This window comes from Rattus norvegicus, chromosome 2 (genome assembly GCF_021556685.1).
Source record: "Rattus norvegicus strain SHRSP/BbbUtx chromosome 2, alternate assembly SHRSP_T2T, whole genome shotgun sequence".
In the NCBI taxonomy this organism is placed as follows: Eukaryota; Metazoa; Chordata; class Mammalia; order Rodentia; family Muridae; genus Rattus; species Rattus norvegicus.
In genome coordinates this window covers 17,897,926-18,042,104 of record NC_141535.1, presented here as the reverse complement: position 1 = coordinate 18,042,104, position 144,179 = coordinate 17,897,926, and the positions used below count along the sequence as shown (strand labels likewise).

Here is a 144,179-nt window from a genome sequence, read left to right as displayed (position 1 = left end):
AGCATCACTAGAGCCCAGTTATCCTACTACAGCAAGCCCTGGGTACTCCAAGCTGAAGCACAAGAACATGATCTTAAAACCAATCTTATGAAGACGATTGAGGTCTTTAAATAAGAAATAAATAAACAAACCCCTTAAAGAAGTCCAAAAACACAAACAGATGAAAAATATGAATGAACCTGTTCAAGACATGAAAATTGAAATAGAAGCAAGAAACGAAACACAAATTGGGGGAATCCTAAAGACAGAAATCTAAGTAAGTGAACAGGTATCACCAACAGAATACGAGAGGTGATACTATAAAACGAAGTAATATAGTGGTAAAAAATGTTGAATCTAAAGATCTCCTGAATGACCAAAAACATCCAGGAAGATCTGGAACACTATCAAACCTAAAAGTAATAGGAATAGAAGAAGGAGAAGCCCAAAAGCCAAAATGTATTTTCAATAAAATCATAGAAGAGACTGTTCTTATCCTAAAGAAGATGCTAATAAATGTACAAGATGCTTAGAGAACACCAAATAGATTGGACCAGAAAGGAATGTCTCTCAAGTGCATAATAATCAAAACACTAAACATACAGAAGAAAGAGAGAATATTAAAAGCTATAGGTAGGTAGGTAGGTAGGTAGGTAGGTAGGTAGGTAGGTAGGTAGGTAGGTAGATAGGTAGATAGATAGATAGATAGATAGATAGATAGATAGATAGATAGATAGATAGATAGATAGATCAGGTTAGGGGAAGATGGAAGGAATGAGTACTTGGAGAGACAACTGGAACTGCAGTGGTGTGGGGCAACTTACAGACAAACTAGAAACCCAGAATAAAGGAAACTCCCAGGAATCTACAAGCGTAACATTAGCTAAGACTCATAGCAAAGGGGGAGGTGGAGGCTGAACTGTATATCTCCTGTAATATTACACAGACACAGACATTTTGGGAGTGGCGAAACACAGCAGATTCAGATTGAGACCCATACCATGAGTGTGTAAACATGTAAATATTAGTGTCTTCTGATTTGTCCATAAAAATGCTAGTCATTTCTGACTGATGTTAATGCTAGTCTCCTCTGCTTGGTGCATGTAAATACTAGTTTCTTCTGGTTGGTTACACTGGGAGGAAGGTTATTCCTGGAAGGATGTTTCAAAGCCAGGTAGGTGCCATGCTCGTAGTGTGGTCACAAAAGCCCTTCATTAGTAAGAACAATAGAAAGAAATATGGACAGCTACCACAAGGCTGGTAACTATTGTTAAAAGCAGCCTCCCTCATTCAGCTTTGAATGGTTGTCAAAATTTGCACATTCTATTTGAAACCAAAGACTTTTTTCTAAGCTTTCCTTTTTTAAAAAAAAAATTACCTTAGTATCTCTCTATTGGCAAAATTTACTAATCAAAGTACTAAAAACTGTAAGTCATAAATCACTCTGCAGCTTAAGTGAGTTCATTGATAAGAATGACAGCACAGTACTGAGAAGGGAAAGTTTATAACTGTGGGAGAAAAATCTTATATCAAAGAAGATAGCCCCACAGTAATAATACACAGACAAGAAAAGTGTTCATGACCACTTATTAATCTATATAATTAGTAATAAACTCATACCTCTATGTACCAGAATCTAAACTAAAAGCTGATAATCAAGATATGGAAAAGATAGTATCCTGTTTCTCATTGACTATCTGGACTTCATCAGAGAAATTGAGTTGTTTGTGAGGTATGAAGATCAGATGACCCAAGAAGCTAATTCTAAGCTTCTTTGGAAAGAAGTAAGAGTATTGAGCCCAGTTAAGATAGTACAACTCTTCAAATCCAAACAGAAAATAATTAGAGAAACCTAGGACAAAACATGATTAACTCACAAAAACTTCATTGTTCCAGATTGGTAGAGATTATGGTATAACGGTGTGGGACAAGTTTACTGTCAGTTTGATACAATATGTGACACAAACTATTTAAAGTGAGAACAGATCCTGATGTGGTGGCACATGCTTTTGACTCCAGCCCTCAGAAAACAGAAGCAGGTGGATCTTCTGACTAAGGCCAGTCTGGCCTACATACTGAGTTCCAGGACAGTCAAGGCCATGTAGTGAAACTCTGTATCAAAATAATAGTAATAATAATAATAATAATAATAATAATAATAATAGTAGTAGTAGTAGTAGTAGTAGTAGTAGTAATAATAATAATAGAGAAAATACTTGTTTTGGTTAATAGTCTCTGAGGTCAGTCCACAGTACTTTCTGAGCACCTACAGTGAGGTATGACATGACAAAAGCGTGTATCATCGGAAAGTTGTTTATCTACAACTGAGCTGAAGAGAAATTAAAAGACCAGGGGCAAGATACACCCACAAAAGGGTCACCACTACTGGCCCATTTCCTGTAGCCATGCCCTACTTCTCAGTTTCTACTGCCTCTCAATATTCTATTTGGTGGTTAAATCATTAGACTGATGGGTCAATTAAACCAGCACCCTCATATTCAAAATTACTTCTTAATGAATATTAGGGGAAGATTTCACATGTAAATCTTAACAAATGTTTGAGAAATTATACCAAAAAATCTAGAGGATCAAGATTATCTACTAAAGAACTCATAAATTTATTTTGAGAATAGCAGAGAGCTAGTGAAGAATTTAGCACTGGAGCACACAATCATTTGATATTTTATAAGCTTAGAACTACAACTGTATTTTAAACAGGATCAAAGAAAATGTTTGACATCGTTTTAAATAAAATAATAAAATGAAATCATGTGTAATATAAGTTGTAAATGTTTTAATATTGTAAAAAGTAAATACCAAAATACAGTATATTATACAGAAGAGAAATATACCACTATATCAGTGAAGACTGACTTGGGAGTCCAGAATGATTATGGAGCTAATCAATTAAATACATACTGTACATACAGAAATTTAATTTATAAAAAATTTAAATCTTCATTGCTCCCTGTGTGAAGAACAAATAGTTAGTTTGTCACTTCTACTTTATTGTCAATATGTGCAAAAATGCAATGTTGCTGTTCTTGATGTGCCTTTAAATGCTTTTGATTCACTGCACAGTGAATGTGCCTTTAAATGCTTTTGATTCACTGCACAGTGTTGCATTTGAAGCTACGATTCTTCCTGCCAGTGCTGCTTTACTTCAAATGATGTAGGAAGTAAGCAGTCATGACAAGGTCTGGAGAGAGGCAGCATACTCTGTAGAACTTAAGATGTATTTTAGCTAACATAGGCATCTTCACAGATGTTTGTTCTCTGACAAATTGCTTAATACTCCCGGAAAAATGGTCAGCGCGATGACCCCCAGCTGTGCGGAGGCTGTTGTGGGTGGGTGCAGTATGGGCAAATGCTGGCCGACTTAGCGGTAATTAATTACAGGCAGTCTGCCCACATATTTAGAAGTGGTTGGAAACAGGCAATCCTCGCTCTTACATAACGGGTAGAATTTTCTCCTTAGGTTTGGCATCCTTTAATTGGAGTTTAGGTTATTTTCCCTGAACAATGTTTCTAAGCCATCAGTGGTGATTTCATTATCCTTCCATTGCTTTGTCTGGAACTTGGTGACTCATCTGAAAGTTTACAAATGTGACTCCAGAAATTATTTATGGATGCAAGAAAACTCGATGTCCCCAGGCCTGTTCTCAACGGCACAACTCATGCCCTTTTTGCACATGGCTCCAACATTGGAACAGACCTTGTTCAACTGACAGAGTACCAGCAACTCTGCTGTTCAGATCTCACACATGAATCAAAACAAAGGTTTTCACCTCCCTCTGGATAATTCCAACTTACCAACTCTGTCTCACTCACTCAAGGACTGTAAAAGCACACATATCTGAGAGACAATATTCAGCTTGAGCCTCCACCAGATCACCAATGTCGGGGTTTTACTGCCCACAACACAGCCCACACACTGACTTGTGCTTATCAAGGCTCTTTTCTTATCACTTCCGCTTTCTGCACCATACATCTTATTTAAGCTCTGGCTGTGCATCTCCCAAGCAGCTCCTCCCCTGCTTGACTATGGAAAACACTAACTGGCCTTACCTTAATTTCCCGCTCCCAGTGCCCATTTCCTCCTGGGTTATTTTGTTATGGGACTTACAATTTCTTTTTATTAATTATTTTATTTATAAAATAATGGTACTTAAATTTCAAATGCTGTTTCCCTTCCTGGTCTCCCCTCCACAAACCCCACATCCTTCCCCCCCCCCGCCCTTTGCCTCTAAGAGGGTGATCCCTCACCCATTCCTGCCTCACCCCTCTAGCTTCCCCCTTCACTGGGGCAACAATCCTCCACAGGACCAAGTGCCTCCCCTCCCACTGATGCCAGATAAGACAGTCCTCTACTACATATGTAGCTAGATCCATGGACCCACCCGTACATACTCCTTGGTTAGTGGTTTAGTCCCTTGGAGCTCTGAGGGGCCCAGGTAATTGATACTGTTGTTCTTCCTGTGGTGTTGCAATTCCATTCAGCTCCTTCAGTCCTTACCCCAGCTCTTCCATTGGGGTCCTCTGGCTTAGTCCAGTGGTGACAGGAAAGCACAAGAACAAAAAAAGCAAGAGAAACCAATGCCACTTGGCACCATCAGACCCCAGTTCTCCCACCACAGCAGACCCTGGATACCCTAACACACCTGAAAAGTAAGATTCTGACCTAAGATCCCATCTCATGAAGATAATAGAGGACCTTAAGGAGGACATCAGTAACTTCCTTAAAGAAATACAGATAAACGGGCAGAAGTCCTTCAAAAAGAAACACATAAATCCCTTAAACAAATACAGGAAAACACAATCAAGCAGGGGAAGAAATTGAACTTATAATTTCTAATGTATTACATGTTTATTTTCTGCTTTTTTTATAAACTGAGTACAAATTTCACCAGAGTCTGGATCGGTGCAGGTTTTTCCACTGCTACATTTCTAGCATTTAAAATTATGTCATCACATAGTATATATTAAAAAATATTCATGGAAAAGTATACTGGTTAAAATTCAAGAACATATTATAAAGAAAATTGTTCATTAAAACAAAGTAACTTAGAATTAGCTGAAAAGTCAGTATTAGATCTACAAATAGCAGAATCTATATTTAATATTAAGAGTAAATAGGCCACTTCTCTGAGCTAATGAGAGTGACTCATAAGAAAGAAGTAAGAAATATGTTGTCAGAGACCAATAGAAAACTTTTCAGATATCATCCTGAGTGAGCTAACCCACTCACAGAAAGACATACATGGTATGCACTCATTGATAAGTGGCTATTAGCCCAAATGCTTGAATTACCCTAATCCCTAGAACAAAGGAAACTCAAGACCGATGATCAAAATGTGAATGCTTCACTCCTTCTTTAAATGAGGAAAAAGAATACCCTTGGCAGGGAAGGGAGAGGCAAAGATTAAAACAGAGACTGAAGGAACACCCATTCAGAGCCTGCCCCACAGGTGGCCCATACATATACAGCCACCCAATTAGACAAGATGGATGAAGCAAAGAAGTGCAGACCGACAGGAGCCGGATGTAGATCGCTCCTGAGAGACACAGCCAGAATACAGCAAATACAGAGGCGAATGCCAGCAGCAAACCACTGAACTGAGAATAGGTCCCCCGTTGAAGGAATCAGAGAAAGAACTGGAAGAGCTTGAAGGTGCTCGAGACCCCAAAAGTACAACAATGTCAAGCAACCAGAGCTTCCAGGGACTAAGCCACTACCTAAAGACTATACATGGACTGACCCTGGACTCTGTCCCCATAGGTAGCAATGAATATCCTAGTAAGAGCACCAGTGGAAGGGGAAGCCCTGGGTCCTGCTAAGACTGAACCCCCAGTGAACTAGACTATGCGGGGAGGGTGGCAATGGGGGGAGGTTTGGGAGGGGAACACCCACAAGGAAGGGGAGGGGGGAGGGTGATGTCTGTCCGGAAACCGGGAAAGGGAATAACACTTGAAATGTATATAAGAAATACTCAAGATAATAAAAAAATAAATAAATAAAATAAAAAAAAGAATCAAAAAAAAAAAAAAAGAAAACTTTTCAGAGGGGCAAAGTTAGCACCGGATTAAACGTGGGTCAGCAAATGGATTTGTCAGAAAAGACTGATTTGAGGATTTCACCATTTAAGAGAATAGAGCAGGTGGCATTTCGCCTTCCAATTATAGGTCTATGGGCCTGTGCCCAGAATGCCACTCTTCTGATACAAGTTTGAGACAAATGAACATAAATAGAGTTTGACTAAGCCTATTTAAAGCCTTCAGTGAATCTAGGCGAAGCAAACTAAGAAAGAGAAAGAAGCTAGGGACTAATGGTACTTAAAACTAAAAACCTCTAGCCCTGCTTAACACTTAGGGTAGACAGCAGCCATTAGAGACTCAGCAAAGCTTAGGGTGTTTGTCATTTCCAAGGATAATATCCAGAGCTCCTAGGATAGGAAAGAGCCCTTCTTGCCAGGACCATGAGGATAGGCATTGATTATATCAAGAAGCCATCCTTGGTGATGTGCAAGCTAAGCTTATCAGGTTCCAACAAGTATGGTGACAACAGATGAAAGAAGAATTTCTAGAGAGAAGTATCTTTTTCTTCCATATGAGCAAATGACTTTTGGTCAACTAAGGCATCCTCTTGTCTATTCTAAAGGGTAGTGGAGAATAGGCATGATAAGGTCCGATTTTAAAAGAAGCATAATCATTTTGATTGGTCAATTTTGGGAAATGTTTTATAAAGCTCCTGAAAATAAAATACACCTTTTGTACTTGAGTCAAATATTTTGTACATGTCTACTAGTTCTATATGATTTTTAATGTTATTTAACTCTGGCATTTCTGTTTTGTTTTTTTTGTTTGTTTGTTTATTTGTTTTGTTTCCTGGGTGACCTGTCTATTGGTGAGTATGTGGTATTGAAGTCACCAACTATTACTATGTGAGAGTCTATATATGATTTTAGCTGGAGTAGTATTTCTTTTATGAATTTGAGTGCCCCTGTTCTGGTGTATATATATATATATGTTTAGAACTGCAATATTCATTCAGTTTTGCCTATAAGGTATGTGCTGTGTCTATCCCTTTATCTTCTGATTGGTTTCTTTTGAAGTCTGTGATGTCAGATATTAAAATGGTAGCTGCAGCTGCTTACTGTGCGGTGAAAGCTGCCCTCCACATACCCCTTGATTTAGTGTTTTGGATTTCTAGTATACAGTTAATCTCCTCAGACAAAGTTTTTCTTCTAGTACCTTTTGTAGAGAGCTGACTTAAGAGATAGATACTGCTTATTTTGGTTCTATTTTGGAACAGTTTTCTTTCTCAGTCCATTGTAATTGATAGTTTTGCTAAGTAATGTGGACTGGTATCTGTGGCCTCTCTGAGTTTATAGAACATCTATCCAGAGCCTTCTGTCTTTTAGAGTCTCCACCAGGAAGTCAGGTGCTATTATAATAGTTCTGCTTTCATATGTGAATCTGTCCTTTTTCCTTTGATGTTTTTAATAACCTTTCTTTGTTCTGTACCTTTACTGTTGTGATTATTATGTGTTGCAGTGGTTTCTTGTCTGGTCCTGTCTATTTGGGTTTTCCGTGCCTCTTCTATCTGGATAGACATTTCCTTCTTTAGATTGGGAAAGTTTTCTTCTGTGATTTTTTAAAAATACATTCTGTCTTTGACCTGAGTTTCTTGTTCTTCCTCTATCACTGTTATTTATGATTTGTCTTTTCATGGTGTCTCAGATTTCCTGAATGTTTTGGGCCTGACTTTATCTTAGATTTACCGCTTTCCTTGACTGAGCTATCTATTTCTTCCACCTTGTCTTCGGGACTTGAAATTCTCTCTTCTATGTCTCTCATTTTGTTGATAAGGCTCATCTCTGAGGTTTTTATTTGACACCCTAAGTTTTCAATTTCAATTTCTATTTGGTATATTTCTACATCTATATCTTTCATTTTTCAAATTTCACTCAACTACTTTTGATCTATATTCAGGCATTTACTCATAACATTTTTAATTTAAGGTCTTTTGCATATATTTATAATTGCTATCTTGAAGTCTTTGTCTTCTTCAGCTAAATTGCTTTTCTTGGGATCTGTTGTAATTGAGTTGCAGGTTTCTGAAAGATACATATTGTTTTGAGTGTCACTGTTGTGTGTTCTCATTGGGACTGTGGCATCTGGAGTTAGAATGCCTTATGCACTTCTTGGTGAAATGTCTGGTTTTGTGTTTGTTGGTGGATGTTGCATTCTTTATTTGTTACTCTCTATGCTAGATCCTGTAGTTTCTGGCTATTATGAATAAATAGAAAAGGAACACAGCTCACAGCAAGTGTCCTTATGGTAATAAGGAGCATCATTTATGTACATGCCCAAGAGTGATAATAGATGAGTCTCGAGGTAGATTGAATCCCAACTTTTTGATTTCCACTGGGTCTAAATTTGCAATCCCACCAGCAATGGAGGTATGTTCCCCTTACTTCACATCCTTCACATCCTCAACACCATGAGCTCACTTGTTTTATTGATCTTAGCCATTCTGACAAGTATAAGATAGAATCTCAGAGTAGTTTTGATTTGCATTTCCCTGATGGCTAAGGATGCTGAACATGTCTTTTAGTGTTTCTCAGCCACGTAAGATTCTTCTATTGAGAGTCACCTGTTTAGATATCTACCCCATTTTTAATTGGATTATTTGTTTTTGCTCTCTTATTTCTTGAACTATTTTATATTTTGCTCCTCTATTGTATGTGGAGTTGGTAAAAAAATCTTTTCCCATTTTGTAGGCTGCCTTTTTGTCCAGTTGATGGCATCCTTTCCCTTACAGAAATGCTTCAGTTTCATGAAATCCTGATTATTAATTCTGGATCTTACTGCCTGGACTATTTGGTGTTCTATTCAGGAAGTTGTTTCCTCTACCAGTACATTCAAGGTTATGCACCATTTTCTCTTCTACTAGGTTCAGTGTGTCTGGTTTTATGTTAAGGTCTTTGACCCAGTTGGATTCAAGGTTTTGGTTGGATGATAAATATGGATCTATTTTATTCTTGAAAATATCATAAAGACATCACGATTGACCCACACCATTGATTGAAGATGCTGCTGTTTTTTCCGGAGTATTTTCTGGATTCTTTATCAAAAATCAGTTGTCCACAGATTCTGGTATGGCCACCACATCAAAATCTGTTCTCATTTTAAATGGTTTGCTTCACACATTTTATCAAAGTGACAGGAAATTTGTCTAACACAATAAATACCATAACCTCTATCAGTCTGGAGTAATGTGGTTTTGTGAGTCAATAACACTTTGTCCTATATTTTTCTAATTATTTTCTGTTTGGATTTGAACGGTGGTACTATCACTGAGTTCAAAAACTCTTGTTTCTAAAGAAGCTTAGAGTTAACTTTTGGGGGCCATCTGATCTTGACATACCTCACTACAAGCCTGTCAGCTATTGATTTATTTTCCCATTTGAGTCTCAGAAAATGCTTCAGCCATTAAAGAAACTACTCAATTTCTGTGATGTCATCCAGGTAGTCTACAAGGACCAAAATTCTATCCTTTTCAAATCCTTATTATCACACTTTAGCTTAGAGGCTAGTACGTAGAGGTATGAATTTATTACTCATTGAATAGACTAATAAGTGGCCATTATCACTTCTGTCTGTCTGTTATTACTGAGGGTCTATCTTCCTTTATACAAGCTATAACTCCAACATTTAAACTTTCCCTTCTCAGTACCATGCTGCTTTTTAATAATGGACTCAATTGAGTGGCAAAGAGATTTAAGACTTACGAATTTTAGTACATTGGCTGTGTAAATTTTGCCCATTAAATGGAAGAGCAACATCATTAAGGTAATTAAAAAAAAACATAAAGCTTAGGAAGAGGTCTTTGTTTTCAAATTAGAATGTGCAAATTCTGAAAACCATTGAAAGATGAATAAAGGAGGCTACTTCAAACATCAGTTACAAACCTTGTAGTAGCTGTCCAAGTTCCTTTTTATGGTTGTTATTGTTGTTGTTGTTGTTGTTGTTGTTGTTGTTGTTGTTGTTACTAATGGAGGGTTCTTGTGATCACACTAAAAACATGGCACCTACCATGCTTTGAAACATCCTTCCAATAATAACCTTCATCCCAGTGTAATCAGTCAGAAGAGTCTAATATTTACATTGTCCAAGCAGAAGAAACCAGCATTTACATGGACAAATCAGAAGAGCCTAATGATTACATGTGCAAAAATCGGAAGAGACTGATGATTCCAGGCATGAATCAGAAGAGACCAGTATTCTTAATATTTTTATTGTGGATACCTGCCCATATATTTTAATCAGTGGGGTTGTATTGATTACTTTGGGATTTCCTCACTTTACTTACTATGAACTCATCCTTGAAATATTATTATAAATGGTATTAATATTACATTGATTAACATAAGGCAAAGCATCCATTTCTATAAATTAAAATATTTACATTGTTTCAAGTCTTAAGTTATTGTAAGTAATGCACTCATCCTTTTACATATGTGGGAGATTTGGTATACTTAATGATGATAACAATGATTTAAGGTTATTTTTATTATATACTTTGATTTTAATTATGGAAGTAATGGACAAAACATGTTTGGCTGTATACTAAGGGGAAAGGATGTACCTAAGAAGTAAGGGCTAGAAAGCTTGCATGGCCTCATGCATTGCTCCTAAGTTTTAACAGAGGCAGAAAGGACAGGAAAGATATGGAGAAGGAATCACAGACTTATGTATGTTCTTAATTTTTTTAATTGGTTTTAGATATTGAAATTGATAAAGTTTTAACATGAGAAATCATATTTTAAAAATTAATAATCTTGGAGGTTTTATCCAAAGTGACACAAAAATCTGACTCTGCCCACATTTGAAAATAATGAAATATTTATTTACATACAGGGAACATGAGTGGTACTGAATCTTAGAATGGGTTAAGATAAAAATGATGTAAAAATAACCATGACATTAAGTAAATGACACAGATAAATTCTTTTTCTATTTCCATCTATTTGCTTGCATACTTCATGACGTCATTTTTTAACAGATGAACAATACTCCTTGTTTAAATTTACCACATTTTTTATCTATTCTTCAGTTGGGCGGTATCTAAGTTATTTCCAGTTCCTAGCTACTACAAATAAAACTGCTATGAATATAATTGAGCAAGTACCCTTGTGGTATAATGGAGTATCCTTTGAGTATATGTCCAGGAGTGGTGTAGTTGGATCTTGAGGTAGATCAATTCACAATTTTCTAAGAAACTTCGCTATTGATTTCCAAAGGAGCTGTATAAGTTTGTACTCCCACCAGCAATAAAGGACTCTGCCCTTGCTTTATATCCTAGCAAGCATGAGTCATTTGTGTTTTTTAACACTGCCATTCTAACAGGTGTAAGCTTATATTTCAAGAGTTGTTTTTATTTGCATTTCCCCATGGCTAAGAATATTGAACATTTCTTTAAGTACTTCTTGGCCATTTGAGATCCCTTTATTGAGAATTCTCTGCTTGGATCTGTAACCCATTTTGTAAATTTGATTATTTGGTATGTTGGTGTCTCGTTTCTATGGTTCTTTATATATTTTGGATATTTTCTCTCTGTCAGATGTAGGATTGTTGAAGAACTTTTCCTACTTTGCAGGCTGCCATTTTGCCCCATTGATGGTATTCTTTATTTACAGAAACTTTTCAGTTTTGTATGTAGAGAGAACCTCTTGTTTACTAAATGAATATATCACTGTCAATAAAAATCCTATGGCATATAGGAAGGGTATAATAGAAAATGGGACATCTGGTAGGCAGAAAGAAATCAGGGATAGAACCAAGCACAAAAAAATTCACCCAAGGGACATGAAAACTGAGGAGAAGTAACCAGCTAAGTGGCAGAACTTAGATTAGAATAAATGGGGTATTATGTTATAAGCTAGTCGGAAAAGGAGCCAAAGCTATGGCCAAGGTGTTTGTAAATATAATAAAGGCTCAGAGTCATTATTTCTGGGAATAAGGGCACAGCTTACAGTGAAAACCTCACAACAGATGTAGTCCACCATTGGACAAGTCATCCAAGATTTGGACACTAGATTCAGAGAGTATCCCAAAGTCTGCAACATAAAGACTGTAGAAGAAAAAGCAGAGCTCGCTGATGAAGTGGTGGCCACATCCACATAAATGTTGGGGGCCATGCAGCCAGGGAGGCAATTTCCACTTAAAGACCAAATTGAAGACTGCCCAAGAGTCTAAAGATTGGTGACATAGACAGTGACAGTCAATCAGAAACTACCACTAGGAAAATGTACTTGCTTGGAACCAATGGGATATGGGTGGAGAATATAAAGGGTGTTTCCCCTGAGAACTAATAAAAAAAGATTGCAGCAGCATACTCACCTGCTCCTGGAGTCTGAGTCACTAATTCAACACCACCTCATCACCAACCCACAAGGATAAATATGGTTGGGCAGGCTGTTCAGGACAGAAAGCAACATCTGGCCTCCAATATGGTCTATGAACTACTTCCTTATCCTTGTTTTTTGACTGCTTGTAAACTTCCTTTGGGGGGGTATTTTTGCCTGCTGCCACAAGGACTGTGTCCATAGTTTGGCCTGAACACCTCTTCTCCTTGAGGCACTGCTGTTGTGCCCCCTTTGATTGCTTGTTCAATGAGTTTGCCCTTTAGTGTTTTATTGCCCATTTTCCCCAAGCAACTAACAGACTTCACTTTCAGTTTAGGGTCCAGTATGAGCATGGTTCTCCTCTATGTCTTCTCTGTCTTTGTCCTCTAATCTGGTCTCTCAGATAGCAGTACTGGGATATCTCCTGATGACCTTTCTTTCCCTCAGACTACAAACAGGTGAACAGCCTCAGAGTGACCTGAGAGAGGCACCTGCTTAGTACAGATTTTTTGACCTCTTCAGTCATATCTGTTTGTTTGTCTTGTTTCATTTGCCCTTGTTATTATGGACTTCCTCCCTCCCCATAATCAAGGAACCCCAGATTAGGGAACAGAAAACCAGTCTTTGACACTCAGTCTCAATGTTAAAACCCATGACTTAGACCAATTTGGAAAAAAAGGCATCATTTTGTCCCCCTAGATATCTCCAGGGAACATGTGGGACCCTGACCTCTGGAAGGATGTTCTCTTCCTTGACTGCAAGCATAAAGTACAGTCTGGGATTACCCCTTCCTTTTTTGTTGTCCCTATCTTCCTTACAGTCATCCTAACTCTTAAGAATTCTTCACAAGGAGGTACAAGGTCTGAAAATACCTTTCGGTAAGTCAGCGTGTATGAGTGTTTCTGAGTGGTATGTTCTGAATGACTCTTCAGGGGGCTGTGAGGGGAGCTCAGACAAGATCAGAACTCCAGACAGGTATAAAAGATGCTACTCTTAAGAAGCTTACTGGGAAGACATGCCTGGGAAGCCAGAGGAGACTACTGTCTGCCCACATTTCTGACTCTAGAGGAAAATGCCTAGCTCCATCTGGGCCCCCTGTGCACAGGGACACAAGAAAAGGCCCTTCTGGTTGCTGCCCTCACAGAGAGCTGAAACTCACGCCCAAGGAGCGACTTCAGGCCTGAGACCAGAGGTAAGACCAACTTTACTGCTCCAAGTGACAGGCCTGTAGGACTCAGGACACACAAAGGCAAAATTTCTCTGAGACCGTATACTTCCAGTTTCTAGCTGGAGACCAAACCATGCTGATCCTGGCCCACAGCTCCCTGCTCCCAAAACCCGTGGAAGAGAGAGATCATCGCCCAGACAGGTGGGCACCCCTGAGACTATAGGGCAAGAGAGACCAATACTGGCCACCCTTGACCACATCCCTGGCCCAAGAGGAAACTGTATAGGGCCTCTGGGAACAGGAAGATAGGGACACTCAAGCTGCAGGTGCCCTACAGACCAGACTGTGCACGGATCTGAAGGGACCTGGTCAAACAGCTCCCTGCACCCAAATCCCATGGGAGGGAGAACTAGACCTTCAGAGGGGCAGACATGTCGGGGAAGCCAGAGGAGACAACTTTCTACCAACATTTCTGAATTTAGAGGAAAACGCCTAGTGACATCTGGGCCCCCTATGCACAGGAACCCAAGAGAAGGCGGGACAGGCCCTTATGGTTGCGGCCCTCACAGAGAGAGCTGAAACCCAGCACAAAGGAGCAACTTCAGGCCTGAGACCAGAGGTAAGACCAACTTTTCTGCTCCAAGTGACCTGCCTGGTGAACTCAGGACATACACCCACAGGAACAGCTGAAGACCAGTAGACAGGAACAACTACACGCCTGAAAGCCGAACACTCTGTTCCCATAACTGGCTGAAAGAGAACAGGAAAACAGGTCTACAGCACTCCTGACACACAGGCCTCCATGACAAGCTAGCCACTGTCAGAAATAGCAGAACAAGGTAACATGACAGACAACCTGATGTCAAGAGGCAAGCGAATGAACTCAAGAAACAGAAACCAAGACTACATGGCATCATCGGGAGCCCAATTCTCCCACCCAAGCAAACACTGAATATCCAAAAACACCAGAAAAGCAAGATCTAGATTTTAAATCACATTTGATCATGATGATAGAGGACTTCAAGAAAGACAAAAAGAACTTCCTTAGAGAAATGCAGGAAAACACAAACAAAAAAGAAGAAACCTATAGGAAGAAAGCAAAAAAATCCCTGAAAGAATTACAGGAAACGACATCAAACAGGTGAAGGAATTAAAAATGGAAATAGAAGCAATAGAGAAAGCACAAAGGGAGACAACCCTTGATATAGAAAGCCAAAAAAATACACAAGGTGCTGTAGATACAAGCATCACAAACAGAATACAAGAGATAGACGAGAGAATCTCAGGAGCAGAAGATTCCATAGAAATCATTGACACAACTGTCAAAGATAAAGTAAACTGGAAAAAGCTACTGGCCCAAAACATACAGGAAATCCAGGACACAATGAGAAGATCAAACTTAAGGATGATAGGTATAGAAGAGAGTGAAGACTCCCAAATCAAAGGACCAGTAAATATCTTCAACAAAATCATAGAAGAAAACTTACCTAACCTAAAGAAAGAGATGCCCACAAATATATTTAAAAATGTACAGACCTTCAAATAGATTGGACCACAAAAGAAACTCCTCCAGTCACATAATAGTCAAAACACCAAATGCACAAAACAAAGAAAAAATATTAAAAGCAGTAAGTGAAAAAGGTCAAGTAACATGTAAAGGCAGACCTATCAGAATTACACCAGATATCTCACAAGATATTATGAAAGCCAGACTATCCTGGACAGATATCATACACACCCTAAGAGAACACAAATGCCAACCCAGGTTACTGTACCCAGCAAAACTCTCAATTAACATAGATGGAGAAACCAAGATATTCCATGACAAAACTAAATTTACACAATATCATTCTACAAATCCAGCCCTACAAAGGATAAGAAATGGTAAAGCCAAACACAATGAGGCAAGCTACACTCTAGAAAAAACAGGAAACTAATCATTTTGCAAAATAAACAAAGAGAAGACAAACACACAAACATAATTTTACATGCAAATACAAAGATAACAGGAAGCAACAATCACTATTCCTTAATATCTCTCAACTCAATTCCCCCCAAAAAAGACACAGGTTAAAAAACTGGATATGCAATGAGGACCCAGCATTTTGCTGCTGACAGGAAACACACCTCAAAGACAAAGACAGACACTACCTCAGAGTGAAAGACTGGAAAACAAATTTTCAAGCAAATAATCTGAAGAAGCAAGCTGGAGTAGCCATTCTAAAACCTAATAAAATCGATTTTCAAATAAAGTCATCAAAAAAAAGATAAGGAAGGACACTTCATATTCATCAAAGGAAAAATCCAACAAGATGAACTCTCAATCCTAAATATCTATGCTCCAAATACAAGGGCACCTACATACATAAAAGAAACCTTACTAAAGCTCAAAGCACACATTGCAATTCACAGAATAATAGTAGGAGATTTCAAAACCCCACTCACATCAATGGACAGATCATGGAAACAGAAATTAAACAGAGACATAGACAGACTGAGAGAAGTCATGAACCAAATGGGCTTAACAGGTATTTATAGAACAATCTATCCTAAAACAAAAGGATATACTTTCTTCTCACCACTTCATTCTACTTTCTCCAAAATTGACCATGTCAATAAGGCACAAAACAGGCCTCAACAGATGCAGAAAGATAGAAATAATCCCATGTGTCCTATCAGGCCACCATGGGATAAAGCTGGTCTTAAATAACAATAAAGAAAAAACGCCCATATATACATGGAAGGTGAACAATGCTTTACTCAATGATAACCTCATCAAGGGAGAGATAAAGAAATTAAAGATTTCTTAGACTTTAATGAAAATGAAGGTACAACATACCCAAGCTTATGGGACACAATGGAAGCTGTGCTAAGAGGAAAACTCATAGCTCTGAGTGCCTGCAGAAAGAAACAGGAGAGAGCATATGTCAGCAGCTTGACAGCACACCTAAAAGCTCTAGAACAAAAAGAAGCAAAAACACCCAGGAGGAGTAGAAGGCAGGAAATAATTAAACTTAGAGCTGAAATCCACCAAGTAGAAACAAAAAGGACTATACAAATAAGCAACAGAACCAAAAGCTGGTTCTTTGAGAAAATCAACAAGATAGATAAACCCTTAGCCAGACTAACGAGAGGACACAGAGAGTGTGTCCAAATTAACAAAATCAGGAATGAAATGGGAGACATAACAACAGAGACAGAGGAAATTCAAAACATCATCAGATCCTACTACAAAATTCTATATTCAACAAAACTTGAAAATCTGAAGGAAAAGGAAAATTTCCTAGACAAATACCAGGTACTGAAGTTAAATCAGGAACAACTAAACCATTTAAGCAATCCCATAACTCCTAAAGAAATAGAAGCAGTCAGTCTCCCAACCAAAAAGAGACCAGGTCCAGATGGGTTCAATGCAAAATTCTATCAGACCTTCATAGAAAACCTCATACCAATACTATCCAAACTATTCCACAAAATTGAAACAGACTGAGCGCTACCAAATTCCTTCTATGAAGCCACAATTACTCTTATACCTAAACCACACAAAGACCCAACAAAGAGAACTTCAGACCAGTTTCCCTTATGAATATCGATGCAAAAATACTCAATAAAATTCTTGCAAACCGAATACAAGAGCACATCAAACAATCATCAGTCATGATCAAGTACGCTAATACCCAGGTATGCAAGGATGATATAATATAAGGAAAACCATCAGCTTAATCCACTATATAAACAAACTGAAAGATAAAACCACATGATCATTTCATTAGATGCTGAGAAATCATTTGACCAAAATTCAACACTCCTTCATGATAAAAGTTGTAGCTTCCGTCTCCGTCCTGCAGAATGGAGTGACACCACAATGTTCTTCTCAAAGCAGTTTATTCAGGAAACTTTCTTTCTTCATGCAAGCAGCAATCTCTCTTTTCTCCCCTTCCTCTCTTTTCTTCCTCCTCTGCCCCCGAGCACACTCCCTTATATCCTCTCTCAACTCTGGCTCCTCAGTCCAGACTTCATAATCTCAGTTCATAGGTACACGTCACATGGCCTGATCTTGCATCATGGTGCGCCTGAGAAGCTCTCACAATGGATGTGGCTAGTTTCAGATATGTGAGGAAGTCAGGTGCTAGTCATGAGACTTAGCTGCAGTCCAGGGCACCATCTTGGGACTGCGGCCACACCCGCTCCCCACAAAAAGTCCTGGAAAGAATAGGAATTCAAGGCCCATACCTAAATATATAGCAAACCAGTAGCTAACATTAAACTAAATGGAGAGAAACTTGAAGCAATCCCACTAAAATCATGGATTAGACGAGGCTGCCTACTCTCTCCCTACTTATTCAATATAGTTCTCAAAGTCCTAGCCAGGGCAATCAGACCACAAAAGGAGATCAAAGGGATAAAGGTTGGAAAGGAAGAAGTCAAAATATCACTATTTGCAGATGATATGATAGTATATTTAAGTAATCCCAAAAGTTCCACCAGAGAACTACTAAACCTGATAAACACCTTCAGCAAAATGGCTGGGTATAAAATTAACTCAAATAAATTAGTAGCCTTCCTCTACACAAAAGAGAAACAAGCCGAGAAAGAAATTAGGGAAATGACACCCTTCATAATAGTCCGAAATAACGTAAAGTACCTCGGTGTGACTTTAACGAAGCAAGCAAAAGATCTGTACAATAAGAACTTCAAGACTCTGAAGAAAGAAATTGAAGAAGACCTCAGAAGATGGAAAGATCTCCCATGCTCATGGATTGGCAGGATTAATATAGTAAAAATGGCCATTTTACCAAAAGCAATCTACAGATTCAATGCAATCCCCATCAAAATACCAATCCGATTCTTCAAAGAGTTAGACAGAACAATTTGCAAATTCATCTGGAATAACAAAAAACCCAGGATAGCTAAAACTATTCTCAACAATAAAAGGACTTCAGGGGGAATCACTATCCCTGAACTGAAGCACTATCACAGAGCAATCGTTATAAAAACTGCATGGTATTGGTACAGAGACAGGCAAATAGACAAGTGGAATAGAATTGAAGACCCAGAAATGAACCCACACACCTATGGTCACTTGATTTTGACAAAGGAGCCAAAACCATCCAATGGAAAAAAGATAGCATTTTCAGCAAATGGTGCTGGATCAACTGGCGGTCAGCATGTAGAAGAATGCAGATCGATCCATTCTTATCACCCTGTACAAAGCTTAAGTCCAAGTAGATCAAGAACCTCCACATCAAACCAGATACACTCAGACTAATAGAAGAAGTAGTAAGGAAGAATCTCAAATACATGGGAACTGGAGAAATTTTCCTGAACAAAACATCAATAGCTTAAGCTCTAAGATCAAGAATCGGCAAATGGGATCTCATAAAACTATAGAAATTCTGTAAGGCAAAGGACACTGTAGTTAGGACAAAACGGCAACCAACAGATTGGGAAAAGATCTTTACCAGTCTTACAACTGATAGAGGGCTTATATCAAATATATACAAAGAACTCAAAAAGTTAGACAGCAGAGAGTCAAATAACCCTATCAAAAATGGGGTTCAGACCTAAACAAAGAATTCACAGCTGAGGAATGCTGAATGGCTGAGAAACACCTAAAGAAATGTCCAACACCTTTAGTCATAAGGGAAATGCAAATCAAAACAACTCTGAGATTTCACCTCACACCAGTGAGAATGGCTAAGATCAAAAACTCAGGTAACAGCAGATGCTGGCGAGGATGTGGAGAAAGAGGAACATTCCTCCATTGTTGGTGGGATTGCAGACTGGTACAACCATTGTGGAAATCAGTCTGGAGGTTCCTCAGAAAATTGGACATTCCACTACCTGAGGACCCAGCTATACCTCTCTTGGGCATATACCCAAAACATGCTCCAACAAATAACAAAAACACATGTTCCACTATGTTCATAGCAGCCTTATTTATAATAGCCAGAAGCTCAAAAGAACCCAGATGCCTTTCAACAGAGGAATGGATACAGAAAATGTGGTACATCTACACAATGGAATATTACTCAGCTATCAAAAACAATGACTTTATGAAACTCATAGCCAAATGGATGGAACTGGAAAATATCATCCTGAGTGAGGTAACCCAATCACAGAAAAACACACATGGTATGCACTCATTGATAAGTGGATATTAGCCCAAGTGCTCAAATTACCCTAGATGCACAGAACACATGAAATTCAAGGATGAACAAAGTGCAGATGCTTCACTCCTTCTTTAAAATGGGAACAAGAATACCCTTGGGAGGGAATAGGGAGGCAAAGTTTAGAACAGAGGCTGAAGGAACACTCATTAAGAGCCTGCCCCACATGTGGCCCATACATATACAACCACCAAAGTAGATAAGATGGATGAACCAAAGAAGTGCAGGCCGACAGGAACCGGATGTAGATCTCTCCTGAGAGACACAGCCAGAATACGGCAAATACATAGGAGAATGCCAGCAGCAAATCCCTGAACTGAGAATGGGACCCCCGTTGAAGGAATCAGAGATAGGACTGAAAGAGCTTGAAGAGGCTTGAGAGTCCACATGAAAAACAATGCCAACCAACCAGAGCTTCCAGGGACTAATCCACTACCCAAAGACTATACATGGACTGACCCTGGGCTCCAACTGCATAAGTAGCAATGAATACCCTAGTAAGAGCACCAGTGGAAGGGGAAGCCCTTGGTCCTGCCAAGACTGAACCCCCAGTGAACATGATTGTTGGAGGGCAGGGTGGTAATGGTGAGAGGATGGAGAGGGGAACATCCATATAGAAGGGGAGGGGGAGGATCTGGGGGATGTTGGCTTGGAAACCAGGAAAGGGAATAAGAATCGAAATGTAAATAAGTAATACCCAAATTAATAAAGATGGAAAAAAGGGGGGGATGTATAGGGGGAATACCCGTATGGGGGAGGGGAAAGGGAGGAAATGGGGGCTTATGGACAGGAAGCCGGGAAGGGGAATAACGTTTGAAATGTAAGTAAAGGAATATATCTAGTAAAAAGATTTTTAAAGTGAAAAAAAGAAACAGAAGAACTTCAGCAAAGGTGCTGGCTACAAAATTAACTCAAAGAAATCAGTAGGCTTCTTTTATACAAATGATAATTTGATCAAGAAAGAAATTAGGGAAAAACCCTTTACAGTAACCATGAATAATATAAAATGTCTTGGTGTAACTCTAAGAAAGCAAGTAAAATATCTACATGACAAGAATCTGACATCAATGAAGAAAAAATTTTAGAAGATATAAGGAGATGGAAAGATCTCCCATACTCATGAACAGTTAGGATTTACATAGTGAAAATGGCCATCATACCAAAAGTAATCTACAGATTCAATGCAATCTCCAACAAAATTCGAACAAAATATTTTATAGACCTTAAAGAGCAATTCTCAACTTCATATTACCATTCTACAATTTATTTTTTTATAAAGCATACAATACAATCAACACCTGGTCCATCAATTTTGTCCATTAACTAAAGCACCTTGTCATCTATCCTAAAAGACTGTAATTCTATACCTGACTTATATCTTCATTTGAGATCATATGCCATCTGAAGAACTACCCTTTCAAATTTATTATCTTTCTCAATGCTGAATAGCTTGGTTTGTATGAGACTACCAGTCTTCAACCATGTCAGAAATCTGAGAATGACCAAGTATCTATACACATAGGAAGCCTAACAGACAAGTTTCCATGAGCACAGTCCTCTATTAGCAACATGTGAGTGCCAGACTTCAGCCTTCTGGACCAAAATCAACTGACAGACTCTTGAAATGCAGATTTTTGAAGGGCTGATCACCCTATCTTGGCAGAACTTATCAGTCAACCGTTCTGCATAATTTGTCCTTTTTTGAACAGTACTAGTCTGCAGATGAAACAGGCAGTTTTGTCCAGTGGCTGCCTAGCCACAAAGTATTGCCTCACCTGGAGATAGAGATGTTCAACTTCTTCATTAAATCTGCCAAAGGGGAACTGTTAGAAGCAGATATTTGGTAATCTCAACAAAAGATAAATAACTTTAAATCTCATATTTTGTGGATTTCTGACATTTTTGAAAACCATCTATCTATATAAGGCAATCTGGACTGTTGACCATTAACTATCTATTATCTTGAAAGTATTCTAACAAATGTGGAGCCATGAATTTGCTATTTGGCCCTTAACTCACATGTGTAATCAACTCAGAAGTTTGTAATGACATTGACAGAAGGACTGGCTCTAAACCTTGTACTTTTAAACTTTTTTGACAAATAAATTCTACACGAAACCAAAGATATGATCCCAACCTAGCTACCAAATGAGATTATGACCGTATAACTCATTCCACCCTGTTAAATTACAATCATTTCTAAATTTCTCATAAAAACAACTTTAGAATAACCACTTTCAGCCCCCAAAAGTCCAGGGAATTTGGGAAACATCTTCTTCGTAACTTCTTCAAGCTGTACATGGGCATTGAGATATCCTTAGGGGTAGCAGGTAGGAAGAATGAAGCAAATGTTGTAGCCAGATGTGTCATGACTGGACCCAGCTGAAAGTCCTTGAGACCAGGAATGCAAGTAGGCACTCTGCAAAAATACAACTCTCAAGACAAAAGTTTAGAATTGAGATATCTTTTTGTTTCATTCTCCCGAATCTAGTTTTTCAGGATGTCTACCTCTCTCAAATCTGATCAGTATGACTCTGTGAGGTTTCCAGAGCCTAATGACACTTTTTAAAAACAAAAAGACAAAATCTTTCTCCCAAAATATTATGTTCCTTAGTCTGTAACCAGAAAAGCTTGTATCTTGCACTCTCTCCCACAATAATAATATAACCATAAAACTCAAAGTCACACCCATTATGAAGATTAAATAATTCTTTAAAAAAGGATGTAAGCTAAACAATACTGTTAAATAATGAGCCTGATAGACTGTTGTACTCTGCACTATCAGGAAATTAACCCAAATTAAGCCCACATTAAGAGAATCTGGGCTTCCTGTTGCGGTAAATATCAAAAATAACCACTAACTCTTGATAGCTGGCATCAACGAGCCATATGGCCTTTAGGGGGGTAATTCATAAAACAAACTAAACACCTTCTAACAATTCTAATATGAATAAGCAACATATCAAACCAGGACTTTAGCTCAAAATATATCCATCTGTTAAGCTCTCCACCTGGAGCCACAGATTTTTATTTAACCTTAATAGCTTGTAAATATCACAATACTCTACTTGGAGTCAGTGACTAATTTTTCCCTATCTAAGTTCTGAACCATGGATGAAAATCCCCATATGATTCAGGTAATCTCTGTCCTGTCTTCTTTTTAAAAACAAACTTAATCACCTTCTAATAATACCTGTTATTAAGAAGTAGCTTGTCTAACTAGGATTTCAACCCAAAATTCCCGTGGAGTCCACATTAGAAGGAATATGAGTATCCTGAAAGACTTTCTTGAAAAAGCAGCTTTATCTCTGAGCTGTAACTACCTATCTCACAGCAGGGGACCTACAGCCTGCGTGCACAGTATGCTTCTGTGATTCTTTGTTTAAAGTTCCCGCACTTGAGACATCATGTGACTCAACATGGGGCGGGCCTCCTCTTACTTAGAAAGTAAAGCTTTCTCTCAACTCTTAGGATTTCTAGTGGATTTTTGCCCATTATGCTGGTTACCTATCTATTGCTGTAAATATATAAAAAATAAAACAGTCTTTTTACCTGTTCTAGGTCCGGCACAGGGTGCCCCAAGATATCTGATAGATATCTTAATCTCAGTCAGCAAAGTGTCTCACTTGCTCTTCTCCATCCCATATCATGCGGCCAAAGGCCTCTCTCTGAGCCTGGCACCAATCTCTCTACCCATCCAGTTCCCAAGGCAGGCTACCACCAGGGAAGAAATATATATTCTAATTCCAAGGCATCCAACACACTCTCCCAAATTTAATTCTTCACAAGAAAGAACACACAACCCAATAACATTTGATCCAATTGGTAAGATATAATTCCCCACTTAAACATACAATCCTTACACATCCTGTACACATCCAATCCTTAAGAACATTCATAACCTGTAAAGGTTCAGCGAGGAATCTTAACATCAGCTTCCACGTTGTCCCATGGCTACTCTCTCTGCGTCTCCTCCCTCTTTCATTCCCATCTCCTACTCTTCCTTCAAACTTTTCTCCAACCCATTCTTCCTTCTCATCCAGTGACAGGCCTCATTCTGTCCTGTACCAGCTCTCACCTGTATTTTACAAATTAAGTTGGGAGAAGGTTCTAATGAAGTCACCTGAGTCCTGAGTACATGACTAGGCAGCCATCCTTGGGGCAGCAGAATTACCATCAAAATACAGACAACTCCAGGGCAAACTCCAGGTGAGAGAGAGCTCAGTAGTGCTTGTTCAGCCATCACTTGCTTCCTTAAGTTCAGTTTACAGCACACATGATTGCTCCCTGTAGGATGAGGTCATCATGCAGGTAAAGGCAGGTACAAGATAGAACAAGGCCTGTCATTGGACAAGAAAGCAGGATTGGGCAGGAGAAAAGTTTTAGAGAAAGGAGGAGACTAGAGGAAGGAAGGGAAGCAGCGGGAGAACTTGAAGGCTGATATTAAGACTCCTCTCTGTACCTTTAAAGGTTGTTATGAATATTCTTAAGAGATGGATGTATACAGGGCTTTGTGTGTCTAGGTGGACAATTATATATTATCAATTAGTTGTAAGTTAATTGTGTAGATGTACTGTACATTGAGTATTAACACATAAATCTGGTTGTTGGGTTCCAGTTTGTTGAGTGATGATGATTTTACTGGTGTTGGGAGTATGAACAGGGTTTGTGACAGAAAGCAGTGTTATTCTATAGATTGCTTGGGGCTAGCATGGCCAGAGGAACACTATGTGAGTCTCGGGTGTGGAAACAATTGCCAAGGGGACTGTGTGTAAAAGCAGAAACAGAAACAGCTAGAGTGCACGGATCCTCGGGAGTGGGAACTAGTAGTAACCAGGACAAGGGTCGATTTTTAAAATTTTACAGCAACAATTCCCTTCACTTCTGTGCTGCTCAATGAGCAGAGTTCAGCAAAAAAATGCTTCCAAGTATGCCTAATTTGTTTTTCTTTCCAACAGAAACACCAGCTCTGTTATTTTCCTCTTTATCTGAGCATCTTTACATTTAATATATTCCCTTCTCTTTCCTTCTCTTCCTCCTCTACTTCATCTTCCTTCTCTAACATCTTCCTCCCCCTCTTCTAACATTTTGGTATATGTGCACATTTTTCCACATTCCAAACTAATATAAGCACTGTACCTAGAAAAATAAATTGCTAAAATATCTGATTCCTCTATACAGATTCAGATATAAGTATGCGTCCCATCTAAACCATTCTCAAATCATTTTCTTATTTTTTTACTTCAATGTGTCCATAAAGGCAGGTCTCTGATCATAATATACTCTTTTTACTTGAGCATCGAAAGTGTTGTAAAAAAATTTCGATTCAAAACTTACTAAAATTTTTGTTGTTGGTCATTAAATATGAAATAAAATCCAGATTCCTGGATTTTTCCAGGAGAATTGTTATTGTAATGCCACCTAGTGCTACAGTAAGATCTTATCTCAAAAGACAGGAAAGAGGAAAAAGATGATTCTTTTAAAAACTTGTAGCAATTCTATAGACTAGGCAAAAACAGGAATATTATGTTTTTAAAATACAACTTTGCAAGTTAATACATGCTCTCTGCCTAAATGGTTTAAAGACCAACAGGGCCAAAACTTTTGGGTGAGAGTATTTAGTACCTCTGCTTAACTGGAATTCATTCCATTGATCTTATATTGATGATAGATGGTCATGAACTTTAACAATTATTCACCCTAAATAACTATAGATGGTTCCAATGTGATGTCCAAATCCTCCAGGACTGGCTTTTCTTCACTAGTCTCAAAACTCCATGGCACAGTCCATCAAGTTAACTTTACTCTTCTACTCTGAAGCTGTACTTAGTTATTCTGAACATTTCATGAACTTCAAATTTTTTCTATAATAAGAACACAGAAAACTTTCTTGTATATTTGGCAAATAACCCCAAAAGCTAGCAAACACCTCACAAAGCAAGTAATCACACCTTAACAATTCATTTTTATCTGTTTTCACAAATAAACCAGGATTAAAAACAATAACAACAAAATAAAAATAATCCAATTCCTATTTCCATTAAGATCAATAAAGTTGACTGTAAAATGCTGAGAAAAGCCTCAAAGATTATCATGTCTAGATAAAAACAGTAAATCTCAAAGTGATTTCACCTTACTCATCAAACCTCAGAAGAGTCTGTATTAGAACTCACATTCCTGAGTGCAAAGTACTGCCCAACCCTGACACCTGCTATTCAGACCCAGGAACCCACCATGCTCTTTCTTGTTTAAGACTCTTGGAAAAATACGTTCATGCTTACTTATACACAAGCATCAAAGGTGAGATTTACTGACTTGGACACATTTTGTCAAGACCTCAAGCATTCCTCATGTTGGTTTATTAAAATGAAAAGAGCAATCTGCTCCCGAGTGGCTTATATAATTATTTTCTTTAGAGTGCCACAGTGGAGCAATAAAGGACGTTACCCTGTTGTTAACCTAGATAAAACTAATATAATATGGTAATGAGAGTTACCACAGAGCAGCAAAATCTATATTAGGGTTTTCCTTAACTGTGTTCATTCATTATGAAGCACATAGGATGGTTCTGGTGTTATTAAACTCTTTTAAGCAATATGACAGATAAAATTTTTCTCTGTAATTAATTAGGGTGTTTGATAAATATTATTCCATACACATTTCCAGCATTTTATCCTCTATGACAACATATCACACACAGTGAGTATACCTTTCTTTCTTATAGCAATACAACTATAGAGGCTGTAATATTATTTCTGTCTCTGTGATCTATAGCTTAGAATTTGTTTTCCTCTTTAAAATGTAGTGGCTTTCACTTTTGAGAACTCTAAACTACATTTTTTTTATTCATGATGCTTATGCCAACTCCCTCCACAAACCACATACACATAAACATTTCCTTTACATGGCTTAACAAACAGGAAGAAAGGATTCCACTTCTACCAGAGAATGAAAGAAAATTAAGTTTGAAATGTCACCAATTATTAACACTATATTATACAAGTGTTGTGTTAGTACTTTTCAAATACTCATCTGAAAAGACAAAGGTCTGATGCAATTTGATCGATCTAATTCTTAGATATTTTAAGAGATGCAATTGTAATTCTAACACCCCTTAGAAGACTCTTGTTATTGTTCTCTACATGCATGTCGTGGTCAAATCCAAAATCTCAGTTATCTTTAGAGACCTTGCTTGGTATGTCTTACAAAAACAAAACAAAACAAAAACTTGATCAACTTGAAACACACAATTGGAAGTATCTGTTTATGGACTTAATAAATTGTTTTATATCAAAGTCATTAAAACTATTTCTAACATGAACAATCCTAGTCTTTGAAACTTGAAAAACAATGTGTTTCTGAGCAGTCTTGGTTTTCACTCAAGTTATTAGAGGAAAGGGTTGCAGTTGAAAGTTCTTTTTCAAGTTACTAACAGCTTTCTTTTTTACAACATATGCAAAACAGGAGAAGAAACATTTCAATATTAGAGGCAATGACTGGACATAAGCCCTAGTAATAAAAAAAATAGAACAAAACTTTCATCCTGAGTTTAACCTTTGCAATACATGTGACATATCCCTAAGCCACTGATTTAGTCATAACACCCACTCTCTTTCAGTGTGTGTGTGTGTGTGTGTGTGTGTGTTTGTACAAATGCATCCTAGTTAGAGGGTGGGTATGTACATGTATGTGTGTGCATGTGATGGCTGGTGGACAGTCACACGTGTCATTCTTCAGGCACTGTCAACCTTGTTTTATGTGGCAGGGTCTTTGTGTGCCTAAGCCGGTTGGCCAACAAATCCCAGGGATGTGCCTGTCTTTATTTATCTAGTATTGGTATTACAAGCACACATCATTCCTGATGCTTGGTTTTGGCTTTGTTTTGTTATGTTAGTTATAAGTATTGAACTCAGGTCCCTGGGTTTGCATACGACTACTTTAATAGTTGAGCCTTCTCACTAACCCCTGTTCTTATAATTTTAGAAGTGATTATTGAGGACTTTATTAGTGAGTAATGTAGATAACCCTAAAACAGATCACCCAGTGTTTACAAATTATAATCCCTAAACTTTCTACTACCAAGACCACTATAGGCATATACAAATTCTGTCTTTAGAAGCCCAATCCAGCTGCCAGTCAAAAACAATAGACAATCAGGTTTTAATTCCAATGCTGATAAGGAGGAGACATCAGATACCGTAGATTTCCTTCCAGCCACCTTAGCTGAATCAAGGAGCTGCAGATTTAGAAAGAGATTCTGCTTAAAAATATGAGGATGGCAAAAAAGAAACTAGGTAACCTGACGCTGACCTAGTTAGGCCACCATACATCCTCTCATGCCCAGAACTCCTGCTTTACCATTTTTAATGCAGCAAACACCCCCAAACAAATCATATTTATATTCTCAAATTAAGAGTATAAAATTTATTCCCATCTGCTACAGGAGGAAGTTTATCTGATGATGTATAAAGCACTGATCTATGAATATTATATCCTATCATTAGGAGTCATTGATACTTTTTTTTAGACCAGTAGTATTTAATTTTATCTGGGATATCTACTCTTTGATTCTTGGCCAACCAAGCAGTGTCAAGAATGGGATCCTTCTCGTGGTGTGGTTGACTTTAAGTCAAATCAAATAATGGTTGACTACTCCCACAAGTTCTGTACCATCATTGTCCTAGCATATTTTGCAGACAGAACAGACTTTAGGTCAAAGATTTTATGACTCCTTCCAGTCTCCATCTGCACCCAGAGGCTGTCCCACAAGCTCCAGAACCAAAACCTGCCTGGAGAGAGTTGGCCTTCCAGCAGTGCTCTCACTCCTAAGCCCAGAGGTGAGACCACAATTTTCATTCCAATAACTGTCCAAAGCAGGACCCCCCAGGAGCATACAGGGAACAGAAACCATGGAGTAGCCTTAGACAGGATCCTTCAGTCTCCAAATGCACCCAGAGCTAAGGCTGTCCCACAGCTCTGCATATCCAAATCCTGCCCAGAGTAAGCTGGTCTCCCAGGAGTGTTCTCACTCCAAAAATCACAGGATCACAGGCCCACAGGAGGGACAAACTCCAGTCGGAGACAGCAAGACCGGTTAACACCAGAGATAATCAGATGGCAAAAGGCAAGTGCAAGAAACTAGGCAATGGAAACCAAGGCCACTTCTCCCACCACAGCAAGTCCTGGATAACCCAACACATGGGAAAGCAAGATTTGGATTTAAAATCACATCTCATGATGATGATAGAGGGCTTTAAGAAGGGCATGAATAACTCCCTTAAAGAAATACAGGAGAATACATGTAAACAAGTAGAAGTCCTTAAAGAGGAGAAACAAAAATCCCTTGAAGAATTACAAGAAAACACAATCAAACAGATGAAGGAATTGAACAAAACCATCCTTGATCTAAAAATGGGAATAGAAACAATAAAGAAATCACAAAGGAAGACAACCCTGGAAATAGAAAACCTAGGAAAGAGATCAGGGGTCATAGACATGAATCACCAACAAAATACAAGAAATTGAAGAGAGAATCTCAGAAGCAGAAGATACCATAGAAAATATTGACACAATATTTTGTCAAAGAAAATGCAAAAAGCAAAAACTCCTAACCCGAAACATCATGGAATCCAGGACACAATGAGAAGACCAAGCCTAAGGGTAATAGGTATAGAAGAGAACTAAGATTCCCAACTTAAAGGGCCAGGAGATACTATCAACAAAATTATAGAAGAAAGCTTCCTTAACCTAAAGAGAGAGATGCCCATGTAATACAAAAGCCTACAAAACTGCAAATAGATTGGACCTGAAAAGAAATTCCTCCTTTCATATGATACTCAAAGCACCAAATGCACAAAACAAAGAATGAATATTAACAGCAGTAAGGGGAAAAGGTCAAGTAACATATAAAGGCAGACATATCAGAATTACAAAAGACTTCTCAGCAAAGACTATGAAAGCTAGAAGATCCTGAGCAGATGTCATACAGACCCTAAGAGAACACAAATGCCAGTCCAAGCTACAATATCCAGCAAAACTCTCAATAGATGGAGAAGCCAATACATTCCATGACAAAACCAAATTTACACAATATCTTTCCACAAATCCAGCACTACAAAGGATTATAGATAGAAAACTCCAACAAAAGACAGGAAACTATGCCCCAGAAAAAGCAAAAAATCAGTTTTCTTTCAACAAACCCAAATGAAGATAGTCATACAAACATTGTTTTTAATAGCCGAGTAGTTCTCCATTGTATAAATGTACCACATTTTTTATCCATTCCTCTCTTGAGAGACATCTGGGTTCTTTCCAGCTCCTGGCTATTATAAATAAAGCTTCTATGATTATAGTGGAGCATATCTCCTTGTTATATGTTGGAGCATCTGAGAGGCTCTGCCAGAGACTTACTGATATAGATGAGGATACTTGCGGCTAACCATTGGACTGATCACTGGGACCCCAGTGGAGGAGACAGAGAAAGGATTGAAGGAACTGAAGGGGTCTGGAACCCTATAGGAAGAACAACAATATCAACCAACCAGATCCCCCAGAACTCCTAGGGACTAAACCACCAACCAAAGAGTACACATAGAGGGACCCATGGCTCCAGCTGCATGTGTAGCAGCACATGGCATTGTCTGGCATCAATAGGAGAAGAAGTCTTTGGTACTGCGAAGATTAATTTCCCCAGTGTAGGGGAATGCTAGGGTGTTGAGGTGGGAGTGGGTGGGTGGGAGTTGGAGCATCTTCATAGAAGCAGGGGAAGGGGGAGGGTGGACGGGAGAGGGAAGAAAGGGGATAACATTTGAAATGTAAATACATAAAATATCCAATAAAATTTTTTTAAATGTTTCATGGCTGTGTTGGTATCCATACTTCTCTTTCAGTAACCTGCAAAATACTTTTCTGTACTGAAGACATAAGTATGTAAGGGAGAAGACTCCATATGGGCACAAGATGAACATCTCCATGTTTAAACAGTAGTATGTGTGCTGTCCTTGGTAGCAGGTCCCACTGTCATTATTGCAAGAGCATCCCTTTGCCTTAGCATCACTCTTCATTGATTAGGGATTTCAATGGAACCCCTTGGCCTACAAATCAGTTTAATACAACCTAGTCCCATTACTGGAAGCCTTGTTAGATGACAAGAAATGGCCAACTGACACACCACATCCCTCACAATTTTGAGACCTCAGTAGGATCACCTTCATATATTTTAGAAAGTTTCCATTACACTAGATTTCCATATCATCTCATAAATGTCCCCTCAATTCCAGCCATCTCTCCCCTCATTTTGTCCTACAACCAAATCTCTCTTCTGTCTCCCCACCTGATCCTCCCATTCCTGTCCCCAGCTGCCCTCAATCCTCATGTAAAATCTATTTTGTTTTCCCCTCCCAGAGTGATCCACATGTCCCTCTCTTAACCCTTCCTCTATACCCAACCTCTTTAGATATACAAATTGAACTTTTTATTATTTATTTGACTAATATTTAGTTGGCGGATAGTCACTAACAAGTTAATACATATTTATCTTTCTGAGTCTGTGTTGCTTCAATTGTGAAGATTTATTCTAGTACCATCTATTTGCCTGTAAGTTTCATGATGCCATTCTTTTTAACAGCTGAGCAATACTCTATTTTGTAAATATATCACATTTTATTTATAAAATTTATTATAAAATGTATTACATTTTATTTCTAAATTCTTCTGTTTAGGGACATCTAGGTTTCTTCCTGTTCCTGGCTTTTATTAATAGTGCAGCAATAAACATGGTTTAAGCAAGGATGGAGCATCCTATGAATATATGCCCAAAAGTAGTGTAGCTGCACCTTGAGGTAGATGGACTTCCAAATTTCTTAGGAACTCTCACACTGATATCCATAGTAACTGTACAAGTTTGCATTCCTGTCAGCAATGGATGAGTATTCCCTTTTCTCCTCATACTGTAGCTAATCTGAGCCATTCTAACAGCAAATTGTCTTGGGTTGACTTTTGATAGTGTGGGGATTCAGTCAAGATCCTTTCCCTTTTAGTAAGTAACTATCTGTGTTAGCTGCCTGTCAAGTTAATAGAACCTAGACTAACCTGAGAAATGAGCTTTTGGGCTTTCAAAAACAATCTTGATTTACCCACTGTGGGTGGAATCATTCCCTGACTGGAATCCTGAGCGGCTTAATTCTTAAGCAGTGGGAGGAGGAAGGTATCTGGGCAACAGCAGTGTTCATCACTTTCTGCTTCCCCATTGCATGTGGATGATATAAGCAGCCACTTCAAGCCCCTGCTGCCTTGACCTCCCTGCTCTAATAGACTCCAGCAATTAACTGTAAGCCACAATAAACCTTTTCACATTTTGGGTGGTTTTTGTCACAGTGTTTTATCACAGCAACAGAAAATGAAACTAAGGCACTATGTAAAACAGGAAAAGATAAAATATTCCTGGCTGCACACAGCCAGGTGTTTCTCAGTGTTGCTGAGACATTAGCTGAACTGTGTCCTGCTTTTGCATTCTAAGGCTTTTGTACTTTATCCTACTTCAAAATAATAGCGTTACTTATATGTCATCTTATATTGGAAATTTGGTTTGCTATGCAGTTACAGTATTATTACATTTAAACAATGAATTATGTAGTAGATGTGACTATGTAGAATCTGTATGTGTATAATTATTTCACAAGGTTGCACAAGTTTTGATTCTTAATTATGTATCAATTTAATCTCATTTTCTATTTATTTTAATCTATAAGTAAGAATATATAATATATAAACATTGTTATAAGTATACAACTGCTTAATATTTAATTAAAATTGAGCATATTTACCAACTAAAACCTTTATCTTTTCTTTATGGCAAACATTTTCAAAACCCTTTGTCCTTCCTACTTTTTTTGTAATATACAGTACATTATTGCTACATACTTCTAGTAACTTTAATAAACTACCAAATCACATGACCTTAGTGTACTTAAATCAAAAGCATATAAGAAGACAGTAACTCCTACTTATAAGCAAATAATAAATGCAGTCCTAATGTTGAGGTCAACAATGGTATGCACTAACATAATGCTAATGTGTTTTACAAGATGACTTCTTGTCTGACTAGTTGATGAACATTCAGTGATTTGTCTCTTAGAACAAATCTAGCCATAACTCTGTCAAAGAGGTAACTAGCCACATAATTATGTGTGAAATCTCATTGGAATAGATTCATCTTGCAATAATTTTGGTATATTGTACCTTATTAATGATTTCATATTCTACTTAGTAGTATGTCAATTATAGTAATAAAATAAAATTCATTGAATACAAGTAAAAGACATCTACCCTGAAAGAGCACTCTTTAATTGGTTAGGAATTAGAAAATTCAATCAATTTTTTTTAGACAAGATCAGGCATGCTCCAAATGGTAAAGCCATAGACTGAATCAGTTCTTTAATAAATCTCCTTCTTAGGCAAAAGAAGGATAATCAAGTGAGTAGGACTATATTAACTTTCTGATTGCTTACAATCTTACATTTACTAGAAAATCAATTGCTCAATTTACTTTTTGGAGCTGAGCCAGTTTTAACATGCCATGTAATTTTTTTAAATTGCCATAAAAATATTACACAATTTATAGAACATAACATGATTATCCAATGCATGTATATATTGGGTAATGAAATCTAGGCAAACCCCTCAGTGAGACGTGGTATTAAATATCTGTATTCACAATACTTGGAAGACTGAGACAATAGAATTATAGATTTTTAATGAGTACTATGCTCTACTTAGTGTTATACCTAATATATACTTACTTTATCAAACAAGGAAATTGACAGTTCATTCTTAATTAGCATCATGCTCTACCTGGTGTTATATCTATTGTCTGCTTACTTTATGAAACATGAAAATTGACAGTTCATAGCCAACTTGAGCTACATAAAAAGACTCTGTCCCAAAAGAAACAAACAAAGGTAAATATATCATTGTCTATAATTTTTAAGGCAAATTAAGTCTGACGCAAGGTCTCTAGTAAACATTCTCAGAGAACTAAGTGCAAATGCTTTTTACAGATTTTACTTTGGAGCAACAGCTCTAAAGGGTGAGAGTAGTCAAGATATACTTCTTATACATTAGGTCTGAATCATTCTTTAAGAATGCCCTACAGAAAAGGTAGTACTTCAGAGATGCCTTAAATTAACAGATAGGCCTAAACTTACACACTGACTAGGAGTTAGACATGGAACAAGGACATGGAATGCTCTAGTAAGGTGTTCTAACCAAACCAAGGGAAGTTCCACTGGTTGAAGACAATTGCAAGGGACATTCATGTGTAAGCTTCCCAGAAAATATCATTCCCTTGGAAAAGCCCATTCCAGTAAATAGACCATGAGTTAGTAAACTGTAGTGCCCACTTGTCTCTTGTGCATCCACTTGTTTCATAGGTAAATTTACTCTAAGTGTAGCCCCTCCTGGATTTGATTTGTCTCATTATCTAAGAAAAATGATAGTGGAACAAACTTCAGTCCCTATAACTTCAGGTGCTTTCGGGTTGGTTAGGAATCACCACTTTCCTCCTGTACTACCCATTCCATGTGAACAGCAAGTACTTCTGCTGGCACAGATAGATCGTCTGGCAGAATGGACAAGACTCTTTATCCCCGAGATATCTAGATTCCTACAGATCACATTTTTAGGACATTATTTCTGATTGTGTGTACTTACTAATAATTCAAACATTTCGGCAAATCGGCTAGGTTCTAGTCATTTCTTCATTAACCATGAAGTGTAAAAAAGAGTTCTAACTCTTCCTGATTTTCAAGAGATTTTGGCACACCACTCTAAAAAAAAGGTATACTTAGCATGGTGGGGACGATGATAACAAATGTATAACACATGTGATCCCTGGCAAAGTAACCCCATTCAAAAACCAAAATCAATCATGCTGATACACACAACCCATGGACCACTGGCCTTATGTGGTCACAAGTGGCAGAATACACAAATTCATAAACTTAAAACCTTCCAAGATGTTTTGGGTGATTTCTTTTTGTAACATAATCGTGCGTATATTAAACATAAACTTTATGGAAGGAAATGTTATGTTACAATACAATAATATTGGATAATGCATACAAGAAACATGTCCTAAATAGTAGAGACAGAGGCAAATACTTCTTGACCTGATAGTAAAAATTTTATGTCAATTCATTTTTCACTAATTTAACAAGGTACTTATTGTAGTTTGAGTTTGCTTGGCCCAGGTAGTGGCACTATTAGGAGATGTGGCCTTGTTGAAGTAGGTGTGGCCTTGGAGGAAGTATGTCAGTGTGGGGCTGGGCGCTGAGATCCCCCTCCTAGTCAAGTGGTAGCCATTCTTCTTTTTGGCTCAGAACAGGAACTCTCAGCTCCTCCAGCACCATGACTTGCCTGGATGCTGCTGTGCTTCCTGCCTTGATGGTACTGGACTGAACCTATGAATGTGTAAGTCAACCCCAATTAAATGTTATTATTTATTGGAGTTACTTTGGTCATGATGTCTTTTCACAGCAATAAAAAACCCAAGACAAAAGTTGGTACCAGTGTCTGGGGTATTGTTGTGATAGGCCTTACCATGCTTTTGTTTGGAACAATGTGGATTTTGGTACTTTGGATTTGTCAAGCAGTGGAATGCTTTAACTGGAGCTTAATGTGCTATACCAGTGGGAATATGGGAGACTTTGTTGCTGAGAGTAATTAGAATAGTGTGAGTCTGGCTCTGGAGGTATTGTAGTACGAGAGAGCATTCACAAACCCCAAAAGACCAATCAGGAGCCAATCTGATGCAATCATACTAGGGTCTTTATTTACAAGCTCACGTTTGGGTTTAATTCACCACCAACCCACAGGATGGTTTTGGTGAAGAAACCATGATCTCTCGCTGGGGCAAGGTTTTATAGAAAATAGCAAGCAAGTGGTGAGACTTTCTAGCCTGGAATCTAATTGGGAGGCTACTGTGTCCTTTAACATAACTAGCTGGTGCTGGGAGCCAACATTATCTTTGCCAGGTCACAAGCCTGTTGCCTCTGCCTCTGCTCTGTCATCTGTCTTCCCTGCTCTTTCTCTTTTATTAAACATTCTTTTGCCATTATCATGTCTCTCAGACTTTTATCTCTTAACCTCTCAACCCCCTGGGATTTGTTGTTGTTGTTGTTGTTGTTGTTGTTGTTGTTGTTGTTGTTGTTTTCTGGGGTTTTTTGGGTTTTTTTCTTAGTATATGGTACTGCTTGGTTGATAAAGCTAGACCTACTGCGGTTTTCACTTTGGAATGTCTCTATAACCCTTTCTAAGAAACTGCAGAACTTTATTTCTCTGACTAACATCTTATTTATCTTTGACCAAATTGGTGGGCTGCCTTACAGCCTCTTTGAGACTTGTCAACAGAGACTGGCAGTAAGACTTAGAGTTTCTCCTTTCCATTAGCTGTGTTGAAGTCCCAGTCTGGATACATTTAAGGGAAAGCAAACATCAATGGTTGCTTGATGAGTTCTCCCGTGAGTTCCCCTGTGGGGCTAGGAACCAGCTTCCTGGCCTCTGACTAAATATTTTTTCTCTTTTTCTGCGATTGGGAGTGCCTCCAAAAGCTGTAAGCAGTCATCCCAAGTGTGATGTTGGGTGAAGAGGACTATTTCCAAGAGATTATTTACTGAAAAGAGGGAGTTCTGAGTTCTCCAGTTATAAATGTCACTAGTAGCAAAGGGACAATAGTGAAGTTGGTTTCCTTGATCACCAAATGTCTCACAGTCTCAGACACAAAAGGCAGCCCCCTGCAGCTTCCTGTCCTTGCAACAGGTCTCTTCTCCCCTGCCTGCAGTGGGGCTGCTTATGGCAGAGCTGCCATTCTGCCTGAGGGGTTGAAAAAGGTAGGGCTGCCTGTTGTCTGGGGAGAAAAGTGTTTCCTAAGATGACAGAAAGATTCTGTCCCTTAGTTTTAACATAGAAAAAGGTTTCCTAAGATGACAGAAAGATTCTGTCCCTTAGTTTTAACATAGCAGAGTTGAAGGTGTCCATCCCATGTTAAAAGTCCATCAAAAAGTTGCCCAGTAACATAAACAAAAAAGAAAAATGCAAGTAAAATTCCAAACAGGCCACCTACAACACCTACTACAACCCATCATCTTAAAAACAACCAGAAAGTGATGCTCTTAGACAAGAAAGGAAACTTGGCCCTTCTTTTTGGTCTGTAAAAATAACCAGATTGGTGGGTGTCCTTGGCTCTCTGAGCTCACACCCACTCCAGACTGAAACTTAGAATGTCTTCTGGTCCTACATGGCTGAGGTCCCCTGGCAAGTCTGCTTTAATCTGTCAAGCCATGGATATAGATTTAAGGCCTGTCTGAGTTAGGGTCTTACTGCTGTCAACAGACACCATGACCAATGTAAGTTTTATAAGGGTCAACATTTAACTGGGGCTGGCTTACAGGTTCAGAGGTTCAGTCCATAACCTTCAAGGCAAGGCATGGCATGGGAGCATGACAGCATCCAGGGAGGCTTGGTGCAGGAGGAGCTGAGTTCTACACCTTCACCCAAAGGAAGCCAGGAACAGACTGATCATCCCCAGACAGCTAGGAGGAGGGTCTCCAAACCCACCCTCACAGTGACACACTTCTTCCAACAAGGCCACACCTTCTAATAGTGCCACCTCCTGGACCAAGCATATGCAACCCATCACAGGGCCTTTTTTTTCAGAACAGAATTACAGGTATGGCACCACTCAGATTTTATGAACAGACAAATGCCCAGACAGGAAATACCATACATGAATACATGGACATGCTCATAGACTCAGACAGACTACTACTGAGACCCTCTGAGTTGGGTCTTGGAGGCCTTGGGTTTCCCAGCTAATACACCAAAATGTTGTGCCTTCCTGCCATTTCAGGATTGGTAGGGAGCCCAAGCTTGAGCTTGAAAGAGACTCTAATGGGATTATATCAGAATTGGCTCCTTAGTGGTCTTTTGGGGTTCATGAATGTTTCCTGGCACAACAGTATCAGAGAAGAAGATTATTTGTATGTGGCTGAGAGACTGTCTTTGTGATATTTCGAAGAAGACTGTAGTTGCTTTTTGCCATGGTCCACAGAGTCTACCTGACCCTAAGGTGAAGAGAGTCAAATTAATTGTATTGACAAAGGGGGGTCTCAAAACAATCCAGTTTTGACTCTGTGCTGTTGTTTAGTATCATGAAGAGTGTTTTGATGTTATGCTGCAAGTTTAGAGAGAAAAAATACAAAATATGTCGTTCAAATAATAAAAAGGCACCAGAAAGGGCAATGGAGCTGAATCTTATATTCGAAGAGATAAACAGACTAAGAGAGTAGTGATCTCAGAGCAAGATCCCACTCAGCTAGGCTTATTGTTTATATGTTTGCATTTGAACAAAGAATAGTTATATCTTGTTAGGCATTTTTACTTGGTATTGTTTTCATTTGGACTTTGAATCTGAATTTAACTACAATCCAGACATGGAAAGCACACAACCTGATCCAGATCTTGAGGCTGGAAGACACAGGCTTTTGATCAAGATCTTGAGGAATAGTAGCCATAAAAAGCTCAGACCTAGACATGGTAGTGCACATCTTTAATCCAAAGAGACAAAAGCAAGTAGATCTGAGTTCAAGGCCAGCATGCTACAAAGAAAGTTCTAAGTAAAAAAAAAAAAAAAAAAAGCTTAGGTCCAGGAGTGGTGGTACATACCTTTAATTCCAGAAATCAAGACACATAGGTAGGCAGATCAGTCAGTTTACATAGCAACTTCTAAGACAGCCAAGCTTAGGCAGTGAAAGAATTGAAAAACATAAAGGTGGTGATAATGTAATAGAAGGCGGCCCTTTTTCTGGCTCCAATAAGCAGCAGAACTCGGCAACTTCAGCCATGTGGCTCTGGCTTTAGTGTCAAGAAGAAAAGGGCAATTGATGCAAGTTTCCTGAAGCTAAGAAATTAGGGGTAATTAAGAAGAAATAAGCACATCACTGAGGTGAAATCCGGGAAGTGTTTTCTGAAAGCACAAAGAAACTGTGTTCCAGAGATAGCCAAGGTTGTATCTCATGCTGCAACTGGACTTGGTAATGTGTAAGAATCACCCAGGTGGTGCTTGCTTAAAAGGTATGAAGGGGTCATTGAGAATAGCTGAAACTTGGCACTGTGAGAGACCAGGGAGGCCACTGGTCAAGGTGTAGCCTCAGTTGCAGTTGATGGCCCAGGACTGAAGGGGTCATGCAAAGAAACTAAAACGCTTGGCACCATGAAGAGAGCCTATGAGAGGCTAGAGGTGAAACTTAGTTACAATAGAAGAACCCAGTGTATTGGAGATGCCAGTTCCAAGAATGTAGCAGCAGTGGAGTGGAGTGGAGTTAACCAGAGCCTAGACTAATACAAAAAGCAGAGCAGGAAATGTGACCCCAGCCCTTTCAGGAGCCAGGAAGATTATATGTGGATCTCACACATTGCAACAAGAAAATGTGAAGTTGAAGTTACCTTGTAGACCCCAAGATATTCAAAATGCCGGAGCTGCGGGATATCTACTGAGGAAAGCTGTTAATGGTGAGTGGAACCAGCCCAGGAGAATTCTTCTATAGTCAACAATAATAAAAAGAATTGAGCTCTGAAGATCTTTAACATCAGACATGGACATGTAGAGTTTGGAGTTTGCACGGATGGTTTTGGAATTATTTGATGGTTTTTGTCTTATTTGGAGTGTATTCTGATACTTTAATCCCTACAGAGGTTAGGATCCTCGGGACATCATAATTAGAATGCATTCACAGTTCTTTTGGTGGCTTTCATGAGCTCATGAAAGGGTTCTTTCATTCATATCAATAGCTACAATGTTAGTGATGTGTTGTAAGTAAATAGAAAGAGCCAGGCTCACCCTCTTGTCTTCCTTATCTGCTTGCCTTTGCCATTGCATACTATCCACCCACAAAGTCCTTACTAGACATAAGATATTGCCCTTGGTCTTCCCAGAACAGTGAGCTAAACAAATCCTTTGTTTCAAAAAGAAATCTAACCTCAGGTCCTGTCTTAGAGTTTCCATTGTTGTGAACAGACACCATGGCCAAAGCAACTGTTACAAAGGACATTATTTAATTGGAGGTTGCTTACATGTTTGAAGGTTCAGTCCATTCCCATCAAGGCAGGAAGAATGGCAGCATCCAGGCAGTCATGGTGCTTCAGGAGCTGATAGTTCTAAATCTTGTTTTAAAGCAAACAGAAGATTGGCTCCCACTTGACCAGGAGGTGGGTCTCAAAGCACACCCCAACAATGACACACTTTCTCCAACAAGGTCATACCTACTTCAACAAGGTCAAACTACTAATAGTGCCACTCCCTTGGTCCAAGCATATTCAAACCACTATAATCTACTCCTAGGCCCCAAATATGCTTATTCAAACATATGAGTCTATAGAGGCCATACCTAAACTTAGAACAATACAAAATACACTTAGTCCAACTTCAAGTGTTAGTCTTCATTCCTTCTAGGCTCCAGCCCACAGTTATCTGGCAACAGCAGGACATGGAAAGGGGAGTTGAGAAGGGAGTAAAGACAGGATAGTATGCAATGGGAGGGAGAGAGAGAGAGAGAGAGAGAGAGAGAGAGAGAGAGAGAGAGAGAGAGAGAGGAACATGAGGGTGAGAAGGGTTGGGGAGAGAGGGAGAAAGGGGTCAGATAGAAAAGAGTCAGAGAGAATAAGAGAGTGAGGAGGGGGCAAAGAGCCCCTTTTATAGTAAGCCAGGCCTACCTGAAGACTTTCATGTACTTGCACTGAGTTTTGATTCCTGGTGGTCTCTTTGGATTTTTCATGATCTGGGCACGACACTTCCCGATAGCTTCCTTGTCTTAACAATTATACCGCCTCTAACAAACAACAGCAAGAGCCCATTCTAGTTTCATCTATTGGTTCTAATATCAATGTATTCTCACCACTGGGAATGTATGCCATTGACTGCATCTACTACACATGACCACTAAATTCAGCATCTATCTCATTGCAAAGTATTTCCAGGAGTATAAATGCATAATGTCTTGTTGGAAAACCCTCCTACTTAAGGTCAAAATCAACCAGGTTCAGATAGCTCCCCTGAGCTTGATGCAAAATGGAGGATTTACTTTCTCTACACGGATTTCTCTTCTTTACCTTATCTGGGGAGCCCCAACTCCCACACTCTGTTAGAGGATGTCATGTAATCCTTGGTGAAATTATAGGTTCACCTTCCTGGTACACCTCTCCATGCAAATGAGGTATCCTCAGAACCTTCAGTTTGAGCCAATAAAAATTCAGAAACCCCTCCCACTTTCCAAGGTTTCTATAGTCCATGTTCATCCTGAACAAATCACAAGCTTTTTCATTGAACTTCATTTAAAAGAGCTGCTTCATCAAATAGCTTCTAAAGCAACTCTAATATTGTAATACTGACATCCACCCCAACACCCCACCCAGTCCCCATGCCATACCAGGATTCTGTCCCACATTTCTGCTTTTCTGGACTTTACTCCAACCTTCCTTGCCTTGTGAACAACTGCCTGGTGTGACTTGGAGTCTGGATATCCCAAGGGAAGAATAGAAAAAAGTGGAATCACAGTGTCTATGAGGATTTGGGGGGGAGTTATTTGCTTTGTTTGTTTGATTTTGACAGATATAAATATTCTCAACAGTATGATAATTTATTTAAATATGTTTAAGTAATTTTGATTTATGCTTGAAAATGAGCTAATTTACTTACTATTTAATGGTACAAGGAAAGACAAAACTTGGAACGTATCATCAGTCTGTGATGGTAAAACTAATATTCTGCCCCAGCTAAGTCTATATTGGTTCTTGGAACTGTTTCTGAGCACATATATAACATATTTATCTTTGAAGTTCTGCTTGTAGGGTTAAGTACCTTATGATAGCAGTTTACTGACCAGTGAAAAAACTACTTGGTTCACCTACTTAACTTCTTGGTTTTTCACTTGCTGAACTTAAATTTGTTCATGGTATATGATGAATTCAGTTTCAGTAATCATCCAATTTACATGACCATCTCTTATATTGATTGAAAGGTTTCCAGTTCAAATTTTATTTGATTCCCCTATCTTCTTTGATTCCCCTATCCAGCTGCATGAACCAGTCTCTACAAACTATGACTTCAGGTTTTTATTCCCAATCTATTTTTGTAGATTGGAATAGCTTTCCATGCCTCACAATTGTTCAGAAATGCTTTCACAAGTGTTTGTCATGCAACTGTAATTACTGTCATGAGCATCACACCTAAAGTCAACCAACCTATGAAGCAAATCTCATCTTCCCCTCTATCATGACTCACAACCTCTTTGCATCCTACTACAGCCACAATAATGAATGGATAAAGCAGTGTCAGTGTAACAGCAATCAGTTTCATAGAAGTTGAGACCTCTGTGAACCACCTTTCTTGTGGTCCACAGCCTTGTTCATTACTGAGTTTAGTTCCATATGTTTCTTTATAATGAACACCTCATTTAGTCAATCTAACAGAAACTAGCTCATAATGAGATGTTCTAGATTCAGGGTCACCTAATGTTCTATTGCCAGTGTGCTCATTCTCTCTACTAGGATCTAATAATGTAAGCAGAATGACTTTTAAAAATAACATCCTTTGTGTTAGAAAATCACCCCATATTCAGGTAACTACCTTGATGCTTTCTATATGTATGAATCTGCATTGGTCACCTTATTAAAAGTAGCCATCAACTCAAATAGCATCTTACTGTAGAAGCATCAGATTAAAGTTAAAACCTTAACAACAGGCTCAATAATTGGGGCTTTTGCACCCTAGCCTGAGCAAGCTACATGTTGTTCTTTGGTTCACTCAAATCCAACAGTGTTTTTGTCCCTCAGCAAAAGCTTCTACAGGCTTTTATAAACAACTCTACCCTCAGATAAAATATACCTTTTTGATGTTTCACTTATACACAATTATATTTTGAGGAATATTTTGATCCAGCTGCCTTGTTTTACTCCCTATCCATAATCTAAGTTATTTCAATGGGTAGATGACCTACAGGGGAAAGAGACGTGTGCAAGTATCTCTCTCAGGGTTATCCTATCAAGAACTGTCATTCAATTGTGTTCTTTTGTGCTAGAGCGTAAACTTCTATCATGTATATTTAGGTGGTTCCCACCATTTTGGGTAGCTAGATAAAGTGCACTAAATGAATAGCCTAGTAAGGGCACCAGTGGAAGGGGAAGCCCTTGGTCCTGCCAAGACTGAACCCCCAGTGTACGGGATTGTTGGGAGGAGGGCGGTAATGGGGGAAGGATGGGGAGGGGAAACACACACCCCCTATAGAAGGGGAGGGGGAGGGGCTAGGGGGATGTTGGCCTGGAAACCAGGAAAGGGAATAACAATTGAAATGCAAATAAGAAATACCCAAGTTAATAAAGATGGAGAGGAAAAAGATACAAAGCATAAAAATAAAAGAAATATGTCCAATAAAAATATTCTCATGAAGAAAAAAAAGAAAGAAAATTAATAACGGGTAATCTAAAAACCAAAAAATCTAACATACTAAATATAAAATGAAAACACAGAATCTCAACAAAATTTTAGAAGATGTATGGCATGAGCAAAAGTTCCTTTTTATATCTGTCTATAACTCCAAATTATCTGACTCTGCCTGTTTAAAAACAGGAAAAAGAATGCAGTATATAGGAAGCTTAGAGGATATAAATCTATGGGCTCTAAAAAGATTATGGTTCTCCACACTATTCCCACCTCCAGAGATTCAGCAAATGCTCTAGAGAGAGATTTCAGAATCAAGATCACCAAAGCAAGTCCTTCAAATAGCTTCAGCTATCAGATATCTATGTATGAAGCCTTTCACAAAGCAGTTCTGAAGAGACCAGAAATGTAGGGCACTCCTCAACATAGCCCATGCCATTGCCTATGGCAAACTTTGTTTAAACTCCTACTACTCTTTCCCATTAAAAATAAAATAAAATGTAACATTATGTGTTGCTAACCAAAATGTCAACAAAGGAAAACAACATTGTGTTACCTTGCAGACTGCACTAGAGAATATATGGCCAGCCCATGAGTGTGCTAAAAGAGGTAAGTGGGAATATTAAGAGGAAAATATTAATCACTAGAGAATATTCAAAAATCACAAGACACGGAGATAACAGGCACTAGCCAGATAAAACAATTATTTATATGTATAAACATTTTATAAATGAGACAAACAAAGAAAGAGCATCCGTTTAGCAATCATTACACTAAGATGGACAGACATATGTGTCATTGAGTGACTGGCTTTTAAAAGAAAATCTTAATCCCATTAGTTTGTAAGAAAAGTGTTTATATATTTAGTCAAAATGCAGTACTTTACAAAAACTGTTTTAAATATATTTATTTGGATCAGTTTTGACATAAGTTTTCTTTACAAGTATTAAAAGCTGTAATCAGGAATGCTAAGTAATTGTAGCAAACACAAGTTTTCTTGGACCATTAAATTATGGAGGATGCCTTACAGTTTTAAAAAGAAAATGTGTATCAATCAACTTAGATGCATTCTTTTCAGAAATAAACAAATACAAGGAAATTTAAATCTGGTAAAGTTATGAAAATATATAGTTTAAACCATAAACTTGATTTTATATAGAAAATGTTTACCATTTAAACAGAAAAGAAATGCAGATGATCTGAAGAAATAAACTGGAGTAACCATTCTAATATCAACTGAAATCAACTTTCAGCTAAAATTCATCAAAAAAGAAAAGGAAGGACACTTTATATTCATCAAAGGAAAAATACACTAAGATGAACTCTGAAATCCTTAATATCTATGCTCCAAATCTAAGAGCATATACATTCATAAAAGAAACCTTACTAAAGCTCAAAGCACACATTGTACCTCACACAATAGTAGTAGGAGATTTCAACAACCCAATGGACAGATATGGAAACAAAACCCTAATCAATGGACAGATATGGAAACAAAAATTAAACACAGACATGGAGATACTAACAGAAGTTATGAACCAAATGGATTTAACAGATATTTATAGAATATTCCATTATAAAACAAAAGGACATACCATTTTTTTGGCACCTCATAGTACTTTCTTCAAAACTGACCATATAATAAGTCACAAAACAGGCCTCTTCAGATACAGAAAGATAGAAATAATTCCATGCCTCCTTTCAGATCACCACAGACTAAGGTTGATCTTCAATACCAACAATAAGAACAGAAAGCCTATGTGTACATGGAAGTTGAACAACATTCTACACAATGATAACTTGGTCAAGGAAGAAATAAAGAAATTAAAGACTTCTTAGAATTTAATGAAAGTGAAGGTACAACATACCCAAACTTATGGGAAACAATGAAAGTAGTGTAAGAGGAAAACTCATAACTCTGAGTGCCTCCAAAAAGAAACAGGAAAGAGCATATATTAGCAGCTTAACAGCATACCTCAAAGCTCTAGGGCAGAAAGAATAAAAAAAAAACTCAAGAGGAGTAGAAGGCAGGAAATAATCAAACTCAGAGCTGAAATCAACCAAGTAGAAACAAAAATGACCATAGAAAGAATCAACAGAACCAAAAGTTGGTTCTTTGAAGAAATCAACAGATGCATAAACACTTAGCCAGACTAACCAGAGGGCACAGAGAGTGTGTCCAAATTAATAAAATCAGAAATAAAAATGGAGACATAACAACAGAATCTAAGGAAATTCACAAAATCATCAGATCCTATTACAAAAGCCTATATTCAACAAAAGTTGAAAATCTGGAGCAAATGGACAATTTTCTAGACAATTACAACATACCAAAGTTAAATCAGGAAGAGATAAACGATTTAAACAACCCATGACTACTAAAGAAAGAGAAGCAGTTATTAAAAATCTCCCAAACAAAAAGAGCCCAGGACCAGATGAGTTTAGTGCAGAATTCTATCAGACCTTCATAGAAGACCCCATACCAATACTGTCCAAAATATTCCACAAAATAGAAACAGATAGAGGACTACCAAATTTATTCTATAAAGCCACAATTACTCTTATACCTAAACCACACAAAGACCAAACAAAGAAAGAGAACTTCAGACCAATTTCCCTTAGGAATATCAACACAAAAATACTCAATAAAATTCTTGCAAATCAAATCCAAAAACACGTCAAAACAACCATCCATCATGATCAAGTAGGCATCATCCCAGGGATGCAGGGATGGTTCAATATATGGAAATCCACCAATGTAATCCACTATATAAACAAACTCAAAGATAAAAACCACATGATCATTTTATTAGATGCTGAGAAAGCATTTGACAAAATTCAACACCCTTTCATGATAAAAGTCCTGGAAAGATCAGGAATTCAAGGCCCATACCTAAAGATAGTAAAAGCAATATACAGAAAACAAGTAGCTAACATCAAACTAAATGGAGAGAAACTTGAAGCAATCCCACTAAATTCAGGGACTAGACAAGGCTGCCTAGTCTCTTCCTATTCATTTAAGATAGTTCTCGAAGTCCTAGCTAGACAATCAGACAGCAAAAGGAGGTCAAGGGATACAAATTGGAAGGGAAGAAATCAAAATATAACTATTTGCACATGATATAATAGTGTATTTAAGTGACCCCAAAAGTTCCACCAGAGAACTACTTACCCTGATAAACAACTTCAGTAAAGTGTCGGGGTTTAAAATTAACTCAAACAAATCAGTAGACTTCTTCTACTCAAAGAATAAACAAGCTGAGAAAGAAGTAAGAGATATGACACCCTTCACAATAGTCCCAAAAATATAAAATATCGTGGTGTGACTTTAACGAAGCAAGTGAAAGATCTGTATGACAAGAACTTCAAGTCTCTGAAGAAAGAAATTGAGGAAGATCTCAGAAGATGGAACGATCTTCCATGTTCATGGATCGGCAGGATTAATATAGTAAAAATGGCCATTTTACCAAAAGCAATCTACAGATTCATTGCAATCCCCATCAAAATTCCTACTCAGTTCTTTATACAGATAGAAAGAGCAATTTGCAAATTCATTCAGAATAAGAAAAAATCCAGGATAGTGAAAACTATACTCAACAATAAAAGAACTTCTGGGGGAATCACCATCCCTGACTTCAAGCAGTATTACAGAGCAATAGTCATAAAAAGTATATGGTATTGGTACAGAGACAGGCAGATAGATCAGTGGAACAGAATTGAAGACCAGAAATGAACCCACACACCTATGGTCACTTGATCTTTGACAAAGGAGGTAAAACCATCCAATGGGAGAAAGATAGCATTTTCAACAAATGATGCTTGTTCAACTGGAGGTCAGCATGTAGAGGAATGCAAATCAATCCATTCTTATCACCATGTACAAAGCTTAAGTCCAAGTGGATCAAGGACCTCCACATCAAACCAGACACACTCAAACTAATAGAAGAAAAAGTGGGAAGAGTCTCAAACACATGGTCCCTGGGGAAATTTTCTTGAACAAAACACCAATGGATTATGCTCTAAGATCAAGAATCGGCAAATGGGACCTCATAAAACTGCAAAGCTTCTTTAGTGCAAAAGACACTCTCATTAGGACAAAACAACAACCAACAGATTGGGAAAAGATCTTTACCAATCCTACATCTGATAGAGGGCTAATATCCAAAATACAGAGAACTCAAGATATTAGACTTCCAAGAGCCAAATAACCCTATTAAAAAATGGGGTACAGAGCTAAACAAAACACTCTCAGCTGAGATTATCAAATGGCCAAAAAGCACATAAAGAAATGTTCAAGATCCTTAGTCATCAGGGAAATGCAAATCAAAACAACCCTGAGATTCCACTTCACACCAGTCAGAATGGCTAAGATAAGAAACTCAGGTGACAGCAGATGCTGGCGAGGTGTGGAGAAAGAGGAAAACTCCTCCATTGTTGGTGGGATTGCAAACTGGTACAACCATTCTGGAAATCAGTCTGGAGGTTCCTCAGAAAATTGGACATTCTACTACCTAAGGACCCAGCTATATCTCTCCTGAGCTTATCCCCAAAAGATGTTCCAACATACAACAAAGACAAATGCTCCACTATGTTCATAGCAGCCTTATTTACAATAGCCAGAAGGTGCAAAGAACCCAGATGCCCTTCAACAGAAGAATGGATTCAAAAATGTGATACATCTACACAACGGAGTACTAATCAGCTATCAAAAACAATGACTTCATGAAATTCATAGGCAAATGGAATGAAATAGAAAATATCATCCTGAGTGAGGTAACTCAATCAGAGAAAAACACACTTGGTATGCACTCACTGATAAGTGGATATTAGCCCAAAAGCTCAAATTACAAGATGCAATCCACAAACCACAGGAAGCTCAAGAAGAAGGATGACCAAAATGTGGATGCTCCCACTCCTTCTTCAAAGGGGGAAAATCAATAGGAGGGAATATGGAAGCAAAGTTTAGAGAAGCGACTGAAGGAAAGGCCATTCAGCGCCTACCCCACATGTGGCCCATATATACAACCACCAAAACTACATTAGATTTATGAAGCTAAAAAATTCATGCTGAAAGGGACTAGATAGAGATCACTCCTGAGAGACACATCCGGAGCATGTCCAATACAGGGGTCAATGCTAGCAGCAAACCACTGAACCAAGAACAGGACCCCCTTGTAGGGAATTAAAGGAAGTATTAAAAGAGGTGAAGGAGCTTGCAACTGCATAAAAACAACAATGCTAATCAACCAGAGCTTCCAGGGACTAAACCATTACCAAAAGTCTATACATGAACTGACTCAGGGCTCCAACTGTTTATGTAGCAGAGAATAGCCTTGTTGGGGCACCAGTGGAAGGGGAAGCCCTTGGTCCTGCCAAGGTTGGACCCCCAGTGCAGGAGAATATGGAGATGGGGGGCAGTAAGAAAATGTATAGGTGGAATACCCATATGTGGGAGGGTGAAGGGAGGGAATAGGGGCTTATGGACAGGAAACCTGGAAGGGGAATACCATTTGAAATGTAAGTAAAGAAATATATCTAATAATAAATTTATATAAAAAAATTGAACAAGGCCAACCAACCAGAGCTCCTAAGTACTAAACCACTACCCAAAGAATATACATGGACTGACCCATGGCTCGAACTGTGTATGTAGCAAAGGATGGCCTTGCTGGGCACCAGTGGAAGGAGAAGTTCCTAGCTCTGCCAATGTAAGAGCCCCAGTGTAGGGTTTTGTGGGGGGCAGTAATGGGGGGTGAATGGGGAGGTGAACACCCTTATAGAAGAAGGGGGGAAATAGGGTGCTTATGGACAGGAAACCAGGAGAGAGAATAACATTTCAAATATAAAGAAATATCCAATTTAAAAAAGGAAAAGAAAAGAGAATATCTAAAAAAGAAAATAGAAAAGAAATATAGGAAAGATATGTTGTCCCAAATATATTCTGGAACATTTAAAATAACTTATGTACAGCTCTAAAAATGAAAGACTTTCACCAGGTTGTAAACAAAAGAAACTGGAAAGCATATTTATCAAATAGGATTGTTTTATTCTGCCTGCCCCAGTATTACCCACTCTATCCTTAAAATCTCGGGAGCTAGAGAAAAGGAAGCACTGGAGAAGGAACAATGTCTAAGAGTTCAAATTCGTTGGTGTAATCGAGAATGACCAGCAGACAAAGTGGTAGAGAGACAAGGTTGGAATATTAATCAGTAATTGGTTTGATAACATAGTTCTGTTGAATAGGAGGTGGCTTTCCCTCAGTATATCCTCTCCACTGCCATTAATTCTAGACACTACAGAAATCAGAGAACAGAGACCTGTCCACAGAATGTCTGACAGTATTTGCCGCCTAGGATTTCTCAGATCAGCTGAGAGGGCCCTAGAATTTTGCTAGTTGGGGTAAAAATTTGGGTGGAAAGGAAAAATATCAAAAAAACATGTCTACAGGGATTTCTGGTAGAAGAAAGGAGTTTTAAGCAAAGGAGGAAGTGTGGAGCTTACAAATGAGAATTATCTAATTTCATAGCTGAAGAACAGCACTGTGGAGAAACAATGAACCAAATTCCTCTAAAGGAATGAACACATAACCAAGAACAGTAGGGCCGGAAAAGTGTCTTTTCCCACACAGATGCCATACGTGAGTATTTTAAGATGTTCTATGTCCTGTCATGTTGCCTGGATTCTAAATATAGATATGCCACAATTTATACTCATATCTGGAGTTCACAAAAGAAAAAGAGTGGTGTCTAATGCAAAAATAGTTCCAAAATTCAAATAACATAAAGTACTTTTTAATGTTTAAATTTCTTCTCTAACATCCTTAAAAAGTAAATCTCATCTTTATCTCTCAGGGGTGATAAAGATAAATTGTTAGTTCCTCAGGGTGAGGAATTAGGCATGGTAAAAGAAATTACTTGTGGTGTTTACTACAGATAAAATATAGTAAAACAAGATGTTAATATCAAAGACTTTACGAGCATTCAGACATTTGATTTTTCATGATTCATGCTTACTTGTACCCACTAGAACTTGATGACATTATGACAAGGTAGGAAATAATACCTTCTCCACTGAGGCCTATGCTCCAAAAGGAATGATTTGAATGGTCATTTTCTGAACTACTGTTTAGAATAAAATTCAACTGTATAGTTAACACCAATAGTAGGTATAGAAAAACTAGAAAATGAATAATTAGAAAATTAGAAGAATGGATAGAATTACTGAGCTTAGGATTTACTTGATTTAAAGCATAGCAGGGGACATTAGTATGCAGCGTGATACAAGGGAGATTTTATGGATATGTCTTAAAATGTAAACTCAAATTCCCATCTGCCACCATATTCAATACTTTTTATTAAGAGGTGACTATGAGCCATGACTATGGGGTATTAGCTTTACAAAGCCAATTCTGTGTTTTTCTTTTATTGAACTGAGCATTAATTAGTTTATAGACATGTAATTATTAACTTCTTTGCTGAATATTAGCTCAGTTTGTATTGTACATGCTTCACCTTACACAATCCCCACAAAAATAACCCCAAACACATATTAGGCATATATTAACTAACAAATTATGGGTTTAATTTAAACTTCCAACTTATATGAGGACATGAATGTTAAGAGATTATTTAACCAGCAGGAACTGTTGTGCAGGTTACCAGTTATAAAGTTGATGTTGTTCTGCATTTTAAATCATCAAATGTATTTAACTCATTCAGGAAGAACACAAACATCTGCCATTTATTTCATCTTCATCCCCTAAGGCTGCTAATTAAATAAAAGCTATCTTTCATCTCTTACTAATTTATGTTTGCTGAACTCTAATTTATCCTGTCAAGTTCCTTTAAGATTTAGTAATTTGCATAACTCTGGACTAAGTATCGTGCCAGCTTCCTGGGTACCTTACAGGGCAATTTTGGGACCAGAGACAGTCCAGCCAATACACCCAGAACATACATTACCTAACTAATTTCTTCCTGTGATCATTATTTATACACTAAAATTGTAACATGTGGCTTTAGATACATAGAATGACATTTTGTTGTTATTGGGTTTTTTTGTTGTTGAATGTTTGTTCTTAATTTGTGCGTTTTTTTAGTTTGTTGCTTGGTTTTGTTTTGTTTTCTTTTGGTGTTTGGGTTTTTCAAGATATAGCTCTGGCTGTCCTGAAGCTTGCTCTATAGACCAAGTTGGCCTTGAACTCACAGATATTCACCTGCTTCTGCCTCCCAAGTGCTGGGATTAAAGGTGTGAGCCACCAGATCCTAGCCATAGAATGACTTTTAAAATGTACAATGACCACCTTGATGATCCCGGCCAACAGCTCCCTGCTCGCAAACCCCGTGGGAGAAAGAGCTCACAGCCCAGACAGGTGAGCACTCCTGGGACTGCAGAGCAGGAGAGAACACCAGTACTGCCCACCCTTGCAAACATACCTGGCCCAAGAAGAAACTATATAGGGAATCTGGGAACAGGAAGATAGGGGCACTCAAGATGCAAGAATGCTATGGTCCAGACTCCGCCCTGATCAGTAGGGACCCAGTCAAACAGCTTCCTGTAACCCAAATCCCATAGGAGGGAGAGCTAGACCATCAGAGGAGCAGACACGCCTGGAAAGCCAGAGGAGACTACACTCTGCCCACATTTCTTCTTTAATTTTTTTCCCATCTTTATTAACTTGAGTATTTCTTATTTACAATTCGATTGTTATTCCCTTTCCTGGTTTCCGGCCAACATCCCCCTAATACTTTACCCTCCCCTTCTATATGGGTGTTCCACTCCCTATCCTCCCCCATCACCACCCTCCCCCCCAACAATCACCTTCACTGGGGGTTCAGTCATGGCAGGACCAAAGGCTTCCCCTTTCACTAATATTCTTACTAGGCTATTCATTGCTACCTATGGGGTTAGAGCCCAGGATCAGTCCATGTATAGTCTTTGGGTAGTGGCTTAGTCCCTGGAAGCTCTGGTTGGTTGGCATTCTTGTTCATATGGGGTCTCGAGCCCCTTCAAGCTCTTTCAGTCCTTTCTCTGATTACTTCAACGGGGGTCCTGTTCTCAGTTCAGTGGTTTCCTGCTGGCATTTGCCTATATATTTGCTGTATTCTGGCTGTGTCTCTCAGAAGAGATCTATATCTGGTTCCTGTCAGCCTGCACTTCTTTGCTTCATCCATCTTATCTAATTGGGTGGCTGTATATGTATGGACAACGTGTGGGGCAGGCTCTGAATGAGTGTTGCTTCTGCCTCTGTTCTAAACTTTGCCTCCCTATTCCATCCCAAGGGTATTCTTGTTCCCCGTTTAAAAAAGGAGTGAAGCATTTGCATTTTGGTCATCCTTCTTGAGTTTCATGTGTTCTGTGCATCTAGAGTAATTCAAGCATTTGGGCTAATAGACTCTTATCAATGAGTGAATACCATGTGTGTTTTCCTGTGATTGGGTTACCTCACTCAGGATGATATTTTTCAGTTCCATCATTAGTTTCATAAAGTCATTGTTTTTGATAGCTGAGTAATATTCCATTGTGTAGATGTACCACATTTTCTGTATCCATTCCTCTGTTGAAGGGAATCTGGGTTCTTTCCAGCTTCTGGCTATTATAAATAAGGCTGCTAAGAACATAGTGGAGCATGTGTCTTTGTTATGTGTCGGGGCATCTTTTGGGTATATGCCCAAAAGAGGTATAGCTGGGTCCTCAGGTAGTTCAATGTCCAATTTCTGAGGAATCTCCAGACTGATTTCCAGAATGGTTGTACCAGTCCGCAATCCTACCAACAAGGAAGGAAACATTCCTCTTTCTTCACATCCTCACCAGCATTTGCTGTCACCTGAGCTTTTGATCTTAGCCATTCTGACTGGTGTGAGGTGGAATCTCAGGTTGGTTTTGATTTGCATTTCCCTTATGACTAAAGATGTTGAACATTTCTTTAGGTGTTTCTCAGCCATTTGCCATTCCTCAGCTGTGAATTCTTTGTTTAGCTCTGAACCCGATTTTTTAATAGGTTATTTGTCTCCCTGCAGTCTAACTTCTTGAGTTCTTTGTATATGTTGGATATAATTTCTGACTCTAGAGGAAAATGCCTAGTGCCATGTGGGACCCTGTGCACAGGGACCAGAGAGAAGGCGGGTCGGGCCCTTCTGGTTGCTGCTATCATGGAGACCTGAAACCCAGTTCCAAGGAGTGAATTCAAACCCCAGACCACAGGTAAAAACCAACTTTTCTGCACCAAGCTACCAGGTGGACACAGGACACACGCCCACAGGAGCACCTGAAGACCAGTAGACAGGAAGGACTACAAACCTGAAAGCAGAACACTCTGTTCCCATAACTGGCTGAAAGAGAACAGGAAAACAGGTCTACAGCACTCCTGACACGCAGGCCTATAGGACGGTCTAACCACTGTCAGAAATAGAAGAACAAGGTAATACCGGAGACAACGTAATGGCAAGAGGCAAGCACAAGGGCCCAAACAACAGAAACCAAGACTACATGGCATCAGCATCAGAGCCCAATTCTTCCACCAAAGCAAACACTGAATACCCAAACACACCGGAAAAGCAACATCTAGATTTAAAATTACATTTCATCAAGATGATGGAGGACTTCAAGAAAGACATAAAGAACTCCCTTAGAAAAATGCAGGAAAATACAAATAAACAAGCAGAAGCCTATAGAGAGGAAACACAAAAATCCCTGAAAGAATTACAGGAAAACAAAATCAAACAAGTGAAGGAATTAAAAATGGAAATAGAAGCAATAAATAAAGCACAAAAGGAGACAATCCTGGATATAGAAGACCAAAGGAAGAGACAAGGAGCTGTAGATACAAGCATCACCAACAGAATGCATAAGATAGAAGAGAGAATCTCAGGAGCAGAAAATTCCATAGAAATCATCAACACAACTGTCAAAGAAAAGGGAAAATGGAAAAAGCTACTGGTCAAAACATACAGGAAATCTATGATACAATGAGAAGATCAAAGCTAAGGATAATAGGTATAGAAGAGAGTGAAGACTCCCAACTCAAAGGACCAGTAAATATTTTCAAGAAAATCATAGAAGAAAACTTCGATAACCTAAAGAAAGAGATGCCAATAAACATACAAGAAGCCTACAGAACTCCAAATAGATTGGACAAGAAAAGAAATTCCTCCCGTCACATAATATTCAAAACACCAAATCACAAAACAAAGAAAGAATATTAAAAGCAGTAAAAGGAAAAGGTCAAGTAACATATAAAGGCAGACCCATCAGAATTATACCAGACTTCTCACTAGAAACTAAGAAAGCCAGAAGATCCTGGACAGATGTCATACAGACCCTAAGAGAACACAAATGCCAGCCCAGGTTACTGTATCCAGCAAACCTCTCAATTAACATAGATGGAGAAACCAAGATATTCCATGACAAAACCAAATTTACACAATACCTTTCTACAAATCCAGCACTACAAAGGATAATAAATGGTAAAGCCCTGTCCCACGCTATCGTCTTGCCAGCAAGAACGCACGAGCGGACACACGAATCCTTCTGCAGCAAAGCGTTTATTGTATCTTAAAGAGGGGACCCGGGACGCCAGCATGGCGCGGCTTATATACACCCTAGCGCGGCGCATCCACACCTGATTGGTCGCTTACCCATGATGTCATAGGCACGTCCCGGAGTGGGCAAAGACCTGGCATGAAGACACTCTTGCACATGTGCACACAGTTAACTTCCTGAAAGGAACTCGGGCTGGCGCGGCAGAAGCCAGCGCCATCTTGTAATGGCAAATGCTATCCCTGCTTTCCACGTGGGGCGCAGTGGAAGCCAGTACCATCTTGTGGTGGCGAATGTTATTGCGGCTCTCCACATCTCCCCCTTATTGTTTTACTAGTATGAGACTGGTCTAGGTCCCTGCAGTTACGTCCATCTGCTGTGGCTCCTGTCTTAGGTTGTTCCTCTATGTCACAGCCTTATCCGTCGTAGGGTAACCCTATCGCCACCGGGCCCCGTGTCTTAAATTGGTCTGTGCATGAGGAAAGTTGCCTGTCTCTGGATACCGCAGTGCTGCATGACAGTAACTGCTAAACGACCTAGGGCGAACTCTACAAAAGAGGCCAGCCAGAAAATGAGTTAGTGGGGAAATCACAATCACCCTATCGCGTGCAATGAGGAAACCTCAGCGATGTAGAAGGGCTGATCAAAGAATCATTGAGTCTCTCTCATCCCAGTGCAATGGATCCACAGATCCATGGGGTGCAAGAGCAGAGAACTCAGATACTGACTAATTCCTGAGCATAGATAACCAAATTCCAGGGGAGGCCCCTTGTTCAATGGCCACAAGTGCTTGAGTGATAACGACCTTGCCACGTTTCTGTTGAGATCTGAGTTTGCAAACCAACCATAGCATGAACACTAATCCACAGCATAGGGCTGCACCAAACAGATCCACTCCTGATAAGTAGTGGGCACCTCATCTGGTTCTCCTCTGCTGTTACCACCAAGGGCCGTAGTCAAGCCGCTCCTATAATAAAATTTAGAATTCCCAATTGTTAGCAACTACTCCAGAAACTTTACCCACTGTGCTTGCCTAACAATAGATTGGGGGAGGGTAACTCTAGACACTGCAGACACAATGGCTGCAGCAGTAATGGCTGCTACAATAGCAGCGAAAATAACAAGGTCTTTCCTAGGAGAGTTCAGGATCACCATTCTTTTATGGAACAACCAGCAGGCAAGGGAACCATGTCTGAGATCTGCACAACCAGGGCAGAGTTCCCCAGTCCACAGCAGCTTCACGCAGATGGCATTCCTGTGAAGCTACAGACTGCAAACTAACAACACCAGTCAAGGCAGCAAGAGTCACCAGGAATGAGGGGGGATCTTCCATCTTCCTCTCAGGGCAGAGGAATGACTCCAGGGACCCGAACCACAAGAGCTGAATCTTCATGCTCCCAGGATCAGCAAGTCTCAGCAACCACCTCTGGCAGCTGGCACACTCTTGTAGCATCCTGTAGAAAAAACACAAATATTCCCTCTTCCCCATATAAAATATCTGGACAGGATCATGCCAATACGTGCATCTTTCTATTTCACCTAGGCAGAAGTATGCCTAGTTGTAGGGTGCCATAAACACTCAAGGGTTCCTTGGCATCCAAATTTTAAAATTGAAATAAAAGGAGCATTATTTAGCATACAGTGATAACTCCCCCTTTTTATTTATTAAGATATAAACTGTCTAGTATCATTGTCCTCCCTCGTTAAGGGGTCTAGGCAATCCAGTTTTAGTTCTTAAAGTCCTATAAAGGAACAGTACTTAGTGTTCTTAACCACTAAGCCATCTCTCTAGCTCTTCACAAACTTTATTTACCTAAACATAAGCATTAATTAGAAATGTCAAATCTTGTAAATATTGTCCAATTTTAGTCCTACTAGAAATCCCTGAGCTGGCAGGGTGAGGCTGGGTGTTGAAAGTAAGCAACTGGAGTCTTCCTCTTTTCATATCAACTCCATTACCATTTTTAAAGCTAGGTATGAGTCTAAGGTTTAATTTAGTTGTCTGAGCCAGAGCACTGAAAGGACAGTGAGTTGTCAGACAATTCACACTGAAATCATCACTCACTGATTTCATGTAGAAAACTTGTCTCTAGTAAAGCATTAAGAAATTGAAATCAATTGTAAACCACAAGCCACACATTGGCTATCAGTATATGAATTGAAAGCTTGATTTTTTTAAACATCTTAAAAACAGTGGCTAAAGCAAGGAATTTAATAATCTGTGCTGAAGCAGTAGAAACTCGAGAATAAACAAGTGATCCAATCATACATGTAGCCTTTTCATTAGATGAACCACCTATAAATACAGTAAGCACATTTCCTATGGATTGCATGCACAAATATACAGGAAGTACAAAAGCATGCAAAGAGTAAAATTATCAATTTTGCCTGAAAATTTTGTATATGTAATAGGCCAAATATCAGTATTTTGTAATAACCAATTTACTGTTGTTTGGAATAAGATATGTTTTAGCAGGTTTCTTTTTAAAATATTTCCATGACTCTAGCCTACAATTCTGTATTAACACAACTGAAGCTTTTTCTCCAATGTGGATAACAAACAAGGACCTAAGTCCTCTGGTAAGGTGAGGTACTTAGCCAATTAACATATCCTTAGTAGCTTAAAATTAGTTTCAAATATTCTTTTCTGGAGTAGTCTAACAGCTACTCCCCAAATATTAAAGCTCATTTTGAGAGCAAAAGTTTGTAGTAAAAATTTCCATATACACTGAAAGATTTAAAGTTCTAACTTCTAACATTGAAGAAGCGACAAAATTACATAATACAAGGCTGTTAGCCATTCTTTTGTAAAATTTTTAATGATATCACTTTATGGGCTCTCTAAAATTATAAGCAAGCTCACGAAATGAAAACACACAATCGCCAGGACGTAAATAAATTGCATAAAAACAATCCTCTAAATCTATCTTGAAATGGCAGTTGGAGTAAGCAAACTGGCTGTAATACTCTCACAAGTTTCAAAACCTCATCAATCCTTCGTAAATCCTGTAACAATCTGAAAAGCTCTCAGGGAGAACTTTCCCTCGGGATGGAGACCCTCCAACTCCAAAGACCAGACCGAGACACCACAGGATGCAATCAGCAAGAGGATTTGGTTTATTGTCGGGATACACAGGCACAGGCACCTGCGGGCGCTTCAGTCACTCGGGGGACTGGCGCGCCCCACGGAACCAAGGATGGGCTTTTTATAGGATTCTGGGGAGCAGAAGCAAGCATACAGAAGCAGATGCATGGTTACAGGGATATAATTGGTGGATTCTAATGTGGCAAGGGTTTAGCCCGGGGGCAAGTTTCTTAGCTACCTTCTTGAAACATAATGGCTGACTTGGCCCCCCACCAGGGTGTGGGACCTCTCCCGGGGCTTTTTTTCATTGTCAGGTGCTCAACCGAAGTCGTCCTGTTGCCAGGCCTTCAACCAAACACATCCTGCTTGGCAGCCGCTGTGTAATCAGTGTTCTAACCTTTCCCTGAACCAGTCATCTTAAGTCCAGCCTTGCAAAATGGCGTTACTGCTGCTAAGCTGGGGTCTTTCAAATCTCTACCTGTTTGATTTTTTTTCTTAATTACAAATAAGTTTGAGTTAGTCAATGTAACACTGGCAATCCTTAATCACAATCTTTAAGTTCTCCTTGTAACACCAGAGCACAGCCACAATTTTGGAAAGTCACCTGAGTCCTGAGTATGTGACTAGGCAGCTGTTCTTGGGGCAGTGGAATTAGCATCAAAATACAGATAACTTCAGGGCAAAACACAACTTTGGAAAGCAAAACTCAACTTCTAACAAACTAGCCTCTAAAATCCAGTCTCCAAAACACCGAGTCTGTCCTTCATGCTACAAAGTTTGACTGCCAATTCCTACATATGAAGGCACGATGGTGCGGTTTCTGATACCTCAACAAAGAGACATTGTCCTAAATTCTTTTAGAAGCCTGGTTTCTAGAATAAGAATTCCATAAAAATATTACCTCAATTTAGACCTGTTTCCCTAGGTTGGCCCATGTCACATGTTGTCTAGAATGACTTTATCCAAATTACAGTTTTAAGCCAATTTTCTGTTACCAATGTTATACCTTTTTAACCATATCTAATAACTTAAAAGCCAATAACCCATGACCAAGGCATGTAGAGCATGTTTATACATTTAAAACCAATGAGAAACAAAATTGAAGTGGCTACTCATATCCTTAATATTTAGACCAAGCACCATTTTTACCTTTTTAGCTATGATTTTAAGAGAAGCACCTTGTCATCTGTTGAGTCTAATAATCAGCTCATGCAGACGCTCACCCCTGGGCAGCTTCTCCAGCTGACCTAGACACCTGGCTACAGGTACAGGGCTCCAAGTGCTGATTGAAACTGCTTTTTATTCATTTGTTCCTTTTTTGAAACAAGTTAAAACCAAATCAAGGTGTGAACGACTGGCAGATAAAGTTTTTACCATTTTCTCTTTTGAACATGAAACATGAAACATTTAAACAACAAGAAACAAAAACCACAGACATAACCTGACATACATGGACAGCTTGGGGCACCAAGGACAGACAATAGACAAAGGGGAAAAACTAGATGGTGTTCCACAAAAGGGACCCACATTCCAATAGGAGTCAGCAGAGAGGTAGGATTTCCCCTTTCCCACCACTTCCTCGGTGACCATCCACTCTAGTGGAGTTGATATGGGCGATGGATTGTCTCAATTCCTGGACTAGTCCATCAACGTGTTGAAACCAAATTCCTGTAAGATACTGAGATATATTATGGAATATCTGAGCAGCACAACTGACATTCACAAATGGTATGGAAGTGAATCTTTTTGTTTGATTCTCCTGAATAAGTTTTTCAGGCGATCTACCTCTATCAAATCTGATCAGTATGACTCTGTGAAGTTTAAACAAAATTACCAGTCTTGCCCACAAAGGATTCATAACTTTCGGTTTCTTCACAGTGGCTCTCCACCTAGGCCCATATCTTTCTTCTTCATAGCGAGCTGCCTCATCTTCTAGATCCTCTTCTTCAGAGGAGCTAAGCTCATCTGTTTTTGAACTATCAAGCTCTAAAGTCTCTAACTCCTTTACCGGATAAAGGCTTTCCCTTTTCAAAGCTTTCTTCTCCTTTCTCTGTTTCTCTCCCAGGGCGTTCTTTGCCCAATCTCTCACTCCCTCAGATCTAAAGTCTTTGGAAGGGTCTGTCTTCTTACTTGCACCTTTTATCTTTGAGCTCTTTAATCTCTTATCCCACCCTGTTTCTGACATGCTGTCTTGTAACTCCCCTAGCACTCTCTGTCCTGCTATTATTGTTGGGCGGCATTTCCCATCTTGTAGGCACGACCTCTGATGGTGCCTAGGAGCAGCCACAAAATCAAAAACCAAAAGAGAAAGAATGAAGGCTGCTAAAACAATAACAAAAGCCTCCGCCGTATCTTCTAGTGGGGGAAAGAAGTGAAAGAGGTCAAGACCAAACATATCTCTCAGAGCTTATTCTAGACACTGCAGTTCTGGATCCTCTCCGCGGACGGAGGGCCCACTTGGTGCCTGGAGATGGTGTGGCGTTTCTTCCGGGTTTCGGCACCAGATGTCCCTCGCTATCGTCTCGCCAGCAGGAATGCATGCACGTACACACGAATCCTTCTGCAGCAAAGCGTTTATTGTATCTTAAAGAGGGAACCCGGGGCGCTAGCATGGCGCGGCTTATATACACCCTAGCGCGGCGCATCCACACCTGATTGGTCACTTACCCATGATCTCATAGGCACTCCCCGGAGTGGGCAAAGACCTGGCACGAAGACACTCTCGCACATGCGCACACACTTAACTTCCTGAAAGGAACTCGGGCTGGCGCGGCAGAAGCCAGCACCATCTTGTAATGGCAAATGCTATCCCGGCTTTCCACGTGGGGCGCAGTGGAAGCCAGCGCCATCTTGTGATGGCGAATGTTATTGCAGCTCTCCACAAAGCCCAACACAAGGAGGCTAGCTACACCCTAGAAAAAGCAAGAAACTAATTGTTTTACAACAAAACAAAGAGAAGACAAGCACACAAACATAATCTCACATCCAAACATGAATATAGCAGGAAGCAACAATCACTGTTCCTTAATAACTCTCAACATCAATGGACTCAATTCCCCAATAAAAAGACAAGATTAACAAACTGGATACACAATGAGGACACAACATTTTGCTGTCTACAGGAAACACACATCAGAGACAAAGACAGACACTACCTCAAAGAAAAGGCTGGAAAACAACTTTCCAAGTCAATGGTCTGATGAAGAAAGCGGGAATAGCCGTTCTAATATCAAATAAAATCAATTTTCAACCAAAAGTCATCAAAAAAGATAAGGAAGGACACTTCATATTCATCAAAGAAAAAATCCACAAGGATAAACTTTCAATTCTAAATATCTATGCCCCAAAAACAAGGGCAACTAAATACAGAAAAGAAACCTTACTAATGCTCAAAGCACACACTGCACCTCACACAATAATAGTAGGAGATTTCAACACCACACTCTCATCAATGGACAGATCAGGGAAACAGAAATTAAACAGAGACATAGACAGACTAACAGAAGTCACGAACCAAATGGATTTAACAGATACTTATTGAACATTCCATCCTAAATCAAAAGGATATACCTTCTTCTCAGAATCTCATGGAATCTTCTCCAAAATTGACCATATAATTGGTCACAAAACAGGCCTCAACACATACAGGAAGATGGAAATAATTCCATGCAACCTTTCAGACCACCATGGGCTAAAGTTGGCCTTCAATAACAATAAGGGAAGAACGCCCACATATACCTGGAAGTTGAACAATGCTCTACTCTATGATCAGCTGATCAAAGAAGAAATAAAGAAAGAAATTAAAGACTTCATAGAATGTAATGAAAATTAAATGTAAAACATACAAAAACTCATGAGAAACAATGAAAGCTGTGCTAAGAGGAAAACTCAAAGCTCTGAGTACCTCCAAAAAGAAACAGGAGAGAGCATATGTCAGCAGCTTGACAGCACACCTAAAAGCTCTAGAACAAAAAGAAGCAAATACACCCAGGAGGAGTAGAAGGCAGGAAATAATCAAACTCAGAGCTGAAATCAACCAAGTAGAAACAAAAAGGACCATAGAAAGAATCAAAAGAACCAAAAGTTGGTTCTTTGAGAAAATCAACAAGATAGATAAAACTTTAGCCAGACTAACCAGAGGACACAAACAGTGTGTCCAAATTAAAATCAGAAATGAAAAGGGAGACATATCTACAGAATCAGAGGAAATTCAAAACATCATCAGATCCTACTACAAAAACCTATATTCAACAAAACTTGAAAATATGGAGGAAATGGACAATTTCCTAGACAGATACCAGGTACCGAAGTTAAACCACAAACAGATAAACCATCTAAACAAACTCATAACTCCTAAGGAAATAGAAGCAGTCATTAAAAGTCTCCCAACCAAAGAGAGCCCAGGTCCAAATGGGTTCAGTGCAGAATTCTATCAGACCTTCATAGAAGACCTCATACCAATACTATCCAAACTATTCCACAAAATTGAAACAGACAGAGTGTTACTGATTCCTTCTATGAAGCCACAATTACTCTTACACCTAAACCACACAAAGACCCAACAAAGAAAGAGAACTTCAGACCAATTTCCCCTATGAATATTGACGCAAAAATACTCAATAAAATTCTGACAAACTGAATTCAAGAGCACATCAAAACAATCATCCACCATGATCAAGTAGGCTTCATTCCAGGGATGCAGGGATGGTTTAATATACAGAAAACCGTCAACATAATCCACTATATAAACAAACTGAAAGATGAAAACCACATGATCATTTCATTAGATGCTGAGAATGCATTTGACAAGCCTCAACAGCCATTCATGATAAAAGCCCTGGAAATAACAGGAATGCGAGGCCCATACCTAAGCATAGTAAGAACCATATACAGCACACCAGTAGCTAATATTGAACTAAATGGAGCAAAACTTGAAACAATCCCCCTAAAATCAGGAACTAGACAAGGCTGACCACTCTCTCCCTACTTATTCAATATAGTTCTTGAAGTTCTAGCCAGAGCAATCAGACAACAAAAGGACATCAAAGGGATACAGATTGGAAAGGAAGAAGTCAAAATATCACTACTTGTAGATGATGTCATAGTATATTTAAGTGATCCCAAAAGTTCCACCAGAGAACTACTAAATCTTATAAACAACTTCAGCAAAGTGGCTGGGTATAAAATTAACTCAAATAGATCAGTAGCCTTCCTCTACACAAAACAGAAACAAGCTCAGAAAGAAATTAGGAAAATGACACCCTTCATAATAGTCCCAAATAATATAAAATACCTCGGTGTGACTTTAACCAAGCAAGTGAAAGATCTGTATGATAAGAAATTCAAGTCTCTTTAGAAAGAAATTGAAGAAGTTCTCAGAAGTTGGAAAGATCTCCCATGCTCACGGATTGGCAGGATTAATATAGTAAAAATGCCATTTTACCAAAAGCTATCTGCAGATTCAATGCAATCCCCATCAAAATATCAATCCAATTCTTCAGAGAGTTAGACAGAACAATTTCCAAATTCATCTGGAATAACAAAAAACCCAGGATAGCTAAAACTATCCTCAGCAATAAAAGGACTCTGGGGGAATCACTATCTCTGAACTCAAGCAATATTACAGAGCAATAGTGATAAAAAAAACTGTATGGTATTGGTACAGACACAAGCGAATAGATCAGTGGAACAGATTTGAAATCCCAGAAATGAACCCACACACCTATGGTCATTTGATTTTTGACAAAGGAGCCAAAACCATCCAATGGAAAAATGATAGCATTTTCAGCAAATGGTGCTGGTTCAACTGGAGGTCAGAATGTAGAAGAATGCAGATTGATCCATGCTTATCACCCTGTTAAAAGCTTAAGTCCAAGAGGATCAAGGACCTCCACATCAAACCAGATTCACTCAAACTAATAGAAGAAAAGGTGGGGAAGAATCTTGAACCCATGGGCACTGGAAAAAATTTCCTGAACAAAACACCAAGGGCTTATGCTCTAAGATCAAGAATGGACAAATGGGATCTTATAAAACTTCAAAGCTTCTGTAAGGCAAGGGACACTATTGTTAGGACAAAATGGCAATCAACAAATTGGGAAAAGATCTTTACCAATCCAAAATATACAAAGAACTCATGAAGTTAGACTGTAGGGAGACAAATAAACCTAGTAAAAATGGGGTTCACCCATATGAACAACCATGCCAAGCAACCAGAGCTTCCAGGACTAAGACACTACCCAAAGACTATACATGGACTCATTCTGGGTTCCAACCTCATAGGTAGCAATGAATAGCCTAGTAAGAGCAACAGTGGAAGGGGAAGCCCTTGGTCCTGCCAAAACTGAACCCCCAGTGAACGTGATTTTTGGGGGGCGGGAGGTGTTAGGGGGATGTTGGCCTGGAAACCGGGAAGAGGAATAACAATCGAAATGTAAGATATACTCAAGTTAATAAAGATTAAAAAAAAAAAAAAAAAAGAATCACACTGCTCCCAAACCCCGTGGGAGAGAGTGCTCACCGCTGAGACAGGTAGGCACTCCTGAGACTGCAGAGCAGAAAAGACGACCAACACTGTGCACCCCTGCCAACCGCGGCCCACATCCCTGGCCCAAGAGGAAACTGTATACTGCCACTGGGCTCCCTTGGATAAGGGCACAGGAGCTGCATTTCCACTGCCTCTGAAACACCACCGGAACCTGAAGGGACTGACCGGATAAACAGTTCTCTGCACACAAATCCCATGGGAGGGAGAGCTAAACCTTCAGAGAGGCACACACGCCTGGGAAACCAGAAGAGACTACAATCTACCCACATCTCTGGCTCCAGAGGAAAACACCAAACACCATCTGGAACCCTGGTGCACAGAACCTCAGAGGAAGGGAAGAACAGATCTTTCTGGTTGCTGCCCCGCGGAGAGCTCATAAGCAACACCCCACGAGCAAACTGGAGCCTCAGGACCCCAGGTGAGACAAACCTTCCTGCTGCAAGCGACCTGCCTGGGAACTCAAGACACAGGCCCACAGGAACAGCTGAAGACTTGTAAAAAGGAAAAACTACATGCCTGAAAGCGGAACACTGTCCCCATAACTGGCTGAAAGAAAACAGGAATACAGGTCTACATCACTCCTGACACACAGGCTTATAGGACAGTCTAGCCACTGTCAGAAATAGCAGAACAAAGTAACACTAGAGATAATCTGATGGCGAGAGGCAAGTGCAGGAACCCAAGCAACAGGAACCAAGACTACATGGAACCATCGGAGCCCAATTCTCCCACCAAGCAAACACAGAATAAACAAACACACCAGAAAAGCAAGATCTAGTTTCAAAATCATATTTGATCATGATACTGGAGGACTTCAAGAAAGACATGAAGAACACCCTTAGAGAAACACAGGAAAAAATAAATAAACAAATAGAAGCCTACAGAGAGGAATCACAAAAATCCCTGAAAGAATTCCAGGAAAACATAAATAAACAAGTAGAAGCCTATAGAGAGGAATCACAAAAACCCTGAAAGAATTCCAGGAAAACACAATCAAACAATTGAAGGAATTAAAAATGGAAATAGAAGCAATCAAGAAAGAACACATGGAAACAACCCTGGATATAGAAAACCAAAAGAAGAGACAAGGAGCCATAGATACAAGCATCACCAACAGAATACAAGAGATAGAAGAGAGAATCTCAGGAGCAGAAGATTCCATAGAAATCATTGACTCAACTGTCAAAGGTAATGTAAAGCAGAAAAAGCTACTGGTCCAAAACATACAGGAAATCCAGGACTCAATGAGAAGATCAAACCTAAGGATAATAGGTATACAAGAGAGTGAAGACTCCCAGCTCAAAGGACCAGTAAATATCTTCAACAAAATCATAGAAGAAAACTTCCCTAACCTAAAAAAAGAGATACCCATAGGCATACAAGAAGCCTACAGAACTCCAAATAGATTGGACTAGAAAAGAAACACCCCCCGACACATAATAGTCAAAACACCAAATGCACAAAATAAAGAAAGAATATTAAAAGCAGTAAGGGAAAAAGGTCAAGTAACATATAAAGGCAGACCTATCAGAATCACACCAAATTTTTGCCAGAGACTATGAAAGCCAAAAGATCCTGGACAGATGTCATACAGACTCTAAGAGAACACAAATGCCAGCCCAGGTTACTGTATCCTGAAAAACTCTCAATTAACATAGATGCAGAAACCAACATATTCCATAACAAAACCAAATTTACACAAGATCTTTCTACAAATCCAGCACTACAAAGAATAATAAATGGTAAAGCCCAACATAAGGAGGCAAGCTACACCCTAGAAAAAGGAAGAAACTAATCATCTTGGCAACAAAACAAAGAGAAGAAAAGCACACAAACATAACCTCACATCCAAATATGAATATAACAGGAAGCAATAATCATAATTTCTTAATATCTCTCAACATCAATGGTCTCAACTCCCCAATAAAAAGACATAGGTTAACAAACTGGTTATGCAATGAGGACCCTGCATTTTGCTGCTGACAGGAAACACACCTCAGAGACAAAGACAGACACTACCTCAGAGTGAAAAGCTGGAAAACAACTTTCCAAGCAAATGGTCTGAAGAAGCAAGCTGGAGTAGCCATTCTAATATGAAATAAAATCAATTTTCAACTAAAAGTCATCAAAAAAGATAAGGAAGGACATTTCATATTCATCAAAGGAAAAATCCAACAAAATGAACTCTCAATCCTAAATATCTATGCCCCAAATACAAGGGCACCTACATACATAAAAGAAACCTTACTAAAGCTCAAAACACACATTGAACCTCACACAATGACAGTAGGAGATTTGAACACCCCACTCTCACCAATGGACAGACCATGGAAACAGAAATTAAACAGAGACGTAGACAGACTAAGATAAGTCATGAACAAAATGGACTTAACAGATATCTATAGAACATTCTATCGTAAAACAACAGGATATACATTCTACACAGCTCCTCATGGTACTTTCTCCAAAATTGACCATATCATTGGTCAAAAAACTGGCCTCAACAGGTCCAGAAAGATAGTAATAAGCCCATGCGTGCTATCAGACCACCACGGCCTAAAACTGGTCTTCAATAACAATAAGGGAAGAACGCCCACATATACGTGGAAGTTGAACAATGCTCTACTCAACGATAATCTGGTCAAGGAAGAAATAAAGAAAGAAATTAAAGACTTCTTAGAATTTAACGAAAATAAAGATACAACATACCCCAGCTTATGGGACACATTGAAAGCTGTGCTAAGAGGAAAACTCATAGCTCTGAGTGCCTGCAGAAAGAAACAGGAGAGAGCATATGTCAGCAGCGTGACTGCACACCTAAAAGCTCTAGAACAAAAAGAAGCAAATACACCCAGGAGGAGTAGAAGGCAGGAAATAATCAAACTCAGAGCTGAAATCAACCAAGTAGAAACAAAAAGGACCATAGAAAGAATCAACAGAACCAAAAGGTGGTTCTTTGAGAAAATCAACAAGATAGATAAACCCTTAGCCAGACTAAGGAGAGGACACAGTGTGTCCAAATTAACAAAATCAGAAATGAAAATGGAGACATAACAACAGATTCAGAGGAAATTCAAAAAATCATCATATCTTACTATAAAAGCCTATATTCAACAAAACTTGAAAATCTGCAGGAAATGGACAATTTGTTCACAAATAACAGGTACCGAAGTTAAATCAGAAACAAATAAACCAGTTAAACAAACCCATAACTCCTAAGGAAATAGAAGCAGTCATTAAAGGTCTCCCAACCAAAAAGAGCCCCGGTCCAAACGGCTTTAGTGCAGAATTCTATCAGACCTTCATAGAAGACCTCATACCAATACTATCCAAACTATTCCACAAAATTGAAACAGAGGGAGCACTACCGAATTCCTTCTATGAAGCCACAATTACTCTTATACCTAAACCACACAAAGACCCAACAAAGAAAAAGAACTTCAGACCAATTTCCCTTAGGAATATCAACGCAAATATACTCAATAAAATTCTGGCAAACCGAATACAAGAGCACATCAAAACAATCATCCACGGTGAGCAAGTAGGCTTCATCTCATACATGCAGGGATCTTTTAATATACGGAAAATCATCAACGTGATCCATTATATAAACAAACTGAAAGAACAAAACCACATGATCATTTCATTAGACACTGAGAAAGCATTTGACAAAATTCAACACCCCTTCATGATAAAAGTCCTGGAAAGTATAGGAATTCAAGGCCCATACCTAAACATAGTAAAAGCCATATACAGCAAACCAGTTGCTAACATTAAACTAAATGGAGAGAAACTTGAAGCAATCCCACTACAATCAGGGACTAAACAAGGCTGCCCACTCTCTCCCTACTTATTCAATATAGTTCTTAAAGTTCTAGCCAGAGGAATCAGACAACAAAAGGAAATTAAGGGGATACAGATTGGTAAAGAAGAAGTCAAAATATCACTATTTGCAGATGATATGATAGCATATTTAAGTGATCCCAAAAGTTCCACCAGAGAACTACTAAAGCTGATAAACAACTTCAGCAAAGTGGCTGGGTATAAAATTAACTCAAATAAATCAGTAGCCTTCCTCTACACAAGGAGAAACAAGCCGAGAATGAAATTAGGGAAACGACACCATTCATAATAGACCCAAATAATATAAAGTACCTCGGTGTGACTTTAACCAAGCAAGTAAAAGATTTGTACAATAAGAACTTCAAGACTCTGAAGAAAGAAATTGAAGAAGACCTCAGAAGATGGAAAGATCTCCCATGCTCATGGATTGGCAGGATTAATATAGTAAAAATGGCCATTCTACCAAAAGCAATCTACAGATCAATGTAATCCCCATCAAAATTCCAATCCAATTCTTCAAAGAGTTAGACAGAACAATTTGCAAATTCATCTGGGATAACAAAACACCCAGGATATTTAAAACTATTCTCAACAATAAAAGGACTTCAGGGGGAATCACTATCCCTGAACTCAAGCAATATTACAGAGCAATAGTGATAAAAACTGCATGGTATTGGTACAGAGACAGATAGACCAGTGGAACAGAATTGAAGACCCAGAAATGAACCCACACACCTATGGGCACTTGATTTTTGACAAAGGAGCCAAAACCATTCAATGGAAAAAAGATAGCATTTTCAGCAAATGGTGCTGGTTCAACTGGAGGTCAACATGTAGAAGAATGCAAATCGATCCATGCTTATCACCCTGTACCAAGTTTAAGTCCAAGTGGATCAAGGACCTCCACATCAAACCAGATACACTCAAACTAATAGAAAAAAAACTATGGCAGCATCTCCAAAACATGGGCACTGGAAAAAATTTCCTGAACAAAACACCAGGGGCTTATGCTCTAAGATCAAGAATCGACAAATGGGATCTCATAAAACTGCAAAGCTTCTGTAAGGCTAAGGACACTGTGGTTAGGACAAAATGGCAACCAACAGATTGGGAAAAGATCTTTACCAATCCTACAACAGATAGAGGGCTTATATCCAAAATATACAATGAACTCAAGAAGTTAGACCGCAGGGAGACAAATAACCCTATTAACAAATGGGGTTCAGAACTAAACAAAGAATTCACAACTGAGGAATGCCGAATGGCTGAGAAACACCTAAAGAAATGTTCAACATCTTTAGTCATAAGGGAAATGCAAATCAAAACAACCCTGAGATTTCACCTCACACCAGTGAGAATGGCTAATTTCAAAAACTCAGGTGACAACAAATGCTGGCAAGGATGTGGAGAAAGAGGAACACTCCTCCATTGTTGGTAGGATTGCAGACTGGTACAACCATTGTGGAAATTAGTCTGAAGTTTCCTCAGAAAACTGGACACGGAACTACCTGAGGACCCAGCTATACCTCTCTTGGCATATACCCCAAAGATGCCCCAACATATAAAAAAGACACGTGCTCCACTATGTTCATCGCAGCCTTATTTATAATAGCCAGAAGCTGGAAAGAACCCAGATGCCCTTCAACAGAGGAATGGATACAGAAAAAGTGGTACATCTACACAATGGAATATTACTCAGCTATCAAAAACAATGCCTGTATGAAATTCATAGACAAATGGTTGGAACTGGAAAATACCATCCTGAGTGAGGTAACCCAATCACAGAAAAACACACATAGTATGCACTCATTGATAATTGGTATTATCCCAAATGCTTGAATTACCCTAGATGCCTAGACCACATGAAACTCAAGACGGATGATCAAAATGTGAATGCTTCACTCCTTCTTTGAAAGGGGAACAAGAATACCCTTGGGAAGGAATACTCTAGGCAAAGATTAAAACAGAGGCAGAAGGAACACCCATTCAGAGCCTGCCTCACATGTGGCCCATACATATACAGCCACCCAATTAGACAAGATGGATGAAGCAAAGAAGTGCAGGCCGACAGGAGCCGGATGTAGATCTCTCCTGAGAGACACAGCCAGAATACAGCAAATACAGAGGCGAATGCCAGCAGCAAACCACTGAACTGGAATTCCCCATTGAAGGAATCACAGAAAGAACTGGAAGAGCTTGAAGGGGCTCGAGACCCCAAATGAACAACAATGCCAAGCAACCAGAGCTTCCAGGGACTACGCCACTACCTAAAGACCATACATGGACTGACCCTGGACTCTGACCTTATAGAGAGCAATGAATATCCTAATAAGGTCACCAGTGGAAGGGGAAGCCCTTAGTCCTGCTAAGACTGAACTCCCAGTGAACATGATTGTTGGGGGAGGGCAGCAATGGGGGGAGGGTGGGGAGGGAAACACCCATAAAGAAGGGGAGGAGGAGGGATTAGGGGGATGTTTGCCAGGAAACCGGGAAAGGGAATAACACTCGAAATGTAAATAAGAAATACTCAATTTAATTAAAAAAAAAGGAAAAAAAGAAACAAAGAAAAGAAGATAACAAAGAGCAAAAACATGGGGTTCAGAGCTAAACAAAGAATTCACAGCTAGGGAATGCTGAATGGCTGAGAAGAACCTAAAGAAATGGTCAACATCTTTAGTCATAAGGGAAATGCAAATCAAAACAACCCTGAGATTACACCTCTCACCAGTCAGAATGGCTAAGATCAAAAGCTCAGGTGACAGCAGATGCTGGCCAGGATGTGGAGAAAGAGGAACACTTCTCCAGTGTTGGTGGGATTGCAGACTGGTACAACCATTCTGGAAACCAGTCTGGAGGTTCCTCAGAAAATTGGACATTGAACTACTTGAGGACCCAGCTATACATCTCTTGGGCATATACCCAAAAGATGCCCTAACATATAATGAAGACACATGCTCCACTATGTTCATATCAGCCTTATTTATAATAGCCAGAAGCTGGAAAAAACCCAGATGTGCTTCAACATTGGAATGGTTACAGAAAATGTGGTACATCTACACAATGGAATAATACTCAGTTATCACAAACAATGACTTTATGACACTCATAGACAAATGAATGGAACTGGAAAATATCATACTGAGTGAGGTAACCCAATCACTGGAAAACACACATTGTATGCACTCACTGATAAGTGGATATTAGCCCAAATGCTCGAATTACCCTAAATGCACAGAACACATGAAACTCAAGAAGGACGACCAATATGCGCATGCTTTACTCCTCCTTTAACAGGGGAACAAGAATACCCTTGGGAGGGGATAGGGAGGCAAAATTTAGAACAGAGGCAGAAGGAACACCCATTCAGAGCCTGCCCTACATGTGGCCCATACATATACAGCCACCCAATTAGATAAGATGGATGAAGCAAAGAAGTGCAGTCCAACAGGACCTGGATGTAGATCTCTTCTGAGAGACACAGCCATTATACAGCAAATACATATGCAAATGCCAGCAGCAAACCACTGAACTGAAAACAGGACCCCCGTTGAAGTAATCAGAGAAAGGACTTGAAGAGCTTGAAGGTGCTCGAGACCCCATATGAACAAGAATGCCAACCAACCAGAGCTTCCAGGGACTAAGCCACTACCCAAAGACTATACATGGACTGACCCTGGGCTCCAACTGCATAGGTAGCCATCAATAGCTTAGTAAGGGAACCAGTGGAAGGGGAAGCCCTTGCTTCTGCCAAGACTGAACCGCCAGTGAAGATGATTGTTGTGGGAAGGGCGGTAATGGGGGGATGATGGGGAGTGGAAGAACTGTATAGAAAGTGAGGGGGAGAGGTTAGGGGAATGTTGGCCTGGAAACTGGGAAAGGGAATAGCAATTGAAATGTAAATAATAAATACCCAATTTATTAAAGATGGAGAAAAAAACCCGGAAAAAAATTCAATGACAATATTGACAGGTTTAGCCACCAATAGTTCCTAAACAAAATGATAAATAAATAAGAATGAGTCATTACAGAATCAAAGTTTGCATGTATGACAATGATGTTAAGAACACAACGCTACACTGCTCATCTTTTGTATATCTTAGTTCCAGGATACCTCAACCAGCTTTAAAGAAATGACCCTAGGGATTGTGAACTCCCTCTGTTACTACATGAACAGATGAATCTCTGGTCTGAAAATAGGATATAGTTTACTGTGTACTTGGCAGAGAAGGAGGAAGCACATTTCCATAGTGGATGGGATGCCATCAAGAAAATTCCAAAATCGACTCTACTCAGATTGTTACATGTGCTTTCCTATGGATGGCGAACAGTCAGATCCAAAGCCAGAGAACTCAGATCAAGGATCTTAGCAATCAGGAAAGCAAAGCATATGGCTAACAATTTTAGTCATACTGCCTAAGTTATCATGGGAAAAAAAGTAATCTAGAATATGTTACTTAAGGAAAAATAAGCAATTTGGTTAAGAAAGTAATTATGTCCTTTAAATGATAGACACATTCTTGTAATGGTGTTATTTTGTGCTGCCAAAATATACAGATATATTTACTTGTCACTAACAATAGTTTTGAAAAGCACAAAAAAAGAGTACAATCTAGATATTGGTGGTCTACCAAGAGCTTGGTAATCAGTCCTCAAAAGATGACTAAACAGTTCACAGAGTCTCGTATGGTCTTGAAAATGAAGAAGAACTTTCCACACTACAAGGGCATGAACCAGCTTCATGGATGTTGGACCACACTGGGTCTTATTGCTGTGATTCCCCAGAAATACTCAAGAGATCCGGATTTTGTTTTTGTCATTGTTTGTTTGTTTTTAAACAAGGGCCTCCATATAACTAGTCCTCACCAAAAGATTGCCTACGATTTAAGGTCAGGGCTTCCTCAACTTTCTCAACCCAGGACCTCTTAACAGTCTTAACAAGTGAGCATTTGAAAATGTTGAGGAAAAAATTCAAAGATGCATTTGTCCATTCAATTTCTCCCAAGTAATTTTTTGATCTGAGTGTGAAGTACTCACCAGTGAACTGAATACTCAGGAGGCCAAGGCAGGAAGATTGAAGTCCTAGTCAACCTGGGCTACACAATGAATTCCAGATTAGTTGGGGCTATATGAGACAGTGTTTGGGCACCTGTGTCCTATCTGAGAGCCAGTGTGTAACTAAGTATGTCAGTCAGTCCAGGAGATGAAGAACCTTTCCTGCTGGAGTTTATGGACTTGCTTCAAGGACTTCCTCAACAGAAATCATTTCACATTATTTATTAACATTGCTTTCTTTAAAGTTAATATATATCCCGCTACCCACGACTGCCTTATCATTTATTTAAATGTATGACATAAACTTAGAAAAGCATCATATGCATCATTATCTTGTGGGTTGGAAGGTCATAAAAGCTGATAGTTACTTAGATATTAACTTGGGATAGATGTATAAGCTACAGGAGGTAGATAAACAATGAAACATTTTCAAAGCATGTATATACACATTCAAAGTCTCAGAAGAAGAATGTGTTACTTACTCAGAACAGAAAATATTCCATGATAAGTTATTAGCAAAACGGGGTTGGGTATTTAGCTCAGTGGTAGAGCGCTTGCCTAGGAAGCGCTGGGTTCGATCCCCAGCTCCGAAAAAAAGAACCAAAAAAAAAGTTATTAGCAAAATACAGTGGGGTGGCAGTGAAGAGATCATCAGAGCTAGATTTCCCTATCCTGTTCTTGGTGCCAGCGGTCCGCAGTGACAACTAATCTGTGTTCATATAAAAGGGCTTTGACCTCTTGCACTGAAGCACCTCTCCTACCAGAACACAGCCAAACACCGTTGTGTGTGTGTTCAAAATGAACATTAGTGGCAAAGCCAAGCCTTCACCAAAAGCATATTCCCCACTTTGTCCTGGAGCAGATGGACAAACAGCAAACAAAATCTAACAATACTAAAAGTGTTTTCCGGGGTCTATGATAGGTACTGCTCTTCCTTATACATAAATATTTATAATGAAAAGAACACTCCATTTCTTCCCTTAAGAACATAGAGCATATTTACTCACTGGTAAATATCTGAATACCTATCTGAAGACACAAAAGGATACAGCAGATTAAAGGCTGCTAATCTTGTAGCAGCCACTTCTGTTTAGCAATTCCTGAGTCAACAGCGCCACCATGTGGTGTGTGATACAAAAATAAATTTCATTCTTCATACAATAAATGAAATATTGCATTTACAATAGAAAACGAAACAATCATATTACAAAAACCTTGTACAACATTTTTAGTAGAAATACTAAAATATAAGTATAATATTTAGTGAAGTGCATCTCCATTAAATTGTTTTATATCCATTTCTTTTTAATACATAACTATATGCAAATGTATTGTTTTGATTGCTATGTTTTGACTATGAGACTCGTCAGATAATAGAAAATTTAAAGTCTGTTCAACTTTCAAAATGTTCTTGCATTTCTACATAAATATTATATGGTCTGTTGATTTCTACCATAAAACTGGATAAATTTTTAATTGGGTTGTTTTCAATATGCTGTCTAAGCAGCTTTCTTGAGCTTTAGAAATCTTGATTATATTTTATATTTCTTTCCTTATTTAGAACCTTTATTTCATTATAACATGTTTTATACCACATGCACACATTTTATACCATTCATTACTTTAAGATTCTTGCGTTGTAACTACGTGTTATTACATAGAGAAGTAATGAGTCTATATAAGACTGAAACCTTGCCAAACTAACCTAATGGTTTGAAAGATCCTTTAAATTTCTTAAGATCCTCAACATGTAGTATGACATTTCTATGAGCAAATACAGTTTCACTTTCTCCTTCCCTATTTATATCCTCCACAAACTGCTAAGACTGTGCATTCTTACTGTATGTATGAGTGTATATAAAAGAATTCTGAGCTTAGTTACTAAATGTTATCTGCACAAGACATAGCAATTAGTGTCAAACCAAAGAGTTTTCCTCCATTCCTAATTTTATGAGAGCATTTTTAGATTTATTTTTAATTATGTGCTAGTTAAGTGTAACTAATTAAATTAATGTGTTTATGTCTCCATGTCATTTTTATCATTTCTGCCATTCACCATACTTGTTCATATCATCTAAAATCTCAGATTGGTCATCATATTGTTGCTAATACTATCTTTCACCTTTTTGAAGTCTATAAAATCTACAATTGTTTCTGTTTTATTTCTGACACTGGCAACTTGTTTTCTTTCCAATTTCATTATATTACAAGACATCAGCTTCATTAATCTTTTAAAAATTAAGCAGCCTTTGAGCTCACCATTCTTCTACTCCTTACATTTCTACTTTTATTTTTATTCCTTCAGATTTAGTTTTATATTCTTGTGGATTCAATATACAAGTTTAAGGCAACATTAATTTTATTAACTCAGTTACATAAAACTCCCTCACTGTACTGTTTTAGCTATGTCTCCTTTATTTATTACTCAATTACAACTATCATTTACTAGGTGAAAAAATACTGATAATGTATTATTCTCTTGAATACTCACCAATAACTGTTATGTTCAATTTTGCGATAAAAATTTTGGTTTTAAGTAGTAAAGGTCATAAAGTATGCACATATGTTAATGGTTTTGTACAAGCTAAAGCACCCACTCCCAATAAAAACCCAGTAGAGAAAAGCTCTCCCATCTATACCAAAGTGGAGACCTAACAGTAATGATTTCACCATTTCTTCAAAATATTGACTTCATTTGCTTTGAGTACAAACATACAGCAGGGTTGCAAAACCATAAGGTAATTAGATTTCATTCTTTTCTTTTGAACAGTTATGCTACTTAGTGTAATGATTGCATTAATTTATAGTTCTAGCAGTGCATACTGATTCATTTTCACTATGTCTTTGCATATTCGAGATTTTTAGTCTTTTTTTTTTTGTAATTACCTGTCTTGCTAGAGAAAGCGCTATCTCATTATGTACCTGCTGAGATAATCACACGGTTTCTGTCTGCTCTATTAGTGTATAGCATTATGCTTGATTTCACCTCCTTGGATCGCTGAGATGAATCCTTCTTGAGCCTGGTGAATAATCTTTTTATTCTGTTGGAATTGGGTTGCTTGATTTTATTGGGGATTTTTGCATCTACGTTCACCAAGGTCACAGGCCTATGGTAGAATTTGTTGTTGTTGATGTGTCTGGAATTGATAATACTATGTAACTATTGGCCTCATAGAATGTGATTGGAGAAATTCTTCTCCTAACTTTTGAAATAGTAGTAGTAGTAGTAGTAGTAGTAGTAGTAGTAGTAGTAGTAGCAGCAGCAGCAGCAGCAGCAGCAGCAGCAGTAGCAGCAGCAGCAGCAGCAGCAGCAGCAGCAGCAGCAGCAGCAGCAGTAGTAGTAGTACTAGTAATAGAGTTGCTATTAGTTAATCTCTAAATATTTTATTTGTAGCAATAAAAATGCTGTCTGATTATGAGCTGATCTTCAGTGGAAGACTTTTATTACTGACTCACTATTACTACTCAGCCTTAATCTGTTCATAGTTTTTGTTTCCTCATTTCAGTCTTGGTAATGTATCCAGGAATTTTCCATTTTTCGAGGTCGTCCCATCTCTTCGGATGTAGGTTGACCACAGCACTCTCTAACGGTTCCTTGTATTTCTGTGGTACCACATCTAATGTCTCTCTGTTAACTCCAGCTCTGTTTCCTGTGTCCTCTTCTTAGTCTAGTCTAAAGGTTCATCCACCTTTCTAAAGAATCAGCTCTTTCATTAGTCATCTGTGTTTCTCTTGTTTTCAGTTTTTACTGCTTTAGTCTCAATCGTCTTGGTTGCTTCCCTACTCTTTATAAAGTCTGACATTCTCCTCACTTGGGTCTTGTACGTTCTTACTTGCCTAGCTTCCTGAAACACAGTAATAGATAGTTTATATAGTTTTTCTGCTTCTTTAAGGCAGTCACTGTTTGTAGTAACATCCATCTCCTGTTTATACTGCATTTTGCAATTACCCATTGTAATTTCACTGTCATTTGTCTTAAGAAATCTTTTTAATTCATTTTTGGTTTATTCCTTGTTTAACTGATATTAGAGAGTAAGTTATACTACTTCCACATATTTCAACTATTTCCACAAGATTTTCATGGTTTTTTTTTAATTTCTGCCTTTATAGTATTGTGATTAATAAAAATATGATTACAATTTCCCAACTTTTTGAGACTTGTTCTGTGGCCTGTTCTGAGCATGCTTTGTGTGCTGAGAAGAGAACGTATTTTGCAAATACTGGATGAAATTTCTGTGAATAAATGCTGGCTTTTTTTGTCAAAGTGTGCAAACTAACTCTGCTGTTTCTTTGTTGGTTTTTTATTAAACTACTAGAAACTGCACACTTGTATTTAATACCATTTTTCAAGATTTTTTTTATCTTTATTAACTTGAGTATTTATTTCGATTGTTATTCCCCTTCCCAGTGTCCAGGCCAACATCCCCCTAACACCTCCCCCTCTCCTTCTATATGGGTGTTCCCCTCCCAACCCTCCCCCAATTACCGCCCTCCCCCCAACAATCCCGTTCACTGGGGGTCCAGCCTTGGCAGGACCAAGGGCTTCCCCTTCCACTGGTGCTCTTATTAGGCTATTCATTGCTGCGTATGAGGTTGGAGCCCAGGGTCAGTCCATGTATACTCTTTGGGTAGTGGCTTAGTTCCCTGGAAGCTCTGGTTGGTTGGCATTCTTGTTCATATGGGGTCTCGAGCACCTTCAAGCTCTTCAAGTCCTTTCTCTGATTCCTTCAACGGGGGTCCCGTTCTCAGTTCGGTGGTTTGCTGCTGGCATTTGCCTACGTATTTGCTGTATTCTGGCTGTGTCTCTAAGGAGAGGTCTACATCTGATTCCTGTCGGCCTGCACTTCTTTGCTTCATCCATCTTATCTAATTGGGTGGCTGTATATGTATGGGCCCCATGTGGGGCAGGCTCTGAATGGGTGCTCCTTCTGCCTCTGTTCTAAACTTTGCCTCCTTATTCCCTGCCAAGGGTATTCTTGTTCCCCATTAATAGAAGGAGTGAAGCATTCACATTTTGTTCATCCTTCTTGAGTTTCATGTGTTCTGTGCATCTAGGGTAATGAGTGCATACCATGTGTGTTTTTCTGTGATTGGGTTACCTTACTCAAGGATGATATTTTCCAGTTCCATCCATTTGCCTATGAATTTCACAAAGTCATTGTTTTTGATAGCTGAGAATTTCATCGTGTAATGTACCACATTTTCTGTATCCATTCCTCTGTTGAAGGGAATCTGGGGTCTTACCAGCTTCTGCCTATTATAAATAAGGCTGCTATGAACATAGTGGAGCACGTGTCTTTCTTATATATTGGGGCATCTTTTGGGTATATGCCCAAGAGAGGTAGAGCTGGATCCTCAGGTAATTCAATGTCCAATTTTCTGATGAACCTCCAGACTGATTTCCAGAATGGTTGTACCAATCTGTAATCCCACCAACAATGGAGGAATGTTCCTCTTTCTCCACATCATCGCCAGCATTTGCTGACACCCGAGTTTTTAATCTTAGCCATTCTCACAGGTGTGAGGTGAAATCTCAGGGTTATTTCGATTTGCATTTCCCTTATGACTAAAGATGATGAACATTTATTTAGGTGGTTCTCAGTCATTCAATATTCCTCAGCTGTGAATTGTTAATAGGGTTTTCTGTCTCCCTGCGGTCTAACTTCTTGAGTTCTTTGGATATTTTGGAAATAAGCCCTCCATCTGTTGTAGGATTGGTAAAGATCTTTTCCCAATCTGTTGGTTGCCGTTTTTTCCTAACTACACTGTCCTTTGCCTTACACAAACTGTGCAGTCTTATGAGATCCCATTTGTTGATTCTTGATCTTAGAGGACAAGCCAGTGGTGTTTTGTTCAGGAATTTTCTCCAGTGTCCATGTGTTCGAGATGCTTCCCCATTTTTTCTTCTATTAGTTTGAGTGTATCTGGTTTTATGTGGAGGTCCTTGATCCACTTGGACTTAAACTTGGTCCAGTGTGATAAGCATGGATTGATCTGCATTCTTCTACATGTTGAGTTTCAGTTGAACCAGCACCATTTGCTGAAAATGCTATCTTTTTTCCATTGGATGGTTTTGGCTCCTTTGTCAAAAATCAAGTGACCATAGGTGTGTGGGTTCATTTCTGGGTCTTCAATTCTGTTCCATTGGTCTATCTGTCTACCTCTGTACCACTACCATGCAGTTTTTATCACTATTGCTCTGTAATACTGCTTGAGTTCAGGGATAGTGATTCCCCCAGAACTCCCTTTATTGTTGAGGAGAGTTTTAGCTATCCTGGATTTTTTGTTATCCCAGATGAATTTGCAAATTGTTCTAACTCTCTGAAGAATTGGATTGGTATTTTGATGGGGATTGCATTGAATCTGTAGATCACTTTTAGTAAAATGGCCATTTTTACTATATTAATCCTGCCAATCCATGAGCATGGGAGATCTTTCCATCTTCTGAGAACTTCAATTTCTTTCTTCAGAGGCTTGAAATTCTTATTGTACAGATCTTTTACTTGCTTGGTTAAAGTCACACCAAGGTATTTTATATTATTTGGGTCTATTATGAAGGGTGTCATTTCCCTAATTTCTTTCTTGGCTTGTTTCTCTTTTGTGTAGAGGAAGGCTATTGATTTATTTGAGTTAATTTTATACCCAGCCACTTTGCTGAAATTGTCTATCAGCTTTAGTAGTTCTCTGGTGGAACTTTTGGGATCACTTAAATATACTATCATATCATCTGCAAAAAGTGATATTTTGACTTCTTCTTTACCAATCTGTATCCCCTTGATCTCCTTTTGTTGTCTGATTGCTCTGGCTAGAACTTCAAGAACTATATTGAATAAGTCTCCTGTAGGCAGCAGAATGCAGGATCCTCTTTGCGTATCCAGTTTGTTAATCTATGTCTTTTTATTGGGGAGTTGAGACCATTGATGTTGAGAGATATTAAGGAATAGTGATTATTGCTTCCTCTTATATTCATATTTGGATGTGAGATTATGTGCTTTTCTTCTCTTTGTTTCGTTGCCAAGACGATTAGTTTCTTACTTTTTCTAGGGTGTACCTTGCCTCCTTACGTTGGGCTTTACCATTTATTATCCTGTCTCTTCCTTTGGTTTTCTATATCCAGGGTTGTTTCCCTGTGTCCTTTCGTTATTGCTTCTATTTCCATTTTTAATTCCTTCAACTGTTTGATTGTGTTTTCCTGGAATTCTTTCAGTGATTTTTGTGATTCCTCTCTATAGGCTTCTACTTGTTTATTTATGTTTTCCTGCATTTCTCTAAGGGAGTTCTTCATGTCTTTCTTGAAGTCCTCCAGCATCATCATCAAATATGATTTTAAATCTATATCTTGCTTTTCTCGTGTGCTTGGATATTCAGTGTTTGCTTTGCAGGGGTGGGGGAATTGGGCTCTGATGATGACATGTAGTCTTGGTTTCTGTTGCTTGGGTTTCTGTGCTTGCCTCTTACCATCACGTTGGCTCAGGTGTTACCTTGTTCTGCTATTTCTGACAGTGGCTAGACTGTCCTATAGGCCTGTGTGTCAGGAGTGCTGTAAACCTGTTTTCCTGTTTTCTTTCAGCCAGTTATGGGAACAGAGTGTTCTGCTTTCGCTCGTGTAGTCTTTCCTGTCTACTGGTCTTCAGCTGTTCCTGTGGGCCTGTGTCCTGAGTCCACCAGGCAGGTTACTTGGAGCAGAAAAGTTGGTCTTACCTGTGGTCCCGCAGCTCAAGTTGCTCGTGGGGTGCTGCTTTTGAGCTCTCTGTGAGGGCGGCAACCAGGAGGGCCTGTGCTGCCTTTTCTGGGAGCTCCCATGCACCCGGGTCCCAGGTGGCATTAGGTGTTTTCCTGGAGTCAGAAATGCGGGCAGTGTGTAGTCTCTTCTGGCTTCCCAGGCATGTCTGCCCCTCTGAAGGTTTAGCTCTCCCTCTCATGGGATTTGGGTGCAGAGAACTGTTGACTGTGTCCCTTCAGGTCCAGGCAGTGTCTGGACTGCAGGGGACCTGCCACTCCAGTGCCCCTATCTTCCGGTTCCCAGAGGCTGTATACAGTTTCCTCTTGGGCCAGGGATGTGGGCAGGGGTAGGCAGTATTGGTGGTCTCTCCGCTCTGCAGTCTCAGGAGTGCCCACCTGTCCAAGCATTGAGCTCTCTCTCCCAAGGGATTTGGGAGCAGTGAGCTGTAGACCAGGATCAGCAAGGTTAGGGCTCCAGCTAAAAACTGGAAGTATCCGGTCCCAGAGGAATTCTGCCTCTGTGTGTCCTGAGACCACCAAGCAGGTCGCTTGGAGCAGAAAAGTTGGTCTTACCTGTGGTCCTGCGGCTCAAGTTTGCTCGTAGGGGACTGCTTTTGAGTTCTCTGTGAGGGCGGCAACCAGGAGGGCCTGTGCCACTTTTTCTGGGAGCCCCCATGCACTGGTGTCCCAGATGGCGTTAGGTGTTTTCCTCTGGAGTCAGAAATGTGGGCAGAGTGTAGTCTCTTCTGGCTTCCCAGGTGTGTCTGCCCCTCTGAAGGTTTAGCTCTCCCTCCCATGGGATTTAGGTGCAGAGAACTGTTGACTGTGTCCCATCAGGTCCGGGCAGTGTCTGGACAGCAGGGGAGCTGCCACTCCAGTGCCCCTATCTTTAATCCCTTACCAGACTTTGACATATTGGTGCGCCAATTATATATCATCAATACATCTAATCCTAAACATAACCCGAGGCCATGTAATTGTTAGTTTTTACAACTTTCTTTGACAGTCTTTATGCTGAAGATATGAAAGCTTTATGCTCTGGACTATAATATTATGTCATTCTGAATTTGTTTTTGTTGGTACTTGCTGTGTTGGATCTTATAGCAGATAGATGTCCCCAAGATGGTTTGTTTTTTCCTATTGGGTTCCAAAAATAGAGTGATATTTGGCACCTTCCACTGTTTCTTCTTACTCACTGCCATCTCCTCATTTCAATTTCAAGGTCCTCTGTTAGCATTTCTTCTAGTATACATCTGGAACATATTCACTTAGCTTCTTCTTTTTTTTTCTTTAATATTTGTTTTCATATTTTATTTGATTTTTTTTCAGAGCTGGGGAGTGAACCCAGGGCCTTGCACTTGCTAGGCAAGCTCTCTACCACTGAGCTAAATCCCCAACCCCAGCTTCTTCTTTCTATCTATAAAGGTTTTATCTCTTCAATTTTTAAAAGAAAATTTGGCATAGTGGTGTTTTTAGTGGAATTTTTCCTTTCTTCATTTTTCATTCAGTGCTGTGAAAATGCTATACACTCCCTCCTAGTGTGCTAAGTTATGACTAAAAAGCCTGAAGTTGGATTACCTAGAACATGACTATTTGTTTATTTTTCTTCCTGGTTCGCTTGCAGGCTTGGAAACTGTCCTTTTCTTTCATCACTGTGGGTTCGATTATATTTGCCATAGGCCTATTGAATTCCATCTGCCTAATAACGTTTGACATTCCTATACTGTGCATTTGCTTCCCTCTTTAGGTTTGAAAATTTGTGTGTTTAAGTTAATTGAATAAGGTTTCTACCTCTCCCACCTTTTTATGTACTTCCCCATATCACTAACCAAATAGTAAATCTTTCTCTATTAATCACAAGTTCTCTTTAGTCCTAATCATTCTTTTACTGCTCTGACTACACATTGTCACATGCCTTACCTGTGAGCTCATTAATTCTCTCTTCTGTCTTGTCTCTTCAGCTGCTACTGTCCTCTAACACATTTTAAAACTTTGCTTAGTGTAGTTTTTATCCCAAGGAATTCTATCTGATTTTAATCACTTCTATTTCACCAAGTTTTCTGTTGTTGCTGCTGTTTCCTATTCAATGTGTGATCTTGAGAACATAAGGACAAGGTGAAAACTGGCTTTCCTCTGTAAGCACTTCTGATTATACTTTGATGGTCACATGGAGTACTGTACAATTAAAAACATCTTTGCCAGTCTTCTTTAGTCTGGCATTGTGCTTATTTTTACCAACCTTCTTTTCTTTGCAGTAGTAGACACATCCATTCTTTCACCATTGGGCAGCACCATTTCAGTACTAGAAATAGAACAAAAAAATAGAAAAAAAATCCACCACAAACCCAAGTTTATCACAAATTGACAATCATGACAATGGTAAACCAGGAGGCTTGCTGATGAACTAATTCATCCCAGGAGTCCTTTTGTAGGACTAATATTCAAATGCCTCTTTCATAGTCACTAATGTGTGATGAAGCACTGTGGGGATCTGCCCTGCAAATGGCTCCTAGTCATATCATACCTGCAGTGATCACCTACCTGAACCTAAGACCTACCAAGACAGACACAGCAATGGCAGAATGACAGAGGCCAGAAGTGGTACTTACAGATTGTTAGGTGTCAGGAGAGAGAGGAGAGATGGACAATCGTCATGATTTGGAGAGAGAAGGATCAGATTTAATAGCTGCAGAAGAGAAAACATCCAACAATATAAGTGGAAAAGGAATATAGTCCTACTGTGTGTGAGGGTAAGGGGCTGCCCAGAAGGTAACAGTGCAGCAAATATAAACATAGATTTAGAAGGTGTTAAGTCAGAAATACCAGAGAGAAATGAATGTTGGTTCCAGAGAAAATTAGAAATGCCCAACCATTGAGCTAGTCAAGGTATATCAAAATTAGTTGGCATATGTATGTCTTTCATTTGCAAATTCAGAGAGCTCTTGGGCAGGGTACAGACCTGCAACTCACTAGAGACAAAGTGGTTTAACTAATTCACTGCTACACCAGAATGTGATAATTAAAGTTGTGCACCAACACACCAAGCTTTCATTTTTATTTTTATTTAATGCCCCTATAATATATTCTTTATCTTGTAGTTATTTAGGTATTCATATTTAATATAATTCTAATAATTAATTTAATGAAGCATCTTTTATTTTCCATTTGTTCTGTCTTCATATTTTATTAAATGTTTTATTAGTATTCATCTTATTTTCACAATTGGTTTATTATTAGACCTACTTTCATGATTTCTTGGAATATTTCTGATGTTTCCCTTATATTCAAGATTTCAGTATAGCCAGGTAGTTATACCATTCATAAGCAAGAAAATATATTTTTGTTTCTTTTTTCTACCCTTCGTATGACTGTTATATTATTTTATCTTTGACGTAAACATTTTCTTTCTCAAAATATTATAAAATATTGCTGTTAAACTTGAACAGTTAAATATTTTTAATAATTCAAAATGAAGAGGTTAGCCAGTTGTAGTGTAAAACACATTTTGTCCCAGTACTTGGGGCAGAGATAGATGGATCTGTGTAAGTTGAAAGTCTGCCTGATCTATGCATTTCAGAACACCCAGGCCTACATAATAAGAAGCTGCTTTAATAAATAAATACAAGAACTCTTTTTGTTTTGGGTTTTTTTTTGTTTTTATTTGTTGTTGTTGTTCATAGAAGCTTTATTTGTAATAGCCAGAAACTAGAGACAACCTAGATGTCCCTCAACTGAAGAACAGATACTGAAAATGTGGTTCATTTACACAATGGAATACTACTCCACTATTAAAAACAAGAACATCATGCATTTTGCAGGCAAATAGAACTTGAGAATATCATCCTGAGTGACGTAACTCTGACCCAGAAGGACATGCATGGTATGAACTCATTAGTAAGTGGATATTAGCTGAAAAAAGTACAGAATAACCAGATACACTCCACAGAACTCAAAAAGGTTAACAAGTGTTGCAGTAACTTCTCCAACCCTAATAAGCCTGTGCAAAGAAAACACAACTAAACTAATATGAATGCAAGTTCATGCCTAGATTGAACAGATCTACCACTACACTGCTCTATACACCTGGCTATAAGATCCCTTATAACTTGAAGTTTCTCCAGGCCATGTGCTTCAGCTCCCTCTTCCTTCCACCTCTCCTTTCCTGTTGACAGCCCCCTCTCACCACACTTCCACTCCACCTTCCCTTCCCCTGCTCAATCAGTAGCCCTTACCTTTATTTACAAGTTAAAATGGAGAGAAGGGTCAGTTGAAGTCACCTCAGTCCTTACTAGTAACTAGGCAGCCCTTCTTGGGGAAGCAGAATTAGCATCAAAATACAGACAACTCCAAGGCAAACCACATTTCACCTGTTTTGTCCAGTTAAAAACTCTTTTCCCTCAAATATAAATTGAGTACAACTATTACCATTCTAAAATTTATGAAATATAAGATACACTTAACACTGAGTCCATTAATTTTGTCCATTAATTAAAGCACCTTGCCATCTATCATAAAAGACTATATAATTCTACACCTGACTTATATCCTAGTTTTAGATTGTATGTCATCTGAAAAATCACCCTTTCAAATCTACATTATTTTTCCCAATGCTGAACAGCTTAGGTTGCCTATGAGACTACCAGTCTTCAACCATGTCAGAAATCCAGGAACAGTTAATATTACCTGAAAATATGAGACGCACAAAACTTAGCCAATTTGTAGAGATCGCTGATCACCTGGACAGTTCCCCATTTCTCAAAATGTCAAAGCATCAGTCTTCAGCCTTCTGGCTCAGGATCATCTGACCAACCTTTGTAATGCAGAATTTTAAAAGGCTGATTACCCTGTCTTCGCAGAGATTATCAGTCAACTATTCTGCATAATTTGACTTTTTTCTGGACAGTATTTTGTCTGTAGATGAATTGAGGTAATTCTTGCCTAGTGGCTGTCTCGCCACAATTGGAGCAACTCCATTAATGTTCAATTTCTTCTTGAATTCCAAGAAGGGGTGCTGTCAGGAGCAGACAGGTCTCTAGTCAAATGATCTTTAATAAAGGAATGTCCATAAACATGATACTCTGTAGACCTCTGATGCCCTTGATGATTATCTATCTACATAAAATATTTCTGAACTGTTAAGCATTGACTACTGTTGGCCATTTCTAATTGACTCACAACTATGACTTTGCTATCTGGCCTTTAACTTGTGTTGGTTAATCAAATAAAAACAGTTATAGGACTGGGCCTAAGACTTTTATTCTTAAATGTATTGTATAGGCACAATGCTTACATGAAAGTAACAATATTAATCTCAGTTTTAAATCAATAAGAGATTATACCAATGAAAGCCTTAAATTTGTTTCAAATAAATTCTTTACCAATGTAAAGTGCACTAACTTCTGCTTCCAATCCTTGCTCTTTATCTCTGCATTCCCCTAAGACTCCATCCAAAAACATTGCCTCTTAGTCTGAACTTACTAGAATACTTATTGAAATTAATTTCTGATGCCAATGAATATCCAGCTTCATGGTATTTTGCTTCATGGTATTTTTTACTTATTCACTTTATACCTCACTCACTGCTCCCCTCCTGTTAATCCTTTCCTAACCCCACTCTCCTCTGAGCAGCTAAGGGGCAAGTCAGTGTATTCCAACACTCTGGCACTTCAAGTCTCCTTGGGGCTAGGCTCATCCTCTCCCACTGAGTCCAGATAAGGCAGCCCAGCTATAAGATATCTCCCATGAACAGCTTTTGGGACAGGCCTCACTCTAGTTGTTAGGGACCCACATGAAGACTAAGCTGCATATCTGCTACATTTGTTCAGGGAAGCCTATGTCTAATTAGTGTATGCTCTTTGGTTGGAAATCCAGTCTACCAAAACCCAAAGGATCAAGATTAGTTGATTCTGTTGGTCTTCCTGTGGAGTTCTTGTCCACTTAGGGGCTGCAATCCTTCCTCCTATTCTTCCATAAGTGTGTCTAATCATCCACTGGCTGTGACTATCTGTATCTGTCTGAATCAGCTGCTGGATGGAGCCTATCAGAGGACAGCCATGCTAGACTCCAGTCTGCAAGCATAAGACAGTATCATTAATAATGTCAGGGATTGGTGATTGCCTGTGGGATGGGTCTCTAGTTGGGCTGATTATTGGTTGGCCATTCCCTCGGTCTCTGCTCCATCTCCAATCCCTGGAATTTTGTAGACAGGATAAGCCTTGGGTCAAAAGTTTTGTGGGTGGGTTGGTGTCCCTATCACTCCACCATGTTTTCTGACTGGCCACAGGTGGCAGCCTCCCCACTCTCCGTATCTCCAATGCTGTGAGGATACCCCCCCCCCATTGATTCTTGGGTGCCTTCCCTATTCCAGGTCTCTGTCTCTTCCTGGAGATATTCCCTATCTCCGTACCCTAAGCCTGTCAGTTACAGATTCCCATTCATTCTCATGGCCATGTGTCCATCTGCCCTGCCCTTGCCTATACCAAACGCAGAACCTCTCACTCCCCTCCCCATCCCCTCTCCTACCCAGTTCCTTCTCTCCATCTGCCTTTCATAACCCTTCTATTCATAACCATTCTTGCTTTTGCCCTCCTTCCTATCCATACTCTGAGGGTTTGTAGAGTATAGCATGGGTATCCTGTATCCACTTATGAGTGAGTACATACCATGCATGTCCTTTTGAGACTTGGTTACCTCACTCAAGATGGTATTTTCAAGATCTGTACATTTGCCTGCTCAACAAAGGAATCTTGAATGGCTGAGACACACTTAAAGAAATGTTAAAAGTCCTTAGTCATCAGGGAAATGCAAATCAAAACAACTCTGAGGTTTCATCTTATGCCCCTCAGAATGACTAAGATAAAATCTCAAGTGGCAGTTTGGTAAGGATGTAGACTAAGGGGAATGCTCCTCCATGGCTAGTCAGAGTACAAACTCATAACCTCTTTGGAAATCAATTTGGTGTTTTCCTGAATATGAGGAATAGTTCCACCTGAGGAACCAGCTACACCACTTCTGGGCATATACTCAAAAGACGCCCCACTATACCACAGAGACATTTGTTCAACTATGTTCATACCAGCTTTATTTTTAATAGCCAAAAACTGGAAACAACCTAGATGTCCCTCACCTGAAAAATGAAAAAAGAAAGTACAGTACATCTACACAATGGAATAATTTTCAGCTATTAAAAACAAAGATCATGAAATTTGCAGAAAAAATAGAAAGAACTTAAGCATATCATCCTGAGTGACATAGCCCAGCACCAGAAAGACACATGTGGTTTGTACTCCTTTATAAGTAAACACTAGGGGTTGGAGATTTAGCTCAGTGGTAGAGCGCTTGCCTAGTAAGCACAAGGCCCTGGGTTTGGTCCCCAGCTCCAAAACACACACACACACACACACACACACACACACACACACACACACACACACACATATATATATATATATATATATATATATATATATATATATATATATATATGTAAACACTAGCTCTAAAGTGCAAGACAACCATGTTACAATCCACAGACCCAACAAAACTGGGTAGTAATGATGTCCCAAGGAAGGATATGTGAATCTCACTCAGAAGGGGAAACAAAATGATCTTCAGAGGTACATGGAGAAAAGGAACTGGGTAGGAGAGAGGGTAAAGAGAGGAAAAAGGCTGTTGACCAGGTTTGGAGAGCAGGACGGGAGAAAGCTGGGGGTGAGAATAGAAATCGTCAGGGGGTCCTCCCTGGGATTAGCTGGATGCCTTACATGGGGGAGGCAACATGGAGGCTGCAGGGATGACCCTAACTGAGAGTCCTTCTAGTAGGGAACATAGGGACTGAAGTAGCCACCTCCTGTAGCCCAGCATGACTTCTAGTGGAGATAGGACATCAACCTTCCCACAAATCCTTAAGATGTGTGTTGCCTACAAGATGCACAGGGATGAAGATGAAGCAGGGATTTAGAGAACAGCCAACCAATGACTCTTCCAACGTGAGACTCATTCCATGGGAGAGGCAATCCTTCACACTATTAATGATACTTAATCACTCTGTCATGCTTGCAGACAGGAGTCTAGCATAACTGTCTCCGAAGAGGCTTCATCTAGCAGCTGATGGAAAAAGATACAAAAATCCACAGCCAAACATTAGTCAGAGCTAAGGGATTCTTGAGGAAGAGTGGAAATGGAATTAAGCAAGTAAGAAGGATCAAGGACACCATAAGAAGACCTCTGAAATCAACTAAGCTGGGTCCACAAGTGCTCACAGAAACTGAATCACCAACCAAACAGCATGCCTAACCTAGACCTTGGCTCCCTACACATTTGTAGCAGATGTGCAACTTAGTCTTCATATCAGTCCCTAACAATTGAACTTCATGATGTCTGGAACTCTGCTGCCTGCTATTGGATCCTCTACATGGACTGCCTGCTTAGACCTCAGCTGGAGAGGATATGGCTAATCCTGCTGGGACTAGATATCCCAGGATGGGGTGATACCCAAGGGGAGATTCCCCTTCTCCTCAGAGAAGGGGAGGGGTAATAGGAGAGTTGTATTAGCAGGACTGGGAGGAGAGGAGGTAGGTGGGCTGTGATTAGGATGTCAAGTAAATTAAAAAAATAAATTATTGAAAAACTCTACCTGTAAGCAAGTCCTAATTAGTAATTCCTAATTTCCGATTGCTATGAGAAGGCCCAACTCACTGTAGATGTTTCCATCCCTGGGCAGATAGTACTGTAAGGAAACAAGCTGAGAAAGCTCTCAGGGAGCAAGCCAGTAAGCTGCAGTACTCCACAGCCTCTGCTTCAGTTCTTTCCTCAGGGTCCTTCCTTGAGTTCCTATACTGACTTCCCTCAGAGATGGACTGGGATCTGAGCTCTAAAATGAAAAAAAAAATCTCTTCCTTAGTAAGTTCCTCTTTGCTCATGGTATTTTATCAAGCAGTAGATACCCTAAGATATACTCATGTCCTACCATTTATCAAGCTTAGGAGAAATTCATTTATTACAAAAAAACTTTTTAAAAAAAGTCTTCAGTGCATATCCAGAATTTTCAATTATTTTTAACCTGGGTAAAATTGCCATGTTATATTTGTTTTTATTTTTCAAGAGATATTTATTTCGGTAACTTACAATATTAATATTGAATATTCTTTCAAAATCACTAGCTTATATAATATTTACTTTTTATTTTTATTAAGTAGATCAGCTGATAGTCTTGAAGTAGAGAGAATATCAATCAATGTCACTTCATTATTTCTTTAAGGTTTGCCAAAGACTTCTTTTAATATAATCCAAGTTTTAAAAACATTTGGAATAACTACTGCTACATCTGTCTCTATATTCTAGGCCAAATTGAGAAAAACCTTATACTAGAAGTATAGTTAGCCAATTTGCACCTAGAAATGTCTAGATCACTTATATCAGTCTAAATGTGTCTTCTTACTTTAATTTAATCCTCAGTGATATGATATTAAATGAAGAAAGAAAAAACAGCATTATTTACAGCCACTGACGTAATTCATGGGAAAGAAAAACTGACACCTTCAATCTTCATTAAATGTTCAATTAGGAGCAGAGTCGCTATGGGCTAAGCCCCAGGGATAGACAAGACCACGCTGCACAGAAAGAGAAACATCAGCTAATTCATAGACATAATGAAAAATTACTAATGTAATAAAATCTGCTGGATTCTAAATTGCTACTGGGTAATGTTCCAGTAAGAGTAAATGAAGCAAATGTCACATTTATCTCGATGGAATGTGTGTCAAGTAGTGAAGTAAGGTATGAAAAGCTACTAAAGTTTAGAAGTCACCAAACACTGGTGCTCTGCCTTGAATTCTTAATTCTGATCTCCACTCTGAAATCCAACTGCTTTGGTGGTGTTCCTTCCCCTTGCCACAGTAGCAGCTCTGACGTAAATTCCATGTCTAGAAAACAAGTAGAATAGTTTACAAAATTAAAGAACTTAAAATAATTCTCAATGATATACATCAAACTAAAATAATTGGTTAACCCAAATGATGATGAAAAGTTTTCTTTTCTTCTTTACTTGTCTATTTTTTTCTCTGAACAGTCCCAATATTTTATTTGTGACCCATAACAATCAATAAATGTGAATTGTGTTTCAGCTTGCTGGTCTAGCACATGCCTAGAACCAGAGAAGCCCTGATTTTGCTCCTCAGTACTAAGAATAAACAAAACTTATAAATCAAGGTAAAGTAGAGGGAGGAATGATTCCAAAATGTTAAAAATTTTAAATTGACTAAATATGTGTTTGTTAGAAAACAATGATACATCTCTTTTCCCCCAGCAGAGCAAAATCACAATCTTCAGGCATTATCCACTGTCACATTGTTGTCCCCATTCTCCAGACCAGTGTCTAGGTCAGAGTTCAGGAATGGGCGTCATGCTGTTTCGTGTGTTGATTGTGCTTTTCCAATTTCTAGGCTTGACTTGAACAGTTACCTGACTACATGTGTCCCTCGGTGCTTACAAGTAAGGGAGAGAAGCATGAGCTGTCTTCCGGGGAGCCTGCTGGAGCACATGCTAGAAGCAGAAATCGAGCAAGTGAAGAATGAAATTAGCAGAGAAGAAGTGAAAATGCAGGGAACGAGATGCATATATCAGTCTACTTGCTAAAAACACAAATCCTATGACTCATGTGAATGAGCAGGCAGAAAACTAGCTAAGATAAGTCACATGTGAGGAGGTGAGCACTGTCACTCCTAAAATCCACAGAGTGGAAAGTTCATCAGTCTCCCTGTACAAATTCTCCCCCCTGATTTTGTGTGTGTGTGTGTCTGTGTGTGTGTGTGTGTGTGTGTGTGTGTGTGTGTGTGTGTGTGTGTGCTACATCAGTGCCAGATCTGCTTTTCATTTCTTAAGGGCCTCCATGCTGTCCCCCATGGTGATTATGACAGTTTACAATGTATCAGAGTAATTTCCCACATAAACACACACTTCCCACCCAATCCCCATATCCTTCTCACTATAACTCCTTAATTGTTTTATTCATGATAGCCATTTGTCTGGGATTTAATTAAACATCATATATGGTTTGCATTTCATTTTGTCTATTTATTTATTTTAATTTTTTTATACTCCAGGTTTTATTCCTCTCCTGGTCTACCCTCTGACTGTCCCACATCCCATACTGCCTCCCCGCTGCCCCTGTCTCCATGAACATGTCCCCGTCCCCCTCCCCACCAGACCTCTAAACTCCCTGGGGCCTCCAGTCTCTTGCATCTTCTCTGACTGAACCCAGATCGGGCAGTCCTCTCTTGTACATGTGTTGGGTGCCTCCAGTCAGCTGGTGTATGCTGCCCAGTTGGTGATCCAGTGTTTGAGAGAACTCAGGAGTCCAGATTAAACTGAGACTGCTGGTCCTCCTGCAGGGTGGCCCTACTCCTTCGCTTCCTCCATCTTTTCCCTAATTCAACCACAGGGACCAGCAGCTTCTGTTCATTGGTTGAGTGCACATATCTGCATCTGAATCTTTCAGCTGCATGTTGGGTCTTTTGGAAGGTTTGCATTTCTTAATGACTAAGAATGTTAAAGATTTCTTCACACATTTTGTATCCATTGGTACTTTCTTGATAACTGTTGATAACTGTTATTCATATGTTCGTGTCCTGACTAGATGATTTTGTGTCAGTTGTTGGGGTTATAGTTTTTGAGTTCTCGTGCATATTCTAGATATCAATTATCTTTTAGATGAATAACTAAGAAGCTTTCCTCTCATTCTATGGGCTGTCTCCTCACACTGTTAACTGTCTCACTTTAGTGTGACAGAATTCTGGGTGCTATTTCTTGCTGTAATTTCCTGGGCTGTATAAATCTCCAGAAAGTCATTGCTTATCTTTGAAGGGTTTATTTTTGTCTCTGATACAGTTCGAATTGACACTAACATTCACTATCCATCTTCCACATGTGTATTTTGAGAGCAATTTTAGGTATACGGTAAATTTGAGAGAAAAGAATGTAGTCCCAATAGGCCCCATTCCCACATACATATCTCTTAACAGGAATTTAAGAATAATAGCAATTTAACGTTTTATCTAATTTACATAGATATTATGAAATTTTTATATTTAATAAGTTAAAAGCAATTCTCCATGGCTTGACACCTCCTCAAATTTTGTTCCTAAGCCAACATAATACTTTACCTAGATATTTTTAAAAAATATGAACACTAGCACATTTAAATTTTTAATTATAATCAATAGGTATCCTAGTATCATTTATCAGCTTATAGACTCATGAATAAAATTCTACTTGGGTCAGCATATGAAACATTTCCTTGCATACCAATGTTTATGACAACACTACCCACAAAAGCCTGGATTCCCATAGACAGATTAATGAATGGAGCTGGAAAGATGGATCAGCAATTGAGAGAACTTAATCCTCTTCCAGAAAACGAATTAGGTTCCCAGTACCCACACTGGACATGTCACAGTTGTCCATGTCTCTCACTCTAAAGAATCCAATGCTGTCTTTTGGCTTCCTAAATACTTGTATTCGTGTGTGTGTGTGTGTGTGTGTGTGTGTGTGTGTGTGTGTGTGTAAATAAAGATATGAACAGCTATATTCATACACATGGAATTTTATTCAACCATGAAGGAGGAAAGAACATATAATTTGTAGGAAAGTGGATGGAGCTAGGTGTCAGCATTATGTGACTATCCTAGTCATTATTCTAGTGCTGTGAAGAGACACCACGATCAAGGCAAGCCTTATGAAAAAATCATTTAATTGGAGGCTTGCTTACAGTTTCAGAGATACACTGCCATCATAGCCACGGCAGGGAGCACAGTGGTATACAGGCAGACACCCTCCTGGAAAAGTAGATGAGAGTTCTATATCCTGATCATTAGACAGAAAGAGAGAATCTGGGCTTGCTTTTGAATCCTCAAAGCCCACCCCAAGGGACTCATTCCAAAAAGACCAAACAAGGCCACATTTCCTAATCTCTGTAATCACTTTAAACAGTTCCACTACGTAATGACTAAGCATTCAAATATATGAGTCTATGGAGGCCATTCCTATTCAAACCACCACAGTGACATAAGCCAATTTAAAGAAGCAAATGCCACATTTTCTCTCACAAATATGATTGCAGTACAAAGAAAAAGGATGTGATAGCCAAAAGGAACACACAGGGTGGGAGAGGAAGGATAGAGGGGACAATAGGAAGGGAGGATGGTTAAAGTGGGTTATATACATGTATGACATTACATCAAACAAACCTAAGGGTGATAAACAAACCAATATAGTTTTAATTATAATGACACCAAATCTGTTTGAGTTTGAATTCTTGACCTGTTATTGTTCACATGCCTGTGAGAAAATTATTTCATTTCTCTATATTTCAGAATTTCTCACTGAAGATAGAAAGGAGATCATTCTTGCTCAGTAGGATTTTACAGATGTATAAATCAGAAAGCTCATGTATTATTCTACATTACCATGATTTGCTGTTTGGAAAGTTTTAAAATCACAGATTGCTGTTGTGGCTTGAAATGATACCCATTATGTAATAACATCAATAAATATCTAGAGGCTAAATTAATAAGAATATAGTATCAAAACAATTTTGAAACAAATCATTTGTACATTATGTTGCAGATAAATTAATATTATGGATAGCTTTGAGTGATGGCATGTTTGAAGACTCAGTCAGCCTTCTAGCCAGAAATGTAATTTTGAATATGATACAGTGGAACTATTACGTATCAAAATGAATTCTACTCAGATTAGAGTAATTGTGTATATGACATCAGGAACTAAAATGCAACCTGATTTTAAATTGACATGAAATTTCTGTTTCTTAAAACTAAATTTCAACAAGTTGACTTTTAAGTATATTCTGACCTGTGGTTAATTTCTTCCAAAATACCATTCAAATATGAAAAAAGTTACCATTCTGATCCTGAAATTTTTCAAATTTTGTAAAGATAGCTTAGAGACAAATATTCTTTTAAAATGGTTAATAAAAATGAAAAGGAGACACAGTTGTGGTCAGTGAGTAAGAACGCTAAGACTGCTTGGAGAAACATCCTAACGTCCCAGGATTATGAGACTTATCCAACTCAGTAGACCATATAATAGGCCTAACTTTTAAGAGGTTTTGAACACATTTAAACTATAAATTAGTTGAAGGATCATAAAGCTGAGAGCAAAATATCTACATTATCATTTTCCATTTACATAGTTTGTGACTTTTTAAATTAATAAGCAAATATTAAGTGTCTTCATATGAGTAATAGCTTTGCTTCTGACTTCCTCAGAGTCCTACCGCCTCGAGTCCCTACTGATTACTCAGTTCAGAATCCTTAAAAGGTAGCAGAATTCATGTAAGTTTTGGTGGAATCACTTCTTATTTTAACATTTCAGTGAACCATGATGTGACCCATTTCCTTAAAGTAAAGGCCTCCAAATTTACATAACACGATGAAGTGTTTAGACAGGATCAGGAAAAATTCAGTTAGTGGGAAATTTTGAAAATATACTTTAAGGACTATCCATGAAGGAATAAAGGCATTGAAGATCTTCCAGAGATCTTTTCGCATGGACACACATGAGAAAAGACAATTGTACTGATGCAAACTACAAAGCTGAAAACCCACCCCTGCCCATCAGAATCACAGAGAATGGCTCACAGGGCCCAGGACACTGTCAGAAGTCAGTTCTGTCAGAAGAGACTTCAAGAAATCTCAACATTTATTAATAATCTTTCAGAAAAATGCTCTGATTTACACAGACAAGATAGTTCACTCCTGTAATCCCAACACCCAGGAAGTTGAAGTAGAAGGATTCCAAGTTCAAGGTCAGCCAGGGTTGCATGGAAACTTCTTGTCTCAAACAAATAAATAGAAATAAATAAGAACAAGATTCTGTGCTATGGATGCACATTTAGAGCATTGGAGTTTCTTTTAATGTAAAAGTAAGAATAGTGTTCAGATCTTGAAATGAGTCAAAGTCATCAATATCATAGACTAAGATTTTTTCCATTCTCAGGGTATTCTCTTTCAGAATTTCATACAAGTATAAAATGTGTTCTGATCAAATCCACCAACTCATTTACCTCTCTATGCCTTCCCCAACCCTCCACTACTCTGCCCTTCCAACTTCATGTGTTCTTTTTTTAAACCCACTGAGTGAATTTAGTGTTGTTTGTATGTGCATGAACCAGGAACATCTTCTAGAACATAAGTAGCCTTTCAGTGGCCACATCTCTGAACAAAATTGACACCCACCCCATAGTCATCACTTGCCAATAGCAGCCACTCATTGGCTAGAACTTCACCCTCAGCCATGGTGAGATTTTGACAGGTTTTATCCTGTACAGGTCTTAGGCACACAGTCTCAGCTGCTGAAGGTAATATGGAAGATAAAGGGGGAGAAATAGAAACAACAGGGTGAGAGGGCTGTCTCTGGTGCTTTTCCCTGCTTCTGCAACCATTTTCCCCCTACTGTGTTGTCTTGTCCAGACTTACTATATGATAGGATATATGGTTGGCCTTATTACCATATCTTCCATATATATCTTCCGTATTTGGTTGCTATCCCTTGGTGACCTGCCCTTTCTGAAATCTAACTCTCTTTTTTAACTCTAAAATATTTTTTTTCTCAGAGCCAGAGCTGCCTTTTTAGATGTAAATATAATTCTCATTAACTTAAACTATTTAGATATGAATAACTATAAATCAATATCATATGGCAATATTGTTTATTATTCAATATTAAATAATTTTGTCAAAAGAATCTTGAAAATATTCTGAGGAACTTAATCAGGTCATTTTCAGAATAAGAGAGCATAAAAGTTAATTATGTCTACCAGCAAGACTGTGATGGTAACTACATGTTGAACACCTGTTTATCTCAGGTATCAGGAGGTATCAGGGTAGGAACCTGTCAAAGTCCTTCTTTCATCTTTTAAACTAAGATGTTGAATAGTTGTTGTAGTTGACATAGCTGGTTTATACAGAAATAAATGCAAGCACAGACCAAACTAAATGTAAACCCATTGCCTTGTTGCTTTTTGAAGTTATTTGTTCAATTGTGTTGCTTTCTGAGTTTATTTGTTCAACATATGTTGAAAAAATTAGGTCTTGTTTTTATATGTGTTCATAACACTTATCCATAGAATTTTCAATATTGTCACTCAAAGCATATTTCTGGAAGAAATAAATGAGTGGGCAGCTGACTCATGTCTCCAATCAAACAGACCACCACTCAACTTAAACAAAAATATAGTCATATAAAATATATACTAGAAATAAGTACATATATATTTAAGAACTATGATGTATATATAAAATATTTTCTTATTTTTTAAAAATAAACTCTTTAAAACATCTTTAGTCAAATAAAATTGAAAATCTTACTTGGGAACTTGCAAAGTTGGGTTATTAATTATTTTGGGGGTTATTAATTATTATGACAATACTAAAAATGTTATTAATACTTTACAAAATAAAAATTACAAAACAACCAGTGATATCTGTCAGTTCAATATAAAATAAAGCATTAAAAACTATTTTGGGGGTTGAGGACCCTGGGTTCAGTCCTCATCTCTGGAAAAGAAAAGGAAAAAAGACTATTTTTTATCTTAAAGGCAAAAATGAAACAAAAAAATAAAATTAAAGCATTAAAAATTGGACACAAGAAACTATTTCCTTACGATATGAAATTTGGGCAGGGATATGACTCAATCAGTAAAATGCTTGCTTCCAAGCATAAGACTCTGAATTGGATCCCAAAAACACACACAATCATTTTTTTAAGCTTGTCATGGTGGTATCTCCCAGGGCTGAGGAGATGGACACAGAACGAACAGAAGACAGCTCATCCTTGTTGAGTCAACAAGCTTCAAGCTAATAAAATACCCTGTCTCACAAGCCTAATGGATAGATCCTGAGGAACGATAATCAAGACTGACCTCTGACCTCCATACATGTGCACACCCACAAACACACACACACACACACACACACACACACACACACACACACATCAAACATTTCATTTTCTAGTAAGTCTCATTTAAATAATTTGTGTTTTCATTAATATAATTAACTCTCATAAAAATGAAACATTTATATAGATACATTTTAGCCCTTTGACTTATATTATTACATACTAGAAATCTATAATGAATAGATAGTTGCATTTTAACTCATTTATATTTAAGTCAAGATGCTGTGATGAGAGCCGGCACGTTTCTGAAGTACACGGATTCTTCACCATTTTTAAAAGCAATTTCTGGGGCATTTATTCCCTCAGTTCTAATACTAGAACAAAATATGATGTGTCCTAGTAAATAAAACTGACTACATCCCATTATGATCCTTGTATATTCCCTGCTTTCCTAACTATTTATAATGGAAAGCACGTCTTGGATTAACTTTTAAGCCTCCGCTTTAACATTACATAATGTGACAAAAGTTGGAATTTTTGTCATGCTTTAAAAAGAGTTTATTTCTTGACTGTGGAGTATACAACTGAGAAAACATTTGTGGTTTCAGTTTTTACTTTGGTGAGGTAAACTGAGAGTCTTGGGGGTCATTGCAGAAGATATTAAAAAAGTAAGAGCCAGAGGCTAAGACGTGACTACCTCCTAAGAATGTCAGAAGCTGCACATAGAAAGCCTCACCAACATGAGAGCCAAACCTGAGCTGAACTAGGACAACAGCAATAAACAAGACTAGATAAAGAACAGCAGGAAAGTAAGGCTTCTTATGAGTGGGAGAAATGTTTTCTGCCAACAATTGCTTATCCAATACCAAAGAATGAGGCCTGAAGTCACATACAGACAAGTAAAATTTTACAGCCTGAGCACACCGTACGTACTTATGTATTTAGAAGTGTGTGTGTGTGTGTGTGTGTGTGTGTGTGTGTGTGTAACAATCATGTGCTGTGTTATAACAACAAAGAGTAAATAAAACGGCCATGAATTTGAGAGAGAGCATGGAGGGTTTATGGGAGGGAGGAAAGGAAAAGCTCATATGATATAATTTTAGAAAGAGAAAAAAAATCAGGAAACACATGTATTCAGTTTTCCCAAAGACTCTGAAGCGTAAGCACAGTTTATGCAGCAGAATGAAGGGAAACAAGATGTCATTCAGAAAACAGGAAGTGCTTGGTGCAAATGTTCATCAGAGTATCATACTTTTTCTCTGTATGTCAAAAACCCAATCTCAGATTATTGGAAGGTACTCGGCAGGCTAGGTATACATTATACTTTCCAACTGTCTTTTAATAAGATTTCTACATTTACTAACTAATATCTCTCTCTGCCTATATTATTTTTTGGTTTTTTTTTTTTTTTGGTTCCTTGGTTTTATGTTCTTTCAAAGGAGAAAGGTAAACACCAACCCAGCTACAGACCTTTCAAACTACAATGGTAATCTACATACTATAGTGGCATAATATCTGATTGGATTTTAGGTCCACTCCATGCAATGTAACTTCAACACTGACCAGTTGGCCAAGAACCTGAGACTAGGGGCCTACAGGAAAACCAAGAAGGAACATAGCAACAAATGACTCCTAGTGACATTTTCTATACTCATAGATCCGTATTCCTTGGAAACTGAACAGAGTTTTCCGCTACAGTAAATGGAAAAAAATACAGAGATGCTCAACAGAACACTTGGTCAGAGTGTGAAAGAACTTGGAACACTTGGTTCTAAATGATGATTTCCATTAATCCCCTTGTCCCTGTGGTTTAGAAAAACATGCATAAGAGGAGACAAAAAGATTGTGAGACCCAAAGGAGATGTGGAGTACCAAAGAAATAAGGTCTTCTAAACACATCAGGGCTGATGTTCATATGAATTCAGAGACTGTGAGGACATACACAGGTCTGAGCGAGACAGAGCCCCAGTGCTGACAGAAGTGGACACAATCTCACATCCCTAATTTAGAAGCTATCCTCTATGGATAACCACTCTCAAATAAAAAGTTAGTCTTCTGCAACAGTCTTCCTGGGCATACAGGCCACTGTAAGGACAAACCCAATGCCCAGCAGTAGATGGTCAACACAAAATTAGGAGGGTTGGGGGTTGTTGTTTTGTTTTTGCTTTTGTGTTTGTTGTAGTCTCATAAATGTTTTGTCTTTCCATTTTTCGATTTTCTTAACTTACGAGTCTTTTGATAAATATTATAGTTTCAAACTGTGTTTTAATAATATTTCTATCTTTTGTACTGTGTGTCTCTGTGCCTACATTACTTTTGTGCTTTTTGGGGGGGCAGCTCCTTGGTTTTATGCTTGTTTTGTCCTATTCAGGTTTGTTTGTTTTCCATTTCAGCCTATTTTGTCATTTGTAAATGCCTGCTATCTAATGAAAGAAAGCAAGAAAGTATGCATATTTGGGTGGGGGGATGTGAGAACCTGGGAGGAAGAAGTTGAAGGAGGGGGAACACTAATAAAAATATATTGTATTAAAAAGTCAACTTTCACCATCCCACAGTTCCCTGCACCTAAATCCCATGGGGAAGAGAGCTGATCACCCAGGAGTGCAGACATCCTGAGACCTCAAGACAAACTGCCACCTCTGCACACCTCTCCCCATATCACTGGTCCAAGGAAAAACTGCACATTGCCTCTGGACACAGAGATATAGGAACAGACAGCCACCAGTACCTGTGGTTCTGGTCTGTACCCAGGACTGAACGGAACCAGCCAAACAGCTCCCTGTACCCAAATCCCATGGGAGAGAGAACTGGACCCTCAGAAGTATGGATACTCCTAAAAAAGTCAGAGGAGACTACCCTCTGCCCACAGTCCAGAACTAAGAGAGAATCACATAGCGTGACCTGTGCCCACTGGGTGCAAGGGCCTAACAGCAATCAGGGGCAGGACTCTTTGATTCCTGCCTGCATCTAGAGCTGAAAGAGAGTCGCCAGGAGCACTGACACACCTGAAATCAGAGGACCTATTCTCAGAAAAGGTTGAAAGAAAACAGGAAAACAATCCTACAGAAGTGCAGACACAGAGACCTACAGCAGGGTCAAGTCACTCTCAGAAACAGCAAGATAAGAAAACACCAGAGACAACCCAATGGCTAGAGGCAAGCGCAGGAACCTAAGCAACAGAAACCAAGACTACTTGGCATCATCAAAGCCCAGTTCTCCCACCAAAGAAAGTACTGGATATCCAAACACACCAGAAAAGCAAGATTTAGATTTAAAATCACATTTTTTATAATGATGGAGGACTTTAAGAAAGACATAAAGAACGCCCTTAAAGAAATGTAGGAAAACAAAAGTAAACAAGTAGAAGCCCTTGGAGAGGAAACACAAAAATCCCTGAAAGAATTACAGGAAAACAAAACCAAACAGGTGAACGAATTGGAAATGGAAATAGAAACAGTAAAGAAAGCACAAAGGGAGACAACCTTAGATATAGAAAACCTAAGGAAGAGACAAGGAGCCTTAGATACAAGCATCACCAACAGAATACAAGAGATAGAAGAGAGAATAATCTCAGGGGCAAAAGTTCTCATAGAAAACATTGACACAACTGTCAGAGATAACGTAAAACACAAAAAGCTCCTACCCCAAAACATATAGGAAATCCAGGACACAATGAGAAGACCAAACCTAAGGACAATAGGTATAGAAGAAAGTGAAGACTCCCAACTTAAAGGGCCAGTAATTATATTCAACAAAATTATAGAAGAAAACTTCCCTAGCCTAAAGAAAGAGATGCCCAAAAACATACAAGAAACCTACAGAACTCCAAATAGATTGGACCAGAAGAGAAATTTCTTCTGTCACATAATAGTTAAAACACCAAATGCACAAAACAAAAAAGGATATTAAAAGCAGTAAGGGAAAAAGGTCAAGTGACATATAAAGGCAGACCTATAAGAATAACACCAGACTTCTCACCAGAGACAATGAAAGCCAGAAGATCCTGGACAGATGTCAAATAGACCCCAGTAACTTGCCAGCCCAAGATACTGTATCCAGCAAAACTCTCAATAAACATAGATGGAGAAACCAAGATATTCCATGACAAAATCAAATTTACACAATATCTTCCTATAAATCTAGCCCTACACAATATAATAGATGGGAAACTCCAACACAAGGAGAAAAACTACACCATACAGAAAGCATACAGAAATATAATTTCCTTGCAATGAAACTAAAACAGAGACACACAAACATAACTCCACCTCTAACAATGAAAATAACAGGAAGCAACAATCACTATTACTTAATATCTTTCAACATCAACACACTCAATTCCCCAATAAAAAGATATAGACTAACAGACCGGAGCTGCCAAAGGACCCAGCATTTTGCTACATGCAGGAAACGTACCCCAGCAACAAAGACAGACACTACCTCAGAGTAAATGGCTGGAAAACAACTTTCCAAGCAATTGGCCCAAATAAACAAGCTGGAGTTGCGTTTATAATATCAAATAAAATTGACTTTCAACCTAAAGTCATTTTAAAAAGATAGGAAGGACACTTCATATTCATCAAAGGAAAAATCCATCAAGATGAACTCTCAATCCCAAATATCTATGATATTGCAAGGGTACCGACATTCATAAAAGAAACCTTACTAAAGCTCAAAGCACACATTGCACCTCAAACAATAATAGTAGGAGATTTCAACACCCCACTCTCATCAATGGACAGATCATAGAAATTAAACAGAGACATAGAGAAACTAACAGAAGTTATGAACCAAATGGATTTAACAGATATTTATTGAACATTCCATCCTAACTCAAATGATATACCTTCTTCTCAGCACCTCATGGAACCTTCTCCAAAACTGACCATATAATCAGTCACAAAACAGGCCTCAACACATACAGGAAGATGGAAATAATCCCATGCATCTTTTCAGACCACCATGGGCTAAAGCTGGCCTTCAATAACAATAAGGGAAGAATGCCCACATATACATGGAAGTTGAACAATGCTCTACTCTATGATCACCTGATCAAGGAAGAAATAAAGATAGAAATTAAAGACTTCTTAGAACTTAATGAAAATAAAGATACAACATTCCTACTTACGGGACACAATGAAAGCAGTGCTAAGAGGAAAACTCATGGCTCTGAGTGCCTCCAGAAAGAAACAGGAGAGAGTATATGTCAGCAGTTTAAGAGCACACCTAAAAGCTCTAGAACAAAAAGAAGCAAACACACCCAGGAGGAGTAGAACACAAGAAATAATCAAACTCAGCACTGAAATCAAGCAAGTAGAAACACTTTAAAATGGCCATCCATCATGATCAAGTAGGCTTCATCCCAGGGATGCAGGGATGGTTTTATATACTAAAATCCATCAATGTAATCCACTATATAAACAAACTCAAAGATAAGAACCACACAATCATTTCATTAGATGCTGAGAAAGCATTTGACAAAATTCAACAGCCCTTCATGATAAAAGTACTGGAAAGAACAGGAATTCAAGGCCCATACCTAAACATAGTAAAAGCAATATACAGAAAACCAGTAGGTAACATCAAACTAAATGGAGAAAAACTTGAAGCAAACCCATTAAAATCAGGGACTAGAAAAGGCTGCCCACTCTCTCCCTACTTATTCAATATAGTACTCAAAGTCCTAGACAGAGCAATCAGACAGCAAAAGGAGGTCAAAGGAATACAAATTAGAAGGGAAGAAATTACAATATCACTATTTGCAGATGATATGATAGTGTACTTAAGTGAACCCAAAAATTCCACCAGAGAACTACTGAACCTGATAAACAACTTCAGAAAAGTGTCAGGGTATAAAATTAACTCAAGCAAATCAGTGGCCTTCCTCTACTCAAATGTTAAACAGGCTGAGAAAGAAATTAGGGAAATAACACCTTTCACAATAGTCCTAAATAATATATCTTGGTGTGACTTTAACCAAGCAAGTGAAAGATCCATATGAAAAGAACTTCAAGTCTCTGAAAAAAGAAATTGAGGAAGATCTCACAAGGTGGAAAGATCTTCCCCGCTCATGGATTGGCAGGATTAATATAGTAAAGATGGCCATTTTGCCAAAAGCAATCTACAGATTAAATGCAATCCCCATCAAAATTCCTACTCAATTCTTTATACAGATAGAAAGAGCAATTTGTAAATTCATTTGGAATAACAAAAAATCCAAGATAGTGAAAAATATACTCAACAATAAAAGAACTTCTGGGGAATCACCATCCCTGACTTCAAGCAGTATTACAGAGCAATAGTCATAAAAACTGTATGGTATTGGTACAGAGACAGGGAGATAGATCAGTGGAACAGAATTGAAGACCCAGAAATGAACCCACACACCTATGGTCACTTGATCTTTGACAAAGGAGCTAAAACCATTCAATGGAAGAAAGATAGCATTTTCAACAAATGGTGCTGGCTCAACTGGAGGTCAGCATGTAGAAGAATGCAAATCGATCCATTCTTATCACCAAGTAAAAAAACGTAAGTCCAAGTGGATCAAGGACCTCCACATTAAACCCGATACACTCAAACTAGTAGAAAAAAAAGTGGGAAAGAGTCTTGAACACATGGGCACTTGGGAAAATTTCCTGAACAAAATACCAGTAGCTTATGCTGTAAGATCAAAAATCGACAAATGGGACTTCATAAAACTGTAAAGCTTCTGTAAGGCAAAGGACACTTTCATTAGGACAAAATGGCAACCAACAGATTGGGAAAAGATCTTTACCAATCCTACAACAGATAAAGGGCTAATATCCAAAATATACGAAGAACTCAAGAAAATAGACTACAGAGAGCCAAATAACACTATTAAAAATGGGGTACAGAGCTAAACAAAACACTCTCAGCTAAGGATTATCAAATGGCAAAAAAGCACCTAAAGAAATGTTCAACATCCTTAGTCATCAGGGCAATCTAAATCAAAACAACCCTGAGATTCCACCTCACACCAGTCAGAATGACTAAGATCAAAAACTCAGGTGACAGCAGATGTTGGCGAGGATGTGGAGAAAGAAGAATACTCCTGCATTGTTGGTGGGATTGCAAACTGGTACAACCACTCTGGAAATCAGTGTGGAGGTTGCTCAGAAAATTGGACATTCCACTACCTGAGGACCCAGCTATACCTCTCCTGGGCATATACCCAAAAGATGCTCCAGCATACAACAAAGACACACGCTCCACTATGTTCATAGCAGCCTTATTTATAATAGCCAGATGGTGGAAAGAACCCAGATGCCCTCCAATGGATTCAAAAAAAGTGGTACATCTACACAATGGAGTACTACTCAACTATGAAAAACAATGACTTCATGAAATTCATAGGCAAATGTAATGAAGATATCGCCCTGTGGTGGTTTGCCCTGAAGTTATCTGTATTTTGATGCTAATTCCACTGCCCCAAGGTCATCTGCCTAGTAAAGTACTCAGGAATCAGGTGACTTTACCAGAACCTTCTCCCCATTGAATTTGTAAAATACAGGTGAGGGCAGGAACAAGCTAGAAGGAGGCCTATCATTGGATGAGAAGGAAGGATGGGTGGGAGAAGAGTTTGAAGGAAGAGGAGGAGACTGGAATGGAAAGGAAGAGACAGGAGGGAGAGAGAGAAGCCATGGCAAGTGATGTTAAGATTCTGCTCTGTGTATTTACAGGTTCTTATTAATCTTCCTAAGAGATGGATGCTACTGGGCTTTGTATGTTTAGGTGGGCAATTATATCTTATCAATTGGGCTAAAAGTTTATTGTGTTGTGTGTTCTTTTTTGTTTTTTTTTTTTTTTGTTTTTATTGTTTTTGGTTTTTTTTTTTTTTTTTTGAGTGTGGGAAAGTGTGTGGCAGCTGGGACACTGGGCCACCACCACAGAGTTGTGATATGTTTCTGCCAAGATATCTAGCAGATATCTTGGGGCACTGAGGTGCCAGACCTAAGCAGGATAAAAGACAACCCTATTTTTTTATGTTTTATATTTTTACAACAACATCATCCTGAGTGAGGTTACTCAGTCACAGAAAAACACATTTGGTATGCACTCATTGATAAGTGGATATTAGCCAAAAAGCTCAAATTACCAAAGATGCAATCTACAGACCACAGGAAGCTCAAGAAGAAGGATGACCAAAATGCAGATGTCCCACTCCTTAAAAGGGGAAAAAATATATTCACAGGAAGGGATACGGAAGCAAAGTTTAGAGCAGCAACTCAAGGAAAGGCCATTCAGAGCCTGTCCCACATGTGGCCCATATATATATATATCTCCACCAAAACTAGATAAGATTGATGAAGCTAAAAAATGCATGCTGAAAGGGACAGATATAGATCTCTCCTGAGAGACACATCCAGAGCATGTCCAGTACAGAGGTCAATTCTAGTAGCAAACCACTGAGCTGAAAACTGGGGTCCCTTTGGGGGAATTAGAGGAAGGACTGAAAGAACTGAAGGAGCTTGCAACCCCATAAAAACAACAATGTCAACCAACCAGAGCTTCCAGGGAATAAACCACTACCAAAAGATTATGCATTGACTGACCCAGAGCTCCAACTGCATATGCAGCATAGAATAGCCTTGTTGGGGCACCAGTGGAAGGGGAAGCCCTTGGTCTCCCAATGTTGGGCCCCCAGTGCAGAGGAATATGGGGGGGGGGCAGTAAGGGGGATGTATGGGGGTAATACCCGTATGGGAGAAGAGAAGGGGAGGGGATGGTTTATGGACAGGAAACCAGCAAGGGGAATAACATTTGAAATATTATAAACAAACATATCTAATAAAAAATTTTTAAAAATTCTATTTTCTTTCTTTTTTTTATTAACTTGAGTATTTCTTATATACATTTCGAGTGTTATTCCCTTTCCCGGTTTCCGGGCAAACATCCCCCTCCCCCTCCCCTTCTTTATGGGTGTTCCCCTCCCCATCCTCCCCCCCTTGTCGCCCTCCCACCAACAATCTAGTTCACTGGGGGTTCAGTCTTAGCAGGACCCAGGGCTTCCCCTTCCACTGGTGCTCTTACTAGGATATTCATTGCTACCTATGAGGTCAGAGTCCAGGGTCAGTCCATGTATAGTCTTTAGGTAGTGGCTTAGTCCCTGGAAGCTCTGGTTGCTTGGCACTGTTGTACATATGGGGTCTCCAGCCCCTTCAAGCTCTTCCAGTTCTTTCTCTGATTCCTTCAACGGGGGTCCTATTCTCAATTCACTGGTTTGCTGCTGGCATACGCCTCTGTGTTTGCTGTATTCTGGCTGTGTCTCTCGGGAGAGATCAACATCTGGCTCCTGTCGGCCTGCACTTCTTTGTTTCATCCATCTTGTATAATTGGATGGCTGTATATGCATGGGCCACATGTGGGGCAGGCTCTGAATGGGTGTTCCTTCAGTGTCTGTTTTAATCTTTGCCTCTCTATTCCCAGCCAAGGGTATTCTTGTTCCCCTTTTAAAGAAGGAGTGAAGCATTCACATTTTGAACATCCGTCTTGAGTTTCATGTGTTCTAGGCATTTAGGGTAATTCAAGCATTTGGGCTAATAGCCACTTATCAATGAGCACATACCATGTGTGTTTTTCTATGATTGGATTACCTCACTCAGCATGATATTTTCCAGTTCCGAACATTTGCCTACGAATTTCATAAAGTCATTGTTTTTGATAGCTGAGTAATATTCCATTGTGTAGATGTACCACATTTTCTGCATCCATTCCTCTGTTGAAGGGGATCTGGGTTCTTTCCAGCTTCTGGCTATTATAAATAAGGCTGCTATGAACATAGTGGAGCACGTGTCTTTTTTATATGTTGGGGCGTCTTTTGGGTATATGCCCAAGATAGGTATAGCTGGATCCTCAGGCAGTTCAATGTCCAATTTTCAGAGGAACCTCCAGACTGACTTCCAGAATGGTTGTACCAGTCTGCAATCCCACCAACATTGGAGGAGTGTTCCTCTTTCTCCACATCCTCACCAGCATCTGCTGTCACCTGAGTTTTTGATCTTAGCCATTCTGACTGGTGTGAGGTGAAATCTCAGGGTTGTTTTGATTTGCGCTTCCCTTATGACTAAAGATGTTGAACATTTCTTTAGGTGTTTCTCAGCCATTCAGCATTCCTCAGCTGTGAATTCTTTTATAGCTCTGAACCCCATTTGTTAATAGGGTTATTTGTCTCCCTGCGGTCTAACTTCTTGAGTTCTTTGTATATTTTGGATATAAGACCTCTATCTGTTGTAGGATTCGTAAAGATCTTTTCCCAATCTGTTGGTTGCCATTTTGTCCTAACCACAGTGTCCTTTGCCTTATAGAAGCTTTGCAGTTTTATGAGATCCCATTTGTTGATTCATGATCTTAGAGCATAAGCCAGGGGTGTTTTGTTCAGGAAATTTTTTCCAGTGCCCATGTATTCCAGATGCTTCCCTAGTTTTTCTTCTATTAGTTTGAGTGTATCTGGTTTGATGTGGAGGTTCTTGATCCACTTGGACTTAAGGTTTTACAGGGTGATAAGCATGGATAGATCTGCATTCTTCTACATGATGAGTTCCAGTTGAACCAGCACCATTTGCTGAAAATGCTATGTTTTTTCCATTGGATGGTTTTGGCTCCTTTGTCAAAAATCAAGTGACCATAGGTGTGTGGGTTCATTTCTGGGTCTCCAAGTCTGTTCCATTGGTCTATCTGTCTATCTCTGTACAAATACCATGCAGTTTTTATCACTATTGCTCTGTAATACAGCTTGAGTTCAGGGATAGTGATTCCCCCTGAAGTCCTTTTATTGTTGAGGATAATTTTAGCTATCCTGGGTTTTTTGTTATTCCAGATAAATTTGCAAATTGTTTTGTCTAACTCTTTGAAGAATTGGATTGGTATTTTGATGGGGATTGCATTGAATCTGTAGATCGCTTTTGGTAAAATGGCCATTTTTACTATATTAATCCTGCCAATCCATGAGCATGGGAGAACTTTCCATCTTCTGAGGACTTCTCCAATTTCTTTCTTCAGTGTCTTGAAGTTCTTATTGTACAAATCTTTTACTTTCTTGGTTAAAGTCACACCGAGGTACTTTATATTATTTGGGTCTATTATGAAGGGTGTCGTTTCCCTAATTTCTTTCTCGGCTTGTTTCTCTTTTGTGTAGAGGAAGGCTATTGATTTATTTGAGTTAATTTTATACCCAGCCACTTTGCTGAAGTTGTCTATCAGCTTTAGTAGTTCTCTGGTGGAACTTTTGGGATCACTTAAATATACTATCATATCATCTGCAAAAACTGATATTTTGACCTCTTCTTTTCCGATCTGTATCCCCTTGACCTCCTTTTGTTGTCTGATTGCTCTGGCTAGAATTTCAAGAACTATATTGATTAGTAGGGAGACAGTGGGCAGCCTTGTCTAGTCCCTGATTATAGTGGGATTGCTTCAAGTTTCTCTCCATTTAGTTTAATGTTAGCAACTGGTTTGCTGTATATGGCTTTAACTATGTTTAGGTATGTGCCTTGAATTCCTATTCTTTCCAGGACTTTTATCAGGAAGGGGTGTTGAATTGTGTCAAATGCTTTCTCAGTGTCTAATGAAATGATCATGTGGTTTTGTTCTTTCAGTTTTTTTATATAATGGATCACGTTGATGGTTTTCCGTATATTAAACCATCCCTGCATGCCTGGGATGAAGCCTACTTGATCATGGTGGATGATTGTTTTGATGTGCTCTTGGATTCGGTTTGCCAGAATTTTATTGAGTATTTTTGCGTCGATATTCCTAAGGGAAATTGGTCTGAAGTTTTCTTTGTTGGGTCTTTGTGTGGTTTAGGTATAAGAGTAATTGTGGCTTCGTAGAAGGAATTCGGTAGTGCTCCATCTGTTTCAATTTTGTGGAATAGTTTGGATAGCATTGGTATGAGGTCTTCTATGAAGGTCTGATAGAATTCCGCACTAAACCCGTCTGGACCTGGGCTCTTTCTGGTTGGGAGACCTTTAATGACTGCTTCTATTTCCTTAGGAGTTATGGGTTTGTTTAACTGGTTTATCTGTTCCTGATTTAACTTCAGTACCTGATATTTGTCAACAAATTGTCCGTTTCCTGCAGATTTTCAAGTTTTGTTGAATATAGCCTTTTATAGTAAGATCGGATGATTTTTTGAATTTCCTCTGAATCTGTTGTTGTGTCTCCATTTTCATTTCTGATTTTGTTAATTTGGACACACTGTGTCCTCTCGTTAGTCTGGCTAAGGGTTTATCTATCTTGTTGATTTTCTCAAAGAGCCAACTTTTGGTTCTGTTGATTCTTTCTATGGTCCTTTTTGTTTCTACTTGGTTGATTTCAGCTCTGAGTTTGATTATTTCCTGCCTTCTACTCCTCCTGGGTGTAATTGCTTCTTTTTGTTCTAGAGCTTTTAGGTGTGCTGTCAAGCTGCTGACATATGCTCTCTCCTGTTTCTTTCTGCAGGTACTCAGAGCTATGAGTTTTCCTCTTAGCACAGCTTTCATTGTGTCCCATAAGCTGGGGTATGTTTTACTTCATTTTCATTAAATTCTAAGAAGTCTTTAATTTCTTTCTTTATTTCATCCTTGACCAGGTTATCATTTAGTAGAGCATTGTTCAATTTCCACGTATATGTGGGCATTCTTCCCTTATTGTTATTGAAGACCAGTTTTAGGCCGTGGTGGTCCGATAGCACGCATGGGATTATTTCTATCTTTCTGTACCTGTTGAGGCCCGTTTTTTGACCAATTATATGGTCAATTTTGGAGAAAGTACCATGAGGAGCTGAGAAGAATGTATATCCTTTTGCTTTAGGGTAGAATGTTCTATAAATATCCGTTAAGTCCATTTGGCTCATGACTTCTCTTAGTCTGTCTACGTCTCTGTTTAATTTCTGTTTCCATGATCTGTCCATTGATGAGAGTGGGGTGTTGAAATCTCCTACTATTATTGTGTGAGGTGCAATGGGTGTTTTGAGCTTTAGTAAGGTTTCTTTTATGTATGTAGGTGCCCTTGTATTTGGGGCATAGATATTTAGGATTGAGAGTTCATCTTGGTGGACTTTTCCTTTGATGAATATGAAGTGTCCTTCCTTATCTTTTTTGATGACTTTTAGTTGAAAATTGATTTTATCTGATATTAGAATGGCTACTCCAGCTTGGTTCTTCTGACCATTTGCTTGGAAAGTTGTTTTCCAGCCTTTCACTCTAAGGTAGTGTCTGTCTTTGTCTATGAGGTGTGTTTCCTGTAGGCAGCAGAATGCAGGGTCCTCGTTGCGTATCCAGTTTGCTAATCTATGTATTTTTATTGGTGAGTTGAGGCCATTGATGTTGAGAGATATTAAGGAATAGTGATTATTGCTTCCTGTTATATTCATATTTGGATGTGAGGTTATGTTTGTGTGCTTTCATTCTCTTTGTTTTGTTGCCAAGACGATTAGTTTCTTGTTTCTTCTAGGGTATAGCTTGCCTCCTTATGTTGGGCTTTACCATTTATTATCCTTTGTAGTGCTGGATTTGTAGAAAGATATTGTGTAAATTTGGTTTTGTCATGGAATATCTTGGTTTCTCCATCTATGTTAATTGAGATTTTTGCAGGATACAGTAACCTGGGCTGGCATTTGTGTTCTTTTAGGGTCTGTATGACATCTGTCCAGGATCTTCTGGCTTTCATAGTTTCTGGCGAAAAGTCTGGTGTGATTCTGATAGGTCTGCCTTTATATGTTACTTGATCTTTTTCCCTTACTGCTTTTAATATTCTTTCTTTATTTTGTGCATTTGGTGTTTTTTCTATTATGTGACAGGAGGTGTTTCTTTTCTAGTCCAATCTATTTGGAGTTCTGTAGGCTTCTTGTATGTCTATGGGTGTCTCTTTTTTTCAGGTTAGGGAAGTTTTCTTCTACGATTTTGTTGAAGATATTTACTGGTCCTTTGAGCTGGGAGTCTTCACTCTCTTCTATACCTATTATCCTTAGGTTTCATCGTCTCATTGAGTCCTGGATTTCCTGTATGTTTTGAACCAGTATTTTTTTCCGCTTTACATTATCTTTGACAGTTGAGTCAATGATTTCTATGGAATCTTCTGCTCCTGAGATTCTCTCTTCCATCTCTTGTATTCTGTTGGTGAAGCTTGTATCCACAGCTCCTTGTCTCTTCTTTTGGTTTTCTATATCCAGGGTTGTTTCCATGTGTTCTTTCTTGATTGTTTCTATTTCCATTTTTAATTCCTTCAACTGTTTGATTGTGTTTTCCTGGAATTCTTTCAGGGATTTTTGTGACTCCTCTCTATGGGCTTCTACTTGTTTATTTATGATTTCCTGGAACTCTTTCAGGGATTTTTGTGACTCCTCTCTATGGGCTTCTACTTGTTTATTTATGATGTCCTGGAATTCTTTCAAGGATTTTTCGATTCCTCTCTGTAGGCTTCTACTTGTTCTCTAAGGGAGTTCTTCACGTCTTTCTTGAAGTCCTCCAGCATCATGATCAAATATGATTTTGAAACTAGATCTTGCTTTTCTGGTGTGTTTGGATATTCCGTGTTTGCTTTGGTGGGAGAATTGGGCTCTGATGATGCCATGTAGTCTTGGTTTATGTTGCTTGTGTTCCTGCGCTTGCCTCTCGCCATCAGATTATCTCTAGTGTTACTTTGTTCTGCTATTTCTGACAGTGGCTAGACTGTCCTATAAACCTGTGTGTCAGGAGTGCTGTAGACCTGTTTTCTTTCAGTCAGTTATGGGGACAGAGTGTTCTGCTTTCGGGCGTGTAGTTTTTCCTATCTACAGGCCTTCAGCTGTTCCTGTGGGCCTGTGTCTGGTGTTCACCAGGCAGGTCACTTGCAGCAGAAAAGTTGGTCTTACCTGTGGTCCCGAGGCTCAAGTTTGCTCATGGGGTGCTGCCTATGAGCTCTCTGAGGCGGCAGCAACCAGGAAGATCTGCGCTGCCGTTTCCGGGAGCCTCCGTGCACCAGGGTTCCAGATGGCGTTTGGTGTTTTCTTCTGGCGTCAGAGATGTGTGCAGAGAGCAGTCTCTTCTGGTTTCCCAGGCGTGTCTGCCTCTCTGAAGGTTTAGCTCTTTTTCCCAAGGGATTTGGGTGCAGAGAACTGTTTATCCAGTCTGTCCCTTCAGGTTCTGGCGGTGTCTCAGGCGCAGCGGTCCTGCTGCTCCTGGGCCCTCCCCCACGGAACCCAGAGGCCGTATACAGTTTCCTCTTGGGCCAGGGATGTGGCCAAGGGTGGGCAGTGTTGGTGGTCTCTTCCGTTCTGCAGCCTCAGGAGTGCCCACCTGACCAGGTGGTGAGGTCTCTCTCCCATGGGGTTTGGGAGCAGAGAACTGCTGCGGGCCGGGATCCGCAGGTTTGGGACTCCCTGTAAACACAGGAAGTGCCTGGTCCTAGACGAATTTTGCCTCTGTGTGTCCTGAGTTCACCAGGCAGGTCTCTTGCAGCAGAAAAGTTGGTCTTACCTGTGGTCCCGAGGCTCAAGTTTGCTCGTGGGGTGCTGCCTACGAGCTCTCCGCGGCAACAGCAACCAGGAAGCAAAAATTCTATTTTCAATAAGAAGAATCCTATCAAGAAAGACAGATCATCATTAACAGAATCAGGTAAGTCACTGCTGAACCTAGACTTAAATATCACTTGTCAGTGACTCACCATTGTAGTGGTTTGAATGAAAATGCTATCTTTGGTTAATATAGTAGAATATTTGGCCCCTATTATACAGAACTATTTGGACAGTTGGAGAAGGTATGTCACTGAGGGTGGGTTTTGAGGTTGCAAAAGCCGACCCCAGGTCGTGTTGCAAACTACTGTTCTAGTACCCACCTTCTCCACTTCCCACCATGATAGTCATATGCTAACCCTCTAAAACTTTAAGCCAGCTGCCAGCTAAATGCTTTTTTATATAAGTTCTCTTGGTCAAGATGTCTCATCACAACAGTCAAACAGTAAGACACCTATGAACTTAGTATTAAAAACACCCTGCATCTGAACTGTTGTACCCCAATTCTACTATAGCACAAAGACAGCCAATGAGTAAGTAACAGAAACAGGTCTCTCAACCACACATAGTAGTTTGATTCAAAAGATAATCACTCTCCAATAAAGGATTTTTAAGTATTTATTTATTTACTTTTATGTATATGGGCAATCTGTCTTCATGCATGCTAAATGAGGGAATAAGATTTTTATTCCAGATAGTCATGAGCCACTATGTGGTTGCTGGGAATTCAACTACTCTTAACTGCTGAGCCATTCTCCAGCTGCCCCTAGAGAATTTTTAATATCATATATTAATCTTACAACATAATTGGTTTCCTTTTGTCTTGTCCACATGTATACAATGTGCTATTATCACATTTATTCCTTTACCCTGGCCTGTCCCCTCCACCCTCCTTTTCATGTCTTTATATATATGGGGGATGCTTGCATGTACCCATAAACATGTATTTTACAAGATCAGAATGATTTGTAACATACATGAAATTGGCAAAGAGCAAAGTATATTAATAAAGTACAGAACAAATAAGTGTGAATACATTGCATATACCAGAAACACATATGATGCCATCTGCTTCTGTGGGTCTGTCTTACTTCATTTAGCCTGGTGTTCCCCATTTTCATCCTTGCACTGGCATGATTCAGTTTTCTTTGTGGGTTAGTAACAGTCCATTGTGACGATTCACCACATTTTCTCCATCCACTAATTTCTTGCTGGTACCTTGGCTAACTACATAATATATCTATGTTTCAGTGATTTGACAAGTCTGTCTGGAGATTTCTTATTGTATAAAGGCCTTGATACTGTTTTTTGACTACTATTTAGTAATTTTATAATTAATTTTTTTATTATTAACTTGAGTATTTCTTATATATATTTTAAGTGTTATTCCCTTTCCCGGTTTCCGGGCAAACATCCCCCTCCCCCATCCCCTTCCTTATGGGTGTTCCCCTCCCAACCCTCCCCCCATAGTCTGGTTCACTGGGGGTTCAGGCTTAGCAGGACCCAGGGCTTCCCCTTCCACTGGTGCTCTTACTAGGATATTCATTGCTACCTATGGGGTCAGAGTCCAGGGTCAGTCCATGTATAGTATTTAGGTAGTGGCTTAGTCCCTGGAAGCTCTGGTTGCTTGACATTGTTGTACTTTTGGGGTCTTGAGCCCCTTCAAGCTCTTCCAGTTCATTCTCTGATTCCTTCAACGGGGGACCTATTCTCAGTTCAGTGGTTTGCTGCTGGCATTCGCCTCTGTATTTGCTGTATTCTGGCTGTGTCTCTCAGGAGCGATCTACATCCGGCTCCTGTCGGTCTGCACTTCTTTGCTTCATCCATCTTGTCCAACTGGGTGGCTGTATATGTATGGGGACCTGTGGGGCAGGCTCTGAATGGGTATTCCTTCAGTCTCTGTTTTAATCTTTACCTCTCCCTTCCCTGCCAAGGGTATTCTTTTTCCTCATTTAAAGAAGGAGTGAAGCATTCACATTTTGATCATCCGTCTTGAGTTTCGTTTGTTCTAGGGATCTAGGGTAATTCAAGCATTTGGGCTAATAGCCACTTATCAATGAGTGCATACCATATATGTCTTTCTGTGATTGGGTTAGCTCACTCAGGATGATATTTTCCAGTTCCAACCATTTGCCTACGAATTTCATAAACTCGTTGTTTTTGATAGCTGAGTAATATTCCATTGTGTAGATGTACCACATTTTCTGTATCCATTCCTCTGTTGAAGGGCATGGGGGTTCTTTCCAGTTTCTGGCTATTATAAATAAGGCTGCGATGAACATAGTGGGGCACGTGTCTCTTTTATGTGTTGAGGCATCTTTTGGGTATATGCCCAAGAGAGGTATAGCTGGATCCTCAGGCAGTTCAATGTCCAATTTTCTGAGGAACCTCCAGACTGATTTCCAGAATGGTTTTACCAGTCTGCAATCCCACCAACAATGGAGGAGTGTTCCTCTTTCTCCACATCCTCACCAGCATCTGCTGTCACCTGAGTTTTTGATCTTAGCCATTCTCACTGGTGTGAGGTGAAATCTCAGGGTTGTTTTGATTTGCATTTCCCTTATGACTAAAGATGTTGAACATTTCTTTAGGTGTTTCTCAGCCATTCGGCATTCCTCAGCTGTGAATTCTTTGTTTAGCTCTGAACCCCATTTCTTAATAGGGTTATTTGTTCCCTGCGGGATAACTTCTTGAGTTCTTTGTATATTTTGGATATAAGGCCTCTATCTGTTGTAGGATTGGTAAAGATCTTTTCCCAATCTGTTGGTTGCCGTTTTGTCCTAACCACAGTGTCCTTTGCCTTACAGAAGCTTTGCAGTTTTATGAGATCCCATTTGTCGATTCTTGATCTTAGAGCACAAGCCATTGGTGTTTTGACAGGAAATTTTTTCCAGTGCCCATGTGTTCCAGATGCTTCCCTAGTTTTTCTTCTATTAGTTTGAGTGTGTCTGGTTTGATGTGGAGGTCCTTGATCCACTTGGACTTAAGCTTTGTACAGGGTGATAAGCATGGATCGATCTGCATTCTTCTACATGTTGCCCTCCAGTTGAACCAGCACCATTTGCTGAAAATGCTATCTTTTTTCCATTGAATGGTTTTGGCTCCTTTGTCAAAAATCAAGTGACCATAGGTGTGTGGGTTCATTTCTGGGTCTTCAATTCTATTCCATTGGTCTATCTGTCTGTCTCTGTACAAATACCATGCAGTTTTTATCACTATTGCTCTGTAATACTGCTTGAGTTCAGGGATAGTGATTCCCCCTGAAGTCCTTTTATTGTTGAGGATAGCTTTAGCTATCCTGGGTTTTTTGTTATTCCAGATGAATTTGAAAATTGTTCTGTCTAACTCTTTGAAGAATTGGATTGGTATTTTGATGGGGATTGCATTGAATCTGTAGATTGCTTTTGGTAAAATGGCCATTTTACTAAATTAATCCTGCCAATCCATGAGCATGGGAGATCTTTCCATCTTCTGAGGTCTTCTTCAATTTCTTTCCTCAGTGTCTTGAAGTTCTTATTGTACAGATCTTTTACTTTCTTGGTTAAAGTCACACCGAGGTACTTTATATTATTTGGGTCTATTATGAAGGGTGTCGTTTCCCTAATTTCTTTCTCGGCTTGTTTCTCTTTTGTATAGAGGAAGGCAACTGATTTATTTGAGTTAATTTTATACCCAGCCACTTTGCTGAAGTTGTTTATCAGCTTTAGTAGTTCTCTGGTGGAACTTTTGGGATCACTTAAATATACTATCATGTCATCTGCAAATAGTGATATTTTGACCTCTTCTTTTCCGATCTGTATCCCCTTGACCTCCTTTTGTTGTCTGATTGCTCTGGCTAGAATTTCAAGAACTATATTGAATAAGTAGGGAGAGAGTGGGCAGCCTTGACTAGTCTCTGATTTTAGTGGGATTGCTTCAAGTTTCTCTCCATTTAGTTTAATGTTAGCAACTGGTTTGCTGTATATGGCTTTTACTATGTTTAGGTATGGGCCTTGAATTCCTATTCTTTCCAGGACTTTTATCATGAAGGGGTGTTGAATTTTGTCAAATGCTTTCTCAGCATCTAATGAAATAATCATGTGGTTCTGTTCTTTCAGTTTGTTTATATAATGGATCATGTTGATGGTTTTCCGTATTTTAAACCATCCCTGCATGCCTGGGATGAAGCCTACTTGATCATGGTGGATGATTGTTTTGATGTGCTCTTGAATTCGGTTTGCCAGAATTTTATTGAGCATTTTTGCATCGATATTCATAAGGGAAATTGGTCTGAAGTTCTCTTTCTTTGTTGTGTCTTTGTGTGGTTTAGGTATAAGAGTAATTGTGGCTTCGTAGAAGGAATTCGGTAGTGCTCCATCTGTTTCAATTTTGTGGAATAGTTTGGATAATATTGGTATGAGGTCTTCTATGAAGGTTTGGTAGAGTTCTGCACTAAACCCGTCTGGACCTGGGCTCCTTTTGGTTGGGAGACCTTTAATGACTGCTTCTATTTCCTTAGGAGTTATGGGGTTGTTTAACTGGTTTATCTGTTCCTGATTTAACTTCGGTACCTGGTATCTGTCTAGGAAATTGTCCATTTCCTGAAGATTTTCAAGCTTTGTTGAATATAGGTTTTTATAGTAAGATCTGATGATTTTTTGAATTTCCTCTGAATCTGTTGTTATGTCTCCCTTTTCATTTCTGATTTTGTTAATTTGGACGCACTCTCTGTGTCCTCTCGTTAGTCTGGCTAAGGGTTTATCTATCTTGTTGATTTTCTCAAAGAACCAACTTTTGGTTCTGTTGATTCTTTCTATGGTCCTTTTTGTTTCTACTTGGTTGATTTCAGCTCTGAGTTTGATTATTTCCTGCCTTCTACTCCTCCTGGGTGTATTTGCTTCTTTTAGTTCTAGAGCTTTTAGGTGTGCTGTCAAGCTGCTGACATATGCTCTTTCCTGTTTCTTTCTGCAGGCACTCAGCGCTATGAGTTTTCCTCTTGGCACAGCTTTCATTGTGTCCCATAAGTTTGGGTATGTTTTATCTTCATTTTCATTAAATTCTAAAAAGTTTTTAATTTCTTTCTTTATTTCTTCCTTGAACAGGTTATCATTGAGTAGAGCATTGTTCAATTTCCACGTATATGTGGGCATTCTTCCCTTATTGTTATTGAAGACCAGTTTTAGGCCGTGGTGGTCCGATAGCACGCATGGGATTATTTCTATCTTTCTGTACCTGTTGAGGCCCGTTTTTTGACCAATTATATGGTCAATTTTGGAGAAAGTACCATGAGGAGCTGAGAAGAAGGTATATCCTTTTGCTTTAGGATAGAATGTTCTATAAATATCCGTTAAGTCCATTTGGCTCATGACTTCTCTTAGTCTGTCGACATCACTGTTTAATTTCTGTTTCCATGATCTGTCCATTGATGAGAGTGGTGTGTTGAAATCTCCCACCATTATTGTGTGAGGTGCAATGTGTGCTTTGAGCTTTAGTAAGGTTTCTTTTACGTATGTAGGTGCCCTTGTATTTGGGGCATAGATATTTAGGATTGAGAGTTCATCTTGGTGGATTTTTCCTTTGATGAATATGAAGTGTCCTTCCTTATCTTTTTTGATGACTTTTAGTTGGAAATTGATCTTATTTGATATTAGAATGGCTACTCCAGCTTGCTTCTTCTGACCATTTGCTTGGAAAGTTGTTTTCCAGCCTTTCACTCTGAGGTAGTGTCTGTCTTTGTGTCTGAGGTGTGTTTCCTGTAGGCAGCAGAATGCAGGGTCCTCGTTGTGTATCCAGTTTGTTAATCTATGTCTTTTTATTGGGGAGTTGAGGCCATTGATATTGAGAGATATTAAGGAATAGTGATTATTGCTTCCCGTTATATTCATATTTGGATGTGAGGTTATGTTTGTGTGCTTTCATTCTCTTTGTTTTGTTGCCAAGACGATTAGTTTCTTGCTTCTTCTAGGATATAGCTTGCCTCCTTATGTTGGGCTTTACCATTTATTATCCTTTGTAGTGCTGGATTTGTAGAAAGATATTGTGTAAATTTGGTTTTGTCATGGAATATCTTGGTTTCTCCATCAATGTTAATTGCGAGTTTTGCTGGATACAGTAACCTGGGCTGGCATTTGTGTTCTCTTAGGGTCTGTATGACATCAGTCCAGGATCTTCTGGCCTTCATAGTTTCTGGCGAGAAGTCTGGTGTGATTCTGATAGGTCTGCCTTTATATGTTACTTGACCTTTTTCCCTTACTGCTTTTAATATTCTTTCTTTATTTTGTGGGTTTGGTGTTTTGACAATTATGTGACGGGAGGTGTTTCTTTTCTGGTCCAATCTATTTGGAGTTCTGTAGGCTTCTTGTATGTCTATGGGTATCTCTTTTTTTAGGTTAGGGAAGTTTTCTTCTATGATTTTGTTGAAGATATTTACTGGTCCTTTGAGCTGGGAGTCTTCACTCTCTTCTATACCTATTATCCTTAGGTTTGATCTTCTCATTGAGTCCTGGATTTCCTGTATGTTTTGGACCAGTAGCTTTTTCCGCTTTACATTATCTTTGACAGTTGAGTCAATGATTTCTATGGAATCTTCTGCTCCTAAGATTCTCTCTTCCATCTCTTGTATTCTGTTGGTGAAGCTTGTATCTACAGATCTTTGTCTCTTCTTTTGGTTTTCTATATCCAGGGTTGTTTCCATGTGTTCCTTCTTGATTGCTTCTATTTCCATTTTTAATTCCTTCAACTGTTTGATTGTGTTTTCCTGGAATTATTTCAGGGATTTTTGCGATTCCTCTCTGTAGGCTTCTACTTGTTTATTAATGTTTTCCTGTGTTTCCCTAAGGGAGTTCTTCACGTCTTTCTTGAAGTCCTCCAGCATCATGATCAAATATGATTTTGAAACTAGATCTTGCTTTTCTGGTGTGTTTGGATATTCCATGTTTGTTTTGGTGGGAGAATTGGGCTCCGATGATGCCAAGTAGTCTTGGTTTCTGTTGCTTGGGTTCCTGCGCTTGCCTCTCGCCATCAGATTATCTCTAGTGTTACTTTGTTCTGCTATTTCTGACAGTGGCTAGACTGTCCTATAAGCCTGTGTGTCAGGAGTGCTGTAGACCTGTTTTCCTCTCTTTCAGTCAGTTATGGGGACAGAGTGTTCTGCTTTCGGGCGTGTAGTTTTTCCTCTCTACAGGTCTCCAGCTGTTCCTGTGGGCCTGTGTCTTGAGTTCACCAGGCAGCTTTCTTGCAGCAGAAAAGTTAGTCTTACCTGTGGTCCCGAGGCTCAAGTTCGCTCATGGGGTGCTGCCCACGGGCTCTCTGCAGCGGCAGCAACCAGGAAGACCTGTGCTGCCGTTTCCGGGAGCTTCGGTGCACCAGGGTTCCAGATGGTCTTTGGCTTTTTCCTCTGGCGTCCGAGATGTGTGTGCAGAGAGCAGTCTCTTCTGGTTTCCCAGGCTTGTCTGTCTCTCTGAAGGTTCAGCTCTCCCTCCCACGGGATTTGGGTGCAGAGAACTTTTTATCCGGTCTGTTTCCCTCAGGTTCCAGTGGTGTCTCAGGCAGGGGTCCTGCCGCTCCTGGGCCCTCCCCCACGGGAGCCCAGAGGCCTTATACCGTTTCCTCTTGGGCCAGGGATGTGGGCAGGGGTGAGCAGTATTGGTGGTCTCTTCCGCTCTGCAGCCTCAGGAGTGCCCACCTGACCAGGTGGTTGGGTCTCTCTGTCACGGGGTCTGGGAGCAGAGAGCTGCTGCGGGCCGGGATCCGCGGATGTGGGACTTCCGGTAAACACAGAAGGTGCCCGGTCCTAGAGGAATTCTGCTTCCGTGTGTCCCAAGCTCACCAGGCAGCTTTCTTGCAGCAGAAAAGTTTGTCTTACCTGTGGTCCCCAGGCTCAAGTTCGCTTGTGGGGTGCTGCCCACGGGCTCTCTGCAGCGGCAGCAACCAGGAAGACCTGTGCCGCCCCTTCCGGGAGCTTCAGTGCACCAGGGTTCCAGATGGTCTTCGGCTTTTTCCTCTGGCGTCCGAGATGTGTGTGCAGAGAGCAGTCTCTTCTGGTTTCCCAGGCTTGTCTGCCTCTCTGAAGGTTTAGCTCTCCCTCCCACGGGATTTGGGTGCAGAGAACCGTTTATCCGGTCTGTTTCCTTCAGGTTCTGGCGGTGTCTCAGGCAGGGGTCCTGCCGCTCCTGGGCCCTCCCCCACAGGAGCCCAGAGGCCTTATACAGTTTCCTCTTGGGCCAGGGATGTGGGCAGGGGTGAGCAGTGTTGGTGGTCTCTTCCGCTCTGCAGCCTCAGGAGTGCCCACCTGACCAGGCGGTTGGGTCTCTCTCTCACGGGGTCTGGGAACAGAGAGCTGCTGCGGGCCCATAATTAATTATTTTTAAAAAAATTATACACTCACCTAAGTCCTACACACTTCCATAACCCTCCTTTTTCAACTTGATATTCTCCTCTTTCCAAAAAACAAAACAAAAACGGAAAATCAAGCAAACATGAATAAGTTTTAAATTACAAAAACAAAATGAAACAAAAATCCCTACAAAATAATAATGATTAACTATTTCCAAATCTATTGTTTACTCCTCACAACCTGAAGGTAATGCCCTATTACTGAGGACAATACTTCTGTTCTTGAACTTGAAGAAATCGAGCTGGTACAAACTGGAAGCATCACCCCTACTATTATATTAGGGTTACCTTTTCTGTGATGAAATACCATAATCAGAATAACTGAGGGAGGAAAATGTTTACTTGTCTTACATTTCCACATCATTGTTCATCATTTAAGGAAGTCAGGACAGGAACTCAAACACATGAGGAGCCTGGAGATAGAAATTGATGCAGAGGCCATAGAGGAGGATTGTTTACTGGCTATCTCCTCATAGCTTGCTCAGACTGCCTTTTTATAGCAACTACAACCACCAGTCCAGGGATGGCACCATCCACAATGAGCTGGACCCGCTCATATCTTTCACTAAGTAAAGTAATGCCCTAAAATCTTGCCTACAGGTCAATCTTGTGGAGTTATTTTTTCAGTTGAAGTTCTCTCCAGTCAGATGACTTTGATTTATGTCAAGTTACCATAAAATTAGCCAGCACACCACTGTCTAACATTCATTGTGCTGGACAGTACTCTGCATGCTAGAGGAGGAAAAAAAGGTATCATCAGTATCACCCAGATACAAACCCTACAACAGTAATCTTCAAGATATATCAGTACAACACATAGATACAATAATGGCCCAATGTTATGGGAGTAACCAAAGACTTTTTATTATATTTCAGGCCCAGTTTATGAGATTGAACCAATAGCTCACACTGCTACAGTAGCTAAGAACCGGAGAATACATAAGTCAGAGGCCCAGGGCAAACCTACTATAATAGTTCTAATAAATGAACATAGTAATAAAATGGCATGGGGACATAATTTTATACCCATAGACCGGTACATTTCTCAGCCTTTATCAGAGAAGCTGCTTCTTTCACTAGATTGGAACTAACACAGAGATACACAAGTGGACAACGTGCAGAGAGTAAGAAACTTGAAGACACTCAGTCCTAAATGCGATGTCTTTATAAAGCCCCTCCCTGAAAACTCAGGTATCTATGCAAAAGAACACCAAAAGATTGTTAGAGCCAGAGGTGGCGGATGATGTGAAGGAAACAGGGACTTCCAGACAAGCAAGACAGATGCACATATGAATTCACACAAAGGACCTGCATGGGTTCAAAACAGACAAAACCTCAGCTGTCGAAAGGGAATTGGCCACAAAGTTCCACCACTAAGCATTTTGCAATTGATCCAGTGGCAAAGAAATTATCAGTTTTTTTACCAATGGTATATCATTGGTTATGTCAATGATACTCTAGGACAGGCCTAGTCCCAGAAGTTGCTGGACAGCACAAAACATTTTAATACGCAAAAAAACTGAATCTTCATCACAGCATTTCTCAACTTAATTGGCCATCCTACCCTTTCTTCATAATGAATCTTAAAGTATCTCAGCAAACACTATGCACTATGTTAGATTTATTTTCGTGTGTGTTATTCCCGAGTTTTATTCCCGAAACCAAATATTTTAAATATTCGTACACACTTATTATAGACATTCCCGAGCCCTCCAAAACTCCTGGTTATACTCCTCTCGATGTTGTTCACTAGGTAAATGTTCCCCTCCCCCCAAAATAACATACATTCTTAGAAGTCAGAGATTTTCAAATGTTATAAAATCATGATCCTTCATATCTACCTTATAATCTCCCAGTATATCTAAGCAACCTGGAAGTGTAAGAGGCCAGGGCATCTGGCAGGCACATATGAGCAGCAACTCTGCCTGGGCACTGGGCTAAGACTTGGAGACTCTGCCATTAGCACCTCAGGGCCCAATTTTCTATGTCACATCACAGCGTACATTACCATGAATCCCACTCTGGATTACACCAGTGCTGGCAGAATTGTTTTCCTCAAGACCGACCATGCCTTTTGATGCACAAAGATAAATTGACTCTCAGACCTGTTTAATCATACCACACAATGTTCCTAATGCATATTAGGAGAATATTGTGATCACTTCCTATCAGTGTGACAAAATGCCTGAGATAATTCACTCAAAGGGCTCTCATTTAAGGAACTTAAAGGAGACATTTGAGATGGCAAAGCAGGTAAAAATTTTTTGTCCATATCTCCCCAGGGGGAATCACACATCACCTGTTTACCTCATCTCAGTGAGGAAACAACTAACAAGCAAACCTTAAGGACACCAACTTCTTCCTAAGGCCAGTGAGCTAACTTTGAACTCATTAGGCTCTGAGTCCTTTTTTGGATTTTTATATTTGCACTTCAAATGTTATCCCCTTTCCCGGTTTCTGGGTTTCTCATCCATAAACCCACTGTCCCAAGTCTTATAGGTTTCTCTGTCTCCCATTAGCACCTCAACCTGATGAGCAAGTCCTCAACATTTTATTCTTTGTGGTCTTTGGGGAACACTGAAGAACAGCGCTGTTCACAAATGACAAATACTTTCTAGACAGAGCCTGCGGTCTGAGAAAATGAGAGCCACAGTACTCCAACAGAGGAAATGTCAGACGCTGAGGGAGTGACAGAAAGCTTCTACAAAGTAGTATTTTCAAAGAGCTCTAGACACGAGTTTGAGAGGGAAAAAGGCGGGGGTGGGAAAGTGGTATTTGTAGAAGATTCCAAGTGTGGCAAGTAGCATTCAGTGAGCAGTAGCCTTCCGCTCAAACTTAAAATCCCCTCTATCAATCTGGAACAAGTACATGTGAAGGGCTGCACTGGCATTTAAAGTGAGAGGTCTCTTGTCACCCCAGCCTGCTCTTCCAAAATGTATACCAAGAACTTAAAACTCAAAATTTTAAATTTCAAAAAGCCTAAAAAAGACATTTAAGTTGTTGATTCCCAATCATAAATCAGAGGCAGGGGAGGGGGAGTGGGGATAAGACAAGGTGGAAGTTATGAAGGAGTGAATGAAAAGAGTCACAGAAACAGATTTCTGAGCAATGCATGTGGTCATAAAATACACTAGCTTAAATATAATTTTCTGAAAATGAGAGATGACTTGTAAGATTTAAACTTAAGGACAAAGGCTTCCTTAGAGAAAGACCAGGTGGCTGGGACTTTGACACACCGTCCAAAGAATTTAGAATAATACCCTGTTCCAGGAAATGAGCTAACTGCCCTTAGCAGTCTCCCGTCCTCATGAATGAGCTAACCTCAGTAAGGGCGGGATCCTTCACCACCCCTCTGCGTGCCAAAGATATTTCCCCACCAAGGGCCTCCAATGAATTCAAAGGACAATAGGCAGCCACCAATGAATTCAAAAGGTAATAACCCCCGCCAATGAGCAATAACCAACTCATGCTATACCCTAAAGCCTATACCTTGAAAAAGTATAAAAAGTGTGTGTTTTTGTTCTTCCGGGTCGCCTCTGTCCCGATTACAGGGCCACCCCAGTGCACTGGATCATTAAACCTCTTGCTTGATTGCATCGCTTTCCGTCTCCGTGTTTTCGTGAGTGGAACCTCCCAGACATAGGGCTGATCGGGTCCTACAGACGCCTTATGAAACAGAAGCAACAGTCTGAGTCTCAATCACTACATCCCGGCCAGGGGCAAGAGTGGGTATGTGAGAGAACCCAAAGAAGGATAGCACGGGAAGCCATATTTGCAGGAAGCAGTCTGCCTCTGGCAACAGCACAAGTATTCTGTGTGGTGACTTCTTACTCCGCTTAACCAAAACATAACCAAGAGAAAACAACTGCTGGGGGTTGGAGATTTGGGTCAGTGGTAGAGCGCTTACCTAGGAAGCTCAAGATCCTGGGTTCGGTCCCCAGCCCCGGAAAAAAAAAAAAGAAAAGAAAACAACTGCTACCTAGGAATACCCAGTCATTTCTCAAAAGCAGCAATGCTAAGCACATGGAACATTATCTTGTACTTTAATAATTAAAACTGTGTGACCTTAACGTGTGGACAGGTCAATGAACACACAGCTAAATTCAGAATATACCCAATTCAGAATGACCCAAATATACCAAAGATGATCTCTAATGTCAGTGTGAAAGAAAACCCATTTAATAAATGTGTTATAGCAACAGAGTGCTCTTCTGAAAAGAACTCTCAGTGCAAGCCATGGTCAGGCAATATGCAGGCATCTACCTGGGTGCAGCAACATGTGGATGTGACAGGAATCAAAACCTCATGCTACTGTCACTGGTGTCCATGAGGATATTAGACAACCTGTCATGTGATGATTTCAAACTTTACAAACTGAGTAGAAACTTGGCCCCTTGCTCAAGCCCCTTGCATTTCTAGGTCAGTATGGTTCACCTGTGTTTATGTTTACTGTCGATTTTAATTTCCTCTTGTGAACTTGCCCATTCAAATCTTTGTCTACTTTTTTTTCAAATTTTAGTGGGTTTTTTTTTGTATTTCTTTAAGGTTTTCTTTCAACTTCTGAAAAAGAAGCCTATTATTCACTAGACCATTTCTCTTCAATATCACTGGTTATATTTAAATGTTATATAAAACATATAAGCTATGTACAATTATAAGGTTTGCATGTCGTACTGATCCTATATGTATAAATTGTCATATGTGCCTGCTTTAAATTGTAACAGTTCATCATTTTGTTCCTTTGGAACTTCTATTTTCTGTCTATTTAAAAAGGATTCCCTTACCTTAAGTCACGAAAATGTTTTCTTTATCTTATTATGATGAAGACGTAAGAGATACAAATAAATCAAGGAGAGAAGGAGGAAGAGAAAAATGTTTGCAAGTATGTGCACCATAAGAGAAAATGTTTATATGTGTCACACATATAAAGATATCTATAATGTGCAATGATAAAAGGTAATAAAAATATGGTGGCATGATAGACAGTTTCCAGGATACATAAACAAATAAAGGTCTAAAATAAAATTCGAAACACCCACAACTGCAAGATAGAAAGTGTTAACTTAAAACAAATAGCACCAGTTTCTCACCTGGTAATTTAAGAAAACCACTAAGGGCTCTGATATGGTCTGCTGCAAAGGGGACAAGGAAATACTGTTCAGTGGCTGGTGAGAAACTAACATGATGTCACACCCCTAAATCCAGGTTTGTTTGTTTATTTAACTTCTGCTCAGCAATTCCACTTCTGAAGACTTATGCTAATTCATATGATAAAGTAAATAATATTATTCACTGAAGCATAGTTTATAAGTTGAAAACACTATATTTTTTAAATTATCAATAGGATGAAAAATTATAGTATTTCTATGCAATGCAATAATATGCAACTATAAAAGGAGTATTTCACAGATATTTAAATATCAGTGAGATGTATCATTTTTCCCTGGGATTTTCTAAATAAAAAGCATATATTTTAAATATACCTAGCATCATGTTTTGATATATATGAATAGTGTGAGCTGATAAGTAAAGTTAAGTGGCCTAATGTGTGTGCATGGTTTTCATATGGTTGCCTGTATCTGTGTATGTTATTCTATATAGTAACAACACTTAATATCTTCTCTCTTTACAAACTCCGAGTATACAAACATCAAGCTACCATCCTGTACAGTGTACAATTATTTATAACAGCTAAGATTTGGCAACAACCTAAGTATTTATCTAAAAATGAATAGAAAAATAAATCATGGCATAGAGCACACACACACATGTACATGCAAATGCATATGCATACACACACACACACACACACACACACACACACACACTTGTTCAAGTGTATGCATGCATGTGGAAACTAGAAACCATCCACTGGTATCTCTCTTTAGGAGCCATCTGGCTTGTTTCTGGGGGCAGGGCTTCACTGTAACCTGTCTCTACTTAGAGCAAGCTACAGAGCTGGAGAGCCCTGAGAATGTCTTGTCTCATCTCTCTGCCACATGATCCTTATATTCTGTACTCACAAGGTTCTGGGGAAGGAATTTGGGTCCCTGTATTTTCAAAGCAAACACTTCACTGGCTGAACCATCATCTTCCAACCCCTAAAACACAATTTATCCTTTAAAATACTAAAATACATATTAGTTGTATTTTAAGGCAAGCCATAATGAAGATTTTCAGCAATTTTTCTATCCATCTCCGTTCGAAAGGACACACTTCGCCAAAGATCTGGAGTACTTCCAACTGAAGTTACAATGTGCTGGCATATATACGTGTATAAATGGAGTACATTTTCTGACATAGTTCATAACAGAAGCTTCAAATTCTAAAATGCTCCCCCAAAGAGACTGAGGAGATGAAAATTTCACAGACACTGCAACAGCGAAACTATTCCATGCAAGACAAAAATGTCAACCTCTAAGTCAATGTGAAGATCACATAAAACGTGGTCCAGCTTACCATTAAATGACCAACACACAACTTTAAGCAAAATGTCCTGGAATAAACAACATTTCATTAGCACATTTATTTCTTTCACAGAAGAACCATAAAGGGCACCTTCTAAATCTATGATTTAATGCATGACACTGTAATACATTTCAGAACTGAGGTTTGAAGTTCACAAACCTTGTAAGGCTGACTGGCATTTTGTCACTACTTTAAAGAAAATTTCTGTCTCTACTAAAATTTTATAAGATACATAATGAAGACAACATGGTGTATGATAAACAAATTTGAGAATTTTGTTAACACCTTAACATCATGGTGATAATGCATATGTAGCTGCAGACTTTTAAATCATTTCTTCATTTTGTTAGATAACAAGGAAGATGCCTGATATTGGTCTTATTTGTTCAGGCAAATTAAATAATGTCAGATCAATAAGTGGTGTGCTTATCATTAGAGAGTCAGGCTATCGGGGACTAAAACAGCATTAGTGACAGCATGAAAATGAAATATCTCTTTAGTGAGGAGACCTGGTTCTCTAAAATGATTTACTTAGACTCATTGGTTCTGTTGTAATCATTGCTTGTGAGACGTTTTTTACAGATAAGGGGCCTGAAAATAATTCTCACTTAAGCATAGAAAAGGTGGCAAGACAGGACACAGAGGGAACATTAGAAATTGAAAAAATGAGGGAGAGCTGTGTCTCCCACGAACATCCTGCATGACTAACACTGCAGGTGTTGAGGCTGAGTCTTGATGGTTGATTGTTGCCACGGGTGGGCCGAAGTGCTATGCAGGAGCTAAGGGCTGCTGCATGGACCAAAGGAGAGGACAATTGAATCTGAAGGAGCCATAGAAGCACTGGAGAAAAGGGAAAAGCAAGAATCTATTTCCTAGCCATTTGGATACAACCCACATATTTAGTTTTCATGGCTTTTCATTAAACTGTTGGCATATATACATACATGTATATATACAGATACACATAAAAATATATACATATTTTATCTTATTTACAATTTAGTTTACTGTATTTTATTTATTATCGGGACTGGTATGCTATTGTATGTGTGAGGAACTCAAAGGTCAACTTTGTGGAGCTGGTTCTCTCCTTCCACCTTTACATGGATCCAGGGCTTGAACTCAGGTTGAGGGATTACACAGCAAGCTTTCTCACCTGCTGAGCCATCTCATAGGACCTGGAGCCATTTTTAAATTTTCAAATGAAGCTACAAAATGTATCATGTATTGTTTTTATGCTAGAACTCTTAAATGAGAGTGTAAACAGACTCTAGAAAATTAGCTTGTAATGTGAGTGCTTTACAAATGATAAGTGCTAGTCCTGACCCTACTTCAAGGTCAAGAATTGCATTATATACTTTGCATATACAACCTCATTTCATCCCCTTCATCTCCTGAAGTGAGGCCTTTTGCCCCCTTTTAAAGAGTCGACTGTGACCCTGGAAGTCTTTAGTCTTCCTCGCCCACTAAGGTCTTAAATGCTTCCTTAACCATAGCACTGAATCGACTGTTGCTACCACTGGGGCTGATTATACATCGTGTAAATATTCTTCTTGTCACTATTTTAACTTTGAGAAATGTGTGGACTATCATTATTTCTAAGGCAAATTATCTCAAGAAGTTATTGCCTAATACACAGATTTATTAGTTAATAGTCTTCCATGTTTTGGCTATCGGATCTCATTATGCTCTTTGGCAACTCTTTTCGCTGAGAGGTTCTGACCTGGAACTGGAAGCGAACCTTAATTGTGACGTCTAACGCTCATTAGATTAAAGGCGCATTAACAACACTTTACATCCGGCAGCATTAGAAGATTATCTTACATCATACTTAAAGTCTTCCAACTTGGACTGGGAAATCTAACTAACCATCCACACCACAATTGATATTTATGGAAAGGCAAGGGGATAGAGGTGTTTTCCTTGCATGGAAAATATGGGCATGTTTAGTATGCTCCATGTGAACCTTCCGGCAGGTGCCTCAGTACATAGGGAATGACTTTGAGATGAAATTTCAGTTTTGGCTGCAGCACTAAGCAATTCAATTTCCAGATCCTTGTTTGAGAAGTCTCACATCATTTGCCCTAACCTTCATCTTACTGCTAAGCCCACCCGGTCAGTGAGTCTAAGAACAAAGTGTTCATTTCTGCACAGTTTCCTTATATCCCGGTTTGTAAAACGATGAGCTTTTTAGTGTTGAAGTATTTGCTGCGGGATTAAGCACTTGATGCTAAGCATGGCAAACTCAATTGTTTTGATCTCTTGGATTCATGTGTGGAAGGAATCAGCTTTTACAAATTGTCTTCTGACTTCAACACTCATGTTCTGGCTGTCGTGGGTATACATACACAAAACCACACACATAAATAAATTGACAAGTTTGGGAGGTATTGTGTATTTATTAATCATAAGAAAACAATAATTGTAATTGCTCAAATATATTTGAGGAAGGCTGGTAATAAATTATCCTGGTTGGTAAATTTTTTCCTTCATATTATGTGGACCAATTTGTATAGCATGCAGTCACAATTTGTTCTCATGCATTTATATAAAATAATGTAGTATCTGTAACATTTAACATACAATATATTGTGGTGGTTTGAGTGAGAATGGCCCACATAAGCTCATGTATTTGAACCCTTAGTCACCAAGGAGTGGAGCTTTTCAAAAGGATTATAAGGATTAGGAAGTGTGGCTTTGCTGGAGGAAGTGTGTCACTGGGGATGGGCTTTAAAGCTGCAAAATCCCACTGCAGACCCCAGACCCCAGTATGCTCTTTCACCCTACTGCCTACAAATCAGGGTGTAGCTCTTAGCTACTGCTTCAGTGCCATGTGTGCCACAGAGCTGCTCAACATGATGATAGTGGAATAAACTTCAGAAACTGTAAGCAAGGCCCCAGTTAAATGCTTTCTTTTGTAAAAGTTGACTGGGTTATGGTTCCCCTCTCATAGCAGTAACTAAGACATAAAGATTTATATTCATTTGAATTATGCAAAATAGGTGTTCATATTGATTTATAGATTTATATTACATGTATGCATACACATACCCACATACAGATGTATGTACATAGTCTCTACTAAAATGTTCATGTGTTATGTAATTATATTTGTCTAAGATTATACTGAGTATTTTTCCATCATTCATTTTCTGGCTGAAATGCTTTAAAATAGAAAACAAAAACAGAACAAACAAACAAACAAAAACCCAATCACTGTTACAATCTGTTTACTTCTTGGGAGGACAGACGTCTATAATAACTTTCAGAGCTAAAGATATTTATGCCATAAAAGCAGCATTATTTCCTACAGTTAAGTAGTTATCAGTGATATAAAAGGGAAGTGTATGTTCTCTGCTCTTCCATAAAAACAATATAAGAGCTCTTCTACCAAAAAAAATACTATATTTGTGGAATGAAAGCGGGAATTCCAGTGTTCTGAGGTGCAGTTCTCTTGGAAAGAAATCAGGAAATTAGACTAAGCAAATTAATGATGCTAACAGAATTTTGGTCCAAAGGAAAACAATGCTTTAGATAATGACTAAACCAACTTGACATTAAACTCTCAGTATGCTGTAAGTTGCAGCAATAGTAACAGGACTTGGGTAATTTTCCTGAAGCCAAGCTATGCCTGCAGTTCTTGGGTTGATGGGGGTGTGGCAGTATCTGTATATGTGAAGTGATGGGGGTTTCGTGCTTTCTCATTACACACAGTTTTCAGGAAGGGATTGGTTCACCATCTAATGGCCTAAAGCTGGTTCATTTTATCTGCGAGTTATATGTGATGTTTCAGAAATGTCATTGTATGAAACAAACTAAGATAGATAGATAGATAGATAGATACATACATACATACATACATACATACATACATACATACACACATACACACACACACACACATCATTTCTAGCACCATGATGCTCCATCAGATACCACTTCTCCTAAGACTATGTCTTAAGGCTGAAGAAATGTTTCAAGGTTTAAGAGCTCATATACCTCTTGCAGAGAACAAGATCAGTTCCCAGTATCCATAGCTGTAATTCATTCCAGGAGAATTCTGTGTCTCTACCTTCTGTGGGCATATGCACTTATAAGTGCATCCCCATATGTATACATGCTTATAATATACATATATGTATATAATTAAAACCTAATTTTAAAAGTTCACTTGTAAGAAGTGTTATGCTTAGATAAGAAAGAAATCTCTTCAAAATCCTCATGAAAATAAGGAAGAATTACTTCCTCAAGAGTGACTATGAAAGTCAGTATTTTTATATGTGCAAAACACTAACTATTTTAATAATACTTGCAGTCATCATACATGGTCTGGCTGATGTCAGCATTGAAGAGTAAGTGAAATGGTGGAGGAAGTTGTTAAAACCTCACTAGACTTTTAGACTCTCAACTGACTTTCTTCCAGCTGATCTGAGTCCATGGAGACAAGAAGGCAGCTGTGAACAGGAAGCCAAGCTTAGCAAGGTAGCAGAGGTCTTAGATAAAACAAACACATTAGGGCTTCTGGGGGTGACAAAAGGAAATGAGCAAAGTCACACCACACCCAGCCCAGAGGCATTCCAAAAAGCAGGAAACATAGCCACAAGGCCATTGCCCCCAGCGGTGACAATATTCTTCATAGATGGTCAAGAGGGAAGCTCCAGTAGAGCTCTATCCTTTTAACTCACTTTGATGAACTTTAATTGTTAAAGTCAAACTCCAGAAACTAGGGGATGGGCTTCTGGGATTTGAGACTCATAGTAAACACTGAAATTATGACTTACTGATGTCCTTCTTTAAGATAGCATTTATCTGACCAGATGAATTATTTCCTTATATACAAAGAAATCTATGGGTCACTATTAGCAAATGTATTTATACAGAAACTGGGGAAAACTTAGTGTTTTGCCCAGAATTGCCTCCTCACTTATCAAATGCCAACCCAAGCATTTGGGGGCCGAGCATGCTTTTTTTTTTCCTGTTACCAAATGCAGAAGACTTAGGTGGTAAGCAACACTATGATGAGAAAATGATAAGAAAGAGAATAGTTCTAGAAGACCAATAATATCTTAAAATAGGGTATTGCCCTCTACATGCTGATGGAGGCGAAAACAAAATTACAATAATCTAAAATAATTGAGAGTTAAGTTAGAAAATGCATGGTTATCCTATACACACTTGTAAAAGATAACCGGTTGTCACTTACTATCCTGATGTTAGAGGAAGGGCACAGGGAGGTCTAGTTAAAGTACAAGGAAAGGCTGGCAAATAAAACAGTCTCAAATCCCCAAATTAACTTAAGCCAAGACTGAGAGACAATTGTGAGTTTGAGATGTGTGGAAAGAAAAAGTAATGGAAATATATATGAACAGTGGAAACAGCATGTGGGAGCCATGAAAACGTCACGTATAGGTAAGGGAGTCCCAGGTCTGCTGCATGTCCAGGCAGCTTGGATCTGGTAATCAGACAGGACATTATAGTTTCGTGATACCAGGATAGGAAGTTTGAGCAAGCTATGCCGGTCCGATGTGGAGAAAGAGAACTGATACATATTAAACAGAAGTATAAATGCATAATTCAGATTTGTTGAAGTAAGGATCTGGCCAGTAATGGAAACTAGAAAAGGAAAAGAAAGAGTGAACTCATAAGGGTCAGAAACCCTGACAGACTAGACATGTGACCATAATGACAGGCGCAAGAGGGGCCCTATGACATTCCTAACCTGTGGCAACAGCAAAGCTCTTGTTTCCAATGGTGACCTAAACTTTCAGCCATGAAAGCTCCGGAAATGTGGGGACAAAGTCAACTGGACCTTTAACCTTTGCAGCAGGACTGAAAGAAGCCTGATCTTCAGTTGGTGCCCTTGCAGCATCTCACAAAGCAGCACTGGATGATCCCGGGCAAAGATAGGAGCTCTCATCCCAGGAACCAGGAGGCAAGGCGGGCCCCACATCAAAACCCAAACTCAAACCACCAGGTACCACAGACTGCATCTCCATGGATGGACTAAAGGGATCAAACAGAGCCCCTGACTGAGAACACTCTTTCCTTTCCCAGGTTTGACAGCTTTTTCCTGGTTTGTCTTGATTTACATCCCCATTGCATATCGTCCGCTCCACTGAGTTAGAGATGACCTGGTCCTCAGTCAGCTCCTGACTCTTACTGAGGGTGGGGTCTAGCTTTCAAACACATATAACAGAGAGCAGAAACTATGGAGACCCCCACCACCACCTGAGACCCACAGCAAAGGCACCACCTGTAGGTGAGTTCCCCTCAGCCTCCAGTGTTCCTATTTCAAGACCCACTTTTCCTGTCTTGGCCTTTTAGATAAGCTGTTTAAGCCACAGGCCGGGATGGGATGGGGGAGGTGGGGGAGGCAGAGTTTGGGGGGAGGGGGAAGGAATTTGCTGAGACCTTTGAGACCTGCCACAGCTGCTGCTGCCTTCCGGTGACTTTCTGTGCTTCTTATCTCAAGGCACTGTGTGGTTGTGGGTGGGTGGGTGGGGGAGCACCCTCATTGAAGCAAAGGGAAGGGGGGAAGAGGGCAGATAGGTTGAGGGGGTTGTGGAGGGATAACCGGGAAGAGGGATATCATTTGAGATATAAACGACAGGAGTGATATAAATAAATAAATAAATAAATAAATAAATAAATAAATAAATAAATAAACAAACAAACAAACATAATAAAAGAAAGAAAACTGACACTGACAGACAGCCTCTCAGCTGGCCCCTTCAAGGGGTCCAGAGTGCTGGAACTCCCACTCACTGTCTCTTGGTTGGCGTTCTGCTGCTGCTAAGGGTCTTAGGGTTTCTACATCCTCCTTTGAATCGTTCTGCTCTCTTCACAAATAAAAATTGCTTCTCATTATTCACCCTTCTGCCCACTCCGTTCTTGGTGGGAGAGCATGATGAGACCCCAGATAAGAAACAACATCTCAATAAGAAAACATCAAACAGAACTCCAGCAATCCTTTTCCATGGGGAGTGAACACTTCTGGGAAACCACAGAGACACCAAAAATGGATACCTTTTTATATTGGCTATAATTCAAAGCAGTGATTATTGGCACCCAATTCTAAGTTTTATAGCCATCAGATAAAAAATGTTCTAAGGAGGTTTTTATGTAATTTAACCAAAATAAAATGCAAACATAAGTAAAATTAAATATTGCTTAAATACAGAAATTAATAATAAGCTAAATAGTATTTTCTTGATCACTGACAGAGTTGAAAATAAAGAAATGACAGGAAGTGAGGGCAGTGGGTTAAAATGTCACAAAGAGAATGCAGGATGCTGAATCTTTAATTTTGGGGTGTGTGTGTGTGTGTGTGTGTGTGTGTGTGTGTGTGTGTGTGTGTGTGTGTTTGGGGGCGGGTGATGTGAAGTCAGCTGTAGCCAGAATGCTGAGCTACTGAAGAGGCAGTGTGGAGCAAACAGCTGCACCGGATATCAAGTAGCAGAGCAAGTCTGTCTCTAAGGTAGATGATAGCACACAAGCCCAGAGACACTAGCCAGTAAGTGAAGCAGAGGCAGCCTAAAGCCCTTTCCCCTGCTTCCTGACATAAACACCACTCTGTTTTTTTCCAAATGTTTGCGAGCCATGTCCTCCAAGGCACAGAGGCCTCATCAGCACTTTCTGTTCTCTTTTTAAAAAATAATAATTCTCTTAACACTTCTTGGAAAATGTCACGTGTTTGAGTTGTTAAAGAACATTTTACAGTGGGGACACTTTTTAAAAAAATCTAAAAACAGGTACAAATGTGCTTTCTTGACTTTGAAGCTCGGATGGTCGGATCAGGGGGAAGTAATGGTAAAACAAAGCAAAGCCACTATAAAACCAGCACAGGAATTTCATAGACTGTAAAAGGAACAAGCATGGCTTAGGAAGCAGAGCAGACTTCCGCAGAGCATCTGTGAAATCACAAAACAAGTATCTGAAACCTGACAGTAGCTACTGACCATACACTTTCTCTCTACCAGAATATACACATTAACATTTAATAGCATGCAACATATCAAAATGTACAGATAAGAGCTGTTTGTATTTAGTCACTATTTCAAAGACAAGAATGTCAATTGCCCTGTGTTCAAATTGCCTTCATTGTGTAATATAGGTCATGCTATTATCCACCACAGTTACCTATTGATTAAGACACTACTTGTAAGTCATTTAATACAATGCCTGGACCATAACTAGTTTATTAAGTGTAGTATTGGGAGAAATTCTTCTTATCTGCTTAAGAAAGAACAAATGGCCTTCTACCAGCACTTCTGGTGCTATCTGTGATGATAAGCCCTGGGATGACTTTTATAAAGGCTTATCAGTTATTGGTAGGTATCAGGCTGTCAGTTTCCTCTTTCATTCTCTTGGAATAAACATTTGAGACATCATTGATATCAGTCATTTCTTAAAACAATGAGTGTTTTGGCTACAATATATTCCACAACACAATAAAACACTAACTAGCCCAGTTCTAAGAGTTAAGGAAGTCATGTCATTTAACAGGATTTGATTCCTTTATAGAAAACAAACAAACAAACAAAAAAACACAACTGGTCCTTTGAAGGGAAACTAACAGGCAAATATAATCTAAAATTAAAAGTAAGTGTTTGAAGAATGCAACCAAATTATGAAATTGTCAATTCAATTAACTAATTTCACTCTTATGGTCAAAACACCAGTTCACCTCTTTAGACTTTTTATAACAGTGTGAGATTTCAAATTACAATATCATCACATTGAGGAATAGGTTGACTCCAATTGTGTATGGCCTGAGCAAATTAGTACTGAGGAAGTTTGCATGTATGAAAGTATAAGCCATACATCATTTAAGGAAGAGTAAAAGATACTCCCCGATTTCTTTTCACCACATTAACATTGTGCTGTTGTTGATACCCACTAATAATTGGGAAAGCCCTTGGAGTGGTTTCAAGCAAATATTAAGTTGAGAAAGAAATGAAGTGCAGAAAACATTCAGTGGCAATTGGATATTAAGTTACAGGAATAAGGAAGTGTGGACATACGACCCTCAGATTTCCCCAAGAATTTTCTCAAGGCTAATCACAAAACACAACCCTGACCTTTAACAGCAATGTGTAGAGCTGAAATGCAACCTTCAACATCTGCAGAATTCGTCTTTAAGCACTTCCTCTGGAAACACACAGCTCGACATGCTAAGATTGTCTCCGATAATAACCACAACAGGATCGTAACAAACCCATATTTAAAAACCAAATAAAGTCTTCCGTGGGGGTGGTTTGCCACTTCCCCCTTTTTTTTTAACATGCAGGAACTAATTTAGCTGAAAAGATAAAAGCAATATCTGCCTACAGATGAGTAAGGAAACCAAATTCTCAAACATAACATTCCTCAGTGGCAGGGTGGGCTGGACAGTTTTCTGTAAAAAGAGTCCCCGGTTGCTCAGATGGAAAGCCAGGTCACCGAGACCTACAGCTGTATGTAAGCTGTCTGCAGAAGGAAGAAACAGCTCCACAGAATCGGTTTTAGCCATAACTCCATGTATTTACCAATTAGACCACTATTTACCTGGTTTTCAACCTGTTGCTGGTAAACAGACACTGAAAAGTTTAAAGATGAGATGAAAGGCTGCTTTGAACAATATCAGAGAATAAAGACCCCAGAGTGTCTGGCAGAACCAAACCTTCCTCTGTCTTTAACAGAAAGGAATGAAATCCCATCTCTTCTATAAACTCTTCCTTCAGAAAACTGGTGGTTAATCGATCCACACAGGTAGTCCAGATATGCCCATAGGATTGACCCTTCTGAAGGAAACTTCCATAAAACGTGTTAGTCCCTATCCTTTTACGAGTTCTGACTTCACCTTTAAACCTGATTGATTTGTTCACCATCTACTTGATTGGACATCAAGTAGAATTGTGTGGACACTGGTAAATTATAAACTGTAAAAGTATTGGAATCAGTCTCGTTTGAGAGAGATATAATAAGTAATATAATATATTATATATTGTAATATTATATAAAATAATTATATAATAATATATAATATAATATATAGTCATATATAAATCAGCATCCTCAGACAAACACAGTCCATTGTTTCAATAAAACAATGAGTGATACCTGAACAAATACATAAAGGGCAGATTTTATCTCTCCTTTGGCCCTGACATATTTGTATAGCCTATCATTATGGTGGATCTCATAGGTTTTTCTACATGCTTTTCTTTTTCAAAATAAATTCAAAATAAAATAAATCCTAATTTTCTTACAAAAACTTAATGTAAAAAGGTGTTATTCCAATAGTGAAGCTTATATTTTTTTCACAATTTGGCAACATAGTTTTTTAATCCTGTATTTGTTACAAACTCTTTTTCAGAGATAAAAACTGAACACCAAATGGAAGGGAAGTATATGTGTATGATTTGCTAACATAGAAGCACATAAGCAGAAATGAGTAGTAAACTGTCTCCTTCCTCAGAACTCCTCTCCAGCTCCTGTGAGGTCATGACCCCTGGTGTCGTGAATATACTCTATTTGTCTATTCACCCTTCATAGACACTTCTAAGAACTGAGTTCCAGGGTCTCAAAAGTTTGCTTTTTAATCTATGAGTTTTCCTTCTCTGAGTCTCACTCTCTATGCATGCACTTGCCTTTTCAAGAAATGTTTTAGGAGGTAACCTCTTAACCAACCACTCTAGGAATCTCGAGTTGTGGAACTTTCTTTGTAACTGATGTTTTTGGTTCTTGATATAAGATTGTGGTCTACCTAAACACTTTTTAAACAAAGGAAGGAAACCCCTCTCAAAGTGGGCTACTCTTTTCGTCTAAGCGACTTCAACTCTGTGTTAACCAGTTGATAATGAACATGGCCTTCACATTGTAAAGCCTGCCGCAGTCAGACCACCTGTTTGTCTGAATCTGTACTGCTTTCGCTCTATCAGTAGAAGTGGCTGAGGGATAGTCTGCCATTCTTCTGTTTATTAGTTCATTCCCTTTCCTTTGTTAAAGGGAAAATTCTGGGAAGTAACAAACTCTCTGTTTGGGCTTCCTCCAGAACTAGAGAAAGGATTATCCATGAAAGCCTAATGTATTCATTTTCTTATTCTCATAAACTCTTGTAAGCAGGGAGGGGGGATTTTCTATTCTGCACAAACCTAGATCTTCCTAAACTTTCAATGATCACAAACTCATCCCTAAAGTGGAAATTTCTAGTTTCTTTGGAGACTCAATTGTATCATGTGATGCTTTTCTGAAAACTGTCTTATGAGAGGATATATTTGCTGAAGCAGACATATGGGACTTGTGAGAACATGATGTTTTTCTGGAAGCAGCCTGGAAAAGGGGCATGTAATGTTGTACTAGAGTGAATGCTTGAGAGGACAAGTAACATTTGGAAAGGGTATAATTTAACCTGACAGACAGTGGATAATGCTGTATGGTATTAGTTCACCTTGCCACTCTTTGCTGGTCATTACTTGTTAGGTTTTTATAGAGAGAAAATATGCCAAAAACTTCTAGTGGTGTTTGAGAACTTCCTGCAGATTCTATGATCTTGGCCCGATTGGCAGAAACTCACAGTTGCTTCCGGATTGAACTGCAGTTGCTGATTTGTTTGTGAGTAGATCCAGCTACTGCTACTGAATCATGTGAGCTGAACTACTAATATTCTGAAAACACAGATTAGATTCGCTCCAAAAAAGAAAAAAATTACTTCTAAACAAGTCCGCATCCTCCTTTTCCCTATTAACTTTTCCTTTCCACTGCTTCTGATGGGACAGAGCAATTAAGTACACTTATTTTTTTTTCTTTTTCTTTTTCTTTTTTCTTTTTTTGGAGCTGGGGACTGAACCCAGGGCCTGCGCTTGCTAGGCAAGCGCTCTACCACTGAGCTAAATCCCCAACCCCTTCATTACTTAATTCTTAATGTTGCTGATGTTACCTACCGAACACCTCCAGAAGCTAACTATGACATGTATTAGGGATTTATATCTTACACCTATGACCACCCACACCTCATGCCAGCCCTCTGTAGGCCACATGTATTCTAGATAATTTGGGGAGCCATTAGAAAAATGCCTCTGGCGAAGTGGGATCACTGTCTCTTTTGCAGTACTGTAGAATGAGAGTTTCAACACGCAGAGACATTTTGCCTTTAAGATAATTTTATTATCCTCGAATCCTACCCAAATCACCATGTGTTATATGATTAAGCTCCAGCAACCTACCAATCTACCAGAAGGGAAATGGGATTGACTTAGCATCCATTTTCAATATTACAATAATTTATCACCGACAAGTGAAACTCCGTCTCTATTGGTAGTCATTTCCTACTCTACTCTGTCTGTCGGCCCAAGGAAACACTAATCCACAATCTATTGATTTCCCTACTCTGTGCAGTTCAAACAGGATTGTATTCTATGACGTTTTCCCTGACCGACTTTATAGCTTGGGGTAACGTTTGTAAAGTTCATCCAGGTAGCACCCCTTTTAGTAGTTGTTCCTTGTTTTGACATTTCCTCCATCGTAAGGGTTGTTTTTTTCACCTTCTTCATAGTATCTTTTGTAGCATGCAAGTTTTTAATTTTATTGAACTCCTATTTTAAAACATTCTTTCATCACTTACTTTTTTTGTAAGACTTCACTGTCTAAGCCAACCCCAGGAAGACCTGTCTTTATTATTTCTTCAAGTTTATTATTTAAAAACTTAACTGTAGCATATGGGCCTCTGATTCGTGTTTTTCAATGTAAAGTGACTGTGTACTGAGAATTCATTCTTCTTCTTTTTTTTTTAAATTTAGAGAATACTTTATTAGTTTTTGTAATCAAACCCACGTAGATAAGACCTTACATATTTAATACAGTGTGTTACCCCTGTACAAATGGAAAAAACTTAAGTTCAACATTTCTAGACCAATATGGCTGTTAATTTCTGTACAGTGCCAACTCAACGCAGTAAACAGGGATACTTTTTTCCAAAGTTGACAGCACAGCTAAAGTTTCAAAAAATTCAAATTATATATCTGTATATATATATATATATATATATTTATATTTATATAAAAAGACCAATAATAGCAGTGTGTTATGCATCAACAGCAGCAACAGCTTTTCCAGGTTCTGCAGTCATCTGAACCAAACTGTAGAGACATCCAGCACACTCCATTAAAAAAAAAAGTAAAAAAAACAAAACCCGAGAAAACAACACAGTTCTGTTACTCTTGTGGTACCTGGCACCATTTTTTTTAAATTAGCTTCTCAATCATCATCTGGAAAGAAAACATTCTGAGCAACATCATTAAAAACAGCTCTGATAAAGCACGGTCACTACTACGTATCATAAAGCAGGTACAAGCTATTTTACATCCACAGAGGTATGATACAGTACTGTCCTACATCTATAATACTAGAGGATACAATTTAAAAGGCATTATTTGAGACTTGATTCTACTTTTCCAGCAGAGGGCCCAAAGGATGGTGTGACACAGCTTTGTAAAGAAACATACTCTAGACAGGATTTCCTTTCACTAGTGGCACAGTTCTAAGGATTCATTCTCTCCATCAATGTCAGCTAAAACCGTTATTAAAAAAATGAAATATCCCTAGAACAAAACCATATAACCACCGGATTCACATGAAGATGACCTAGTGGAGACAAGCTGGACCTCACCTTACCAACAAGCTATCAAATCTGTTATGTTTAAACAGTGAGACCTCCAAGGAAGGAGATGCCAAGTAGTGCTTCAAAGCTTCGGACCACAATCAAACACAGCATCCTTTTCAACAAAAGCAGAAGCTCATCTGAATATGCTCAAGGATGCTGACATCAACATTTAATCATCTCCTCACTCATCCAGGAAGAAGGGGAGATCAGTTACTACTGTACTTTATTGTGTTCAACCAAATCACCATGTTACAAAAATAGCAAGCTGCCATAATAAAAAATAGGCTCCTCTATCCAGCACCAGATAGCATCATTTTACTTTCAAGCCTAGAAATTGCACACTTGTATATAAACCAACCGAAGATGAGGATTGAGAGTTCATCTTGGTGGATTTTTCCTTTGATGAATATGAAGTGTCCTTCCTTATCTTTTTTGATGACTTTTAATTGAAAATTGATTTTATTTGATGTTAGAATGGCTACTCCAGCTTGCTTCTTCTGACCATTTGCTTGGAAAGTTGTTTTCCAGCCTTTCACTCTGAGGTAGTGTCTGTCTTTGTCTCTGAGGTGTGTTTCCTGTAGGCAGCAGAATGCAGGGTCCTCATTGCGTATCCAGTTTGTTAATCTATGTCTTTTTATTGGGGAGTTGAGGCCATTGATGTTGAGAGATATTAAGGAATAGTGATTACTGCTTCCCGTTATATTCATATTTGGATGTGAGGTTATGTTTGTGTGCTTTCTTCTCTTTGTTTTGTTACCAAGATGATTAGTTTCTTGCTTCTTCTAGGGTATAGCTTGCCTCCTTATGTTGGGCTTTACCCTTTATTATCCTTTGTAGTGCTGGATTTGTAGAAAGATATCGTGTAAATTTGGTTTTGTCATGGAATATCTTGGTTTCTCCATCTATGTTAATTGAGAGTTTTACTGGATACAGTAACCTGGGCTGGCATTTGTGTTCTCTTAGGGTCTGTATGACATCTGTCCAGGATCTTCTGGCCTTCATAGTTTCTGGCGAAAAGTCTGGTGTGATTCTGATAGGTCTGCCTTTATATGTTACTTGACCGTTTTCCCTTACTGCTCTTAATATTCTTTCTTTATTTTGTGCGTTTGGTGTTTTGACAATTATGTGACGGGAGGTGTTTCTTTTCTGGTCCAATCTATTTGGAGTTCTGTAGGCTTCTTGTATGTCTATGGGTATCTCTTTTTTTTAGGTTAGGGAAGTTTTCTTCTATGATTTTGTTGAAGATATTTACTGGTCCTTTGAGCTGGGAGTCTTCACTCTCTTCTATACCTATTATCCTTAGGTTTGATCTTCTCATTGAGTCCTGGATTTCCTGTATGTTTTGGACCAGTAGCTTTTTCCGCTTTACATTATCTTTGACAGTTGAGTCAATGATTTCTATGGAATCTTCTGCTCCTGAGATTCTCTCTTCCATCTCTTGTATTCTGTTGGTGAAGCTTGTATCTACAGCTCCTTGTCTCTTCTTTTGGTTTTCTATATCCAGGGTTGTTTCCATGTGTTCTTTCTTGATTGCTTCTATTTCCATTTTTAATTCCTTCAACTGTTTGATTGTGTTTTCCTGGAATTCTTTCAGGGATTTTTGCGATTCCTCTCTGTAGGCTTCTACTTGTTCTCTAAGGGAGTTCTTCACATCTTTCTTGAAGTCCTCCAGCATCATGATCAAATATGATTTTGAAACTAGATCTTGCTTTTCTGGTGTGTTTGGATATTCCGTGTTTGCTTTGGTGGGAGAATTGGGCTCTGATGATGCCATGTAGTCTTGGTTTCTGTTGCTTGGGTTCCTGTGCTTGCCTCTCGCCATCAGATTATCTCTAGTGTTACTTTGTTCTGCTATTTCTGACCGTGGCTAGACTGTCCTATAAGCCTGTGTGTCAGGAGTGCTGTAGACCTGTTTTACTGTTTTCTTTCAGCCAGTTATGGGGACAGAGTGTTCTGCTTTCGGGCGTGTAGTTTTTCCTCTCTACAGGTCTTCAGCTGTTCCTGTGGGCCTGTGTCTTGAGTTCACCAGGCAGGTTTCTTGCAGGGGAAAAGTTGGTCCTACCTGTGGTTCCAAGGCTCAAGTTTGCTCGTGGGGTACTGCCTAAGTCCTCTCCGAGGCGGCAGCAACCAGGAAGATCTGCACTGCTCTTTCCGGGAGCCTCCGTGCACCAGGGTTCCAGATGACGTTTGGTGTTTTCCTCTGGCATCTGGATGTGCACAGAGTGCAGTCTCTTCTGGTTTCCCAGGCGTGTCTGCCTCTCTGAAGGTTCAGCTCTCCCTCCCA

General features: G+C 39.1%; 1 long non-coding RNA gene across 2 annotated transcripts; it reads right to left on the bottom strand.

The window, feature by feature from the left end:
• Positions 1–89,975: 89,975 nt before the first annotated feature.
• Positions 89,976–137,455, bottom strand: LOC147995969 (uncharacterized). Of its 2 annotated transcripts, XR_015670246.1 has the most exons (4): positions 137,334–137,440; positions 113,378–113,479; positions 91,464–91,544; positions 89,976–90,925 (listed from the first exon to the last, which is right to left on the bottom strand). It is a non-coding gene; the product is annotated as an uncharacterized LOC147995969 (long non-coding RNA). The 2 variants fall into 2 exon arrangements; XR_015670247.1 differs by lacking the exon at positions 113,378–113,479 and having other exon boundaries at positions 89,978–90,925; positions 137,334–137,455.
• Positions 137,456–144,179: the final 6,724 nt, after the last annotated feature.